The sequence below is a fragment of the Pelmatolapia mariae genome, linkage group LG23 (assembly GCF_036321145.2).
Source record: "Pelmatolapia mariae isolate MD_Pm_ZW linkage group LG23, Pm_UMD_F_2, whole genome shotgun sequence".
NCBI lineage: Eukaryota > Metazoa > Chordata > Actinopteri > Cichliformes > Cichlidae > Pelmatolapia > Pelmatolapia mariae.
This window is the reverse complement of record NC_086246.1, coordinates 46120941-46257500: the sequence shown is the minus strand read 5'-3', so window position 1 is coordinate 46257500 and position 136560 is coordinate 46120941. Positions and strand designations below refer to the sequence as shown.

The window sequence follows — 136560 nt, the reverse complement described above, 5'->3', positions numbered from 1 at the left end:
TAAAAGGCAGGACTTAAGGTTTCTCAGCAGATTATTGCATTGTAATAAGATAATCAATGCTATTCACCTCACCCATTAATGATTTTAACGTTGTAGTTGTTGGTCAATGTTAATCAGTGTTGGAGATGTTGGAGATATGAAATATCGGCCTATTATGTTATTTAAGTACATGTTGAAATCTCTCCCAAAAGCTTTATAAAGATTATAAACTGCTAACTAAGCCGTAGTAAGGAATATTACACATTATAGTTTAGCTATTTTTTTTTATATAATATATAAATGCTTTTGTAAGACTATTTCAGGTGCTGTAGGGACTTATCAGTTTTCCAAACAAACAAACACTGGCATGAAGGGTGATATTATTTTGTCCGACTGCATCTAAACATTCATTTCCACATTGTCATTTTCCAACTTCCAAGCCCGTGTCTGCGAGCTATCCCTTTAAAGACTCTTGACTGCACAAGAGCTGATGCTCATGCTGGCAGCAGTTACCATGGCAACAAATGACTGAAGTGTATCTATTGCTGCTCTTATGCTGAGAGCTGTCAGAAACAGATAAATAAAATGAAACAGAGGAGGGAAGATTTTGATTCTTACTTTCAGAACTGAGAGCCATGTGACAGCTCGGAAACTTTGATTCACTGCATTCAGTCTGAACATGAATAAGTCACGAAAACAAACACATCCGTTAGTCAAGTATGTGTACAATGATATTACCAGTGGTTACCGTCACTGCCAGCATGATTTAATTTTACAGCTCTTGATATTTGCAGCTTGTTTTTGGTTACTGAATAATGTTTGACAAGCTGATCGATGAACTTCCTTTGGCTACTTCTCTGGTCATTAACAACAATGAATTATTCTGGAGAATTAAATCAATTTGTCTGCCATATATGGGAGCTGTTTCTTTGCAGACGTAGGCAGAGCAAGCGACAGTGGACGGGAATAAATTGTAGGTGAAAAAAACCTACTGACTGCTGTATAAATATTTAAACAAGCAAAAGGGCAGATGGGTCTTTAGAATTAATTACCCCATTCAGTGTAAATATGAATGTTAGGGGTGACTTCATCAGTAGAGGCTCCATGCTGGAGTCTATGCAGTATTAATGACTGGCAGCAAAAGCCCTTCACCTCTTAAAGTGGAAAATGTTCGCTGGCTACAGACAGAAGCCTTCAGTGTTACACTGCTATCAGAGGGAATGCCATTTTAATTGGTATTTTCTAGTAAAGGAAGATTCAGCAGGAAATAACAATCCTTCTAATGATCACAACCCATTGTAGAGTCACTTCATGTATAGACAGGGTAACACAAAGCCTCTAAAACTGATAATAGCTTACTGCATGCACTAATGTGTGGGTCATCCACTACATAGCGAGACAGTGCAGTACTGAAACACTGAAGATGTTGTTGCGGTTGCCAAACAGGGATCTCGTAACATATTTTGTTGACCATGGAGGATTGGTATTTTTAGTCATGGTGGAGGTGTGGCTCAAGACAGCAGTGGTTGCTTACAGTCAGTTTGTCCACCATCTATCTCAACAACTTATTAACCAGAAGCTATAAGAAGACTTGCTTTATTTAAAGAATAAAGCAAAAACAATTAAAGAATTGTTTCATTTATTCCCTTTAAATTTCTAGGATAAAAGAGTATGCTTTTTCTAGTGAAAAACATTTTAATTTCTTTAAGACTGAACCCCAAACCACCATATGTCTGTGAAATCGTGGAAGGATTGTGACAAATCAGAGCTTTACCTGGCAAAGCTCTGATTTTGCATGATTTGCTCATCCCCACCCCGAATACTTCCATAGCTGTTGATGACTGTAGCAGTCTTTTTCTTTGTGTGTTTCTTTTCATTGTACAGTATGACTAAATCTTGTTTTCCTCCAAAAAATTGCATCCATGCTTGTGAAAACATAATCTAAAAATAGCGTACTAGGACTCACGTGGCTATTTGAAAGCTCTTAATTGGTGGCATCACAGAATTTAGATCCTGAAATGGACCCGGAAAGGGTGAAAATTTGCCTTTGTCTCTCAAATCCTTTTTTAACGAGAGAGAAAGAGAAAAAAGCCAACTAAACCTTGAAGCGCCAGGTACAGTATGACATAAGCCCAACGATCGTTTTGCTGAAAACATTTTCAATTCATTGTTGAACTTGCTGAAAGTCACACATAATTGCCCCTTTAAATGTTTTTATATAACTGCAGTGGTGGAGGTGGTGGAGTAAGTTGTTTAACTCTGGAAATGGGAGTGGGAAGAAGAGCTCTTAGTCTCAGGAAAAAGGAAGAAAAAGTAATTTCTGGAAATAATAGGTATTGACAATTGAGGGAAGAAATAAAGCGGCGACTCTTAACAAAGCAAGGAGACATGGACTGTATATGTGACAGCAGCACAAAGAAACCAACATTGCTTGGTGTGTACATCACTATCTACATTACATGAAAGCATACACACACTCCTCCCACGCATCAAACACTCTTCACTACACTTACACCTTCCACGCTTTTGCCCACGCATACACACATACTACTTTACACAGTTATAAAAAAGCTCTCTCTCTACACACACACACACACACACACACACACACACACACACACACACACACACACACACACACACACACACACACACGCACACACAGTCACTCACAGCTACCTACCTTATGCCCCTGTGGCTCAGCTGGCATCACTCATGCTCTCTGAGCTGTTACAAAACTAAAGGTCTACATCCCTCCATCGCCAAACATTACTCACTGCTCGCACAGAGAGGATGCTGTGTGTTACATGTTGTAGTCTTCTTTATTCGATATTTCTGGTAAGCGGAAGGACAGGCAGGCCATTTTTTAACTGAATGATACATAAGAGGAGAAAGCCACCTACAGAGCACACGTGTCGTATAGTGACAGCGTATATAACTATTGTGAAACCATCTATCATTCACACTCCCTATTCCTTGCCTTTTTACACTTGAAGGTCCTTCAAAGTTGCATCAATAAAATTGCCTTTATGTAATTTATCATTATGTAGAAGTGATTATGTGCCTTGTTACATGTAACTCAAATTAATGCCACATTTTTACACCATGTAATCATCATCAGCAGAAAACTATTCATAAGCTGTTATGTAGTGTTTCATAATGTAAAGTGTCAACACAAAGTCGTGGTAAGCCGTCTGCTTTTCTTTTATAAAGTGGGGAATCTATTGATACACTTCCAGATGTGTTCTGAATTTCAAATGTATTTTTGATGATCACGAATGACAAAGTTAATATTCATATGAGTGAGGCGGATGAATCTGAATGGGTCCCAATTGTTTCTACCAGCCCCTCATTAAGACCACAGAAGCTTCATTGCTTCATTCATGTCGGTGCGTCGTGAGTGGACAGTCTGAAATGTGTAAAAAAGAGCAAGAGCACACTTCATAATGAGATGACACCAGTCACGACCCTTGTTTGTAAAAAAAAATGTCATTTCTACCTCTCTTTTATTTGTCACTGGGTGACTGCATGACACACACTCGAGCACGTATTTGTCTCTATGGCCTTTATGGATCTGTAAGTTTGACTTTTATCTTCTAACAAGCTGCCAAAGAGTTGATACGCTGTCGGTGCTGCAGATGTGTTGTTTATAAAAAAATTCTGAAAGAAAAGTGAAAATCACAGAGTTCTTAAAACTGAATAAAATATCTATCTGTTCTAAGTCTTTGTTCATACTTTTGATCATTTTGTGGAAGAAAAGAAGCTGTTCTTTGGTGAGAATCTTAAGAAGATAGTTCCACAGTACTGCTGCCACTGTGGCTTATCCCAGCTATCATGGGACAGGTCTAACATGTAGAAATGCTAACATTCACACTCACAGCAAATGGAATTAGAAATAGAAATAGAATTGGAGAATTGCCAGTTAACCTAATATGCATGTCTGTGGATTGGATGGGGTCAAGTCGGACCACCCCGGCTCACAAAGGAAGAGCACGCGCTACTTCCACAAAGAAAGCCCCTATAGGATTCAAATTTAGGACCCTCTTGAGAGGTGGCAGCGCTGAACACTTTTCGAGAGGAACTGTTACATAACTTGTATCTCATAGCTTGTAATCAAAACTGTGCATAATAAGTCTTTATTACTATTATTATTATTCATTATTACTTACACTGATACAAACCACTTCATGTCTAGGCTAGAAGAGTTATAGCTGGTTTTTATTTATGCTATGGAAGAAAATTGCCCCTTTTCCAGCTTTTTGTTTTTCTTTTGCACATTACTTAATTCAAACAGGAAAACCCCAAGAGCTCAAAAATTATTTGAAAGCATTTTTTGAGGAAAATATATGAACTCAACATCAACAGTCACCATTACATAATATGACCTGATTTTTGCAGAGAGCTGTCTAGACCTGCTGTTTGTGCCAGACCTTTTTGCACAGATAAATGCAGCAAATTGAGTCTTGTTCCAAATGTGAGTGTCTCCCCACACGTATTCAGTTGTCTCATTCATCTTTCCCTCAGCTGTCGCACACGCAGCTCCACAGTCCCTTTTCAGTGTTTCCCGACTCCTTGGCTCACTTTTGTTGCTCTGCACTTAAATCCTCTAACCTTTTCTCTGCCATGCTTTCCTAGCTTTTGCAGCTACCTTTTGTTCTCATCACACGAAGGAGCTCTTGTAGGAAAATGGCTCTACCCCCACACCCCCACCGCTTCGTGATGAGACACTTCATCATGAAGGAGATAGGTTCACAGGAGCACGTCTAATGGCAAGTTGGTAATGATTATCTGTTTCAGTGTCTAGAAACAAGAGACATGATGTGTTTGTGTCTGATTACCTGTATGTCTACAGGCTATTCTGGCTTCAAGATCATTTAAAAGAAATGATTAAGGCCTGCAGTTTGATTATTAGCAGTATGCAAATAACTGTCAACCCACAATGGTTAATAATAGCTATACATACTGTTAGGAATGACTTAAATAGGAGTGGATAATTTGAAATAAGGAGCTGCTTGGGCTTGCAGTAAATGAGCTCATGCTGGGACGATTGCAGGAGTTTACCACGTCTAAACAAAAGAGGTGAACACTGTTTACTTACAAAAATCCATCATGTATCGATTAACATTAAGCAGATGTTGTTTATTGTTTTTTCCCTTTAATCATTGAAGTCATTACACTTTTTTTATTCTTGCCTATAGAAAAGAAGTCAGACATTTGCATGCTGCTCAGTTTATGATTGCAGCTATTTTGATTTAACTAATAAGAAGGGAACCAAGTCTTTGCTAAAGTCTTCTCTTTAGGAAACCTACTTGGAAATTAATGAAAAAAATTACAGTAATGAGTAGCATCTTTGATGCATGCACTGGGTTACATTTGAATTATTTTCTAAATGTAGTTGTGTCAGCAGCTATGGCCTGAAGAGACATTTGTAGGCTGACTAACAGAAGGTGCTAGCAGTGCTCAATATGTCATTGTCTCTTGTTTGGCTAATTACAGCATGGTGCCGGTGTCAGCCCTCCAAGCAAGCCAACACGCACTCACAAGCGCACGTTCAAGCATGCATTCACGTGTAGACACACAGCCATCAATCATCTCTGACTGAATACTCAATCAAAAAGCTTCAACACTGTTCTTTATTTGATTTTATGCAAATATGCTTTTTTAGGAGCATTCTGATTCAGTATTCTTATTGCAGTGACTCTTTATTGTTGTGAGTCAAACGTGGTGATGAAGGGCTACATTACAACAGTCTCTTCAGATTCGTTTATAATCAAGCGTCCTCAATCATAGATCAAGGCAGCGTATTCTTGTGGTCGGCAGGCAGAAGTTATAGAGAATAATCCTTTTATTTGCTGTTATTACATGTTTGCCTCACTGCATTACAGTATACAGCTGAAGTTAGACCTGTCTTGAGGGTCACATGGGAAATTATATCTATTTATTTATGATCTTGTCTAGTTTTATTGTGTTAGTTTTTGAATTGGAACATTTATTTTTCCATAGGAGAGCTTAATGAGCTGCCTGGAAATGTGACTGTGTGCACACAGGAACCAATTAAATTAAACATGAGCACCATCATTCTTTTCGCCCCCACCTCCAGAAAGGTAGGACGTGAAGAGGGACATGGTCTGATTCATTTTCTATTGCCAATTAATTGCAGGTTAAGTATGTCAGACTGGAGTCTTGTTTATGTGGTGGTAGGAAATTAGATTACTTCTTCTTCAGTCTGAACTGAGGGCACACATTATTTCAATACAATTTAGGGATTGTACAGAAATGATTTGGGGGGAGGGGTGTGTTGTTAAGGTGGAAGAGTAATCATGGTTTTCTTCTTTTCTGCTGAGGGGAGGGCAGAGGAAGAGAACAAAGAATCTGAGGACAAAAACTGGACTTTGTTTCTGGGACTTGCTTCACGCATCACACTGGAATAAATTCTTTTATTTATTTCTCCATTCAACTTTCTCTGCAACATGAAAACTTCATTGATTATAGCTCAGAAGGTTATATCTTTGAGAAATAAAAGTATCTTTTGAGGCTGCCCATAACCCAGCGTAGTGCTACTGCTGGTCCAAAACCTGGATAAATTGGGGGGGAGGCAGATGATGTGGTGACTCCTAAACAGAGCAGTCGAGAGAAGAAGAAAGTCCTTGCTTCAAGAGGCTGTGCCATATTATAATTTATGTTAAACATTTTGGTATATTTGTGCACCGGTAGCTGTTTAGAAATTGTTTAAATCAGATTCCAACATCTTATTCCTGTTTTGTTGTTAATTGTGTGCTTTATTTTGTGCTTTTATGGTGGGGGGAATGTAAAATATTCATAAAGCCAGTGATGAGCAATTTAAAACATCGTGATATAAGACTGGATTTACATTCCTACCTTTGTCATTTATTATCACTCTGTCAACTGAGCAAGTCTGGTGTCTGAAAGGACAGGAGCACATCCTCCGCTCAGTACTTATTATGTTTAAACATTGTTTTTCTGTATTTACATTCTCTTTAAGTAATACTTTTATGGATATTTATATTTGCTATTTTACTGAGCTAAATTCGTCTGTGCATCACCAGAGGTGACTGAATGTGAATTAGTGGAAGAGCTACAGTGGTTACAAATCACCAGAAAATTCTGGCTGGAAATGAAATCTAAAGGGGTTTTAGTTTTGTGGTGGGAGGCCAGACTTTATCCTACATGACTTTTACTTACCAAGGGCATTCAAGCTTAACACCCACACACAGCAGTCCACTACAGTGGAGGAGAAGGAGCCGCTGGGTTTCATACTGCAGTGCTGAGAGACTCACAGAGAGAGGGAGAGAGAGAGAGGTGCCGGGCATTTTGCCTTTGGTTTTGTTGATATCGCTTGCTTTTTTTTTTTGCAGTAGAGGCTTTATGTCTGCTCCGTGCACCCATGCATTGCCCTTTGCAACCATTTTTCCCTCAGTGATTTCCATAAATGTACATTCCCCCCGCCCCTGTTAGCCGTCCATCCACCAGTTGTTGAAATCGCACATTAGAGGAGAGCGTGTCTTTAGGTTGCCATAGCAACAGGGTGAGTCATTCTGCTGCAGTCAGTTTAGTCACACTCACACCGACTGTATGTTCCTCTGTCTTCTTTTTTTTCCCTCATCCTGCTGTCCCTCTGCCTTCCCGCCATAAACGGACATACACACGTGCACTGAGACACACTTTTCAAGTTCTTCCAACTCTAAAAATTCACCAGATAAGGAAAAAAATGTCTCTTAATTTCTCAGTTATCACCAGTATTCTAATATACTTAAAATTTTGATCTAAAAAGGCCACTGTGTCATTTGAGTTGTGATGTGCATGATTGTGATGTGCATGATTGATAGCGCAGCACAGGCTGATGATGAGGGTGAGCGGAATGTCGCTGCTTACTCTTTGATTATTTATTTATGGATCTGGCTAATCAGTAAACCCACAGCTGAGAAGCACACTGTGAAGGAGGCGGGTGGTGTCAGAAAGAGGAAGGGGGCACCTAACACTCATTTTAGTCCAAGAACACTTGTTATCTCTCATTGAATAAAGATGATTTTTGGAAAGGAGATTTTTATTTTCTTTGTTTGATATCCATTACGGGAAGTTATTTCCTGTTTTCCCATAAAAGGACTTTGCAAGTTTACAGCTGCGTCTCTGAATATTAACACTACACCCCTGCTTTAGAAATTAATCATCAAACGCCTCATTGTCACTTCATTGTCACAGAGCTCGGGTGAAGACATGCTGTTTTGGAAAAGAGCTTTTTATAGTGAGAGCTGAGGTGATTCACAAATGCTGTCTGGTTTCATACTTTGCACCTGGTGTCAGAAAATTACTTTTGGTTTTGGTCCATTCTTTTTAACTTGTTTGGTTACTTTTGTGTGGCAAAAGTGTTTTTAAGGGATTTGCTAATACTACAAATTATAATAGCACAGTTTGTACTCAGGCATAAATCAGCTTCATGTAAATTAGATAGGAGTGTGGTTACCGGCTTATCATTTGCTGGGTTACACTTTTTCCTGTTTGAAGCAGAACACTGTTAGCATTTTTATTGCTATCTAAGTGACCTCCTGACCCAGTATGAACCTTCCAGATCCCTCAGGTCATCTGGATCCGGTTTTTTATCAGTTCCCAGAGTCAGAACCAGACACGGAGAAGCTGCATTCAGCTTTTATGCTCCATATATCTGGAACAAACTCCCAGAAAGCCTCAGATCAGCTGAAACACTCAGTTTATTTAAATCCAGGTTGAAGACTCACCTATTCTCAGCTGCTTTTGAATAAAGCACCAAATCCACACTTTTAAGCTTAAATTTCAAAACTTACATTTTAACTACTGACTTTATCTACTGTTCTGATTTTATCTACTGTTCTGATTTTATCTACTGTTTTGATTTTTGATTTTAAATACTGTTTTGTTTGTTTGTTTGTTTGTTTGTTTGTTTGTTTGTTTGTTTGTTTGTTTGCTTGTCTTAATCAATTTTAAATCATGCTTTTTATTTGTTTTTGCTTTTAATGTCTCTGTAAAGCACTTTGAATCACCTTGTTGTTGAATTGTGCTATATAAATAAACTTGCCTTGCCTTGCCTTGCCTTAAGAGCAATAACAGGTGTCCTTCCATTCATTTTTCCAACCACTTATCCAGCTGAAGCCTGTTCCAGCCTGAGCATGGCACCTGCCAATTACAGGTCTAACACCAAATGACATCAGTGCTTGGTGCTTCAAATATAACAGAAAATCTAGTTGTGGCCTGTCATTAATGATGTCAATTCCTTTTTCTTTTCACCTTGTGTGTAAAAGACCAGTGGTGAGTCTCATTTACTTCATTAGGTTTCCTTGGATTGCACTTTGCTGTAGATGAATTCTAACATTTTCAAGCCATCTAATGAATGTCCACAGCAACCTTATTTGAACTGGAAACTCTAAACTCTAGAGTTTGCTCTGCATGTGAGACTCACACCTGCACATTCATGGAATAAACTGGGTAGCAGCTCACACTGGGTACCGAGCGAACCTTCATCAGATTAGTTTGTAAAGTTATACTCATCATCATGTTAAATATCTTTACACTGCCAAAATGTAAAAACATTAATAATACCATATGTATGCTTGTCTGTTTGAGGGCAGTGAAAAATGAATTTCTTATTGGCAGGTTTCTTATCACACTTGGTGCCTTGGGGCTTGTGTGATAGGTTAAATAAATAACACTGATTGTGCTATTACAATGTAGTTTTCTCATGGGACATCTTTTGGTCCTGGCATTCATATTGTGGGTGTTACTTTTACATATATAACCCACCTAAATACTATGCTAAAAATAGGGAACATAACAAAGCCCAGCCCCCAAACTCCCCACATCCCAGTGGGGTCTCACTCTGCAACCCAGAGAATTTGTTTCCAACAGCCTGTGCCCGACACCCTGAGATACCCTTCATTCATGCCCCAACAAGTGACAAGTGAGAGCTGTTTTGGAAGCACCAGTCGTGTAGACAAAGGTAGCAAAGACAGCATACAAGCAGTGATATTTAAATAGTGAGGATTACTCAGAAGTCTACAGGCTGATATACCGAGCCCAAACTCATAATCATGAGAGAAAAACAGCTCAATCCGCATAATTCAGATGCAGATTCAAGGTCAGTATAAAAAAGAGTTTGCATCGTCACATGAAGAGGACAGATGATGAGACCCTCTCATTCAGACTATTTAATGAAAATGTCAGCATTGTAAAAAAATGTTTTCAGCCGCCCTCCAGGAATAAATTGGATTTTACACAAAGATAAAAAAAAAAATGCATCCAAATGCTCGAGTGGGATCTTTCACCAAGCATCGAAACGCATTACTACTGTTAAGTTAAAGGGATTTTACATGCTGGTTGATAAATAAATGCCTCTCCAGTGTGTGCAATAATGTCTGCATGTGTGTGGGTGTGTTTTTGTCTTTCAACCCATCATGAAGCATAGCGGCTGTAACAAAAAGCCCAAACGCTTCAGCCAGCATGTAATAACAAAGCTAAGCTGTGGAGAGTTCTGCTCCGTCCCCAGAGAGGTAGGAGGAGGGTGGGGGTGTGCACACAATGAAGAGCTGGATGACGCAGCTGAGAAAGGAAAGGGAGGGATGCATGGAGCAGAATCCTGAACAAGGAGAGGAGGAAGAGGAGGAGGTGGAGAGAGGGAGCGTAGGCAGAATGCGTGGGACGGAGATGGTGCATAATAAGCTTTCTAGGGTTTTCTCCTGCTCTCCTCTTTACTTTCTTCACTTTTTTTGGTTTGACCGACTTATTCGTTCCTATCATCCTTCTCCCTGTCTGCCTGGCTCTCTTGCTCTTATTGGTTTCTGGTTTTCTTTTATCTTTTTTTAAAAATTATTTTTGCTCAAATGTCTCATTTAGTTGCACAAGTGTATGTGCTTATTCTTAAGCTTCAGTTTTTCATTCAATTTGAAACGCCTTTTTCTTGTATAATTGCAAGAAAAAGGAAATCATTACAATAAAACTGATAATGTCACTGTTCCTTTTTTTGTTTTGTTTTTTCACTGGGTAATTCACAAAACAACACTGTAGTAGTGAAACCTGTTTTTTCAGCTTCATGGCTGTCTAACACACCGCCAGGGTCTGCTCAGGCAATATTATTTCACACTTATCAGCTTTTGGCATCACATTTGTTTAGCCACATATAATAAGTGAGAAGGAGAAGACTCGTCTAATCGTGAGCAAAGTGTAACCCGATGAGTCATCGGCATCTCTCGCACATTCGAATGATGCCTGGAGCCGCTCTGTTAAAAGGCAATCTGGTGAGAGGGAGAAAGGCGGGGTGAACGCGTGGGTGGAGGGGGAACAGAGGAGCAGGTGATGGTGGCGGTGGTGATGAAGGGGAGCGATGAGGTAGGAGGAAGGGAGGGAGAGACGGGGTTTTCCTCTTAGCACCATCCCTGAATACTGAGCATCTCCCTGACAGGCTTCTTATGTTGGAGAGAGAGCAGGCAGGGAGGTTGAGGGAATTGTGGTGGCAAATATGTGTTCATTCATGTGTGTAAGGTAGACTCTAATTGTGCAGCGAGTGGGTGGATGTGTGAAGCAAGGGCACAAAATAAGGAACGCTATTGCTGTCACTATTTGTGGTTCTAGATGGTACGGTTGTGTTTAGTTGTGAAAGGAGCAGTCTAAATAAGTTTGTGTTTGTGGACGAAAAGTTACTGCACCAGTTTGAAACAAACTGTGACAGCTGAAACATCTCATAGCATCTTTTTTCACATGTTGTAGTCTGTCAGTCTGCTAGACACCCCAGTGACAAAGAATCAACAGGTTTCCATGATAATATCAAACCCAGCTTCGTGTTTACACAGCAAGAATGAAAAATAAGTCACAGAAGCAAGAGGCACAGTCCTCTGCACACAAGGTCACAAGTTGTATCCCCTGCGTCTATCTGAAGGTATTTAAGTTCAGTGTACACCCACTGGCCATTTTATTAGTTACACCCTGCAGGTACCGGACTGGCTGCCTTAATTCTTGGTCGCACAGATTCAAGAAAGTGCTGGAAAGATTTCTCAGAGATTTTGGTCCATGTTGACATGATAGTATCACACAGTTGCTGCAGATTTGTTGGCAGCACATGATGCAAATTTCCTGTTCCATCACATCCCAGTGGTGCTCTACTGGATTGAGATCTGGTGATATGTGAAGACTATTTGAGTACCGTGAACTCACTGTTGTGTTCAGGAAACCAGTTTGGTATGATTATAGGTTTCTGATGTGTCATGCTGCTGGTAGCATACATCACGCGATGAGCCCACTGTGGTCATAAAAGGACACAGTCAACTCAGGTATGCTGTGGTGTTTAAACAACACTCAGTTGGTACTAAGGGGCCCAGGTAATGTTTTTCCAATCTCCTATTGTCCAACTTTGATGAGGTCACGCAAATTGTAGTCTCAGTTTCCTATATGTAGTGGCACCCAGTATGTTCTTCTTCTGCTTTAGCCCATCTGCTTCAAGGTTCAGTGTGCTGGTCTTTCAGAGATGCTCTTTTGCAAACCTTGGTTGTAATGAGTGGTTTGAAGCAGTCTGTCCATTCTTTTCTGATCACAAGGCTTTTTCTCCCAGAGAACTGACGATCACTTCTTTTCACCATTCTGCTTGGTTTGAGCTTCAGGAGGTCGTCTTGACCATGTCTACATGCCTAAATGCACTGAGTTGCTACTATGTGATTGGCACAGTAAAAAGTAGAGTGTAGAGTAAATGACATAGTAGTGCATTTCAAAGTCAAAGAGCTAACACTGAACTTCTCGATTAGTTTTTAGACTGCTTTGGATGAACTGTCCCACTTTGCCTAGCTGGTTATAAATTTTGTTCATTCTGCAAAATGTGAAACAATCATTTAGTATGTGAAGACACTACAAATGCATAATTGTTTGGTTTTTTCCCTTGGTGGCTGGTGACTTGGCATAAATTTGGAGATGGATACTCCATTTGAACAACCTCAAAGGATGTTTCATTGGATTAGCCACACTGCATCGAAGATGAAGTGTCTACACCTACGGAAGGAAACCCCGAGATGTCTGGCTCAGTGAATGGCTCGAATATAAGGGGGACCGTGGTGGTAAGCTTTAGGATGATGCAAAAGAGTGAAAAAAGCACAGAGGAGTGGCAGTCAGAGACCAAAGCTGTCTCCCTCTTTCAGAGCAGATTAATGTCAGACTCCCCAAAGCTTCACATTCACCTCCCACTTTTTACTGAATGAATGTCACTTTTTATAGTCTGTGCTTTTCTCCCTGCTGTCTGTCACTATAAAGCACAAAGTGATGTATATTAAATCAATACACTGACAGTTACTTGACTAAGGACAGTACATTATGAAAATTGTATTTTTCCACGAGGACAAATGACATGAAACAATCTTGCTTAAGGGAGGAAAACACAGACTACAGTCACACTAGTTCTCAGTTTATTATTGCTTTGACTGGTTATTTTCTTCTGTGTTTATTTAAAGTGATAGCATTATATCTACTACAGTACTTGTAGAACATTTTAATCATGAGAATATGACTGTCTGCACTCATATAGCCCCTGACTTGTTATTTCTTCATGCCTCTTAAAATGCATGCCTACTGAAGCAAGGAACTGGGAGCCTGTTTGCTCTTCTCCCTGCAGTTTCCTCCACCTCAGCCAGCAACACTCTGCAGTTTGCTTTACTTTGACTGTGATACATGGTTTGATTGGTAGGTTGGCGGAATCCCAAGCTTTGACAAGATAATTTGTGACTTTTGCTCTGACCAGTTTGTACAGGATGAGACAGACTTTGCATTAATCTGGATCGCTCTTTTTTCATCACTTCCCAGTCTTATAAGTTCACTGGAGGTTTCCTTAAAGTTAACCCCAACCTCAAACATTTATACAGAGCCATGCTTTTCCTCCAGCAGTACTTGCAATGGTTAGTTGTCATGTGTTTTTGATTAAGATTGCAACAGAAAAAAAACAACAACTATAATATTAAAATATTATGGCACTATTTTGTTTTTGCGGCTTCGGTCCATGAAAGGTCATCTGGTGAGCATGACTGAAACATCTCAACAGTTATTAGATTATTTTTTGAGAATTCTTTTACTGTGCTGTTGTGGATGAATCACAGATGCACTTCTGGCCTGAACTTAATTAATACAGCAGCACTTGTAAACACAAAGGTGTAATTTAGAAGCATTGGACACGAAATGGCCTTTAACCTGCCAGTTTCCTGGTCCATAACCTAACTAATGTCCGATCAGGCCAGTGTGAGAATATTGCAGTTAGTAGCCCCTTTGTTTTTCATCTGTCCTGCTTCCGACATGGTCTGCACAGAATGTTTCCACCGGTGATCATGCATATCAGTGAAACTACCTCTTGACAATATTCAGAAGTGATCCTCTCCACTGTCTGGAAATCATGTGTGGAAGCAGCTCTACTCTGCTGATTCATTTTGTTGCACCACGAGGTAGACATTTAGGGTTTTGAATGGACATCAGTAACAGATCAACTTTTGCGATCCCTCAACTTTTTTATTCTGTACCGTCAGTATGTTCCTAACATGCTTAAATGGGTGTGGGCTATGTGTTGAGCTGTGATCAACTTTTGTGTCTTCCACTCAACCACCAAGCAGTGGGATAGATTTTTTTTGTATTTTACTGATCCTTTTCCAGTCTGCGTTGTATACCAGAAGGACAGATTATAAGGTGTGAAGAGGAAGGCAGCCATTTGAAAAGTTCCCTTTGTAGATCACAGAGAGGATTTGGCTTTTCTCTCCCAATTATTTGGAGGAGGTGATAAGAAGAGGCAAGAAATCAATATGAGCCTAAGCAACAGGGAAAAAAACATGAAATGAGATTCATGAGAGGGAACCTTATCTGCAATCCTTTCCCACGCCTTGATTAACAACCATTCCCTAGAAATAAGGCACGCTATAACCAATTTTGCTTCATTCATTTATTCACAGATTGGAAAACAAGCCTAAAATAACACTTTTTTAAAATTATTTGGTCCCTCAAGGCTCAATAGATTCGGATCAACAAAAGCAAAGTTGTTAAGAAAATGTATCTTTTCTTTTTTCCTTTGAGAAAATAAGCAGTTTACTAACAAGCAAGGAATACAGAAATACTTCTACTTTCAAAGAGATAAATCCCACAAAATCTCATTGTTTACAGCATCCTAGAATGACTCTTAAATCCCATAAAATACAAAATCTCTAGTCTTACCAGTGTTTTGACTTCTGCATTAAACAACTGAGCATTAAATATGGACTGGATCGGTACCATCAGTCTGAGAAAACATGAAGATTTGCACTAAAATTTGAACTCATGCAGACCAACACATTGCTATGCATCAACGCATTTGTCAGGCTACTGGTTAGTATACAAACACCATTTACCACAGTGTCCTCAGTTACATAATATCTGCCTAAACCTAATAAAGGATATTGATACAGTCTAGATATTGTGATATTGTGCTTGTATACACAGCAAACTGTAATATTTGTACAGATGCACTGATTTGGGTTCAATCCTTATGGCCGTTTTCTTTTGTGGCTGCTGTTGTCTCAGACTGACTCACGTTTGAGACATTTTGGCTTTTTGGGGGGCGTTTTGTGGAAAACGTAGCTGTTTTCCTCTTTAAGATGAACTGTCAGGATGGGATGAATAATTATCAGCATAGAGGTGTCATTTCCATCCTAACTGAAAGGGGGCTTTGTTGATATTTTCTTCCCTTCCTGCTAACTAGCACCAACATAGGAAGAACAATAATTGATGGCACAAAATTGCTCCAGGGGATTGTGATTTTTAATTGTGACATAATTGTTCAGTGTGTGTGTGTGTGTGTGTCTGTGTGTGTAGGGTGGGTGGTTGGGTGGGGGATAAGACAAGAGCAATTAAAAAAACACTAGGCTACCTATTCTTTATTTGAGTTCATCTCCTTTATTCTCAGTCACTGTTCTTGTAATAGGAAACTCAGCCTCTGCCTCAGAGTCCACTTAGGAGACTCCTGTCACACAGAGGAGAAAGATCTAATTTGGGCAGACTGTAAAGGAGCATCATCATCATCATCCACCCAAACAAACAGAGGAGGATAATGTTGTCTGCTCGGATATTTCACTTCAGTCCTTTCAACTGCCTGCATGGCACCAACCTCAAAGAAGGGAATAAAGGGAGACAGGGGATGCAAGGAGGACTCCCCATTTCCTTGTACGATTAATATTCAACACCATCATCTACAGTGTTCCCTTCTATGCATATTCTGCATTGAATTCTCTGCCTAAAAAACCTAATCTGATGATGTTTTTTTTGTTTAGTTTAGTCACAGCTCCAGCTTGTTTTTTATTGCAAAAAAAAGCAAAATAAGAGAGAGAAAAAGTCGACTTAAACACAGACGTGGCCTTTGTTCTGATAGTTTTATAACCTTTCAGGAAGCCATAAAGCCCCTGAGGGAGGAATCTGCTGCACTGTCAACTTTCTCAAGAGAATTAGAGGAGGGGGGGAAATTAGAATGTCATATGTTGACAAATAAAGCTTGTTTTGTAAGCATGAGAGAACATGCCTGCCTGATTAATTTAGTTGTAGCTTCATATCTAATAGGTTTTATGTAATTTCTCTTATCACGGCTTTAAACACAACTCTGGCTCTGTTCTCATTCTTAGTGCAGTGATGCCCAAAGTAATAAAAGTCATAGCTTACAGAGTTGTACATTACTGATGGATCTTTGACTGATGAAGAATCACTGCACCAGAGTGCTGGAACTTGTCTAGTCTGATAGTTCTGCCTGTTGGCAGACAGGACGTCTCATTTTTAAACCTGCCGCACTGTCAGTTTTCGCTGTCATCTAAGCAAGCCAGACATACAAAAATATATTACTGCTCATTAAACAAAAAGTTACAAGTAAACAAGAAATGTGTCACAAAGCTGAGAAGCATTTTCAATCACACAGTTGGTGATAGAGGATGTCCTCAATTTGACCTTTTCTGTCATCCGGTCAACCAACAGGCTGGACACCACTGATCTAAACAACCACTCTGAACAACTCCATGTAGCGTAGCGTCTTCCTTATTTGGGTCAATCTTTCAAAGGAACTAAGCCTACTAAACTAATTTAACTTTTTTAAAGGGTCTGTGTTGCCCTGCAATAGGCCACATCAAGATAATTTATGATTCATATAGTTTTATTATGATGTTCTATGCAATCTTTGAATTCACAACTATGTTTTTACTACAGTATTTACTCTCACAGCACTGGTAGGTAACTGTTTTGTCCACTTCACAAGCCTTCTACTTGTCTAATAGCACCTGGTTTCACAGTGGATCAAGGAGTACAGAGGCCATAGCAGCTCTCAGCTTGATTTACTTTTACTGGAGAGCAGAGACAGAAAGACAGCAAAAGAGGCATAAAGAGAATACACACACAAAGAAACACTTAATGAGGAAGCAGTTATTTCTAAAATTGTATGATTTTTGATATGTTGATGTTAGTGAGCTGTAAAATGGGAACACTCAACAGCTTTGTAATGCTGACACTTGCAGGGAGAGAGTGGATACATTTCTGGTGGATCAGCTGTATCTACGGTTATCTGGGAATTGGTGTTTAATTCAAACTGAAGCAAGACAAACCAAACAGAAAGAAATGAGTGTATTAGCAGACAGGAGGTTGATGAGGAGGACGATTGGAGCCCTGCTACACTGGGCTGTGGTCCGGAGAAGCGTGTGTGGCTGTCACGGTCACACACTCTGTAGCCGTGTCCTTGGTCCTGCGAAGGCCCGTGTACAACCTCTCATCCAGGTTAGCACTCAGTTTGTCTGTTAGCTCTGCTGTGATGGTTTGTGGACCGTATCCCGACGAGTCGAGCAGCTGACGTGAACGCTCATCTGGGGGTTCAGAGGGGTGGCTAGACTGTCTGCTGTCATCCTGAGGGTCAGGCAGCTCAGTCAGTCCTCCATCTTTCTCTGAAATGGAGGGATGAAAAGGCGAAGGGGAAGAGGTTGTGTGGTCCTCAGTGTCTCTGACAGGGGCGCCCTGCACCTTTTCTCCATCCTCAGATGTTGTGAGCTCTACCTTTGGAGTTTCAGGTGTGCTGCTGGTCCCATCGCTCGTCTCCTCGTCAGGAGCACTGACGATGCGGGGCAGCGTACTATGGTAGCTTGTGTCCAGGGGATAGTTTACACTATCACCCCTCCTTAGAGGCGTCCGCTGTCTCTCAAAGGAGGACTGGAAGTGTCTGACACCAGGATCGCTCCACTGCTTGTGGCGCTGCCACTGCTTGCGTAGGTGGATTCGGGACCGGTGCTTTCGTAGTGGGGACTCCTGCTGATCAAACTGAGGGTCATGGCGGAGAAACTCATGGAAGAGCGCATCTGTCTTCTCATCTATGCTGTAGTCTCGGCGGTGCAGGGTTAAATGCTGAGGTGGAAGCTGTGCAGCTTCTCGAGGAGAGAGCACATGACCATATGGAAACCACCTCAGTGAACCAGCACCTGTTTCGGTGGAAACTCCTCCACTGGCACCCAACAACAACTCATCTTCAGGCTCCTCCTCGAAGAGATGAGATTCAAAACTCTCACCTATCGTGCCAGTTCGCCCTGCATTGGTGAAATGATGCCTTTTCTCATGGGCTGTTCTGTCTTTGGGGCTGCTGGTGATGCTGCTGCTCCCAAACAGTCGAAGATCTTCCGGACCTCGAGACGGAGCCTCTATCGACGCGTAGCCGCTGTCCATCTGCAGTAATTTACGAGTCCCCGTTTCTCCATCATTGCTCCCTCGCTCTGAGTCTGTGCTTTTCTGTGTCTTCTTTTTTGACTCCTTCACCTCCATCTTCTCATCCATATAGACAAAGAAGTCCTTGTCATCCTCTCCACCCTCTCCCTCATCCCCTAAATCCTGGGATGGATAGCTGGGGAGACCTCTTTCTGTGTCTCTTCGTCCACCAAGTGAACACACACTGTCAGCATCACTGCAGACTGAGTTCCTGTCATTGTTGCTGCTCTGGTCAGAGGCTGCGTACTGTTCGAGAGTTGCACGTAATGTCCAGATGTCTCTGTAAAGTGACTGGGAATCCTGGGGATCAAGGGGGTCGGATTGGTTTGCATTTTCCCTTCTAGCCAAGGACAGCGCTTCCTCTTGGGGATCAGGGGACAGGCCAATCACCCCTGGTCCTCCATGGCTGCAGCTGGGCTCCACCATCACCTCTACCTCTACCCTGCAGTATCCACACAGGGATGGAGAGATGAGATAAAATGAAAAGAAATAAAGAGACGAGGAAGAAGAGAAACAAAGAGACATGCAACACAAGTGTCAGTGAGCATTTACCTAAATAGGATGTTAACCTGAGACATGGTTGTGTTCACAGAGCACAGAATGATTATCATGACTTGTAATGGTTGCAGCTGCATGTCTCTAAAGTGATCTTAGTTGAACAGCTGAAACTGCGTAAACTCTGGAAAGGTGCTTTCATCTTAGGGCAGGGAATTTTAATAAACGTAATGCACTGAGCATAACATGACCTGAGGAAATGAGCATAAGAATCATTGCATTTCTTTGTTGACAGAAATGGATTTTATTTTCAGCAATAAAACAAATGTACACCAAAAACATTGATTTGTTTCATATTCAGTGTAAGAAAATAAATAGTTATGTAAGAAAATATGTATGAGCATTAGCAGTTTTTGTTGTGTAACATAAAACCCTAAAAAAACCTGCACTGCTATAATTGCAAACTTATATTATAATCGTACTTTTGAAGACATCATTACATTATCAAGTCGGCAATGAAATGGTTTCGTGTGCCTGTTATAAACCCCACGTCCCAATTCTCCACAAGGAATCCTCTCCATGTGGCTCAAACTGATGGCATTGCTTTGAGAAGACAGATCAGACTTTGGTTACAGAGTATTTACATTTAACTCTGCATTGTTTGATATCATCTAATTAAGGATCATAGAAAAACAATTAGTCTAAAAAAAAGACAAGATGATAAGTTACAGTTTTATTTAGTTTAGGATCTTTTGTGTTAACGCACTGTGGTGGAGAATTAGGACTTTGAGTTGTAAATTACTACAAGTAGTTAGCACAGGTTTTCTAGCTGAAATAAAGAAATGAGTGCAAGGCAGCAAAGCAGTGGACGGGATGAATGGCAAGGGAATTAAAGATACCTGCCGAGGGAGGGGGGTGGTGTCGAAGGAGGCGAGAGGAGGCGTGTGGTGGGCTGGCTAGGGCGATAGGTGACGTCATGGGTGCGGGCAATGTATTGGATGAGGTCTATATGATGTGCATCGTTGTCATCCTGGTCCATGCTCTCACTGGCGGCCCGCTGGCGCTGGAACTGTCTCCTCTTTGGAGAGCCTGGCTCGCATCACACATGAAGAAAGAGCTGTGAGTTATAGGTGTATGACAGCAGGAGTGAAGTAACATTTAATTCAGCAGAAAGCTTCTATTAACTGCGGAGGAGATTTTGTGGTGTTTTTTTGGGTTTTTTTTAGGTCCCTTGGTATGACAGAAGAGGCGAGCACAGAGAGTGTGTATATAGAATAAAGAGGATCGGTGTGGAGGATTTACTCAGGGGCTCAAATTGATTTGGAACGACCAATCTTTGCGTCACTGAGCCATCTGTCTATTATGCTTGTGTGTACATCTCCACCTCAGTCAAAAGGCAGCTCACAGTTGGTTGCTAAAGCCTGCTGCTTAACCATTGTATGTTTACCAAGAGAGAAAGCCAGCACAAATACTTCACACACAAATAAACCAAAAAAATAAAAGTCTAATAGTATAGTTTTATAAACAGAGAACCAGGAAGACCTATTTGTACTTCCTTGCTGCACTGGTGCTGATTTTTCTAAAAAAAGAATATCACAGAGATACCATCCATTACCTCTGGTGTCCAGACTCGATGCTCTCTGGCTGCTGTCCAGCTTCCATTTCTTGATCTTGAAGTAGGGACTGGCCCCCTCTAGACTAGCATGGCGCCGCAGTTTAGTAAGGAACTGCAGCACGGGCCTCTGGCCTGCACCGCCACCAGCAGGAGAGGCCCCGCTCCCCAGCACTGCTGATTCTCCCACACTGACACTGCTGCCTCTGCCCCGAGGCCCCACTCCCATCATTTCAATCTGAGCAGAGAAAAACATAGTCAAAAAGAAAACCTGCCAAGAGTAGTAGTCTGTGTAAAATCCTATCTGACAGTGATGTTCCTTGTTTACCCATCAGCCATCATTTTTGCTGGTCCTCCCTCAGGCTACGTGACCCTCTAATGTCTGTGTGGATGACTCACTTGTTGACTGGCTTGTGGGTGTAAAGACTGACTGACTTAAGAAAATGCATCACTCTACAAATGACTAAATATTCATTCCACAAACTCCATGTTGACCTAGATTCTAAACTAATGCCTTGTTTACTTTTTTTCATGGCACGACCTCTTACAAATCATTTATATGCATGCTCAGCATCTAGAAGGCCTTTGGATTCATGTACCTTTAATGTGAGGCTCCTCAGCAATAAAAATGTTGTGTGACACCAGCCTTTGCACAAAAAAATATATTAACAAGGTGATGTAAAATAATATATATTCATATATTCTACTCACAGAAGTGGAGCTTGGCTCTTTGGTGCTGTCCACCACAGAGTTGAGAGCATCTCCAGGGAGGGCACAGCTTGGACTGACACTCAGGCTGGTCAACGCTGTTTGTGGCAAGGGACACAGCATTGGCTGCAGGAAAGCACAAATAAAACTAGACTTTGTTATCTTATGCATAACTGCTGTGCATTTACATTCTTTTAGAAAAGTTTATTTTTTGTGTTAAAGTAACAAATATCAATTAATTTCAAGGACAGATTTCCTTCCAGGCTGTCATCCCAGCTTTACCTAAATGGAAAATTAATGCTGGGTCTGTTGAAATGATCCCTGAACCCTATGTTTGGACTCATTAGGTTGCCGCATTTTCTTGACATGACCCAAATAAAAGATGTTTTAATTGGCCCTGGTGAATACTAATGACTATTGTTACATCAGTACGAATGGCAGGTCAAGGCTGTCACCTGGAAGATGGAAAGGGCTGACTTAGCAACAGGGCGCGTTGTCATCGTGATGGTGTTCTCCGCAGAGTCGCACTCGTGGATGGTGACTATCTTGAGGGCCGGAGGAGGTATGTGGAGGTTTGTGAGCCGGGCATTCTTCAGATGATGAAAGTCACCCTCCGTCAGAGTGTACCTGAGGTGGAGAACGCTGAGTTACTAAAAAACTATAAATTGCTGCAAGATGAGACATGAGTTGCATGAATTCTTCATGAGTGTTAAATCATGAAGCTTATCTTTGTATAAGAGGGAAACAACCAAGGGGAGATATTTGACTTCAAACCCATTAGAACTACCATGATTTCTAGATTTAGGCTTAAAGAAAAATTAGTATTTTAGAGTCGGAGCTTTAAGGGAAAAGTAGGGCAGTGAAGTAATAACAAAGGGTGAGAGCTTTTTGTGTCCGAAGCATACATAATGCAGACTGATTTATTCTGAACTCTAAAGTAACAAAAGCATGTGGGACACAGTAAAAGGTTTAGATGCTTTGAGCTCACAAAGAATTAAGCACTGGCGTGAACCTACATCAGTGAGAGGTGAATGCCGATTCAACAACACAGAGATTTGCAAATGTGGGCTTCTTTGTTTATGTTGGCTTTCTAACCTGCGGCCTTTCTCCTGGGCTTTCTTGCCGTGGTCGAAGAGCGCAGCCTCATTGAAGGAGACGCGACGGCCTGTGGGGCCTGTGGAGAGGAAACGCTCTGTTTCTTGGTCATGAGAACTGGCCATGGACAGGCAGTCTGACTCATCCACCCTGATGGTGATTTCTGCCCAGAATGAAGGAAGAGGAGAATGATAATTACATAAATAGCAAGAGCACAAGGACAGAACAATAGAAGAATAGAAGTGTGTGAGTTCAGCTGTAATGCTGGTCTGTCAGTCAGTGAATAAACTGCACTAGTACAAAGTGAAATATGGAAATACGATTTATGAATCCCACTGACTTTGGTGTGTTTTACTCCAATCTGACTAACAGGATACAGCTTTAATTCATTCACTGAAAATTGCTCTCTACCTAAGATGGGCCGATGCCAAACTTTGTAAGAATCATGCTCCCCAGAGGAAGTTCCCACTTTCATCTCCTGCTTTTTAGACCTCTGTGAAATGTGTCAGTGTGGTTTTGTGTCTCAGCAGTTATTTTAATGGATTGCCTTCAAATTTTGCAAAAGCATTCATGTCCTCCCTGGGATGAATTACATAGACTCGTGTGCTGAGTTCATGTAACGAGTGGTGTTTAATATTACATTAGGATGAACACACAGCATATTACAGCACTGAAGAAAACGTGTCTGATTCAAGTCCCCATGGGTACCTCTCTTCCTACTCGTTTCCTCTATTGCACTGTGTAATAAAACTATACTGGCTGTAATGACGAGGTTAAGCATCTTTTTTTTCTGACAACTCTGTGAGGATCACTATGATAATATTGCAAACTGCTGACTGGAAAACTAAATGCACTGCAAAGGTAGTGTGGTACAAAACACATGCTGCCTCTAATATATCTTGTTCACTTGACACAGATAGCATTCACTGGTAACACAATGTCAAAATGTGTTCCTGGAATTGCACAGCTATTTCAGCTAATTGGGATGAGATCACAATATTTTAATGGAATAGACATTACACATTTGTGCTGATGTGATAAAAATATCCATGCCATCATCCCATCTCTCCAGTTCACAGCTTCCCCATCTCCATTACTTCTCCCTCACTCACTTACTCGCCTCTTTCTCTCCTGTCTCCTTCTCGAGCCCTCCCTCACATTTCTCCTTCCCTTTTTTTAGTCCTTTTTTCTCTTACCATGGGTGGGCTGAGACTCCTCCAAGTAGGTGTTGTTGGTTTTCTCAGGGTCATTGCTGGCCCTGGGGCACACAAAAACATTCAGATCAATGCAGTGACATGATTACCCCTGAAGTCTGTCTTTCATCTGATGGACCCCGCTGATGCAGGCAGGCACTCTGGACACCACAGAACAAGGCCTTATGATCAGTGTTACTATCTGACCTTCAGCTTAGTCAAAATAATGCACCTGGGGCCACATGCGTGGCAGTCTGTGGTGATACACTTAAAACTGTGTCTTTGCACGAAAGCAGAAATGTTGCATTTTTTTTGTCAGACTTATGAAACTGCACTTATGCGTGGCCTTCCTTTATACAACTCCATCACCATAAATGGTCACGTGTGCACAAGCCTCGTTCCGTCCTTATCCATGGAAGGTTGTGAACACTCATGATGTAAAAGCACTGTTTCCACTGCAGATTATTAGACGAAGGCTAATAAGACAACTGCAAAGAAGAAGAACATTTTCACCAAATGTAAAATTCAGAGAAAAGTCCCTGTGTTATATTTGGTGGTCCCAGTTCTGCTATCACAAATAGAACATAATTCTGAAAGGAGAAAAGTAATGCAAGTTGTCAACTCAGTAAGTTAAAAAAAAAAAAGGAAAAAAAAGAATTTTTCTGAGACTACAGAGATCCTTCAGTATTGTCAAAGCAATCATCCTTATGCTCAACAATTTCCGACAGAAGCAGCTATTTAAAATATGCACAGTTTATCCCTCCAATAAATAAATAAACAAGAACCTCGCAGAATTTATTACATACTGCATTCTTCACATTAACATTTATTAATGGTACATTTTAATTATTGAAATAGAGGTATGTGTCTGAACAGGTGTAAATTAAAAATGCATGCTCTGTGTATGTTAAATGTAACATATTATGGCTTACCTCATTTTGTCACAATTATGCTGTTACAATGGCTGCTCATATTAAAGAATAAGCATCTGTTCATGTGCAAGTAAACCCTGTGCACTAAAGTCTCAGGTTGCTCCATCCCCTCTGTTTCTGACAGTTTTCTCTTTCTTGGCTCTGTGTGATGTTGGTCAGAGTAGATATACTTAATATGGTCAACCAAAGCACATAGCTCTGGCTGTGACTACAGAAGTGAAACACTCTGTTTGTAAGGGTCATCCAATCAGAAACAAGGCAGCTCAAAGGGATGAGGAAGCTAAAACAGCTAATTTCAGACAGATGATCAAGTGAGAAGCTGCTCCAAGACACATTATAAGAAAAATAAGGATTATTAAGAACTACTCTAGGAGAGTCCAAGAATTTAAATGTTGAGTGGGAATTTAGCATAATAGGTTTTTTCTGCTTCCCTTACATTACACATTTCCATGAAAGGATTGATACTGTTTCAAAAACATACATATGCACTTCTAACAGTGCTTGAGTGGGAAAATGTGTATGCATGGTTTTGTGTGGAGGACAGAAAAACTGCAATTCCAGTCAAATCTGACGCAAGCTGCTTAAAATGGTAGTGTTTTTTGGTCCCAAAATAAGTTTTTTAACAATGTTTTTCTCCTTGGAAGTTATACTCCATCATCATTGCTGTTGCAAAATTCTTTCAGTGTCACGCCTCTCTCTTGAGTCACTGTTACATTTATACATTGAGTTCTTGTGCTTTATTAATACACTTGCATGTGAACAGCTTACAAATTCAGCGATCAAACAACTATCAGAATAAGGTATTAGGACTGAAAGTTCACTGTGCTTTTTATATAAATGGCCTGCTTGGGTGTGTAATCAATGTAGGCCTAAATCATTGCCAGTAACTTGATAACCTTCAGGGCCAGGGGACTTCTTGAACTGATAAAGCATGATGCCTTATTGGATTGTACACTTACACTCATCTTTAAGGACACAGAGGAGATGCACAATAAAGGTCATTTTGTTTAGCAGACAGAGTGTCTATTACTCTATAAGCATATCTTTATGCAGCCCTTTTTGCTTTAACATCTTTAGTAGCTTATAATCCTCCACAGTGCTGCTTAAATCCCATACACAGGGTCTAGTTGATGAGGCAGAAAAAAGAAACTGAAAGCTGTTCCAAAGTTGTGCAGAGATACAAGTTGTATGTGTGCGTGTGTGTGTGTATGTTGGTGGGTGTATGTTGGTGTGCATTGTGTGGGTGTGAAGTGACTTAAGGGAATTTTCTTTCCACTCAGATCTGTGCTTCTCCTTGTCTTTCATTTCCTCTGTGGCTCCTCCTTTCCCGTTCAGGGTATGCCCGTGAGTTTGTGTGTACATATTCTCAGCGGTGTACACACAGCACTCGTTTGAAACGCAAGATTAATCACTGCCGATGGCGGCTATGAAATCTTATTACACTCATCATTTGTACTGGTCTGTCCGATTCTCCTTTTGCTCTCTCCCTGGCTTTTTACGCCTCAGCCTCTGAGCTCTTTGTTTATCTGCATCTAGGTGCTGTGCACTCATGTATTCAAGTATACATGATAATGTGTGCTGCTGTAGAGATGGACAAAGAGTCTCGAGGGTCAGCCATCTTGCTGTACAATAAACACGCATGAATCGCAAATAAATAAGCATGAATATTGAATGTCTTTCCACTAAGGTGTTCTCATAGCAGCCTCATGGGAGTCTCAACACTCAAATGGAAGACATGTATAATGAGTTGTTCTGCTTTAACATGCTGAGATGTCACAGTAGGGCAACATTTATTTTCTTACCACCTACTGCAATATAGCTTTTTTGTGTTACAAAGATGCTTTCATTTGTTTGATAGCTTACTTTTTGCCTGTTAATAACGTCACAGTGAAGAACTGGATAATATTACAGGATGCTGTTAGCATCATTTGCAATAAGCTTTATCTATTATGCATGTATACAGATTTGATATAAGAACTGGTTTGTCTCGAAATAGCAGTTGCATGAAAGCATGAGAGCAGTCTCTGTGAACAAAATACTTTTATGCTGCTCGGTAAAACAACACCTGTGCACCTGAATCTTTTTTCCTTTTTTTTTTTAAATTGTGGATTTCAAGGGCTGTTGATTTCAAGTTTTTGGAAATTTTCAAGGATGTAGAGTTTGGTATTATTGCTTGGTGCTAACAGTGACAACAGCAACAGCTTCAGTTCTTATATATTTAGATTTTTTTTTTTTTATTATTTTACGAGAAAAGAAATACATAATTTTTGTGTCCCACCTGGCACAGCATTTCCCTCCACGGCGGCAAGCGAAGAGGAAGACAGAGATGAATATCAGTGTTCCTACCAAGAAGATGGAGAGGATCACCAGGAGGAGCACATAACCATCCTGCTGCTCCTCAACCTCAAGTGGGATCTCCTGAGTCTAAAAAGAGGGAGCAACGTGTTGCAAATTAGAGAAGTGAAGTTTCCTGTGTTGCCAAAGTAGGCACTGAAACACTCACTGATGATTAATGCTGTGTCTTTCTGGGCTGATAGACAGAGGTACAAAGGAAAAACAAATCACACCTCCACTCTTCTCGCTATGATTTTTCGCCTGTTACTTTTACTCTTGCTAAAATAAAGTCATACATATCATGCCTGATGGCAGAAATTGCACCAAATATGCAACGCCATGCAGAAGTGTGCACCGTGCAGGTTTACTTTGAATGATTTACAGTCTTTTGGTTTGAAACATCGAAACATGAAAAGCCTGACACCTCAGTAGTAGACTAGATTTGCAGGCGTTTTACGTTCACAGTCGCACCGTGGAGTTCACAGGATTGATTTAGTCCTGCTGCTTGGTTGGTCTGCATAAAGTAAATCTATAAATACGACAGTGCAATGAATCAATACATGCCAGGGCTATTAACCTGTCTACAGTGTACCTTTAGCTATGGGAGAGCTCTCACAGCGAGGACTGCAGCTGAGTGAATTAAGCGTACATTAGGAGACAGGTCACTGAAGTTAAATTTTGCTTTTATTCCTCTGTTCGAAAAGCAAAAATGTGTTCCTGTCGTAAGTTTGATTTGGCTCATGTCAGCTACATAACAGTACTTTAAAGTATTTTAATGAAGTGATAGATGACAAAATGATACAAGGATAATAGACTCGATTTCAGAAACACGATGAATAGGTGGAGTATTGTTCTGAGCTCTGCGATGGAGAACACTCTGCAAGTGTTAATGAGCATTAGACTCTGACGTCACACTGTAATTTCTCTGCAAGGGGAAATCAAAGCTGAGATTAGATCAGAGATTTAATTATTTCAGGTCCAGGTCAGGATGTTCTCCATTAGCCAGTCATCCAGCCAGAAGAGAATATGGGGGGAAAATATGGTTCTGGTGCTGAGCGTCTCACACACACACACACACACACATGCAGGACATACAGGAAGTTTGAGAATAAGCCATTGGTGAAAGGCAGACTTACTGTGGAGTTTTCTGGTAGGCTGTTCCAGACGGTAGACTCATTGCTCATGGTCCAGGCCAACTAGAGAGTCCCCCTGAGAGACAACACATGCACAAACACACACAAATACACAAAGGAAATGACTGTAACTGGAGATGTGCATCAAATCAGAAAGTCAGCCTCCAAATGTGCTGCATTCTATCTGTGTCAATAAATCCAGAAATACTGAGCATATAAGCCTAAAACAGCCATGCAGGCTGATGTGTAATAACATGGAAATTATTGTAATGTCTAATTCGTGTGACAGCCAGTGACAGCAAATAACAATCTTTTCAAAACAGTCATGAAAGACTGGAAGAAGAGGAAGAAACCAAATGGGTATGTTGTGCTTGTACGCATGCGTCGAGTCCGACCGAACATGTAAGCTTCAGCATCTTGGCTGTTAATCATCACCCATAATTCCATATCAGTCCAAAGACTCTATCTACCTCCCCCACACACAGACACACACGCACACAGAGAGAACAGAGAGAAACAGCAACTCTTACTAAATACTGGCTCCAGCAGCTGAGTTCCACTACCGCTGCTGGCTCTTGCTCTTACAGATCACAGCCATTAATTCTGCTACTGCTGCACCAGACGCCCACGCATACGCACACACACTAACCCTGGATGGATCTACTCACCCAGCAAGGGAGAAGCAACATGCCAGCAGCAATCAGCACGCCTTGCTCGCCTGCCAGTCACTGCGGTGCTCAACTTCAGCACCACAACCTGTAAGCTATAGCCGAGCTCTTTTCTGCCAGCCCATCTAAAGCCCTGCGTCCACCGTCCAAGCATGAATAGTTTTACAGAAAGCACATCAGTCTGTGGTCAGAATGCTTTCCTTTGCAGTACTGTACCACAACCTGCTTCCTATCAGACAGTAATCTTACCCTGGTGGAGGGCAGTACGCAGCAGCAGCAGTAGCAGCTCTGAATGTGTGTGCCAGGCTGTAGCTCAGGAGTCTTCTCCTCAGCTCCCTTGCTGCATCCTCAGCCACCTCAGCGCACCCAGCCAACTGAGCCTGAGCAGCGGTGTTCCCCCTCAGGGCCGGCCCACTGGCCTCAGAGCAACAGGACGGTAGTGCTGCATGGCTAATAACAAACACACAGAATGATGCACATTGTTCAAGCTGCAAATAGTAGGGATTTCGTATTAATGTAACATCTTCTTGGGATGTTCCTAAAACATTAAGCATCATCAAAAATTACTTACAATTTAAAATAAATGCAATGAAAACCTCTCCCAGCACGTCTTTGGTAACAGGAAGTACACAACAGATATACTACTTTTATTGACCTGCACTCAAAAATGAAGAAATCCATGAAGGTAAGCTTTGAAAATGAGTGCATCCTCACACTTTACTGAGGACTGCTTACTTTTGCGTTGTTGCAAATCCCAATGATAGCAGTATTCCCACAGCAGATGGCAAGACACAGGTGTCCCAGCAATACCAGTCAGTATCCAGTCATGCTTAACAAAATTCAAGCATTACCAAGTGCAATACTGCTATCATACAGTGCATCGTTTTCACTTTAATATTTCGTATCTTTAAAAAATATTATCTCGTTTCCGTCCTCCATAGAACAAAGCATGGATATCTTTTTATTTAAATCATGTAATAAGTAGTTTATTAAAATAGATTGCTGCAGTAGAGAAAGCATAAAGAATCCTGTCTCTTGTAGCTACAAAGGGCAATGTTTTTCCCTGGAACAAATTAATGGGGATTTTCTCTGGCAGATGTTTTCTACTGAAGGTTTAAGCCGATAACAATCTCGCTCTCTTTTTTTCTCTAAGTGTAATCACATTATCGAAGGAAATGAAGCCCACCCTTAAAAACTGGTTAGAAAACAACAAAGCCGTTTACATAGATCTTGGTGTATGATTTGCATCAGTCTTGTCGGTGGCACCGACAGAGAGGAGAAAGGCAGCTCACGATTTTGAATTGGGTGCACGAGCACACACAAAAGTAGGCACGCGGCGACGGTAAGCACTCACCTACCCAACTATCCTGGTCCATGCGGGAGTGGAGGGGCGAAGTCAATAACGCGGAACTCTTCCGTGATCACTTTAATGTGGACTTTAAGGCTAAAAGTATTTATGAATGAAACCCCACCGCTTAACACACGCCCACCACCCAGTCAGAGGCGCATCACGTGACTAAAGGAGTGAGGTAAAGCCCAAGTGACGGATGTCAGAAATATCCTGAAGCGCAGTTTAGTCTCCACAGCTGCGTTAGAGGAGTCAGGGAAGCCTGAGTGTCTCTGCTCTGTGTTAATATAAACCATGTCACACAGTCAAGGAAACGTGTCTCTTATGCTTACTTCTTCTTCTTTTTTTTTTTTTTTGGCAAATGCACTCACTGAACCTCTAGAGTGAGAAAAAATATTGAAGCATAAGTAGACTCATATGATCTCATTTACTCGCGCGCGCGTGTGTGTGCGTGTGTGTGTGTGCTTGCGTTTGTGAAACCCTGCGAGTGGGATACTACAACTAAACTTTATCCCTCGGCCAAGCTACCGGTGGGTTTCAGTAAATTCCAGTATTTGCCAAATAATGGCTGCTGGAATATGAACATGACTCGTTGGCCTTTAATCGTTGAACATATGGCTGAGATAGCCATATCTTTCATTTTGAGTCAGTAAGAACTGTCCCGTCACAAGGCAGAAGTTGCAATCAATTTATGGCAAAGAGACTTTCATATATCCAGATAAAAGTCTCACTGACATTGAAAATGTGTTTTTTCTAGAACTATTTGGTCAAGAGGGCAGCACAAATGGCAAAAAATATAACATAACAGTTCTATAAAGATATCTGAAGCGGCCAAAAAGGACTGGATGGATTATAATCAAAGACACAGAGGTAAACTAATGCAGGATCGTTAAGATACTTACAAAACGACCAATTTTTTATTTAATTTTATGTATAACCCTTCATAAATGATACTGACTACATTCTATATATCAATATATGTAAATATGTTAAAACACACAGAGACACTGGCAGGCGTTTACTGGCGACACACTGGTTTGCAGGCTTTACAGGTGTTTGGCGCCATCTCTTGACGCCATGGGGATTACATTTATTTGTCAATAAATACTGATAAATACATATATTTAACAATATTTAACGATAAATACATTTATTAATGAGTAAATACGGAAAACACAATTTTTGCTCACATTAACCACTTTCCCCCAATCAATCTCGAAATGTTTCCCCGTGTAACTCCAGCAAGAATACCAGCTGAAAGCTGAAATACACATTTAGCACATTTAAAACAACCTCACTTTATCCCAGTTCTATACATGCTATGCGAAATATACACCATACTGACTGTGCTAAATCAACAGTAAATAAATATACTACAAACAAATTATCAAATAAAACAAACTGAATAAATCTGTGTTACTGTGTGTTACTGCATAGTAAAAGATAGGGTACGCTACCTAACTAGAACTGAAAGCATACGAGATTAAGGAGGTGATTCAAAGTATTTTTAAACGATGGATAAACTGGGAGACCTTTAACTGCTAGCGCAATTGCTCCTTTGTTTTTTGGTTTTTTCACGACTACATTACCCTGCATCCTCTACGTCGCTGCAAAGCCTGACGGGTAGCCTCCCGACGTCCTTGTCCTACCAAGCGCACACTGACTGCCTTCACGCAAGGGCTTGGGGATCCCTGTCATTCACTCGAGCTTCACAAAAATAACATTTTCAAGGATGATGGCAGCAAGATTTCTCCGCCGTGCTCTGCCTGTGCTGAGGCAGACTCGCTGCTACGCCGAGGCCGCCTCCGGTGCCCCGCAGATGTCCTTCACGTTCGCCTCCCCGACACAGGTACTAGGCTAACGTTAACGGTAACGGCTAGGCTTCTCAGGCCCAGCTAGCTTAGTCGGCTAACCGAATGAAATTTAAAGAAAAGAAATGGCACCTTTGGACCCGTGTAATAGATTGGTACCGGTCCTTGGCCTCGCTGTGTGCCCGAGCAGTACATGCACGGTTGCATTTAAATTAGCGCTAGCGTTTGTCTTTGGAGGTTAAGCCGGTGCACCCTAGCCTAGCCGTCATTCACCGTATTTGACAAGCAGTGTGTGGTCCTTCAGAAAGCATTGCTCACTTCACGGTTACTTAAGACTCCGGATCCATTTTTTAAAACACATTTACATTTTTTTTGAAGTGCAATACGTTTCAGTGACGCTATTAAGGAGCTCTTGTGTTTTAAATATTAAACTGTAACCTTGAAGTACATGTCGGTGGGACGAGCTTGTCAGTGCAGTTCACTTCACATTCTGAATGTGAATAAACAATGTTTTTGACCGCACGGGTAAAGTCAAGCGCAAAGACAAATTTGTTATATCGTGGATGCGTTAAAAAAAAGACTGGTGGTTATTGGTGATGCTCTGTTCGTTTCTAAAGTCTGGTTCTTAGTTTTGCATCTGGATATTTACTTAATTGTTGTCAGTTAATGTGGGTTGAAGCTCTCTGTTAAAGTGATGGTGTAATGTTTTATTTTATTTTTTTAATTTAAAAGTGTTATTGTGTGTTTTTGTTTTTTACCATCCCAGGTTTATTTCAGAGAGGCCAGTGTAAAACAGGTGGATGTCCCCACGCTTACCGGTGCATTCGGTATCCTTCCTGCCCACGTACCCACCCTGCAGGTGCTCCGGCCTGGTGTTGTCACAGTCTTCAATGAGGATGGCTCTTCTGCCAAATACTTCGGTAAGATTTTCCTTTGGAAAAATGAGAGAATGACTGCAGACAGGCCCACCAAGAAGAATCAAGATCCTACTTATCCAATCAAAGAGAGAGAGATTATAGTCATAGTTATAAATTTATTTTGGTTTTAGTCTCATTTTTTGAAACAGAAAAAAAATTGGTGGTCTGTTCATCGCAAAAGTACAAAATTAAGAGAATTAACAGATGCCCAGATATAATGACCATTGTTTAATCTTTAGTGGTTTTAAATTAACCATTGCGGCATTAATACAGTTTAAGCTCCATTATTGCACCCAGTAACACCGAATCTCTCAGTGGAAGAACTACCATCTTATTGAATTAATATGACGTTATTAATGGACTGCTACAGTGAAGGCTTACACTTTATTGTGATTACCCACTGGTCACAGATCACTTGTTTTGTACAGTGTGAGCATTTAACAAAACACTGTCAGGCTGTCTACTATGAAGCGGTTTGTAGCCTGCGTCCAGCATAAAGGGAAAGTAACTTGTGCTGCACTACAGTCAACCATGTTCACTTTCTTTTTTCTTTTCTTTTTGTAAAGATCTGCTTTCCTTTTTTCCTTTTCGGCTGTTGTTGATGCCAAAAACAACAACAAAGTGTTTTTATCACATCTAAACAAAATACTATTAATGTGGGAGTGCACTTGGCTGACATTACACCTGAGGAGAACGTTACAACTATAGATAAACCAGCTAATTGTATGATGGGATTAAAATATTTGAGAATCTGGTCAGGTGATTAAAAATAGTCGAGAGAAAATTGTAGGAATAAGGGATGCTGTGGAGTATAATGGTACATATGTAGTTGAGGTGACTACAAATTCCATGTGGATACTTACACTGTGTGTGTGTGCGTGTATATATTCACAGTAAGCAGTGGGTCCGTAACGGTCAATGCTGATTCTTCTGTGCAACTGCTTGCTGAGGAAGCTTTTCCCCTCGACCAGCTGGACATTGCAGTAAGTATAATGTGAACTTTGAAATTAATGTGTGTGGAGCTGCTACACTGACCCCTCATTATTATCAAATGAGAGAAAACAGGAGGAGATTTCTGAGTGGTGGTTTGAATTTGAGCATAATAGTCATTAGTCTCATCTCCTTCAATTTTCCCCCTCTGGGATAATTCTTTTGTGTGTCGGGAGGGGACGATGCAGAGTGAAGAGGTGCAGGTAAGATGATTTTTATACATGGAAAAGAACTGGATGATGTAGAACTACAGGTCTAAGGTGAAAAAACGGCAAAGAACCAGCAAATGTTAAGATGTGATACTGTTGTAGCTGCTCAGCTTAAATAGTATTAAGTCCATGTATGTTAGCTGTTTACTGTAATACTAAATCATTCATCACTCTATGTAAACATGTTCTATATGTATGTGTGTTTGTGCCACATGTGCATTATGGGTACGTTAACCTCCTCTGGCACCCTGGGTGATACAGAGACAATTGGAACATGGATCAGATGGCCAAACGCTACTATGAACTGTCACTTTCGGGGGTTTTCACATATCTTTTATGAGGTTTAAGTATGAGCTTTGGTTGGGCTTCTCAGTCACTTGTCCTAAATCCACTCTTCTCTCAACTTTTTTGAGTAATTTGCATCCTGATAGGTGAACCAGTTTCTGTTAGCTTTCTGTAAGGGCCTCTCTATATTTGACTACTTTAATATCGATCTGACTTGGTCTCACTTAGTGTTAGATTTTTTATGTTGGACTAAAGCTGTTACGTACACGCATGTTAGTACAACCAACAGAAGGCGCTTCCTGATTTTTTTAATTTTTTAATTTTTTTTAATTATGTATAAATTTGAAAGGAGAAAAAAACAACAATATTTTGGTATTCTACATTACTGAGTGCAGATTAATGAAGCCAGATTAAATTCTGCTTATATACAATATGCTATAATGCACTAAAGTTTTCCAAAACTGAAGAGGTCTGAATACCGTTACCATTTTTATCCCCATCTCTCAAGCTCTACCTGCACATCAATGAATGACTGTTTAAGCACACAGTGTACACAAATGTACCCAAGAGAAATTACACTTTACTTAAGTAAGAATGCGTATGATAGAAAGTGTCATGTTAAATGTGACCTTCACTGTGATATTTCATTGACAGTGCAAAGAAAAAAGCCTTGAAGGGTATAGTTTGTGCTATTCCATTGAGCTGAGTATCTGCCCTCCATTACTCTGTTTCAGCAGAGTGTTGTGGGAGTTTCCTGCTGTAGCACTGTAAGGTCTTCACTATGTAAAGTGCCTCGAGGTGACTCGCATTGTGATTTGGTACTTGAAGAAGATAATGCTACAATAATTGACTTGAAATTCGATTGGGAAGCTGAGTGAGGATACTTCTGTGTGCACCAAGAAGTCTGCAGAATGAAACAGATAATGCGTTGTATCACGTAGGTGGTCTTTATAATGGGAAAACGTCAGTCAGTGGCTTAATGGGTAAATGTTGTACTTTGAAATAATAAATGCCACAAAAGCAAGGGTCATTATGAAACTGTCACCACTGCAAACCGATGTAAATTCTGCTAACACGGTTCCAACTCATATTGAACTTCACGAGTTTTCCCAAAGGTCAGTATTTAAAGAAGCTTCATTGATTGATTGTGTGACATTGCACAGGTGATCCTATAATTGCATTCCGCAGCTCTGTATTTACTTTAATGACCAATTATCTAATAGGTGCATTGCTCCCCTCATATTTCAGACTTTTAACAAATAAAATGAAATGATCAATGTTTGTGGCATGTAATGAGTATAAAGTCAGCCTTTGTGTATAAGGACTGAGATTCAGTCCAACACAAATAATTGGTATTCATTAAATTCCCTTCCCATTAAGCTTTTTTACAATATAAAAAAACCCCACGTTTGAACTGTATGATCACTCTGTGCTCTGGTGTTAATTCACTCAGTATTTTAATTTAATTTCAGTATTGAAATTGGTTTCATTGAAGACAAATATGTGTGCCTGCTCTAACAGTTTATTTAGATTTTAGAACTTAAATAAGTTGTTTAAATGAACAGGTTGCTGTTTTTGCTATTTCTTTACACTCTGAATTGCTTTTGCACTCTTGAGTTTTGCTTCTGATTTTGTGCAGCAGCTATCTTTGTACCTGAATTGTCTTTGAGCATTGTAATCCTCACCAGCTCTTTTCTGTTTGACTTTGGATTTTTACTTTTTTTTTTATGGAACTAGATAAATAAAAGATTGTTTTCTTTTTCTTCTCCTTTTGTGTATGAATAAAGTTTGCAGCTGCAAGTCAGGAGGCCAGGTGTTGCACTGAGCTCAAATGGTGGGAGCCAGTCGTTTGTTCTTAAAACACTGTCAAAGCTGTACAAGTGAGAAAGCTTTGAAAGCCTTGTTTTAAAATAGGCTTTCCTGTTCTTTTCGCACTCTTTACTCTTTAACAGTGTCACCAGTATTGACACAGTGGTATTCATAAGTGGGTTGTCAATTCTTTATGTCTCTTTTATGCTTTAATGAGGTTTGTGTGATGGGTATCTATATATTCAATTTGTTCAGGCTTGTATAATTCCTAATTATCCACCCAGATCGTGTTCTTTGACAGCAGAGACCATCCTTTGATCCCACGCTGCATTATTTTCTTCTGATTTGATCTGCTGGGTCATTCGGTACCTCCCAGCTGATGATTATCCATCAGATCGGCGTTTCAGTCAGACGTCAGTGTTGAGTCCTCTTTTAAATGTCAGTCTTGTTAATGCTAGGCTGCGTTATCATGCACTCGCCTCGAAGGTGTCGCGTCTTTGACCTTGGGCAGTGCCAGAGTCACTGTCAAGTTGACTTCATAGCAGTAAATGAGTTAATTTTTCCTCATCGCCTTCCACTTTGGAGTAACAATGCACATGGGTCCAGTCTGTTAATAAGGAGGGAAAGGTCAGTCACTGTTGAGTTAAAGCAGATGTGTCAAATCCCTGCTGGGAGACCTTTAACTTCCAGCTATGTTTGGCATTTCTCGTTTCTAATCGCGACTGTGACAAATGGAGCTTTCAGAGCAAAGAGGCAGTGGGGATTTTCCCTGCTCGTCTTTCTCCTCACTTACGACTCGCTCTTTTTTCCATCTGAATATCCTGACTTCTACATCCTAGTCATCCTCAAAGGGGTTTGTTGGATGATTTAGAGTTTTGCATACTCTATTTATTATGGTTTTTTGGAGGGTGATGACCTGTCTTGAAATGTTTTCATAGTCACAGATGATGAGGGTGTATTTGATATTGCACACTACTGTAATAATGTGGCATAAGAGGGAAAAATAAATAATCTATTAGTGTTTCTAAAAATATGCAGCTGGACTTTTGGGTGTTATCTTATAGTGTTGCTTTTTTTTTTTTTTTTTAAATAGTCACACATTCTGTTTTTCTATTTTCAGGCAGCCAGAGCCAACCTAGAGAAGGCCCAGGCTGATTTGTCTGGAACAACTGACGAGGCAGCGAGGGCAGAAGTTCAGATCAGCATAGAGGCCAATGAAGCCATTGTCAAGGCTCTGGAGTAGACTTGTGGTACGACCTCTCAACTCCTCTAACATGAGCTGTTTATTGTCCTGGAATTTGTTTGGTTTAACAGGATAATTAAGCAGGACTGCATACAATTAATAATATCAAAAGTGGAAATGTTAACAGGAAATTACTGACCACTTACAGCATTAGGTTTTGTTTTCATCAAGCTCTTGTTTATTTTCCCTCCTAGGTAATCTTTTCTGTTGTTTGGATGGAAATCGACAGCCCATCTGTGTTTCCAGCTCAGTCACGTCAGCGTCCAGAAGATTCCATGCTTACTTTGTACAGTGGATGAAATTAAAAATAAATTTATTTGGAATTACTTGCTGGAGGAGTTTGTGGTGGTTTCTCATGCTGCAAAAATGCACGTGTAGTATTTTTGGTGCACAAAGACAAAGTTAGCAGTGTGTTGCAATTACATGCTATTATTAAATAGTTGTCATGTGTTGTGGAAAGTGCTTCACAAAAGAAGTAGTGTGGGGGTTTTCGAATTCATTTTTTACAGTGACTGATGACTGTAATGAATGTATTCTACCACTTGAGGGCAGCACACATATGTAGTTCACACAGTGTTTTTGATAATCAAATTTTTCCTCTACTTCCCAGCAAACCACAGTTTCAGGGAAGGAACTGTCATATTTTTCATATAAGGCTAGAGGAAATTGTTTACCGTAAAGCCTCAAAAGAAGGGTCTCTTGAAATATTTGTGGTAGCTCCTGGATTTGAAAGCGTAGTCATTTTACTGTTGCATTGCCCATGTGTGGGTTTGAGTTATTTGGAATCTTCTGTCGCTTCATTGAAATGTGTTGGCAGGGCTTTTTTGTTGTGAGTGATGACTTCAGGCTTACATGACTAAGCCAGGAAAAGTCTGGTTTTTTTGCTGTCCCTTCTTTGGAAAACTGGGCCTTTCTCTTGTTTCATAACCAGACTCACTCCAGGAGGCGCTGACCTCACTCACGTGCCCACTTAAGGCTTTCAGAGCATAAACCACAACCGGTTTATTTTGAATGTCAAAACTCTTGCAAGCTCTCAAGAAGTGTGAGTATGGTGCAAGTAAAAGTATTTACGCAGAAATGTTCTAATGATTACTAATGTGCATGGTGAAACTGCTGCGTAAGGTTCAAAAACAGAAACAGGAAGTTTTATAAATCATTTCCAGTACAGAATAAAAATGAGGAAAGACAAATTACACAATTTTATTTCAAAACTGTCATATTTTTGTTTTTAGTAGAGTTGACATAGGCTGTGAAGACTTTATATTTTTTTAGAAAAGAAACAGTCAACAAAACCTCACACATCCTGCTCTTTGTTCTCCTTTCTAATCTGCTGTTTTCATCAAAACCTTCTCATCCCAGCTGCGCACACACACACACACATACACACACACTCGTGAACAATATACAAACTCATCAGTTAGCCTCAGGGCTTGGAGACATCTGAGTAACACTTCAGACAAACAAGATGAATTGGTTATGTCAAAACCACCACTTCTTTAATCCAGATTTATAATAGAGGATGTTGAAACCAAGAGCTGCACCATCGTGCATCGTGTCTGTGTTCTGAGATTTTAACGCTGCTCGTGCTGAAAAGTGAAGCCGTAAAAGACGGTGTGCTTTCCAAGCGAACTCGTTTCTCTTGACGTGTGCTGTCGTGCAGCTAAAACAGCTGGATGTTCCGTCGTGTCTGGAAAGCTGTGCCCTATAAATGAGGAACCAGTTCTTTTGGTTCATAGTGCTTCCAGTTTTAGTTTTGCTTCAAACTTCTACTGTATGAGTTTGTAGTGAAATATTTTGAGTTTCACAACATTCGCCTCTTCCTCAGCTACACACACTACTGAAGTATCTCACAAATGAACTGCCTGACCCAAGTGTTTAAGTGCTGCTCGGTGGTATAGAAACAGTGAAGTGCAGCGCACTGATAAAGGACGACGAGTATCCAGCGAGAGCCCTTACTCGAGCCATTTGGTGGTGTTTCAAAGCAGATCAGGTTTGTGATAGTAAGTCGGTGTATATCTCCCATGGATCGCCACGTACTGTAATTAAAAGATTGCACTGTCTGCACCCAGGAGCGAATAACATGATACACACTATGACAGTCCACGGTGTCATGTTTGAGTGGTACTGTTAACACAAAGCAGCTGGAAGCTTTGGGAGAGCTCACTGGGCTGCGTTTACTGAGTCAACCACAATGGCAATAAAAGGGACCAGCCCATGTGAATCATTGTGTTTAGCAATGATGTAATTTCTAAAGAGCTTGCTCCAGTGCAGTGGTGTTGTTTGGAAATACGGCATTGTCAGCTTGATTCATAAAGAATTACTGTGTAACAATCTGTTTAAATAATCAAGACCATTTATCAGGAAAGAATGGCTGCTGATCTTCATGTGGCTTTTGAATGGAATTACTTCACTTTTGGTTGTTCAAAAAACTTGCATTGCAACTAACTATTGCCGGTAGGAAAATGTAATACCTACAAACCAAATGCAATTCCCATCACCATCATCCGGTAGCTCTGTTTACTTTCAATTTGCAAACGTTAGCAGGCTATCGTGCAATCTGGTTAGTTGAAGAACATTGTAAACTTTACCTGGAGCATGTTAGCTGAGCAAAGCGCTCTCAGCAGTTAATGATACATGCAGCTCTGTAGAGCTGCTAACATGCTGTAGCTGCGAGTGATCTGGTGTCACACTTTGTCAGACTGCACAGCATTTTTATCTCTTGCCCTCCTCTAATGAAGTGAGTGTCCCAGTTTTTTTTTTTTTTGGCTCAGGTTCACAAAAGTAAACATGTCTCACAAAGAATGTGTCGATGTAGCCCATGGATGCATCCCTACTGAAATCCAAAGATCAGCTGAAGTAGCAGTTTTATGAATTAAAGTCATACTCTCAGTATTAGTAACTTGTCCTTCATTGCCTGCTATTTATCCAGGATCTGGTTACCATACTCTCTTAGGTGGTGTCCACAAGTCACTATCTTTGTTGAACTGAGTTATGGACTAATTTCAGTATCAGGATGTTGCTTTGGACCTTTGGCTGTTTGATCACATGGATACTACAATTAAAAGAGCAGCTTTAAAGAAGCACAGAACAAATATAAGATTGAATAACAATGAAATAACATAATTACTTTTGAATGTGCGACCCCATAAAACAAGCAGGGAATACTTAGGCTTGTGTCCAAGCATGTGTCATTGTAGTAATGTGGCCAATAGGGTGAATCACAAAGCAAATGGAAAGAGTCGAAGCGCAAGATTTTCTTTATGTACTGGCACGGGCTCCAGCATGACACACACTGGCTGTAACACGGTGTGATATTTTCCTTCATGACTTCTTGCAGGCTTAGTTACCGGCTTTGTGGATTGGGACATGAGTGACTTTAACCTCATCAGACTTGAAACGGAGTTGAGAGACTCTCAAACCTAAACCCTCTTCATCTCTCTTTATATCGGTGCTCTTATTAGCCTCATGAAATCACGGGACACACTTCACATGCGCCACCATTGACATTTCACTCATCATGTTAATGATAATTCATGCAGCTGACAGCGCTGAGAGAAATGTTCATTTATCAGGCTCGATAATGAAAAAAATGAAAAAATAAAACAATGTATCAGGTGAATAATAAGGGAGTTATGTGCATAAGAGGGGGAGTGACAACTGAGACACTATGATCAAGTCCCACAAATGTTGCATTTAAACAAGAGGTATCACATCACAGCTTGAATTATTCATTTACACGAAGTCATCTTCAGCAGAAAAACTGCAACAGGCTATTTATAAGTTGTTTTCATGTTGCCTGTGCTGTATAGTTACCAGAAGTCTTATATTAATTAGTACTTAAATTGCAATTTTGATAACTTGGAAAGTAGATCCTTCCCAGCAGCAGGTAGCAGAATACAGGATATTAAGAGCGCCTGATGTGTGGAGGCAAATGAGACCTGTGAAGGAACTGAGAGGAAATTAAAGGTCTGGAAAATTTAAACGCTTTGAGCAATGAGCCAGCTACGAGGATGTCAATTTTCTACACACCAAAGTGCACTAAAATTACACATATCATCTAGTGTGCATAATCATCGGCCCTGGAGCTAGCTTTAATATACAGTAGCTGTTAAATGGTACAGATACATAAACACATTCTGGGGTGGCTTTCTTGTAAGCGAAACCTGAAAATTTCCACCTGTGAGATATGGTCAAGCATGGCTAAGTGTGTATCAAGGGGGCAGATTGAGGCTTCGCAGCAGTAAGAGAGAAAGAGAAGCATCCAGAGAGTGGAGCTGATTGAAGTGCTGACCTTTTGGTGGGTCTGTGTAAAGAGGGGGCCTGCAGACTCTCAGTCAGCTGTCAGATACTGCATCCAGCCTGGTAGTGGGAGTAGGGCCCTGACACCAGCCTCCCACCACTTTGCCCTGTTTGTGTCATCCATTCCTCCATTCTTACAGCCTTCCATTCCACATAAACACCCACCCACCCACAAAACACACAACACACACGCAGGCAAGCGCTGCCGCAAACACTCACCCAGACGCAAACATCCACACAAACACAAATATATTTCTGCCTGTGCCAGCTAGGTAACATTTCTACAAATAGAAGTGTGGGCATTTGGGAGAAAAATCGCAAAGCTGCAAACACAGCCTGCTGTAGAGGTGAGATAATCAGCTTTGTGGTAACAGCAAATGGCCCCCTGAGTGGCAAGGCAGGTAATCATTGCACTGAGTATTTCTGTGGGAGAGGGGAAAAGTGCTTTTCTGTTCTCATGCATGTGTCTATGCATATTCACACAGAAATGAGCAGCCAACTCAAAGACACGCAGGTATAAAAGTATCACATACACGCACCTAGAAGATTAATTAGTGCGTATACAAAAGGACGATATGGTCGCTGATCTGCCACTTATGGTTTCTTTTTTTTTTCTTTTTAAAGAATTCAAAAAATAACTCAAAACAAGGATGTATTTGCGGAGCCGTGAAACATCCTGGGCCATACCAATGCAACAAGACACAAAAAAGTCTGTTGTGCTCAGAACTGCACTCACTTACTAAAAGCAGACCAGGTGGGGCACATTTACATGAGAGGCAAAAACATGCTGTAGATTTGCTTAAATTGAGCTTGGAGTTCTTCCATATCCCCAGTCTGTTTCGAGTTTAGCAGCGCTTTGATGATCTTCACTGAATTACTCATTACCGAAAAGAGACATTTACTCTTTCCTTTTTGTCAATTCAAGGCTCTAATTAGCAGATTTGAGTGGTTTCACGCACATTTTACAGCAGTATGCATGAATAAAAACTAAAAGATGCAATAGCTGTCAACAAAAGGCAATGCAAATTTAATCTTCCCTTGAAGAATAAAGAAAAAAGTGAAGGCGGCACATCTGTGCGTGTCTGTACGAGAAAATGTGAAGCCCACTTTCGCTGGGAAAGATGTGTAAAATATCTGCCTTCCTGCTGACAGTGAGGACTGTGGCTGTTTGGCATTCCAACTCGAGGTGTCACATGCTACAAGGGAGTGCATCAGCTGGGTGGGACCCATCTTGTGTGTACAGTATATACAAACAGTACAGTCTGAACGTGTATACCTGTGCAGATGAAAACGAAAGATTTCAGAATCTCATAGTGAACGGTTGGACCAGGTTAAACCACACACGCACAGGCATATATATATTGTTTCTATGATGCCAGTAGTCTGGCCTTTTGTGCCTCTGCTGAAAACAGACAAATCTCAGCGGTTAGTCATGGGGCAAAAAAAAAGAGCTCCATTTTAGGTCCAGTCTGGCTTTACATTTCTCGTGACTCAATCTAAATCACCAACAAAACACAGACGTACACATGATGCATGTCTGACTGCTGTTTGAGGAAGTTTGTGGAAGAACCCCAGTAAGTGTACATATATAAGTCACCAAAATTGAAACAAAATTATTAACTGATATGCTTTTCTAGTCAAGCTGTCTCCTTCTCTTTCTGATTTTATGTATGACAAATGGACTCGTGAACGCTGAGTTTATGAGCTGCCAAACCAAAAACTTGAGCCTTTCATGAGGAAACAAATGGTTAGAGGTATCAGCAAGAAGGATGGAAATATTGCAAGGCCAGTGACTGAGCCAAGGAGTGGCCATGGACAGCACTAATGTGTGCCCACCATCTGACCACCCCACACAAATAACGTTGTTACAAAGTTAAAGAGAGTAATTCCTACTTCTTTTGGCTTTATTGTAATTTCTTTAAGACTGCTGTATCCACATGAACACCTCTCAATAGCAAGCCTTCTATTTAAAATTGATTAAACATAATCCTTTTTTTTTTAAATGTAGGACTGCATGAAAAGCTTACTGTTGTATACTCCATGGTGTACATGTCTGTCATACCTGAATAAAAGATGAAAGTAGAAAAGAGTAAGTTTAAAAAAAAATGACTACTTGGTCAATCAAAGAGACATCAGTTTCTCTGCCACACCAATATAAATTATATTCTCAGCCTGCTAACCACATCAAAATTGTCTGGTTTTATCACTGATACTGAGACTTTAGCCGTTGGGCCACTGTATCATTTATTAAGCTAAAGCTTTTTGTCAGTACATAACTTGTATTAGTCTATAGAGCTCTGAGTTATGGTATGCCTTAACTCATATATCTAATATTAGCATTCATCTAGCTAAACATTATCACTATTATAATTATTGCAAAGATTACCACATTACTACGACAAGAATTGTTGGATAATATTACTTTACATGTTCTGGAAACCTAGTTAATGCACAGTAATTGCCATAGCAGACACACTGATCACCTTTACATTTCATGTAAGAGTAATGATACACCCTAAAGCCCCCACAGGGCAGGAGTAGCTGTGAACAAGCTAGAAGTACTACCAGTTACATGCCGCAATCCTAGCCTAGACACTCGGTTCTTCCCAAACATGGGATCAAATACTGATCCCTGAGTGCAAATATTATCAGATCGCTCCACTGTCCTTTTCCATGGTTGGTCACTTCTTTGGTGACTGCAATTTTCCTTTTACAGAGAATCACACACACTTTCCCTTCTCTTCTTAAGATCACTTACTCCCATGTGGTGCGCCAGGCCCTGGGTGTGTTTTTGTGCCTCCTGGGGATTTTTCAAGCACATTTTCCTGCAGACTCTCCTCAGCTGGTTTAAACTGCTCTGTTGCCTTTTTCCAAAACATCTAGTGGATGTGCCTGGGCACGTGAGGATGCATTCACACACTGGTGCACATGAGCACACACACACTCATCGTGAAAGTGCAGCTAGTTATTTGTTGTCCTTTCAACTGCACAGTTATACTCTTGCGCATTATGTGTGTGTGTGCGTGCGCGCATGTGTGTGCGTGCGAGGCTGCACAACATGCCAAAAGAGGAAATGAGGCAAAGTGTAAATAACACCAGAGGAGCACCTCCGGGTTGCCTTTCCTTCCTCTTGGGCTGTGTTGAAACCTTCATGTCATTGTATCTGCTCTGCCACCTGTGCTGTTGTGAAACTTTGTAACTAACACTGTATTTCTTTAAATTACACTCGTGATGTGACATTTCCTATATGCAGATTTAATGAAAAAAGCTGTGTCAAGTGGTAACTTGCACTGGCTGAAGGAAGCTAGCATGTGCCATGTACATGTAAAGAAGGCTAATCCATTGAGTCACATGCAAGTTAGGCTGAAAAGGAAAAACAAACTTTATTTTTTTTTAAAGTTTAGCTAGTTTGTCTACATGCCCTGTGGTCTGATGCCACACAGTGAGGATAGTCAAATGTATTTGGAGTTAAATTCCCCACCATTTTTTTCCTACAGAATGAACACTTCAGATATGGTGCTCTCTTATTACTTTGGAATGATAACATACTACTTTCCAATCTGTGTTGTCTTCATACATCATACATGTACTATTTTTACCTATCTGGATAAATCACAAGCTTCAGGTCCTTGTAAGCTTTGCACAACAAAAGCAGGAATGCAACTGATAGAAATTCGATAACATCTCAAATGCTTTTTTAGATGACACGATGAGTGCGTCTTCCTCGAACCTGGACCAGATCAGCTAATCCATCAGTGCCGGTTGACACTCGCTTCTGTACCCAATGTGACGGACGAATTATGGTGACGTCATGGTCACAAGCATGTACACTGAGTCACTGTAGGAAAATATGCCAGCAAGCTAGTTTCCACCTTGAACAACCAAAGAAGCTAGAAATAATCCCCTAACATGCACAGACCAACTTTGGCCCTCAGCAGGACCTGTGAGGTGAATGCAACTATAAAACCTGTTATGGTCAGTGAGTAATGACACTACAGACTACAAACAATGTATCTGAGATAGTACAACAGTGTCATGATTATAAAGTACAGTGCTTAAACAACAGTTTATATTTGAACAGTTTTTGCACAAGACATGTGTGTCATTTTTGACATATGACCCAACATATATTATACTGTTACTGTTACAAATCGAATGACGTCCATGTAAATTCCCTGTGACCCTCTGCTACTGTCCTCTTTCTGCTTTACCTTCCTGTACCCTTTCCCCACTTTAACTCTAGTATCGTTCCTTCTAAGTTTGCTTTTCCAGAGGCACAGCACAGCACAACAATGACTAAGAATGTAGACTGCAGAAATCCAAAAACATAACATCCTCTTTTCTAAATGTCACCAAAAACCAATTTATTGTAATCCTGCTTTTGATTTCTGTGTTGTAACTTGCAGCCTATGTAACTCTTACTGCATGAGCATGTTCCACAGGCGTTCATCCCAGGTCAGGCATGCTCTCAATGTAGCTAGTGACTGATTCCACACATGGAGGCTTGGGAGGTGTGGTTTTCCATGACTCCAAATAGGCAAAGTGCTTTTTGAATCACTATGGAAAGGTCAGATGGTTTCCAGTGCAGAAGCACATACCACGTTTGATGAAAAAGCCTTGAATGATTTAACAAAACATCCCCTAATATTTGTCTGATGAAAAGAGAGAGATTTTTACCCTGATATCACATATTTACCAGTATGTTAAATGAATAGCTGGACATTTGATAAAATACACTAATCCCTTTTTACACTGAAAGTTGTATGATGAGATTGATACCAGTCTTAGACCATAGGTAGCAACTGGTTAGCTTAGAGTGGGAACAGCTTCTCTGGTTTGGTGCGTGTATTGGTTCATTCATTGCTCATTTACAAACATGTCATATTTAATTTCTTTAATTTTGCAAAAACAGAAGACATAAAAATGTGAATCTGATGTGTAAACTCCACATTTTTCTACTTCTTTTCTGTTAATTCCAGTTTTTTGTCTAAGCTAAGCTAATTATCATCTGGTGATACCTATTGGCAGTAATAAAAATGCTGGCTGTTTTTTTTTTTGTTTGTTTTTACCACTCCCTTTGGCAAAGTTGGCAGAGTTCATTTGAACTGGTTGGTTTCCTGGTATGGCGCTGGCTTTTATGCATAGTCCACAAATTTTCAATACAGTTAAGAGGTATGTTTGGAAAATTAAAGGTGAGGTTTTCAAACCTTACAACACTATACCAAGTGTTAAGCATGGTGGTGGTAGCATCATCCCCTGGGGTTGTTTTGCTGCTAGTGGTACTGGTACACTGCACAAAGTGCCAGGAAGCTAATTATTCTAATATCTGCCAAGCAGAGTGCTCAAATATCCCACTAAAATGATCCCAGAAGCTTACTGATGGCTACCAAAAGCATCTGGCTGAGGTTCAATTTGCTAACCAAATAATATTGGGTGTGTATGTATACTCTGGATCTTGTGTGGATTAGAGAAAATCCAAAATAAATGTAAACTTGTCCAGCCAACGCTTTTTAAAGTCATTAAAGATGTGTGGTGTACAATCATTCCACCTAGGAAAAACAACAGCTCAAGTCATTAAAGTTATTAAAAGCCCAAAATTACTACAACATTTATGCCCATCATAAGCAGATGTAAACTTTTGGTTACAGCCGCATGTAGTTACTTGAAATATTTAAGCACTATAAATCTTTCATCAACCTCTAGTTTACTGTTCATTCTGACATCTATGTTTAAATGGAACACTAGCTTGTTAGTTGTGAACACATACACCACTAAAATAAATTATTTTTTATTTTAACATCATATTAAAATATACACTTTACAACAGATTAAAAACAAACTAGCATTCATTAGAAACTATGAGATAAGCTTATTTACAACAGACTTACAACACACTTATTTACTGTGCCTTACTGGAGACCTTTAGTCTTCAATATAACCTGAATTCTTTTAGGCGAGCTTTCTTGTAATTTGTTTAGCAGTCTTCAGGAATAGTTCTTCTGGTTTCTTGAAGAGCATTCCAAAGCTTGTCTTTGGATACTGACTGCCTTTTGTTCCACATTACTTCTTGACAGCCACCCTTTCACTTTCAGACTTCAGTACATAGTAGATGGATCAACTGAAGGTCCAGGTACATCTCTCGGGTCCTGTGTCAGTTGTTTGCTGCATTTTTTTCCTATTTCTTAAACACACGATCTTCATTATCATCACTTGAGTTATTCTTGAATGATTCATAGTTCATTGTTAAGTGGCTTGAGAAACAACAAAAAACTAACAATAAAACCCCCAAAACTCTGACTGGAAGAAAAATGTCTAAAAAAGAAAAACATTGAAAGACCTTCTAAATACATACATTACACAAGACAGTCTGGCTATTATTAATAATATATTATAAAGAAATGAGGGATGTGGCAAGACTGTGCGGTAAAATGTTCAATATGGTCAATGATTATGATATGCTTATAATTCAAGGATCAAAATCACTAATAATGTTAGAGTCAGGAAGCTGGAGCAAAGGAAGTTACTAAATGTGTTGTTGCTCTGTCAGTGACAGAGGCTAAACATTTATGAATAGTCATTAAGGTTATTTTCAAAGGGCTACTAATGATACTGATTATCTTTGTCACATCTAGATTTAGTCAGTTTCCACTTATTTCTTTCTTTAAATAGCACACAGAGTAACTTGAGTGGAAACAGCTTACAATTTTGTACATACTTCTTGACAGATATTTCACAACCAACAGAACATTCAGCGGCTTGAACTAACTTGCTATCCTGATTATATTAAAAAAAAAGAAGAAAAAAAATCTTTATAGGTACTATGTACTATGTACCAGTCAAGTCCTGCCTCCACCCCCATTTGTAGTCTGAAATTGCCCTTTAAATTGCCACTGAACTTGGCATATCACAGCCAACCCACTATGAAATGTGTCTGATTATATAATTTTTTCACAAACGCTCGTGGAAGCTCAATAAACACATCTTTAACAAGCAGTAGTCAACACTAGACACGTCAGCTGGTATAGTATAAATAGATACAACTGACTAATTAACTGTGAACTCATATTTGGCTGACTGGCTGTATCAAGTAGCATCAAAGAGAAAGAATAGACATGACTAAACATAGACAAGGCCGAGGCCTTGTGGAGCGAGTGAGGTGAGGCTAGTTGTCATTAGGTTTATCAGATATGCTGATGAAATAAGTTCAGGACTGGTGAGAGACAAGACTGCAATAGCAAACAGCGGGGCTCGTATATGACCTAATGAATTCTGTCTGCTCTGCTTATTCCTAGTCCTAAATGGCTATTTCTGACTGCTGCTGGTTGCTGTCATGGAACCAGCAGCAGTCAGTTAGTGCAATGGGCTGGACTAATGCTACTGCCAAGCATTGTCTAGCTGTGTCTTGACAGTGATATATGCTCCCTTGTTTTAGGCAACCAACAAGCTGTGGCTACTGAGCAGCAAATGTAAGAACATGTTCCACTCTTAAAACTCCCACAAACCCAATATAACAGCATTGCTGATGCATGTGATTTAAAATGACATCAGACTGAGGCAGATAGATTGGTTAATAGTGATCGCTTTGGGAAAATCGCATCTCCTCCCCTGTCAGAGTGAAGTGGAAATCGGTTAGTGTGGGAGCAATGTTCAAGTGAAGCTGGAAACTTTTTGTAAGTAGTCAAGAGTTCAATCTGATATCAGTAATGTGGTACTGTGCAAAATCTTGATTCACTCTTTAAAGATCTGCAAATAGAAATATAAATACAGTATATGAGGTGAAAGGATGGCTTTTAAAGTCTAACAAGCTTGAAAGTATGATCTTCTTTATTGTTCAGTAGAGCCTGAACTCTCTTAGGCAGCTTTCTTATAATTTATTTAAGTAGTCTTCATGAATAGTTCTCCAGGCTTGTTGAAGGACATTCAAAGCTATTCTTTGGATGTTGGCTGCCTTTTGTACTCTTCTCATTCGTACCCTGTCAAGATGATTCCACACTGTTTCAGCAATGTTGAGGTCTGGGCTCTGGGGAACCTGATTCATGACTGTTTTTCTATCCAGGTATGCTTTTACTGCATTGGCAAGTGTGTTTGGAATCATTGTTATGCAGAAAAATGAAGTACTTGCCAATCAGACTGTTTTGCAATAAGGTATCAAAATCTGATGGTACTTTTCTGGGTACATAATTCCAATCTATCTATCTATCTATCTATCTATCTATCTATCTATCTATCTATCTATCTATCTATCTATCTATCTATCTATCTGTCTGTCGAATGACTGTTGAATAGAACTGCAGTTTTCACCTGCCTTTCAATTTCCTCTTCCTGTTATTGTACCTTGGATTGAAACTGTCAGTGGCCACAGACTGTCAAAGTTTGAGGAAAAAGAACCTTCCTGGTTCTGTAAATTCAGGATACACTGTATATGATAATGACAGTCTCAGGATAGCCAGTGCGTGGGTTGTGGAGCTGTCATGCCTGAACAAATGCTGCCACGGTCCTGTATAGGGTTAAACTGAAACCTCGCCTTTGATCATTAGTTATATACTGTGGATACAAAGGGTCAGAGCAACCTTCCCTGTGTGACTCATTTCAGCTTCCAGCTTTCCACCCATACACAGTAAATATTTAACTACACGTCATTGGTGGCATTCTGCAGTCAGTGTCCAAATGCACCTCTTCTCCGAAATGATGCTGGCATTTCATTGATTTCAACAACATATGCTTGAATTTTTTCTGGTGGGAAAGTGGGAGGTCATGGTAGCGTCTATTTGCATGTTCATTTTATGATTTTTCAGAAGAAAGTCTGGATGGAGGTTCCCCTCATTTAGATTGTTTGGAACCTGTTTTAAAATTCTAGCCTTAAGTTTACAGAGACCAATCGGGACAAAGTACAATGACCTTACTTTTATGGAATTAGTGCTGTTATCGTGAAATACAAAGAGAAAGAGAGCAAGAGAGAGAGAGCAAGACGGCCAAGAGGAGGAAGAAAATGGGGCAAGGTGGGGGGTGGCAAAGCCTGGAAAACTGGGGCGTACTTGTGGAAAAAAAGGGGGCGGGGGGAGGATAAAATTGCAGAAAGGGATGAGAGGGAAGGGGGCGGTAGAGCCAGAGGGAGACGGGAATACATGACGTTGTCAGTGGGGTTGGAGGGCTATTTTGAGAATGTAATAGGGAGAAAGCTGCTGCGCACGTCTCTGGGCTGACGTCACAGATGAGATCAACTCTCTGTGCAGCCTGCCAGCCCAATCATGTGGCCCTTAATGACCTTCGCTATCAGTGCTTAAATTACTGCGTATCAACTGCAAAGCAAAACCAGCTTCAGGGGGCACTGTAGCTGCTGCGTAGAAAACAACAGGAGAAAGTAAAGAAAACTAAAGTAGAAAGAAGAAAAGACAAGAAAGAAGACAAAAGTCCTTTTTATGATAAAACAAGTCGGGTTGGGGGGCGTGGGGGGTAAAAGCAGAAGAAGAGAGAGAAAAACTAATTAGCAAGAGTGTGAGTGGAAGGACCAAGGGTGGAGAACAGAAAGACAACGGGAGAGATATAAAACAATGCAGCGCCAGCCAAGATTGAATTAGCCTGCAGCTTTGGCTACCCCTAAGTCTAGGATGGAGGAGGATTAGTGGGCTGGGATTCTAGAGAGTGTGTGGGAGTGTGTGGAAGTTTTCAACCACGTGGGAGGAGAGCAGGGCGATTTGGCAAGTTCGGAACTTGCTTGCACCAACAAAGGAAATGCCTGCATCTGGTATTCATCACCAGTGTGTACTGTACACACACGCGCACACACACACACACACACACACACACACACACACACACACACACAGCTATTATCTCCTATCTGTTTTTTTTTCTGTGTAAAAGTGCTAGGAGTAGTAGTGCACATCATAACAGGTTGCTCTTAAACTGATTTTGTGTCCCCTCTACACACGCTGACCTCAAAGGGTGAAATTTTTACAACTGATACTACTCAGTGAATGGATAGAGCTCTTGCAAAAGTCATATCTTTGTTTTACCAGAAGTAATACGCAAGAAGTCCATTCTGCATTGCCAAAACCACCTACCCAACCACCCACAATCCCTGCCCCGAGTCTCTCTCTCCTACACTCACTCTCACTCTTGTTTTTTTCCAGTCGCTCTCCCTCCTTTGTTCTGCTCTGTTCTATTTTCTGCACTCCACGCTAACACATAACCTTTGTCGGACCACCAGTCCCTCTAGCGCTACGCCATAGGCTGTCAAACAGACAAATAAACAAACAGATACAACTAACACCCTCCCAGCCTGGCCGAGTTTCACAACTATAAAGGTTCTTATCGTGCCCGGCTTGTGTCCTGTGGGTGGATTTCATTAGCTTATTTAGCACATTCAGCCCAGTTCCAGCCTGTCCTATTGTGGGCCTTTTTAGTGTGAGCAGACCAGCTCTGTAAAAAGCAGCAATTATCAAGTCTACTTTGCGGGGGTGTTGAAGTTACACCATTTGGATGAGGTTGTGCAGTAAGTGGTTGACAGGCCCAGATCTGGGCTTCGGAAGTACAGTACAGCACCACTAGTGTCCTGTGAGTCGTGCAGCATCTCGACACAGGACAGCCTGTGAACAAGACTAATGTTTCACTGCACACAGACAGAATATGGAACGCGGTGTGAAGTGTCCTGTTACAAACTTGATAGGCTAAGCCATAACAGTACATCGTATTCTCTCACAGGATCCATGTGGAGGCTCAGATCGCAGCGATGTATGATTCACAATACTATGCTACTACAAGGCAATGGTTTGAATTGTTGCATATTGCGTTAGGTAATAATTGCAGATACAGAACACAGACAGTGCTCCCATATGAGTATTACCTCCTCCTGTTGAGATTTTTTAACTTTGAGGTTAAAAATAATTTTATTTTTGAACCAAAGCCACTGAATTAACCGTACAACCAGACTGCACAGGACAGAGGAAGACAATTACACTTAACTATCACTTGTTTATAACATGAAATAGTGTGCCAAATCATGCTGATCAACCCACCGTAGTATCAAAGTGTCCCCGTGACAAGATTTAAGGAAGAGTATTCTGGTTACATTACTTTCTACACAAAATATGCCTCATCCGTTTTATGTTTCACTTGGGAATGCACTGACTCGGTATGGGGTGACCAATGTGCTCTTAATGATATACAGAAGCTAAGCACAAAGAGTTCAGAATGTTACTCATCACATATACATGCACTCCATCCTCTCTGTGATTAATGTGCTGTCTTTAGAGAATGAATACAGTGAGTTTGATTGGGAAATGTTTGGATTTTATCCAGTCAGTCTGCCTCTGGGCACTGTTCACTACAGATGCTACAGATGTTGCATTTAGTTGTTACTCACTTTCTCACTTACTCACTCACTCAGCAGTACTATATATTTGATAGTACACACCCAAGTTGATATTGTGGTTCTTTTAATCTGATTTTTTTTTCAATCTGACTAAGTAGTTAGCTGATAGTTTTTGACTCTGCAAGTCAAACTATCAGCTTCCTGAAAAGTTTCAACAAAAAGTTTTTTGGACAAAAGTCGGGAATGTGTGACTCTGGAAACGGATGTCTGGTTGTTTTGTCCTTGGCCTGGCTGTTCAGAAGTTACTGTAAGCTGTGACTAAATCTGTCTGAAGTGACACTTTCTTTTCTTGTCCCTTGTCATTGCATGTTTTGCACAATTCTTTCTCTCTCTCTCGCTCTCATTTTTTTCTCCTAACACTCTCTCTGGCATGTTGTCTGCTTATGTGTGGAAAGCAGCAGAGCTCAAGATGTGTCATCAATCATCTGTGCTGTGAGCCGCGAGGGTGAGCGAGCAACACTTCAAACAGGGCTTCTTCTGCAGGTGTGGGATCAGAGACCCCGTCCACACCAAAACCCATCCCACTCAACTTCTAACCCCTCTGTTTTTTTTTATCCCCACACTATATCTGAAGTACTTGTGTAACAAGAATCTCAATGCATTTAACCACTACTTTGAGTGATCTAGCTATTTTTGTAGCGTAATCCCAGAGGTACTAAAAAGTATCTGTAGCAAAGTCCAACTAGAAATGTGTATTTCAGTGTGTTTTCTGCAGATAAACTATCATTTTAATTACTGCAAAAAATTCCACCCCACAAATGTATCTTGACCTGAATCCATTTTTTTTTCAATATAATGCATTTAGTTAAAAATAATACTGAAACTTGTGAACCCTAACATGTTATAAATGACCTCTCATATCAAAGGACTTGTTTTTTGTTTTTTTAATAGGTCTAACACGTCTTTTGACCCACAAAGGTCGTTATTTGTGCGTGCAATGCACTCACTGGGCCAGTGACAGAAACTGCTCAGACTTCTGACCTATGGTTACTAAGGTTACTAAGTTCCTATTGTGGCCCAGAGTATACAAGTATTGTATTGATTGTAATTTCCAGTTAAAAGGAAACAATGAAGTGATATTACACTTCACGGCTTTCATGTGGATAAGTACAGACTAACTTCCAGACTTCCAGATGACGTGCAGCTGTGTTCTTGCCAATTCCCTCTTTGAGTCGAATACCGTCAACTAGAAGATCTCAAAAATGCTTGTAAGTGATTATAAGCAGCTATTAAAAACAAATCCAGTTCTTACAATTTTCTCCCACAAGAAGTCGTGTACATTTACATCCTTGTACAGTAAAAGAAAATCACTTTAAGAAAGGAAAGGAAATATTAGACGTTGCACCCCCTACAAGTCCAGGGTCAGACTTATCCAGTCCAGAGTGAATGCATGAACGGTTTGTATTCGTTTGTACTATAAAACCTTGGTCAGATTCAAATGTTCACTTCTGACTGCACTGCACTGTAAAGAACAACTGCAGCCTACAAGTGAAAGGATTAAAGAAAAAAGGAAAACACATTTTCTCATCTTTACTTTCTACATCACTTCAGTAAGTGACAAACATTTGTGCTTATGCAAATTTTGCTCACTTCTATTTGACAAATGATGCACCTTATCAAGAATAACATGTAAATACTTTAATTTTAATTTTTTTTCCCCTGATCATATGTAATATTTGTGGCACCGGGGATCAAATAATTTGTACTAATCTGTTTTGTAATTTTTGTACTTCCGAGCGGATGAGTTAGGCATACATTTTTAAGCCATAAGTCATAGACACTCCTTATTGGTAACATTCTTCCCAGCACTATTTGAATCAGCACGTTTACATGCATCCTCGCTGAATGTGTCAGCTTCCGGTGCCACTGTTGTGAATGTAGCATGGCGGTGGGTGGCGGGGTGTGTCTTTCTAACTCACAGCCACTTAGGGTGAATCAGGAGGAAATGGTGGCAGGAGGAGAAGAGCAGCAGCAGGTCGAGTCCGTTGGGCATGGTTCATTTTTCTCCTGAGGCAGAGGGCGTCCCACTGGTGACTTTGATGGATAGGAATGCTGCTCACCCACACACACAGACACACACACGCCCACACATGTCCCACACGCTGAGTCTCTCACACAACAACTTGCGCGTTTTGGCTTGCACATGACCCACACAGACTCATTGACTTCTACACATACAATCGCACACAGTCTGCTCTGTCCCACTAGATCTGATATTGGATGTGAAATGTTTACGACCCACCCACACAGCCTTCCACCCTTGTCAATAAACTCTTCCCAGAAGTACGTGTGATGCATTATCACGGAGACGACCACATGTGGGGGTTGCTCCTGTCTCCTTCATCATTGGCTTGTCCATGTGCATCGTAATGCAACATGCGGCATATAGTGTAACAGATTTGGCTTTTAGGCTGCACAATGATAAATTCGTGCATTAATGCATTTTTTTTCACTTAATCACATTGTGATTTGTCACATTAGCAAAGATAGAATGAGGGAAGATACTACACCAGTTGATGCAGATCAAAATAAATGACATACTCAAAGAATGAGCTGCCCTAGATACTAAAGAAAAACAAAACATGGCCTTTAATTTTTTTAAGAAAAAAAAAAAAACCACCTCCCATTTTATAAGACAATGCCAAGATCCGGATTAGAGAGAGAGCTGCACCTTTGTCACCAAACATGTCAGATTGTGAGCTCAACTGCCAGGGCTAATTTGGGCAAAGAGGTCAGAGTGTTCTGCATCACCTGAGCTGTGTTAACAGCCAGACCTGCTGACGAGCACAGCCGAGCCATCTCATGCCTGAAAGAAGAACTTAAACTCCCAAGCGGCTACAGTGACAAACATCAGCGTACATTAGCTCCTTCTCGCCAAAAGTCATGTACACACAGATCCATTAATGTGCAGCTGCCATCAAGTCCAGCGTCAAAACAAGCTGAAAACTGAAGCGTTTGACCCAAACAAAGGGTTGTGTTTCAAGTTAGTGAGGGAGTTTAACCAACTCCTTTCACTTTGCTCCACTGAGTCAGCATCTTCCAAAGAGAAAGAACAAGATGGAGACAGATAAGGAAGAAGAGGGAGCTGTTGGGGCCAAGCAAAGACAGGCCCCTTTGTCTGCTCATGTAGCCTCTCGGAGATAATGCCAGTGTTTCTTTTGAACACAACAGCCTTTTCTATCTCTATCACACACACACACACACGTGATGATGATTCAGGTCTCAGACGGTGTGATAGTATGCTGGTGGGGCGCAGCCTCCCCTGCACAGTGGGAGTGTGTCTCTGTAATCAGACAGACAATCTGTGCTGGTCCTGAAGCAGAAAAGAAGGACAGTTCTAGATTGGTGCATTTAAGTATTTCCTGATGGCAGAGTCAGGCTTTTTCTTTTCGTTTCTTTTCTTTTTTTCGTGTCAGTGAAACATTGCAAAACATGTCTTGTCCTTGAGGTGGACCACATTATGATCATTATCACAGTTCTGACCATAGGGACGTAATCACTGCGCAGACATATTAAAGCAGACTGTCCTAATCTACCAATATCAACATCCGCTAGTGGAAAGTAAATTTACACACGTACTTTAAAACAAATTAGACTACTTCCTTCTTTTTCACTTCAGAGAGACTTCAATTCCTATATCTTAAAAGCCATAGCCAACCTAGACTTTAAATATGTTTTTTAAGCTAACTATGTAAAATTATATCAAAAGATTTAGAGTTACATCCAATAATTACAAAGCAACAATAACCTATAAAACCTAATAAAATATCATTATGAAAGAGGCAGTTATGATTAATGAGTTTTAATAGTTGTTAAAAAGCAACTAGATAATAAGATAGTTACCAATTTGGATACACTTAGTTTATTATTACACTTTAGCCGATTTTACGTCTTAGTATCTCTGCTCCAAAGAGCAGCAGCCCGTAGAACAAACTGCCTACATTCTTGTATAAAACAGTCATTTTGTACATTGTGCGCTTCAAGAATCCGCATTAGGTTATCAGCAGGGCATTAATTCCTCAAACAGGACCAGTGGTGTTTGTTTATCGGCGTACGTGTGTCGTATCCAGGGAGCGTGTTTACCTGTTGCCCGGTGACATTTTTCTCTATGTCGTCAAAGGTTGGCAACACCTCCAATATCGCCAAAGATTTAATTTCATTCTCTTTTTTTTAAGGTGGTAGGTCAGTGGCTGTCCGGGTTTCATGTCTCTGTGGGTGTATGCTACCTTTAAAAGTCGTTCCTGCTGCTGGGAGCCGCTGTGCTTGACACAGTTGGATAGCTTTATCGGTTAAGGATTGCGTTATAGGCGCATTCTTTCCCACAGACGACAGCAAGTTGGACTTGGTGGCAGCAGGGAAACGAGGCCACCTTAAATGACATGCTGACATAAGAAGAACATTACTCTCCACCCATATCCGAGAAGCGTCAGTTAAGAGGAGTCTCACCTTTCCGACTACGCTCTTATCACCAAGTAAGACACCGGTGACCTGACTATACACGAAAGCATCTCGGGACCTGACTGTTCCTATTACTGGCCAGGACTGACGCCCCCGAGCCCGGGTCTGCAGCGTAACGACGCGCACGGGGCCACCAGAGAATTTACTGAGACGTTATTGTGGATAATCAAGTGTTTGGATTTATCTCAGAGTTTTGTCGCTGTGTGGGTTTACTTTACATGCCAAAGCTGGGGCAAGAGACGGGAACACAGCCGACTTTTCCGCGAAGCTTTACAGTTTTCGCCACAGTAATTGGTGAGTTCACTTTATTTTTATTTTTATTACGGCTGAGCTGTATGTTACGTTACGGGTGATGTGTTAGTAAAGTTTGACACGCGCTTTATGTGTTGGCGAGAAATTGATTAGAGACGAGTCAATTGCGGATCGATGGAAGCGTGTCAGCTGCTTGTATGAGACAATTGGGCGTAAATTCTGAGGGACAGCCTAATGTCGTGTTTATTGACGATAGCAGAATGTCATTGTTCCTGTAAATTCTAATTAGTAGAAGACAGCAAGTCGTTGGTAATTATCTCAGATTAGAAGGAGAATGACAAATCTTATCAAACGTTGCTTTATGGTGACTGTCGTACTCAATACGAATAAAAGCTGCCATACTTTAATGCATAAGGTTTTAAAAACTGCATGTTCCAAAGTCAACCTATTTATACATATATTTATATATATATATATATGCCAGGGGTAAACTATGAATCGCTTGCATGCTTTCATTGTGAAAACTGATTGCGTTGCCACTGGGTGGCGACCGAGTATTTTTAATGTTTTTTTTATGGTAAAGTGCCTTCTTAGGTTTGAAGAAACTGCAGAGGTAAGCTCGCTGTGTAGGCTTTAGGTGGCTCTGGGCTGTATGGTAATTTAAATATTCTTAGTCAGTCTCTCTTTCTGAGTTGCTCTGGTTACTTCTCTCAGGGATATTGCTCGCGGAGCTTATTGGTCACCTCAGACTTGAGAACTCGTGCAGCAGCAGTCCGAAGTCTGTGTTACATGCATATACTGCAGCTTACCTGACGAGAATAACCTACTCTTGTCCAGCGTGGATTTGCGTAGGATTCGCGATCACTTGAAGGGTTCCTGCTTGCTTCTGAGGTGAAGGTGGGAAGAGGGTGGCGTCAGCACTATTAATGTCGTTACAGTACATCTGATAACTTGGAGCAGAGGGATCTGGTCTTTATTCCAAGGGTTTAAAAATAGCCACGTCCACGCTGGTGTTGTTGGTTAAGTAGCCCGCTGTTATAAGGGGAATAAAGCGAGTCCTGATCAAAAATCTACTCTAACGGTGTCGAAAGTTGATGATGAGCTACATATGCTTAAATTAAGCAATCACTTGTATATTCGCACTAGGTGCTGCTGTCAAACATCTCTTCAAAATAGGCGTTTTTGGGATTAATGATGATCGCTATTTTCAGCCTGTTGCACGGTTCCCACACGGGGAGACCCTTTAAACAGGCGGTACTTCTAGAGATGTGACCTGGCATTCATCATATTTGTCTCTAAAGATTATCTATAATTTGGGTATCTCGTGAAACGAGAATTCAGGAATGATTCAGCCGTGATTAACGTTAAAAAAAAACTAGTCATTTTTACGGGGACTGTCTTTAAAGCTTCCAGTAAGCTGTAGGGGCACACGGCCCTTGGTGTAGCCCTTTATTTGAGTATACCGTGATACTGGTGCATATTTTGCACTGTGCTGTAATTTATTATGAATGGCCTAAACTCGCTTGGCCTCCACGTGGGTGTCGAGCTCATCTTCCTATTGGCTGAGGTCATCGGCGTCCTGAAGGAGCTCTCCTGTGATTGGTCGGACGGCCTCGGGGGCTGTGGGCGTACTTTATCGATGGTGGAAGTGGGATACTTTGTGACAATGTTCATTGTCGATATTTCAGTGGGGCTGCCGTGGGTATGAGTGCGCAGCGGAGAGCCTTTTACTACAGCCGCAAGAGGCTTTGCAGCTCCGGATCGCGTGTCCCATCATCCAAAGCCCGAAAAAGCTCATAAAACATCCGAGAGGAATTTGTTGTTATACATTTTTTTTCTTTCTCAGATCTTTTTTGTTTGTTTGTTTGTTTGTTTGTTTTTTAAAGGTAACTGCCTGCGTAAATGAGCGTCCGTGCCATTTTTTTGCTGACAACATACTTGCGTTTCTGTGTGGCATTTGCCCGTCTATGTAGCATTTCGAAAGACTTGCTTGCACGCTGGAAAACGCAACAAAGACAAAGATCACACAAAGGGAAACGCGACGCTTGTGTAGTTAAATTTCCTCGGGGGATATTCTCATGATATTGACCGGAGAGACGACGGACTGGGTTTTATTCTGACTCTCGGAGAGCGAGAGAAAAAAAAAGGGGGCACCAAGAGGAAGAAAAAAAAGAGAGAGAGAGAGCTCTGAATGCTGCCTTTGATTTGCAAGGAGATCAAGGGACGGTAGTGGAAGCGACGGATCTGCTTCACTATCCTTCTCACCCTTTTCACTCCCCGGCTCTGCTCGTCTTGTCTCCCCCCTTCTCTGAGCACAGGTTATCGGATGGACCAGCATCCCAGCGCCCGAAGCTGCACCAGTCGCGGGGCTTCGTCCTGCGAGGCCGTCCCGACTGAACCCTCCATGAATCTGTACATCCACTCCACCACCGGCACACGCTTCGAGCTCTCCTTGCCACTGGAGGAGACCGTGGAGGGACTGAAGAGGAGACTGTCGCAAAGACTCAAAGTCCCAAAAGAGAGACTCGCTCTGCTACACAAAGAAACGTGAGTAAACACGAAAGAAATGCATTGCAGTTGAACGTGTTTAGTAAACGTGGTGTTTTCAGATAGGGAAAATAATTACGCATACTTATTTCTTAAAGCGCCAACCGGTACTTGAGACTCTCTGTACTATACGCTGACATCATAAGCCGTAATGTCTAGGATAGTCCGCAGTTCAAAGTGTGCACAAACCGACTTTAGGTGCGCCCATCCTCCGGGGTTGAGGTAATATTTTCCAAACTACACTTTAACTGGTTAAGCTCTCGGGAGGCAAAGGTATGCCCGCTTTGGTGATCAATACGTTCAAGGAAACTATTGACCATGGGGGTGGACAATATTGGAATTATGGGCTGGGACTCACCGGTCACTGGAACAGTATTGACGAGGCAATCTGCAGACTTGCATTGATTCGTCCCCCCTTCTTATAAAAATTGAAGCATGACTGAATTGCTAATGCTGCGTGAATCAAGCATGTTACACATTAATGAATAAAGTCACACAGAAGTGCTAACCTTGACTGTATTTATACTGCTACTGCACAGGTGTACGTTGTTCATGCGTGACTTGGTACTGCACCGAAGGTGGATATGTCTTGTGGTTGGATGTGAATGTGAGTGTGCAGTTGCATGACAATAGCCAGCAGCTTCAGGAGAATAACAGCAGTTTGTGTTTGTGTGAGGTATCAGACGGCCAGTTTCGCGAGGGTTTGAAAAAGGCTGCTGTTTAAGCAGAGCTGCATGGGTGAGAGAATAGATAAACTCTTTATTATTCAAAGCGAACCAGAACCTGAAGCATTATAAAGCTATGAAATGAATCAGGCACAGGTTAAATGAGCTCACAATAGTGCAGGTGGTGCTATGCAAAAAAGAAAGGGGGGGCTTTAGTACATGCAAACAGTCAGCATTGTTTTCAGCCCCCATCCCCTCCCACCCGTTGTAATCACCCAATAAATCACATCATCCTTTAAAACCATCCTTTTAAACCGCCTTTTTAATCCCCTCCTGCGCCTTAAACTGTAGACCTACAGCAAGTCGGGGCTGACGGCCTTTGTTCAGCTGCGTGGCATAAGATTTGGGTCATGCCTATAGACCAGACTGCCCTAAACATCCTTCACTAACATAAAGCAGGCAAACGGCCAGAAATGGGTGTGAATGTTTTATTGTGCATCATTTGGCTCTGAGATGCAAGCATTCCTCTTCTGTACCAGACATCAAGCAGTAAATCCCTGGAAATGTGATGTGTTCTGTATCACATGATTTAACTTTCATAATCACTGACAGAGCCGTAACAGTTTGGCTAAGAACGGTGTCCATGCAATTCTAGTACTTGCCATTCTTTTCATTTATAAGTTTAATATGTTGCGGTTTTGGTTTCAGCATGAAGTTTTTCTTCCTTATTTGTGCAACTGATATTATCAAGAAAAAAAAAACAAAACAAAAATTCTTACCTCCACTTAGGCAAGTGCCAGTGGTGCCAAATATCCACTGCAAGCACTTGTCAAGCTCCACTATACTCGAAATTGAAATATGACAGTGCAATCAATACTTCTCTTTCGTGGAGCTTTACACCCACAGCTCTTTTCCAAAATAGTTTTGAAGTCCGTCTGCACCCCCTGGCTGAAGGGTGTTTGTATGTCTGAAGAGAGAATGTATTGTCAGCACAGTCTAATTATCTTGTTCTCCCCAACCCCTGCAGGCGACTAAGTTCAGGCAAACTCCAGGATCTAGGCATCTCGGATGGGAGCAAGTTAACACTTGTGCCAACAGTTGAAGCAGGATTAATGGTATGGATTCAGCTTGCTGTGAATTTATTTTAGTTTGGAGTCCAAATCTAAAGAATGAACTTAAAACATTACACATATTAAACTTTGTATTTTATTTCTGTCATGCAGTCTCAAGCATCAAGACCAGAACAGTCAGTAATGCAAGCTTTGGAGAGCCTAACAGAAACTCAGGTAAGGATTTATATGTGAGCGTGTGTGTCTGTTGAGCCTAAATCAAGGCTGATAAAGCAAAGTTGGAATCCTGTAACTTAAACTGAGCTCCAATTTTTTTTGTGTGAATATTTGCATTACGGCTAAAGAAGGTGGAAGCTTCAGTTAAGCACAGAGCAACACCCAGATATGGCAGAGAGGGACATGAGATGAGCCGGCTGCGCAAGCCTCTTTGCTTGTCTAATCTCAGCCTCTTAAACAAGCCAAGCCAAGCTAGACAACCAGTGTGAGCTGTTAGAACATAATAAGCAACAACACCCTCCTGTATCCTAGTAACATCTGTGATACTGTGTGTGTGTGCAAGCATGCACAGCCCTGTAGGAAGCTAACGTGAACACCACACAAGAAGGACTTATGTGCTGTTGAGAGGGCCAGCACTTACTTCCATCTTTCTGTTTACGCCTTTATCTATAATCTCTCTCCGCTCCTTCTGTATTTCACGGTCTTGACTGACAGGCACATATACACGAGCACGCACACGCACAGGCGAGTTTCCAGGAAGTGTGCTGTGGCTGCATGGAGACTGATTGTATTCTCACTCACTCATAAACAGAGTGCTGGATCATCAGATGACAGTCTTCTCACTCAGTATTAGCACAGGGTTCCTGGAAGCCTAGTGTGCATGCACAGGCCAAGTGAGGCCTACACCCTGTGCTTGCAGTGAAACAGTTCTGTAGGCCTGCTTAAGTACAGTATATATTTGAGTCAGAGTGGCGTGACTCACCAAAATGATCAATAGTGAGTGTGAAGTTAAAAAAAAGACTCCGTGCTGGCCACAGAGAGAAACCGAGCGAGAAGAGAGGCGATAAGGCTGAACGCTCGCAGACAACAGTGTGACGTATGACACACTTTGCAGCTGACTGACTGACTCAGATCCACTTCCTTTTGTACAGTTGGGCAACACTGAGATGTACGTAAGTGTATCACCAATGCACTACTGTCTGATGTCAGAACGGTACAAGACTGTGAAACAAAAACACTGATGTAAGGAGTTAACTGAACTCTTAACAGCGGTTACATTCTGAAGAATTTGCCCGACGCTGTTTAGTGGAATAATTATCAGATGATGTGGGCTGCTCAGTGATAGCAGAGTGTGGTTCAGTATGGCTTCTTGCCCTGCTGATAATTTTATGGTGGAAATCCTAGCCTTGGTGTGTGTGTGTGTGTGTGTGTGTGACAGAGAGAACTCAGCATGCATCTCGTAGCACTGACAGCAGATGACTGCATGTGTGTAGGTGTGTGTAAGTGGATGTGTGCGTGTCTGTTACTGGATGTGTGTGTGTATATGTCACACTGTAAGTGGGCTGGAAGCAAGCCTTGCCCATCATGTGGTACGCCTTTGCTGGGTAGCCAAGAGTGACTGTCATTTTCACTAGAGGCAGATGATAATTCAACCGCCGACCCAGAGGAACCGATCTCTCACTCTGCCTGTCTTCCTGTGTATCTCCCTGTCCACGTAACCTTATTATACTTAGATTCGTTATGAGTGAAGTGCTTGCGTTTTTCTCACGAAATGCTTACCACACGTTACCACATACACCACTTTTGCATACATATTTATTTCACTGTAAATGGTAATCTGACGCCGGGGTACGGAATGAATAATGGGTAACGGGAGATTGATGTCACAGTAAAACACAAAAAAGGCGTAAAGCTGCTTTAGTGTGTTTATATCCACAGAAATTGATTCTTCTTTATAATTCATGAAACGAAATGGAATGATATAGATTGCGGAGAGATTACAGATCTGTGTAAGATTAGAAAAATAGGAACACAAAAGCTTTCCCTCATTTCCTATCTCCTCTCTAACTCTGGGGCTATCAAAAATCAATCAATGCACTTAGCCCTTAAAAGTGTCTGACATGATAACTGATATGCCCATGCAACCAAAAATAGCCTGAGGGAGGTATGGGTTAGTTCTTAGAAAAAGGCATACAAGAGTTGGGTGTAAACCCCTGGACCCCTAATAAGCCATCACCCCTTCAAATATTTTTGGTCATGCAAGGTCTTATTTCCAGATTGGATTCCGAGCTGCACTGAGCAGATCACCGTATGTCTTCTCCTTTATCGGGATTATGAAGAAGTCTTCAGCTACCAGGTTGTTAGCCAACAAATCATGCATCGCATGACAGCTTCCAAGGGCTGTTTCAGTCTCTTGTGGCATGAGTTTGGGGTGGGGGGCATTTAATGGAAGTTCTTACCCAGCAATGATTAAAATGCTATTTTTTTTTTCACTCTCCTATGTTTTACCTCCCTCTCTTGTTTCTGCTTAGGAGCTCTCCTAGGGCACTATAATTTAAATGTGCTGTGGTTTGCAAGTCCGGCGAGCTGCCTCACTTTGACCGTGATGGCTGACTTCTTTAGCAAGGACAATCATGGCTGCCTTAATTCCTCCTCTGGCATCCTCCTAGACTTTTTTTTTTGCATGACATCTAAGCTGATTTAAGCCACTGCCTCCTGACAGCCCATCAAAATACAGTTGCCTGCACTACTCACTACTCTTTTCTCATTCTGTCTGCTAAATAGCGGCTGTGTGTACAGCTTATATTTGCAGTCATACATGGGAACACACACACACACACACACACACACCAAATTGAAAGGATATATTTAAGAGGATTTATGGTCATGATGAGAAAATGTCTGAGCCCAGTTGTAAAATAAATGTATACTTCTATGACAAGTAGTGAAAGCAATATTTACCATTTCTAGTCACATTTAGGCAGTAACATCAGCTCTTGATCTATTTTGGAATTTGATTATGTGGCCATTTAACACACAGGGACTATTTACTCATTGATGCACATTGACGGTAGAATAAAAGCCAACCAGACGTCATCCTTACCATCCCTACCCCCACCCCCATTGCCCTTCCCCCCTATGCAGCCACCTCTTTGTTCCCATTCTAAAGCATGAACACCACACCGGCTCAGCTGACAAACATAAGACAATGATTAGTCACCTTTTCACTTCAAAAAGTCAGGGTAGGCACAAGGTAGGACAATCGTTTACCCAAACCTTCTCCCTAATCAGTCCTTCCAGTGCCGTCTGGGCTCCATCAGACTCTTGGAAGTGACATAATAATTTTGTGTAAGCTTCGAAGATTATGTCAATTCTGAGTGTTCCAAAACAATATAAGTTATGTAACTATGGATCGGTGACAACAAAACGGTGACCTCATTGGAGCAAGCCAAGGTAGTTGTTGCTGTTTGTTCTGTAGGGTGAATTTTTAGATTGCTGACGGTGATGTTTGAGAGAGCAGCTTGTAATTGGCTTGTTTCTGAATTTAGCCAAGTTTGCATTAAGCTCAGAAAATTTTCAGGACTGTGCCCACCAACTTTTCAACCCCTCTCAAAAATTGAAAGTTCTAAAGGAGCAGTTCCTGTGGGACAGACACATCCTAGGATGACTAGTTCCTTTGGTGGTAGTACTGAGGTGGGGGGTGGGGGCAAAGAAGGGCCTAATAGGCTTCAAACTCCAAAATCCTGTTGAGTGCAGCTACAGTGGTGCATACTGGTTTCAAAATCGATGTGCAACCCAGCTGGAGCGAGGCTCAGCAGGCTGCAGATTGACAAATTTTTGCCTTGAACACTAACACAGACTGCTTCAGGAGGAGGCTGTGTGTTGCCATTCCACGTGTCCCAGGGGAATACGCTGTTACATATCTGCTCTACTTTTCTCGCTCCCAGCGACAAGCACCTCCTGTCCTCATGCACCCCCCCCCCCCCCCCCCCCTCACTTATTCCTCCCTTATTCCTCCTCTTCCTCTGGCCGGGATACGGCACGGTTTTGTCTTTGTGTCTACAAGCAGACAGACGCAAACTTAACAGGCTCTAACAATCTGTGGGGAGTCACCTCGAGGTCACCCTTTCCTCATTTCCTCTGCTATCCCTCCCTCAGGGGTTGCCACAGTGGGCCTGACAGGTGGAGGAGAAAATAAAGGGAGAGCTTTGCACAAGTCAGTCAGTAATGTGTATTTGTGTTTGTGTAGTTAAGTGCTATTGGTTAGGGACAGTGGGCAGGAAGGCTACACATGGATGAGAGATTACAGGGAAGATAAGATAAGATGAAGGAAGAAAAATGGAGATAAGAGGAGAGGTGCTACTAGGAAGAAGAGGATTTAAAAAGTATTTTTTAAGACAAATGAACTTTGGACCTGTGCATGTCTGTGTCTATGTACACAATTGTGTAAAACAGCTCAATGCAAATGGTCAATATGTTTCTCTTTGCAGTCCTGCACCCTGTACATCACCTTATCTTGATGTCAGTTAATCAGTAGGATTGATAATACTGGAAATCATTGGAGAGTAATTGTATTGAGGATTTGGGAGTGCAAGGAATTGAAGAATGACCAAGTCTGCCTGTTGGTCAATATGAAGGGTTTCCTCCCCTTTCACATCCCCCAGCTTCCTCTGTCCTTCTCACTGCTATTGAAATTAAGGCTTTTTATATGCATGCAGCTTAAGAGACAATCTTTGCTCTTTAGAATGGAAATTTCCTTTATTGTAACCTAAAGTGAAAGCTACAGAAATTAATTTTGTTGCTGAATGTGTAAATCAAATCGTGTATGGAATAAAAAAACAATGCTGATCTAAAGGCCTTTTCAGTCCCTGCTCGTGTAAATCCTGGCCTTGAAAATTGCATTAATAGGCTGATCATGCAGTATTTTTGCACCTGTGTAATCCCCTTTGTGATGCTTAAAATGCATAGTGGGAGGGGAAGTGCTGCGATGGGTGGAGGGAATCAAGGTGTGTTGTGGGGCAGTCAAAAGGGAGCTGGATTTGCAGGGAATTTCATTGTCCTATTATGTATATTCATCTCGCTGCATGTGTTTCTGTGGGTGTGCGCATGTGCCAACATCCATTTTTAATGTTTCTCTTTGTATGTTTCCTCACTGAGCGACCAGGGGAGACTTACTTCTCCATTTTTGAGTCGTGACCGTCATTGTTTTCCATTCCCCGGTGATACAGTGCTTTTGTGATTCAAGTAGCAGGCATCGTGACTAGTGGGGCTACTGTGTGGGAGGATGGAGGCCAGGAATATCACATTCGATAGCCACCACCAAGACTAATGAAGCCAGTGCTACTAGGGATATGGTGCTGTTGGCAGAGGTGCAGGGTTCAAAAGAGCCAGGTCATTTCAGTCTTTCCTACAAAAACATAATGAGAAAATTAGAAACCTCTTTAAAAAAAAAAAAAAGCAGCATTTTTGCACGATCACCGCTGCAATTACTTACCGTCTTTCCGTTAACGTTCCTCCATCTGTCACAGAATTTCTATATCTACCTCTCCATTTCCCCACACCCACTTCATTTATCTCAGAAAGATGTGATGCTGTTTCTTCTTTCATTTGCCGCTGCTTCGTATGATGTTGTTTTTCCCAACTATCCACAAATTTGTCTCACCGGGTACAGAAAATGCTGTGAAGTCATTCTCTGCCAGAACAGGATCCTGATTAAATTGTATTAATCAGCTGGTGTAAATGGCTTTCGAGGGAGTGAGAGGAAAGTGAACAGCGGGGAAACGAGTAAGTGAAGATTTCTTTGGTGTTGCTTGCCTGATTTTAACCGGATCTTGATAGCTGGAGACTAAGAGGTGAATATGCTCAGTTTTTCTGGTCAGTTATAAGGAGTGGCTTTTGCAGGAACCCGATCGTCTTGAACTTTGCCATTCTGATCTCTCCTTTCACGGAGCCGATCATTTCTATGATGGCCAGCTGTTCCTTTTTTACTCCACTCACCCCCCTCTGTTTCTTATCAGGTACTGTTACAGATGCCTATCTTTCTAATGGTGCCTTTGAAGATTCAACCCCCTCTGCCTTTAGGATTTGGGGATGATGCAAGTCATTGATTTTTTTTTTCTTTTTTCTCCTTCTCTCTTTTGAGAGCCTTTTATTGCATCTTTAGCTGATGCGATCAAAACATTTAGGTCGATTGGTGGGTTAATAAGCAGTTTTTGAACCATACCTTTCCACCTCGCTGTCCCGCAGGTGAGCAGCTGCACTGGAACCAGAATATGGCTGGAGGAGACGACTTCCTCCTCTCGCAGCTTCTCCTTCTCCTCCCCCGCCCGTCCCGCCTTCCAATCCTCTATCCTCTTTTCCCCAGCACAAAGCTGCTCAGTTGTTCATGAATGTCAGCTCAGTGCTGGCAGCACGCTCTATCTTTCCCTCCCTCTCCCTCTTCACCCGTCCTTAGACTCTCAGCCTCTCTCTTCCTCCCTCACTCCTTATCTCCCTTCCTTAGTTCGCTTAGTGTGCAAAGGAAGAACGACTGCAAATGAGTTCCTTGAACCACAGGGACCCCAATAAATAAAACTGTCAGCCAGAGATGTCGAAAGGAGGGGAGGGAAAAAAAAAAAAAGGGAAGGGAAGGAGCCAGAGGCGCACTCTCACTGAATATTTCATCACCCACCACCACCACCACCACCACTACTCTGACACCTTACCCTCATTGCCAGCATCCCCATCCCCCCTTACCATCCTTGTTCCCTCCTTTTTTCATGCCATCCCCCCTTCTCCTTCTCCTCCATCTTGTCTCCACCCCTCCTCGCCCAGCTGCCCCTTATCATATTCTCTCCCATTACTGCATAGCAACCAAAGTATCATACAAACCCCACCTCCTGGACACCCAACAACTAAAACAAAATGGCTGAGAGCACTGTTTCTGGGGTCACTTGTTAGAGAGGTGGGTCTGATGGCTACTAGATGGAAGAGCCATTTTTCAGTACCTGTATATTGCTAAATAAGCTTATCCGTGCAGTTTTTGGTGAGTATAATCAGCTATGTTTGCGGTCAGGAAATGCACGCCTTTATTTGTTAGGCATGAACTCCTCATACTGCTGCTTCATTATAAGGAGAACACTGGAGTGCTGGTTTCTTTTCGTCTGCCTTGACAAAACCTGGGGTCTCCATTCTCCTTGTCCTATGACTCTCCTTTATAAGTTGCTTTCATAAAGGACTGGAATTTATACAGCGTCCTTCAAAGACCAAGGTGGAAATAGAATTGGAGGTCTGTTGCAGACTTAAAGACAAGCTATGAAGCGCTTTTTTGTTTGCCTGTGATGTTCCACAAAGCGCTATCTGGTGTTTGTCCTGACGTCAATGGTAGCCAGCCACGTTGGCTGTCTTGACTGTGCTCCTGAGAGCAGACAGGCATGTTTGGACTGGAGCTGAGCTTCTAGCCGAGACCTCTGGGATTCATTCGCTAGCCAGCTTTCTAGCAAGACAGTGCCCCTTTTCCTCTCCCCCCCGTCACACACACACATATATATATATATGCACTCTCTAACGCTCTCCCCTCCCCTTGTTTCTCTCATAGTCTCTGTCCGTCTGGAAAAAGCTTGTTGTTACACGATCACTCTCGCCAATCTAGCCTCTGGCAGGCAGGGCGCACTGTATCATCCTCCGCCTCCTCCCTTCCCTTAGGAAACGGGCCCTATTTCAGGTGTTCCACTCCACAGCTCCCGGCTCCCAGCTACACAAGCTGTTCGCCCTCCTTTTCTGGAATTGTCAGGGAGACGGCGTGTCAGATGAAAGTGATGTAGCTGTTTGGTTTGGACGAGTGGAATTCCACACCTGAACGTTTAATTTGGGTCTTTCTGATAATGTTCTGGAGGAAATCAAAGCCAACCACAAATATATGAGAGTGTCCGATGGAATTATAGTAGTTGAGATGTCCCCTGTCATTTTCCCTGCAAATGAGATGTCTGTGTTTGTGTGGGTTTGTGGCCTTTTAATTTCTTGCCTAAAAGAAGAGGTTCTGGTGGGTGGTGTATGTATGGAGACCCCATATGAGTCACATGGTTCACACACATTTTTAGCTCTCATATACATGTGAAGGTTTGTGTGAGCAACTTCTAAATTGACTTTATGAGTCAACGACTGAGACTCTGAGACCTGGAGTGACAAAAATCAACTGGAGGCGGGAAAGAAGGAAAAAAGGTGTGAGGAAGCGAGCTTGCTTCTTTCGCAGGCTAATTTGAAACCTGCTATGTGGTGTTGGGAAGTAGGAGTACATGAATTCTGTCTTGTGGTTTTGAATAATCCACCCCAGTCATTATAAAGGTAATCAAGCCTCCTCTCTGTTTGTCTTGCTGTCATCACAGTTGGTCTTTTTCTCTCACTTTTGCTTGCATGTGCTTGTATACAAAGAAAAACAGAGTGATAAAGCAAAGATCCTGTTCATACTTGGCTCTTGGCATCTTGGATGTTCCTTTCTTGGAAAGAAATATAAGTACAGCTTTGCAGTCTCCTTTGGTTTCATGCAAATTTTGACCCTATGACATTCACTCTGACCAGCTGTGGAGGTACCCAGAAGTCATGGTGGTCGTTCCCTCCCCCTCCATGTCACAGCGTAAATTTGAGCAACATGTATCCGTTTAGCAGCAGTTGCATTTTCTCTGCAGATAAAATCAGATCCGTACAGGGAGGTAAAACCTGATCTCACATGGTTTCTGGAAACAGGATTCTGATGCGAAGTGTGAAATGTAACCTGTTTGAACTGGACGTCGACTCAGCCCGAATATATTTGGATCTAGGATCAGAGGTCTATAACGGATACCCACAGGGGTGTCCCCCCCTCCCCACCTTCTAAACATTGGGTTGACGATCTCCCTTGGGGCTTTCGATTTGTATGCATGCCGGTCTATGTGTTGTGGGTTGACAAACTGTCGACACTTACTCTTGACAGCTGTCAGTCACAGACACAGTCATTGTCTCCTCCCCCTCCTCTGGTCTTTTCTTCATCTCTGTCTCTCCCCCCACCCACCTTTTGGAGCAGGCCTCCCCATTAGGTCTCAAACACATGCACACCTCTTCTCCTGACCTTTTATGTATGGAGTTTCCTAGCGATGTCACATGTAGCCCCCTGCGCTGTTCTCCTCCTCACTTCACACCCCACCTCGCGCCTGCTGAGCGTATCGCCTCACCACGATGGGGTAATCGTGGTGAGTGTAGATTGTCAATAAATCATTAGTGGCTGACTTTACATTCTGAGAAGTTTGAGTTTCCCTTTATCCAGCAGCGTATTTTATTCTGATTTTTGCTGCCCTACCAATTGATTATTTCCAATTTCAGCTCTAGCCATCAGATCATCCCAACCCCTTAGTCCTTTCACCTGCCCCTCCTCTCCCTTCATCCTCTTTTTCCACATCATGTCAATACCAATGTCCAAAGGTCACCCTGGCAACAGAGAGGCAGCGGTCGATAGAGAAATAAATAAGCAGAAGAAAAGAGAGAGATGTGATGGAGGGCAGAGCCTGGAGATTCAGAGGGTTAACTACAGGCGAGCATCTTACAAGGACACTCCAAATATAAGGCCTTTGCTCAGATTTTTATTTTTTTTGTCTTTTTATATATTATTTTCTGTGCTTTGTTATTTATATATATCTATCCCTGTGCTCTGTTCCGCTTTTCTGTCCTCCCTCTCTCTCTGGGGACTAAAATCACACATGCAGTAGTGATTGTTGAAACCTTTTTGGACAGGAGCGCCACTTTGTATTTGCTAGTGCTGGCCATTTCTGCTTGTTTTCATTTAGGGAGAACCTGAGTCATTATTGCTGAGTCTTCAAGACCCACTGAAGCTTTGTGACTCCTGAATCACACTCACTTGGGGGGAAAAAAAGTAAATAAATACATGTCAGACTCTCGTTGCTTGGACTTCAGCAGCAAGTCACAATACACAGCATGAGAGCCACAGGCATACAGGAGGACGACAAGAGAGGTTTTGTTATTTAGCACGAATATTCCAGCCGAGTCGTGACAACTCTGTACTTGTGTGTGTGTGTGTGTGTGTGTGTGTGTGTGTGTCTCCATCCAGGCCTTGGGTGGGTCACTGAAGGCCCCCCACACTTGGCTCCAGTTAGCTGTTGCCAATGCTCCAAACATGGGCATCCCTTCCTGATCTGCTGCAGATTCACAGACAATTGACTATTCTGTGTTTGAGATGCAGGCGGGGTGGATTTCCTAAACGTGGGACTGATTTTTCAGGCCATGGGCCAAACAGAAGGGTGGCCTTTGTCTTTGAGCTGAATAACCCTGCTGACTAAGAACGGACTGAGTGGCAATGGGAAGCAAGGAATAGTGGGTTCTATTTGTGTGTATGTGTGCGTTTTCCAGTAGGCCTCCCTATCCATTCCCCGCCAACAGAAGTAAATAGATGACTATTACAGACTAGTGTTTGACTGCACGATGAGCTTATGTGGTGTGTCTGTGTCTCTGTGAGAGGGGTAGCTCAAAGAGCTGTTGTGTGCACTGTAACTGGCATCCATGGCCCAGATTGTTCATTTACTAAGAAGGAAGTCTGTATGCATGGGGAGCCTTTCTAGTTCCATAGTTTTTTACAGTGAACAGTTGTAAATGCCAGAGTGGCATTAAATCTGGATATAGAGCATCATATATTAAGTTAGACTTTGTCATCTGGCTAAGCTGTGTTGATAACTTGCATAAAAGCAAAGACATTGAATCACTTAACCCTTTTCCCCCTTTCTTTATCAATAGGTCAGTGACTTCCTGTCTGGTCGCTCTCCCCTCACCTTGGCGCTGCGTGTAGGTGATCACATGATGTTTGTCCAGCTCCAGCTGGCAGCGCAGCAGTCTGGTGGTCCCCAACTCCAGCACAGGCACCTCATCACCCGGGGAAATTCGGAGGGACAGCCCCGGGTTCCCCACACTCACCCGCACTCTCATCAACATCCCCACCATCCACATAATCACCCCAGCCCCCACTTGTCCCATCCTCACCCTATCCCCTCCTCCCCTTCTTCCCCAGGATCCCCTTCTTTTCCCCTGCCCTCCACACACCTCCAGTCCCTTCCTCCCATGTACCACCAGTCGCCCTCCTCTGCTCACTGTAGCCCACCTACTCCTCCACCACACTCCCCTCGCCCATCCCATGTCCCTGGGGGTCTTTTCCGCTCGCCCGCTCATCATCATCACCACCATCACCACCACTACCACCAGCCTTCCTCAGGCCAACCCAGCCACGAGATCGGCCAGGTCAGCCCTGTAGCCCCAGTCCTCTGCCCTGAGGTAAGCCTCAAGAAAATATTCTTATAATTCTTCCTAAGTAGTGGTTTTTTTTTTTTCTTTAATAATAGCCAATCACAGCATAGGACTGGTAAGATATTGTCTTGTTATTTTCTCAAATAAAAGTGTTCAGTGGTAAAAGTAGGTACATCTTTACAATACATAAGAAAGGCACAGGCACTTGGGCTGCCATGAGAACGATAGAGTGGATGGGTTATGACCATTTGACCCAAGTGCCATCCTCACAACTAAATCATTCTCCATTAAATCAATTAGATTAATGGGACATCCTTGTAGCACGAGGGTGAACCCATGGTTTAGTCAGCTCTGGAGAAGCGTTACACGTGATTTTGCGTGTGTGTGTGTGTCCAAACCACAGTACATTTGTTCATCACTGGAGTACACTGTGCTCCCCAAATGCATGCAAACAAGCCAGCACATGCGTACACCATGAGAACACAGCATTCATATGACCTCAGTCTTCCCAGGGTAAAGAGCAGTGGGCTAAAATTATAGGAGCAAAAGTGTTCTGGTGTTGTCATTTAACTTTCAGCGTTATGCTCATTTGTTTACCTTAGGATAACTTCATGAACAGCTGCACACACACAGAAACACAATTACTTCTGTTCTTCAACCCAATGTGCTGTTTATATTTTCTGTACCTCCTTGAATAGTGAATGGTAACCAAATATCAGCGAACTGTGTGGGAGAGATGGTTCACTACAGGAAAAACAAGGAGACAGGCCAGTTTAGTAGTGAGAAAACGGATATGGCTATTCCTCATCAGGCTTTCACATGCATGACAAAAAGACACATGCATACGCACACAAAGCGTTTTCTTGGGGTTTCAGTTTCGCTTTCAGATGTCAGTTGAGCAATCCATGTTAAGCCAAAGTGAAGTTATGAGGTGACCATCTTTAGTTTGATCAAAGTAACCAAATACCTTAAGTCTTAAGCTATATGGCATGGCAGCAAGCTTAAATTTCCTGTTGTCTGAGGTTTCTTATAACCATCAGCCTTAACTGCAGAGGTTAATTACACTGTGCAAATGGTAGTTACACCCAGAGGTAAAGGGTAAAGGTCACTGAGGGAGCTCCTGAAACAGTGATTTTGAGTTTTCACAGCTTTTACTGTAATAGATCATATGCCCTTGTATCCTCAAACATGTTTTGGTTTTGTTTGTTTTTTTGGTCTCACTTTATGCTCTTTTAATAACACTTTTCTTTTCCCCCCTTCAGGCTAACTGCAGTACCAACAGCTCCAACAGTGGCACCAGTTCCTCGCCACGCTCCCGTAAACCCGGCGCCATCATTGAAAGCTTTGTCAACCATGCTCCCGGAGTCTTCTCAGGGACTTTTTCAGGTGAGAAAGCAGAGCTGCTATTACTGACTTATGACTTATTGCTACTTTAAGCATAAACTGTGCACATAGTGAGATCCAGTTCTAAAATGCCTCTTAGTAGAACTTCACAAAAATTTAACATTTTCTTCTCTGTTGGGCCTTTGTTTTAGACTTGTACGCATGCCAGTTTTAAATGTTTTAATTTTTTTTTAAAAAAATCAAATGATATACAAACAAATATAACACACAAACATTATAATACTATTTTGGTCTGTTTTGCTTCCTCTCACAGGCACTTTGCACCCAAACTGCCAGGACAGCAATGGGCGTCCCAGACGGGATATTGGGACCATCTTGCAAATCCTCAATGACCTCCTGAGCGCCACACGCCACTACCAGGGCATGCCCCCCTCCCTCACCCAGCTCCGCTACCAGACGCAGTGTGGTTCGCCCACTTCCCCATCCCCCTCGCCGCCTCCCTCCCCTCCAGTTGCTGGCATGACGGGCCTCTCTGCCAAAGCTACCTCTGTGCCCGCCGGCAGCCCAAGCAGCCCTCCTCCAGCTCTGCATCCACTTGTGCAGTGCGAGAGCCAGATTCGCATGTGCAAACCCCCTGGTGAGTGACTCCACTCCACTCCCCTTCTGCACATACAAACATGTCATGAGCACAAACAAAAACACCCCCTCACACATTAAGTCATTGTGCATCCCTTGAAGCCCTTATGAAGCAGATGTTCCTGCAGTTGCCACAGCTTTGGAGGAATGTGTGTGTGCATATGTGTGTAAAATTGCATGCAATTTAGAACCCCGTCAGTGAGTTCTGCATTTGCCTTGCAACCTACTGAAGAGTTCATTGTTATCTTTGTCTCTGTTTCTGTTCTCATATCACATCATGTTTAGCTCAGTTCTGTTGGGATGCTTTTACATCATTGTTTTCAAGTGCTTATTTTCATCTCTAAAATACTGACAAAGCGAGAACAGAAAAGTCAGATTAAAGAACAAAAACAGTCATGCATATGTGTCTCTGGAGGTTTTGAAGCAGATGAGAGAAGAGGAAGAGAGCGGAGGGGGAGGGGGGTCTTCTTAGTAATGCAATACTAGCTTCTCCAGACCTGTTCAGTCAGGCTTCACTTGTCAGGCAATGGAGTTGCCTTTTGTCTTTGTGAGCTGAGGAGATAGGTTTTACCCCTTCAAGCCTGGGCTGGGCTGTGTTTATATTAGAAGAGGTTTGGGGTGATGTAGCCTACCTCCTAAATACGGGCTGCAGCTTGGGCATGTACAGACCTCAACATACCCATGAGAGTTTGGTCGAGGCAGGTGTAGAGTTCAGATGATGCCATTTAAGGACTGGGCTGGGATGTTTTAAAACCTCCTTTCCTTACAGCGACACAGGATGTTGTGTGTCAAACAGATGTCCAGCGCTGATAACATCCAGTCAGCATTGTAAGCTTGGCGTGAGTGCACTGAGGAAAACATCATTGTCCTCTGCCTCCTTATCTCAAGCTAGTCTTCAATGAGCTGCTAAATTTGCACAAAATTTACCAGCGTAAGTAGAATTGTCTCGTGGGAAGGATTGTAGAAATTATTAATTAATGTTTAATGTTTTCTTCTGTTTGGAAAAAGCAAGAGCATACATACCTATTGTTGTAGGCTGGCTTTGTTCCTTGTTTTCTGACTTTTAGTTGTGAGCAGAATGAAGTATTTCAGTTGTCTCTTCTAAACACTGACTCGCTGGGAATGTCCAGTATTTCACTGCATCACCCTTAGTGCATTTACAAGTGTTCAGTGAACAGTTGGAATAACACAGGCTTATTTTCCTAACTCAGGAAAGACCATTCCTTTACTGCCCCCACCTATTGACTCACCCCCACCCTTCCCCTCTTCTCCCAGTCTTGTCATTTCTCGTCATCTCCACTCAGCCCAATGCCACTGCCCCCACCCCGATTTGCTATCCAAAAACAGTCTGTAAAATCCATCTCTCTGTCTTCCTCCTAATCACCCCCTTCTTTTTCCATGTCTGTGTTGTGCATCAATACATTGTCTGTGTTCATTTGGCCTTTAAATAGATTTATTCCAAAATGCAGCTCTGAAAAGAATTTGCTTTGTGAACTTGAGGCCAGAGAGAGGAGGAGGAGGACAACGCGGAAGATGGGGGTTGTTAAAACCACAACACTAAGCCTCCATTCATTCATTCATCATATGGGTGTTTATATCCTGTCCGTCAGTCCACCAACTGTCCACTCATTAACCAAAGGCAAAGAGTGAAAGAATAGCCTATCTACTGCCATTTTCCAATTTAACTGGCCTGAACCAACTTCCTGCTCACAATATGCGCTTCCAGAAAGCCTTGAATGGTAACCTGTCCAACTAAGCCTGGTTAAGCACAGTAAGACAATGATTGTCCTGGTGTGTTGTGTGAACAGGGGCTATGTGCCTGTTTGTATCCTGCTCTAGTTGGTGTTCTAAGTATGCCGATGACTAAGCGGTCTCAGTCGGTCTTATCAGCCGACACCTGATGGAAGACTTACTGGACTTAACACCGCAGCTTAACTCTGCTTCACAGAAACCTGCCTTCATTCAGCTACAGGAAAAAAGCCTGCGCTTCCCAGCTGCCTGAATATGTGTGCGCAATCAAACTTGGGTTGAGAGAGCCTCTTGAAAATGTCACATAGCTTTTCTGTCTCCTGAGAGGCTTTACCTTTTGGTGAAGAAGAGGAACGTAAATAAAATAAAAAAATGCACACACACTCCATCACAAATTTCCTGGTTAAAGGCTGTGGCGACTAGCTTGGTTTCATGGTTTTGCTATATAGTATTGCTGAGTTCTGGGGCTTTTTTTAGACCAGGACTTGTGTTGAATTTGAACAGGAGGGTTTTAGAATGGCCTGACAGGTTGATTGTTAGCTAAATTCCTTTGCTGAGTAGGCTGGACTTCCCCAGCATCCCCCCTACATCCCACTAGCCCCCTGCCCAGTCTAACCCTTTGTGTGGGGGCCAGGGACAGGGGCAGTATAGAGGGCACCAGCCTGAACCATTGTGGGACAAAAGAGGGGAGGGCTATGGGATTATAGGGCTGCCTTTTAGTCTCACTCCCACTGCAGCTGGCTTAGCTCAGGCACACAGAGAGGGGCAAAGCGGGGGCAAAGTTGGCTCTGGAAGCTTCTCCGAACCCCCTTCCTCTCTTGTGTTTCTTCCACATCCCTTCACCACCTCCTAACCCCTTTCGATTTGACATGTCAGGTCATGTTAGCTTTGTGCAGGCTGGGACTGCGCAAGCCAAAGGAAGAGGGAGGGTGGCAGAGAATGAGGGACACGCATAGGAGTCTTTGCCCTTAACCCCACTGCGTCCTGTATTTAAACCCTGACCTGCTTAGCCGAGGCATGGCGCATTATCCACTGGCAGGCTTTAGCTCCTCTCGTCACACACAGACATTTGCCGGGACACACGTGCACCAGTAACGCAACAAATGCCCCAGCGATGCAGCACAGCACAGAGATACCTAGCAAAGCCAGCCAAGCACATCAGGTGCCCTTTCATTGTCGACAAGGAGAGCAAGAGGGAGAGAGAGAGAATGCAAATGAAGTCTAAAAGTCATTGAAGAGCTTGTGTCCCTGCAGGGCTGTCAGTGCCCTTTCAGCAGCTGTCAAAGTGCTCATATTAGCTCCACTTTGATTGGTTGCTTAAGAATATGTCCGATTTGTTTAATTTTTGCTTTCTAGTAAGTAGAGCTGGGTGGGTTATTTCCAGATGGGTTGGTTTTACGGCTGAACTTTGCTCTGCAGACTTTGAGCTACTGCTTGACTTTGTTAGGTCAGGGAGATGCGGCGCATTTAATCTGAATACACATGTTAGAAGCACTAATTTATACCTTCTCCAGGTAAAAGAGGAAGAAAAAGTGCAACATTAGTGATGTTCAATAGTGGCAGAGTGGCACTATTCAATAGAATAGAATTCAACCTTCCAGTTGAATTCTATTCTATTCTAGTTTATTAACATATTATTTCCACACAATAAAAGGGTTAAAGCAAATTTACTTTCTGATTCAGGATCGTTACAGTATTTTTGCATGTTAAATGTGCCACTATTATTCCCACTTGTAATGAAAACTGGCTTCAAACAAGCACAGAGAGATGCTAAAAGAAACCAAGAGTGATTTTGCTGCAATGTGATTTTCTTTCTCTTTGTCTCCCTCCTCTTTCTTTCTGTGTCCGTCCACCCCTCCTTCTCTACCCTGGTTCCCTGGATGCTGAGCAAACACAATGTTCTCTCTGCAAGATCACAAGACTTATCAAGACAAACAAACAAACAACAGCAATACGACAACTGCAAATGAAGGCCAATCTTTATACAATCAATAAAAGGAGAAGCTCCTTTAATCTCCCTCTCCGTCCTGCACACTGCAGCCCCTCCTCTCTTTTTCTCTTCCTCCATCCTCTGCCTCTCCTCCTCCACCCACCTACTCCTCCCACCCTCCCTCCTGTTTGCTCCCTATCTCAGTCCTTGCTGTGTTGCTGGGCTGGGCTCAAAGGCAAGGAAAACTGACGCATCGATTATTCATAGATCACCCCTTTTTTCTCTATCTCTCTGTCTTTTTTCTGCCTTTCTCTGCAGTGCCCACTGTATTTACTACAAGGCTTGTGTCAAAGTCTTTGGAGATGAGTTTGGGGAGGGAGAAATGTGCTGCTTCAGGTTGAGTTTTAGTGTGAAAGGCAGGCAGGGGAGTGGTTAAAAACAGAGAGGAGGAAAAAAAAAAGAGCCTGGTGTTTCCTTCCTCTGGGTGCCCTTGACCCATCTTCTGTTTGAAATCTTCCACTGTGTCTAAGAAAAGATCCGTAGTTGCTTCCTCATCCGTCTTTTCTGTGCCACGGTGGGTTGTGTACGAGTGTGGATTCTCTCTCTTGCTCTACAATTCATTCCCTATGTCTTTTAGTCACCTCTTTGGGTTCTCCAAGGTTATTGTGCTCACGTCAAGCTCTAGTCTTTGCAGTGAGGCTCCAGGCCAGCCTTTGTGTATGTGTGTGTATAGTCTGTCCTTCTTAGCCAGCCCTAATAATAGCCCTAGTGTCATAAACATAGTCTGGAGATCCCTGCGGCCAGCTGTGTCCGGCCTAGCCGCCCAGGGCTCCGGTAGTGACGCTGATGAATGGCTACACACACACACACACACACACACACACACACACACACACACACACACACACTTAGTGTAGCTCCAAGCACATTCCCAGAGCTCTTGCCAAGCCAAAGGCCAAGACCTCCTGCCTCACCACCAAACTGCCCTTTACTCTCTGTGTGTGTGTGTGTGTGTGCGCGCGTGCGCACGCATGTGTTTGTTTGTTTTTTTCCTTTCATATTGTTGAGCCGTTTTGGTAAATTACCCCTTTTTAGAAAAAACAAAATCATGACTGAGGAACTACCTTAGTGAAATACAGGCAGGATTTAAACAGAGACACTCCAGACAAACAGATTTTCTATGTGGGCATGTGTTGGCTTTCTGCCATTTCATTGTTTATGGCCATATTTTGACAAAGCTGAAGGGCGGTTTCACTTTTGACTAGTCAGAGCAGGGGAAGAAGGTGTAGAAGGGGGACCAGAGAGGTAACAAAGCCTTGTGGCAGAATATATGGATGTCACATGGAGCTGAGGCAGCAGAACAATGGCTTTAATGTAGAAGACCACCCCCCATATCCCCCACCCACCCTGTGGTGTACCCCCCCGTTCTCTGCTGATGACACATTGCCCTCACGCACAGCGTACAGAGCATCTGGATGCACGCATACATTTATATCAGGACAGAACATATTGACAGGAAGTGGAAAAACCAAGTCTGCCTGTGTGGCTGTGTGAAGACGTACATGTTTCTGTTAACTCTGAGCCGCTATTCACATCCTTTGTTTTCAAAAAGCACCACTGAGGCTGCTTAGTGGCAGTTTACTTTAGTATGCACTGGTAGACAGTGGTGAATATTTATTGCTGGAGAAAAGGCTCTGGGCTGCTCGATCCGATAAGCAAATGAGGGAAAGAGGTAAATTAAGCCCACACAGAGTCCGGAATTCATTCCGATGAAGGGGGTGGGGGGGAAGCAGAGGAGGGCACAATCGATTTGGAAAACTGACACCTACGGCTGATCCTTTACCCTCCACCCTCTTCCTCTGTCCTTTTCTCTATCCCCCTTGCCCCTGGGGTAGGAATTCCTTAACCCACACCACCAACCCCCACCTCCACCGCCAGTCCCCTGCCTGTCCCCTCCTCCTTTTTCTTCTTCACACTGCCCCACCTAGCTGTCTCTAGGGAGATATGGGGCAAGAACTGGAAGAGGGAGGGGTAGAAAAGGGGCTTTCTGTGTGTAAAGGGTGAAGGGGTAGAATAGATGGAGTGGGGGGGGTAAGGTCAATGAGTGGAGAGTAGGAAGCTAAAGCCATAATAAAGAAAAAATGGAAGCGGGGGGGAAAAAAAAAAAACAATCTTTGCTTTCCTCTCGTCTCTCTCCCTCTCTCCCTGCTTACAATTTCCATTCGCTTGCATTTTCTATTGAAAGCCAATAGCGTTGTCCTGGACCCGAGATGGATGGCTGCACTAGAGCTAAGGTTTAATCAATAGGTCTTTTTAATTTGCCATCGATCCACGTTAAAAGCTACTGCGGCTGTTGGGGTGTGTGTGTGTGTGTGTGTGTGTGTCTGTCTGTGCACCTGTGACTGTGTGCAGCTGTGTGTAGTTCAGTGCACGGGTGTGCACATTGTGTATGTATTTTTGTGTGAATACATGATGTACCCAAATACGGATGTGAACGTGTGTGTGTGTGTGTGTGTGTGTGTGTTGCGGTGCATGCAGCAGGCGCAGGGATGGCCACTGTGCTTCGGTTTATTGACATTCTAGCCCATTATTTAATTATTTAATTCCCAGACAGATACTAATGGAGCTAGCTAATAGATTGCGGTTGCTTTCCCCTCCATCTGAGGCCCTGAATATACGTATAAATGGAATTAGGCTCGACTTGGCCGGTGTAGGAAAGCATTCACGGTGCAATGCAAGGCCGCTCCCTTGAGACTAGACTCTCCTATAGGCACATCAACAGCTAGAAATGCACTTAGGAGCAAATCCAGTCACTGAAGCATGCCATGGGTAATTACGTTTGTAAATCTCATAGGCAGCTATCAGAAAGTATCATGTCTGTCAGGGGTTTGCATCTTTTTGACCCTAGTAGGTATTTAAGCCTTGAGAAGGTCTCCCCCATTCACTGATAAGGGGATGAAATAGCACTGTGGAGGCTAATTATACTCTGTGGGGGAGGTTAACCACCAGATTCCAATGTTACATTGTGTGAATGGTGGATGTGTGTTTGTGTGCATTTGTGAGCCAAGGTTAAGAGCCTAGCATGTTTTAGCATTATCATCAGCTACACAGGCACACATATTAACCCCCCCCTCCATTCCTCCAGAGCTGTTAAGAGAAAAGACAATTTAAAAAAACCAAAAAAAACCCCATTTGCTATGTAAAGAAAAATACCTGACTGTCTTTCTACTCTTCTCTCCTGTGTCCAGGTGATCGTATACGTCAGACAGAGAACCGTGCAACCAGGTGTAAGGTGGAACGTCTGCAGCTCTTGATGCAGCAGAAGCGTCTGCGCAGGAAGGCCAGGCGGGACCAACGGGCTCCTTATCAGTGGCTGCCCAACCGCAAGGCCGGACGCAGCAATAGCAACAGCAGCATGTCCAGCGAGGGCTCCCTGGACCTGGACTTTGACGATTCCGTGTGGAAGCCCGATGTAAAGGCTGACTTGAAGTCCGAGTTCGTCATGGCCTGAACCATCTGCTCCCACATACGCATTCAAAGATGTGCAAAGCATTGCTTGGGATTTCCTTAGAGATAATTTTGAGGGAGCGGATTTGCAGGAGGTGACATGTAACTTCAGAGAGGAAATCAAAGTTGTCCTTGCGACAGTCATCTGTCACATGAAAACAGGCTCCCTGCAGACTCTAATCTCATTCTGCCCTTCGTGGGTGACCTTGTGAAAAAATAAAAATAAAACAGCAACATTAGCATAAGAACTTTCTTGTGATGCTTGGATTTGGACAGGCAACTACTGGACTTAACAGTGTGCAAGACCTTTTTTTGGGGTATGATTACAGAGACCATACCTGTACTTGAGTATAGCAGAATTCAGTGGGTGGTGGTGGTGGTATTTTCAGAATTTTTGTTTTTGTTTTTTTTCTTTTTAAATGCACTCTGGGGAGAAATGAAGAGATCCACACTGGACATAACAGGACAGGAGCACCAGAGGCTTCAGTGTTTCCTAATCAGAAGAAGGGCAGAACTGCCGGACTATGGATTATTTCAGTGGGCATTCTAATTGATCTCAAAACTCATCAACAAGAGTCCAGTTTTTACCTGTTACGGGGTGGTTAAACCTTTTCTTTTTCCACTTTTAAGCATATTATTATATTTTATAAACAAAAAAATATGTAGCATTGTTCACAAAGCATTCAGGTTTTCATATAACAGTTCAAAGTAGTTTGCACATATTCTTGATTTATAACAGCTGGTCAAAATGTGCAAGGAGGAGGTGGGGCCTGAAATAGAATAAATAATAAATATGGAAGTATTGATATCAACCTCAGTGACATAGGGTATTGATAGGAATGATTAATTAATACACAAAATAAATGAATATTAACAGAAAGTGCTTTAGAGGATTTTAAAATCTTTAAAATGTATATGAAAAAAAATCTATTTTTATTTCTCTTCCTATCTGCTGTTTTCAAAAAACAGCAGCCCTTTGTGGCTTTAGTCAAATCGCTGACTACCAACAAATATGTGCATCCATTCAATCATTCATTAGCTCATTCATGACTTTTTTTTCTTTTTTCTTTTTTTTGTCTAGCCACAACAAAAGTTACAGAAAGATCATTTTTCATGCAGCCAACCTCATGTGTTACAAACCTGAAGAGACTGAGGGATTTCGAGTTTGTGTACATAAATGTGACAATTGGCAAATGCTTGTTAGGGCGTGTGTGTGTAAGTTTGTTGTAAATTGATTTTTAGAATATCCTATGTTTTTGTCCAGTTGTCTTCTCTCAAACGACCCCATACATTCTCAAATTTGTGAAGTTCAGCTGCCGTGAGCACATGGCCCACTACTTTGCAACATGACTGTATGAAAAAGCAAATTGGCTCCCAGTTTGATGCCCAATTGATGTGTACCTGTTATCACAAGTTCTCATAATGATGCCTCTAATTTTTTTTTTTTTTTTTTTTTTACTGGCCAAGAGGGAGACGAAATGGGGTCTTTATCCGGCATCATTATCTAGTGCCTCCACCAGTACATACATTGACATATCAGGTTAGGCCTTTCACAGTTTTGCTGCTACACATGGGGACTTAAAATGTGGGGAAAAAAAAAAAAAACACGGGAGGGAAAAGTGACTTTCCTTTGCATGCAGAAGTGTGTAATTATGCTGATTTTTTTTTTTTTTTCTATTGATGGAAAAAAAAAAGGAAACTGGTGCTGTGGAAATGAAGGTTAACAACATGCATGAATTTGTGAAGAAAATAAACAATGCTGCTTTTGTTGGCTAGGTTCTTTTGTAAGGTTTAATTTTTTTCAATGTTAGAACAACCGTGTCCTGCTAAAGTATTACGACGCAAAACCAAAACGGATGAAGTTAAGTGTGGGCTAAGCTTTGTTGCTCGGCACTGAATATTTCTGTTGCGCGCAGTGAAGATGATGATGTGATGATGAGCAAAGAGCAACTGACTCTCTCTCTCTCTCAACTCCTTAAAAGCTGGTTCTTATCCCCCATGACTTTCAAGGACCCAAACAGCCTGCAAACTGTTAAACCGCCTCCCCTCCTCCCAGCCTGAATGCCAACAGAGGCTCACGTGGATGCATTCTCACAGGGAACCAACAGACCTGAGGATTTACAGTACTGTCTATCAAATCTACTCAAGAGAAGCGTCTGGTCTGTCTGTCTGATTGACCACCCAACCACGATTGCACTCCCAGAGATTGCAGTGAGAGATTACCTTTTTGGTGAACCTCATCTTTTTTTTTTTAAGTGGCCTTACCTTTCACTAAAAAAATGAGACACTTGGGGACAAATGGGGGTGGGAATGTTTCCTGTTTGTTTTTTAAACTTTCTGTGCATATCGATGTTGGACACCGTTTTTGTCACCGAGGACACTGGGCATCTGTCGTTTAGTGCTTTTAGCTGGTGGAGTCTCTATTATGTCAAGGCTTCTGTGCCTTAAAATGTTGCCCTTGCAGTGTCAGTGTCAGATTTGAGCTTGTTATTCATTTTTTTCCCCCACTTTGTTGGTTGATACACATGACTGTAGTATTTTGCAGCAATGAGAGTCGTAGATTTTTGGGTTAAAGCTTGTTTGAGTGAATCAAATACTTTTCAAAAGTAGGTTTTGTTCCTCAGATATGGTCTTTGTCCCATTTCATTGTGTTGCCATGCTTGTTGGTCTCTGTTATTCAAACCACACGTCCCTCTTAACCCAGTCCCCAGCTGCCAACAAGCTGCAAAAAAGCTATAAATCTGTGTAACTTTTATCTGAGGAAGTTTACAGCACAGAACGTAGATGACAAGAGACAGCCCAGATTCAAAATAAAAGGTCCTATAAGGACTTCCAAGACTACATGCACTTCCTGTTTCCTTGGATCCATCATTTTTAAAGGACAATTAAACCCCTGCCCCTCCCAAATGTTCATTTTGGGTTTTTTTTTTTTGTATATGTATGAACTATACTCTGTGTGTGCCTCACTTCTGTGTAAAACTCAAAGATGAAACAAAACAAAAAAGATGACAAAAGCATTACAGAGAGGATTAAAAACAGTATGTTGGTGGAATTCTGATCACGTCATTTAAGTTGCCTGTTCTTTCTTGTAGCCAACTATTGAAAATAACAGGATTCAAGAATACAATTTACAATGTTCTAGCTCTAGACCGGTGTAGCACATGTGTGACTGTATTAATTTATAAAACCAAAATGGTAACTGTGAATTATGTATTTCTTTGTGCATTTTTAAAAAAAACAAACAAACAAAAAAAAAAAACGACAAAAAAAAAAAAATCAGTGGAAAAGGTTGTTGGGACATGGAAGCAGCTGACGTTCATGTCCGAGAAAGGGAAACTTTTTTTTTCTGGTGGAATATAATGGAAACAGAATGTGTTTCTGAAAAAGAAAAAAAATGGAAAAAGCGAAAAAAATATATGAATATATTTTTTTTCTTAAGCAATACATTTCAGTGTGACTTGTGATAGAACATTTTCTTTTTTTAGGTAATAAATAAATAACAAAATGAGTACATCACATTGTCTCCATGAGTATTCATTACTTACTTCTTCAATATGACTCAGTGATTTTCATCTGAGATCTGTTTCATGAGGTATTTTGATAATAATAACAATAATAATAATACTTTCAAAACACTCAAGGACACTGTACACAGTAGAATAATAAAAGCAACATTAAAGCAAGCAGTTTACACAATCATAAAAGCATAAGACATAAAACAAATTTAAAATAGCAGAGTGGAGAGGTTATGTGGGATAAGCTATTTTGAACGAGTGAGTTTTGAGTTGGGACTTAAAGAGAGAGAAGGAAGTGATATTTCTTAAATCAGGAGGGTGGGAATTCCAGAGTCGAGGAGCAGAGCAGCTGAATGCCCTGCTCCCCATGGTGGCGAGAGGGGAGAGAGAAAGAGAAGAAGAAGATCTGAGACACCGAGATGGGATGGTGATCTGAACCCGATCAGAGAGATATGGAGGGGAGAGATGATGAATAGCCTTAAATGTATACAAGAGTATTTTGATGTGAGTGAAATATGAAAAACCTGAAATTTCATTGGTAAAATATTGCTACCGGTGTATCCAAATGCATTTCTATGTGTTTATCTGAGTTTTTAGCGGGTGAATTCCCCTCATAGTCTTAAACCACCTTGAGTGTGTAAGTAAAAGTAGAAAACCCCTATATAAATACTAGTCTATTTATTGTATTGTATACATAACGTGCAAAAATAGGGAAGTCTACATGCAGTGTTCAGGTAGCAACAGCATTTTTGGTAACTGGTTGACCTGAAGACCCATATATCATATGTGTTGTTGCCCATTTTAAAGAGCCAGAAGGATGATTCTAGAGTTTGTTGGGACCCTGGGCAAAAATTCAAAGAGGAGACCGACCAACCAGGATTCATCACCACTGTGTTATAAAAAGTATGACGCTACTAGCAACAACAACGCTGCTATAAAACAACAGTTACTCTCCAAATGGCAAAGTGTTCATTTTGATACCAAAGACCAAGCTGACTGGCTATGAAGTGGTAATACTGGAACTACTAGCTTCTATGTTCTAGGCTGCAATGCTTAATGCTATCGTCAAAGTAAACAAAAGAAATCATGTGATGCTAGTGGAAGTTGTGTTATTCAAGCATCTCTTCCCCTTACAGCTCGAATAGATTTAGATATTTATATTTGATTTTTATTACCTGCTTCAATCGTCACGACCTTACTTTTTCCTCCTCTTTCTCTTGTTTCTTAGTTCTTTGTTAACTCCCAGAAGCAAGTTAACTTTCCATAGCAAGTTCAGCTCTCTATTGCTACCTATACTACAAACTTTGCACACTGCCACTGCTGTAGTATAAAGCTTGTCAGTCCTCAGGGGCTCCCCACTGACCTGAGAGCTGACCATATGTAGATGAGAAATTGGAGCGCAACTAGTGCTATCTAGCAAGCTTGTTTAACTACATTAATGGACATTACGGGGGAATCACACATCCTAAATAAGTGCTGCTGAAATTGGAACACTGACTTTTTAAACTTGCTGTTTAACCACAGAGGAAGCCATATTATTTATCAGGTAAATATATGCTCCAGAACCAACATGACAAACACCTCGAGAGGCCCCGTTCAGTGTCTCAAATAAGCAAAGGTGAAGTCGAGCTGACCAGTCACAGGTATACACAATTGGCTTGCCATCCATCAAAGCAATAACATTATTTAAAAACAACTAACATTAAGTGTTTATTATGTGTAAATAAAAAAAATGAACTCCTGTAGTTGCTATGCTTATCTATAGAGACCAAAACTCCTTTACATTTCAGGGTGTAGGTATGTTCATTTCTACTATAAGGCTATGCAAACTAACACGAGACTTGGTTTTGAAGCCAGTCTCAAGTAGCCAGTTGAGACACTATAGGTTTCTGGGCTTTGCATTGGCTTCATTTTTTCACTGTTCACTGTTGAAGGCAGTGGAACCAAGGGTCTGAATTTGTGGCTGGAAGGCAGCTGAAGTGGTGAGGAGGTTCAGTAAGGGAGCCTACAGAAATGTTCCCCACATCTGTGAGTAACGCCCAGCTCAAGATGAGACAGAATATGGAAGTGCAGTGACAGACTGGAGAAGGAGACTTGCCTCGTGTGAAGCCTTCTTCTTGACACATGTACTAACAACAAAAGGTGTTCTGAAGCAGCTTCCTGCTTATGTAAACAGTGAGGCTGAGAACTGAGCTTGACTTGGAGCATTAAGAAAAAGCTGAAAGAGGAAAGGAAGATGAAAGAACAAACCTATTGTCAGTCAAAGCCCCAATAACACAGCATACTGCTGTGAAATGTTGCAACATAGCATGGTGGCAGCTTCTGTTGTTTCTTTTCAGATGCTATAACGAACTTAATGAGTCAAAATGACTGAAATGAAATTGGGGTAACTCATATTTGTACATTTATGCTTGCTGAGGCAAAATGGATCTTTGTGCGAAAGACTGATGCTTATCTCTGATTTCTAACACACAAAACCAGTAATTCCAATTTTTTTTTCCAGTCAGAGAGATGATGCTTTGTGTTGTTGTCACCTTCATTCTAAAAGTGATAAGGACTAAAAATCTGTCCCTTGACCTTTTCTAATTCTCTGCCTCCCTTCCTCTTTCTGCAGATATGTTTCTCGTAAAAAAAAACAAACAAAAAAAACCCCTCCTACTTAGTGTCCTTCCGAGTAAAAGCAAACACCTCCGTCTATGGCTTGGGGTGAAATGCAGGGACAGCATAGTTTGATAAAATAAGACTTTTAAAAGTCGATCCAAGCATTGTCTTGAATCCACAAGGCTATTATGAAGCAAACTATTTTCTGAGCGTCACAGCTTTTTAACTTCAAAGTGACAAACCCAAACTCTCTCACTCAACCTGTTTTGGGAAACAGAAACCACAATTATCTTTAAGCAGTGAATGCTTTTTCAGCACTGAGTCGACACAGTTAACACGGATCTGTCTGTAATTCTTAAGAAATATGTAACCAGCAATGACACTGTAAGCTTTATTACAAACCTTTGTACAACAGTGTATTCATGCAATCAACCAGTCATGCTGCAGCAGTGCAGTACATAAGCTGGTTTCATACATGCATCCTGAACTCTTCTAGGACTCACCCAACAGAGTAGCATGTGAGAATGCAAATATCTGAGTCAGCCTGGTCAGATAAAAGCCAGTCTTAAACCTGCCAGCTTCCTAGTACAAAGTCCATGTGAGGCTAGATTGCTGTCACATGGTGGGAACAGACCACGTAATAGTCTGGTACACTTTTCACGAGTAAATGCATGCTACGTTTTGCTTCCTGCATATTATAATCAGGAAGCTCCCTTTCCTAAACTATAGAGAGCATTTTCAGAAGCATGAATACTTCTTAACCTGAGAACCCCAATTCTCCCAGTATTGGGGTTCACAGGGGAAACATCTGCTTTCACCGGCTATGCCCCCAGGTTTGCTATTTGAAAATAGACATCCATGGTATATCACAGAAACATCGGAATCTTAGCCAAAAGCCCACAAGACATTTCCATGACCACCAAACACAGCTAAAACAACAAACAATTAAAGAGCAGGTAAACAGATTAAGCGAAAAGTTGTGAACACAAAGTACAGATTCCCCTGTTCACTTAATGGCACATGGCAAAATATTGTTTCTGCTGAAAGCACAGATCTCACAGATTCTCAAACTGCAAGTTTCATCACAAAACAACCAGCTCCCCTTCCTAGAGGTTTAAAACAAAAATGTTACTTAACGTTTTATAGGGGTAATTTCCACCAGAAGGAAATGTGGACAGAGTATGTAGATCCCATTTGTAAATCTGTGACTTTTTAGCAGTAGCTCCACCCACTTGACATCAGGGGTTCCAACTTTGGGGTGAGCAATTTGTGGCTACAAAACTTGAAGAAATTACTGATGCAGTCATGTTGCCATGGAGCTGAATGTCAAGGACTGTTTCACTGTGTGGAATCCACAAAACAAAGGCATCCAAGAAATGAAGCTGTTTGAGACCAAAGGGAGGCCCTAACCATTGTTACTGCATGCTGAGGTGTGGGTAGGTTCACAAATATTCAGGGGTCAGTCATTTTTTTCAAAAGAAACGGACAGGTTTATGTAAGTGTTACTTCACATATGAATAAGTGACCCATTCGCTGGTTACCATCTCCAGCACTGTGTTAATATATTTTCTGCCCTGCCTGGATTAGATCGCAGAGAGACAGCGCGGTGGTACACTATATGTGGCTTTGACTCATTTATGACGACACTGTAACCAGATGCTTTCGATAAAGGTGTTAGTTTCAAGTTTTAGTTTAATGATTGACAAATAATCTATGAGTCAGGGCTATTTGTGTAACAAAAGTATACAAAAATAGCATTTAAAAAGTTCTATGAACTTCTTAACCCATGTGCTACAATAAGCAAAAATAAAGCTTCTGGGGTATTATTAAAGACAGCAACAGTTTTCATATTCATGGTAAAAGTAAGGAACAACAGTACAACAGTCAGTGTGGCTTATCTCAGATTTGATGCTTTTATTGGGTTCTGGCATTGGGTTTGAGCTTTGCATAAAAGGGTCGATGTGTTATTTCCTCATAGCTGCTAAAAATAAAGCAAGATAGAAAGAACCAAACTTTATAATTGCCGAGTGCAACTTTGACGCGAAGGTTATCCCGCCATCTGTCAGTTAGGTGAGACAAACAAAACAAACCGCAAGTGAGAATGTTGACACAAATTTACAGAGAATATTGCAGGTGTAGCTAACAGACTTTTCATACTGATTCTGCTCTTTCTGACTGTTTACTGATTTACATCTTACTGGATATAACATGAGCAAGACGTGTGGCAGCGCGCTGATAAATTCTCATGGCTTCCAGTCATACTGCAACTATCAAGAGCCTCTTCTGAGAAGTCACTGCCTATTTCTGACTGCATCTGACTGTCAGCCTCCACACCTTTCTGCTGCTATGTGCAAGTTTGCTGTCTGTGGATGTCACTCTTTTTCGAGATAGAAAAGAACAGAGAGAGAGAGAGAGAGGCAGAGGCAGACAGAAAGAGGAGAGACAGGGCCTCAGCTGCCACCGCAAACTGAAACCTTGTGGCTCTGGGATTGAGAGGAGTTCCGCAGAGTTGGGGTTTCACACGTTTTTCTGTGATCTAAGATAAGACATGCTCAGCTGTATCCTCCCTTCACTTAAAAAAAGACATACACACTCACACATATGGACATAAAAAGAAACGTACACACACACGAAAACACACACACTCACACACACACACACACACACACACACATAACGGAAAATATTCCAGGATGTCATGCTGTAAGAAAGCAAGTATCATATAGCCTGCAGTCATAATGAAAGTTCATACTATATATGTGTTCTTATCTCCGCAAGTGTTGCATGCATACACTTCCATATGCTCAGAATGTACTTAATGACTACTTTTCACATAAACTCAAGAACTGTTTCATGTGGCTTTAGTATGTGCCAATTTGTGTACGACTTTAAGATCTTGTAGACATTTTGAATTTTGTGCTTAGAGCTTGATGAAGAGATTGTGAATTGGAAACGGGTGTAAATATCTAGCCTGTTCTGACATTGACTCAATCCACCGACCTGTAGCCCTAAACCTAACCTATGCCACATACATGCCACATCTAGTTTGAGTTATCCAGAAAGTGAAATGTAAAAACTCAGTTTTCCTTATTTTTTCTCCGTGCAATTAGTGTAAATCATATTAAGATGCCTGGACAAAACAACAGGATGAAAGCTGAACTGGAATAAATTTCAGAGCTAATTGTTCCTCCAATCTTCTCTTTCTACTCTCTCAGTTTAGTTTTCATGCATTTTGCTGTCTCGTTTAAGTGCATGCTTTTATCATTTCTACATAAGGAAAACAAACAACCTCTTTGCTCTGCTGAAAGCACCATCTGCACACGAGAGTAATGGAGCAAACACACTGAAGATGCATTTTTCGTCAGGTCAGGGCACAAACATCAGTGATCGTCACTATGTCTCCTCCGCAGTAAGACCCAGAACTGTTCACATGGTCAGCAGGGACCTTGTTGTCTTTTGTCTATTTCTGTTTGTTCCCTGCACAGTTGAAAGAGAAGAATGGCTTTCTGTTTGGAACATTACCTGATGGATATTTATGCAGCTGTGAGGCTGTGAAGAGGACCTTTGATATCTTGTTCAGCATTTGCGCGTGCACACACACACACACACACACACACACACACACACACACACACACACACACACACACACACACACACACACACACACACACACACACACACACAATGGATTCATCTGCATAGCAAACCATACTGACATATGTACATTTTAATGTCAGGACAACTTCAAAAATGTAATAATTTACATGGAGACTTGTGCTATTTCCCGTAAGTTACATCCCACAGTGCTACTGTGTAAACAAATTTAGGTCCCCACAATATGAGTAATATCCACCCACACACACACACATACATGCACAATGATTACTCTGTGAAACTCCGAAGAAGCCGTAACTGCCTTGCACATGCAGACTTTACACTAAAAAGCATTCAGCTGTTTTTCCTCATCGCTGTGGAGTCAACCTAAGAGTTAGACCTCGTGACCCTGGGGGACTCCTGGCACAGAGGTCATGGTTGAAACAAACCCTGGAAACTGTGTAAACAGGATGTGTACACCCAGCCAGGCATATGGTACAACTTGTGCTCAATCCTACGGGAACAGTCTAAGACCCCCCAGCATGGGACTGGCACTTGTTTGATTGGAACTGGGACCTTTGTTGCCACCAAAATATGTCTTGAGAAAATGTCATTTTGTTTATTTTTTGTGCACAAGTCTTCTTCTCCAAAAATTTCAAATTTCCCAAATGTTTCCTCAATGTTCTTAAAACTGTTTTCAATAGCTATACATAACATTAGCCACTAGACACACTGCAGTAAAACTTACACATAAATGTGAAATTATTAATATGTTAAAATATCAAATGTTTTTCATAATAATGCATGATTTTTAAAATTTATCCAAAAATATGCAAACAACGGATTTACCAGAACTTCAATAGAAAAAAAATAAACTGCTGCAAATTGTTGATCTATCTATTGTGGATCGAGCTGCTTAACTACAAAACCAGCTCCCTTAGCTCAGAGAGGACACTCTCTTATCAAATTTCTATGCAATTTATTCAAAGACTATGAGAGGACTTAGTGTAAGTGAGTGAATTAGGTATTAAATGCAGAGTGGAGTTCCTGTCACCAGCCACAGACAGCTAAGATTTACCGATAATGAGACGGAAGAAATAGATCTGTTGATCACTTATCAGTGATATGCCTTGCATTTTTTTTTTCATTCTCAATCCTGTTAAATTGTTTCTCTGCGAAGGGAAAACTCAAATCAAGCACTAAATATATTTAAATCAAAGCTCAAGACCAAGCAGAAGACATCTGCATTGGTCTGTAATTATTTAAATTGAGCACATTTTCTTTTCTTTCCCAGAGTTGAGCTGGGCAATCCTTGAAGCTCTCTTCACCTTGGACATTGCTATTACTCACAGATTTAGCACTTGGTAGGGGGGGGGTTCTGGCAGGTGTCATATGTCAAATGCTCCTTTTTGTTGGTGTCCTCCACCTCTCTTTCTTCTAAGAGGAAGATCACATACATTTCAGCAGTTGCTCTAGTGACCTTTAGCAGCTGTGGGGGTGAAATTGGCTCAACTTCTAGTTTTTTCTAGTTCTGCTTCTAGTTCTCATGTGTGTCTGCATTGCAAATGACTGTAGCCTATATAGTAAAATACAACATATGTACCATAAGACATGCACATGTTCCTTCCTTAGCAAGTCTGTTCATGTGATGGTAAAAAAAAACCATTGCACAGCATATCCTAAAACATCCTAACAGGTATGACAGTGGCTGTGTAATTGGCATGCACAGCATTAATATGTACAAACTAGGTCTACTCTGTGGCTCAGCATGCTTCTCCAGACCCTCACATGTTGTAGATGCCCGGGCTAGCTGCCTAATTAGACCTGTGTCTGAGTTGATTGTAAAAGGTATACTGTTGTTGCTCTGTGGCCATGCTTCCTGTACAAACAAAGTGATTTCTCATGCTAAGCACTCAATGAAAAAGGGCAGGTCAGTAGTTTGGATGCCCTCCAACAGGTATTCACTGCAGCCAGAGCAGGCAGGGCATTTTTGCATCTTCCTCTTTGCAATGCACCCTCGATTCCTCTCGCCCCATTTATTGAACCACCATCCCATCCATCCACCCTTGGACCCCATTAGTGAATGTGGCCCTATGAGTTATGGGATGGCTTTACAGTGCGCTGAAACAGCTGAGGTCATGGATACAGCCAGAGTGCGTGCAGCCTCGTGCGTTGAATGTAAATGAGTTGGCCTTTCTCCAGCCAGAAGCTAAGCAGATCTTGTCTACCTTTTCCTTTGAGACAACAGCCAAGGCAGAGATCCTGCTAATCACTCTAAAGTTTATGGGACAGCAGTTAACATGTAGAAAAGGACTCTTCCGAGGGATTCAAGCTTCTTCTTAAACCCAAATACTTTTTGACAGCCATCTCTCTCACCCCAATCGTGTTTTGATACCTTGCAGAGCATGTAGTGAGGAAACACCGGTTGTATGCGTGGGTTCAAGACAGTTTCCACTGAGAAAAGGTGAACTGCAAACCTCCCCCAAAGAGCAACAAACTCAACTGCAGGAGCGACAATGAAACAATGGAGGAGAAAAGCTGACATTATGGTTGTTTATTGGGTGCTAGTGGCAGAAAAATAGATTGCCCTGATGCAGTGTAGTGCTGGTTACAAAAACCTCTGGATAATTAACATTAAGATCAAATAACAGACTCTAACCCAACCTAAACTGCTTTATGCTTTAGTTTTAGTTTCACAGTCCCTTGAAATACCATGTCAAGTAGGATACACATTTACATTCCATTTAGCTCTAAGTGGAGATAATTGTGCACAAATGGGTGCAGTTTTGAATGCCTGATAAGGAGCATGCAAAAGGCTATTGGTGTGTGTATGTGTGTGCACACCATTGAGCATGCATATGTGTTCTGACGGTGTATTTGTGTGGATGCAGTTAATGGTGTTTATTTAGCTTTGGGGGAAGCCCTGTGCCCATTGTTCATAAAACCCCATATATGGTAATGTAAACACTGTGCTTCGTAACGCCTCTGGAGCATACACACAAAAATGAATGAACACAGGAAGACTCACTCTGGCAGGAAGTGGCAGCTGCTGCCATGGTAACAAACTGAAACCCGAATCAGAGAGGGAGATTCGCCTCTTTCACTGTCTTGACGTCATTTCTAGTACACTACGACTATAACGCTGCAGCTGCAAAGCAGACACAGTGCAAAAGAAAAATACAGAGAACTTTCGAATGCTCACAGAAAAAAAGAACACAAGCACCCCCACCCCCACCCCCCTCAAAAAGGCAAAAAAAACCAACCCAAAAACGTTTGGCCTATGCCCTTTTAAGAAAGTCATTGCACTGGAAAATCCCCATATGTTCACCACTATCAAGGACAATGATTATAAAGCAGCACTGACATCACTGGCTGTAACAATGGCACATTATCAAAAGTGCGACCATATGGTTCACGTGCAAGTGGCAAATTTATAGTTACAACTCCTTTGTAAACTCCAGCATCTCTCCCTTTTACAGATTAGTGGTGTGTGAAGCAAACTGATTCTTTTTTCTTATTGTTTACAAAAGTAGTAGCTCAGTAAGCATTTGCTTCTCAGTTCATGCTGATGATGCCAGCATGTCTTTATCACAATGATAAGAGAGACTGTGAAAACAGTCAGATAAATATAAAAATAAAGAGAATAAAAACTAACAAGGAAAAAAGCAGTTTAACGATGATGCAAAGTAGGAAATTGTGGGTGTGCATGTACACTTTATGGACAAAGTTAAAAAAAAATGTCAGAAGCACACATGCTGTCAGTTTTCAGGTCATGACACAAATGCAGTATGTCATAGTCCTCAATGCCCTCCAGGCTTAAACATTTATCCTGTTTTTTCAACCATCTCTGCTGGTGAGCAATTTTTAAATTATTTATAGCAGTAACTATCTTGTTACTCACTCTGCTGACCCATTTGTCTTCAGCAGTCATTGTTGTTCCTAAAATGAATCTCAGAAATAAAAACACTATAAAACCGGGAAAACTTCAAGGCAACAACAAAGGCCACCCACTGTCAAAGCAGGTGATTTGTTGCCAATCAAAGAATCCCAAGCCCTCATGGCCTCGTTCTTCTTCCTCTCTTTGTCCCCCTCGCCACCTAATTAAAGACTCTGCATCCATACAGATTTCTAGAGCTCCATTCGTCTGTACAACTGAGTTGTGACCTTATCCTTTGTAATTAGCTGTTGCTTTTTAATGCTGCTGGCGTTTATTAGGCTGGAGGTTTAAAGAAAAGGTGGGGGTCTGATTTCACTTGGCCCTCAATGCTAAATCCACAGATGACTTTTAAGAAGGAAAAGGGGAGGGGACACAAGTGTGTGTCGGTGGGGGTGTTTATAGAAAATAAAGAGGCTTGAGAGAAGATATGTGTGAGTGCAAATACGGGTGGCTTGTATAATGGGAGGCTGAGCTCCGGTTACACACGCATTCACTCCTCCTGACAAACATCTGCCTTTCTCGGACCTACAATCATCCAAACCCTTCACCCTCCTTCCTAGTTCTCCAAAAGGTGACAGACAGGTGTTGGAGCCTTGTGGTTTATCCCACAAACACATAGGTACATATGTGTGCACACAAGGATGGATATGCAATATTATTATTCCATGTTTGCCATCATAAAGGTTATGATTTATGAATGTAAATCTCTGAAAAGAGCCATACGTTGAAACATCTGTCTCTGTGGCAGTGTGTATAGGATCCAGGGGGTTCAGTACTTGAGCTGCCAAATTGTGGTTTTGTTTGACTGGTTTTACACAATCTGTCAGGTCAGCATTAGTCAAAAGATACTTTTGGTTGAAACCTATTTTCAAATGTTAGGGTCATTAAAAAAAAAAAAGGAAAGTCAAATTTAGAGTGCACAGGCCTGATAAGAAGATTGATAAAAAGGAGATTGTCATGGATGGCTGGGCAATTTTTAATCTTTTAATATCATAAATGCAAATATTGCAAATAGAAATGCACAACTTTTTTCTTTATTTGATTATTCTTGCAGATTAAACCCAGCTGGTTTGAGGATTTAGAAAGGTATGAACATTAAATGTGATGAAATTTTGTATTTCTTGTGTGAACATTTCACAGATTCTCTCTTTGGTTTGCTTTTTAATCTTATTTATACTTACCACTAAACAGATCCTATGCTTTATTTTGCGTTTATATTTTTGACTGTCAGATTTATACATTCGTGTAAAATAGAGACATTCTTATTTCTCTATGAGTGACACATCAGCAGCCTTCCAGTAGATACCACTGAGTGTGATCCAATTGTCCATGGTGGGATCAGTGGATCATCCGGGACCCTCCTGCTATGCTGCCCGCCCTCCCCCGCCTCCAGAACAGTGTGGGGCCTCGGGTACAACAGGGGGGCCATGATCAATAGGGATTTTGTGTGTTTGATTGTCTGTGTGCGTATGTGTGTCTGGTTCGGTTTCTGTTTCCCAGTATGTGTGTACCTGTTTCCATCTGTGTGTTAAGTGATGCAGGGAGGGGGTGAGGGTGTCTTTTAGTTCAGTGCTGTGGTTGTGACTGATAGGGTGGCGGGCCCCAGCATGTGGAGGCCCAGGGGACCGGCTCTGTATTGGCAGACTCTGTAGAGAGGCTTTCTGTTCCCCCATCGATCCCAACATGTCAATTAGACAGACTCAAATAAATGTGCCCTCAACCTTAGCAAGCCTGCCGTATGCAGAGCCTCCCATGTAAACGACACTCACACATCAACCCTCGTGTCACCAGAGCTGGGGCAATACCAAAAAGGCTTTCTGGGTTAAAACTGAACTCGAGCTTTTCCGCTGCACAGATTGTTTTTCACTTTGACCCCAGCCTTTGCTAACGAGCAGTCAGACAGTGTTTGATGCTGTGCAGGTAAATTACCTTTTATGGTTCTCACTTCCCCATTGGTTTCTGTGAAAAACAAGTGACATTTACAAAACTGAAAGCAGACTAGGTTGTTTTTGTTTTTAGAATTTAAAAAAGGTAATTTGTAGAATAACACAGTGAAACTGAAGTTGTTTGCTCCAGTGAGAATAACTTTTGTTTCAGAAAAAGTTGTTTTTACTGAAAATTCTCAGAGGTAAATTTAACCATTAAAATTCCAAATATTGAAATTGAGAAAAGCCTGTTTTTATAACAGTTTTTCATACTTCATCGTGGGACGTTGTACTTGGCACATGTTGACTAAACATATAGAGACAGTTCAGACTGATTCAAATAATTTTCACGTCACCATTAACTTACCATGATGCAACCAAACTATGGTTGAAGGCTGATGACTCTTATCACATCATAATGTTGCCCAGCAACCACCTAAAATGAGCATTTTTGCTCAAATTGAGCTATAACACCTCAAAAAGCCATTTTATTTTCAATTTTTCAACAACAACATCTAATTTACGCACCCAAAAGTTAAATTATGGTTGAATTAGCCATGATATATCATGATGCCATTATGTTGTCTGGCACATCACCATTACGTTGCCTGGTAACCATCTAGCAATTGGATAAAATTTATTATTTTTAGCCTTTGAAAGCATAAGCAACACCTTATGAAAGCATCCTATTTTTTGACATCTCATTTGTACCCACAAAAGTTAAATTATGCATACCTAGCAACCACTTGTCAATATACTAAAAACACTATTTTTTTTAGCATTTAATCTTTTTTTTTTTTTTTTTTTTTAAATTTTTCACAACATAATTAAGTATAGGTTTCCGAATAGGCTGTTTAGCTTAAGTTAAACTAAACGGCAGCTGACTGTAGCCTTCTATTTAATGGACAGACATAAGTGTGGTATCAGGGTATTTATCTAACACTTTTACCCAAACCCTAACTGACTATTTGAAATACAAGATTAATGCCTATTTCTAACTAAGCACACATGAAAAGACTCAACGCAACACACAGACACAAACAGACGTTTGAATAGCCGGATAAGACTATAAAACTCCAAACAAGCCCACCATTATAGAGACAGATTGAGGTTGGAGCCTCTTGGAGATAATGACAGGGAGAAGTGAGTGACCCCCATGACTGGAGGTGATAAACCGATCCTACCTCTGTCTCTGCCCCCCACTACATCACCCTTCGTGCCCCATATTCGCTGCTCTCTATCACCCCTCTAAACCCAACTCTTCATGCCTCCTTCCCTTGAGCAGACACCCCTGTGAGCTGTTGCCCCACCCTTATTCCACCCCCTCCTCTCCACCTCTCTGCACTGATCAGTAGGATTTACTGTGCACTCGTCCACAGTTCTCAGCCGGTCACACACGCCCTCTGGGTCGATCTCGGTCGAATTCAATTTGTAAGATATTATGTATTGATCCCTGTGCTCTGTCCTGTCCCCCTTCCAACGCTCTGTGAAACCCTGGCAGGCGCTCATTGACCCACATGCATGATTCCTTAGATCATCATCATGTAAGCACGGCAATCTGAGCCAGTACTACTATATGTTTGGAGTATGTTTAGAGGCGATTAATAATGCTGATTATTTTTTTAACATCTGCTGCCCAAGATGTACTTGATAACACAAAAGAGTGTAAGAAACTTGACATGAAAGACATATTCCCTAAAAATCTTTTGTGACAGGTTTGTCAGTGCTTAAGTGATCTTATTTCTTTAGTAAATTAGTACAGAGTGTTTGGCCTTTGGTAACAGTACATTTTGAGAAACGACTTAAATGGAAAAACAGATGTGTTTTCCTCTATCCTGCAGATTTATTCAGCACATTCTTTATTGAGAATGGATAACAGACCTCCTTCTACTAACCATCTTGTGCTTCCATTTAGCTTAGCCAAGAGGCTTTAAATCTTTGAGATCAATAATTGCTCCCCTGTTTCTCTATAAAACCCACAGGTAAATAATTCAGATGAGATTGTGAAATCCTTTACAATATAAATTCTACGGGGAAAAAAAATATTTTAATTTCGATGTGTGATTTACGGGTATATATATTCACTATCACGGGCTCATCTACAAATTTGCAGGTTAAATCAATGACTATTTTGACTGGATACATTGAGATATGTAAAACATTTATAACTAACCTCTTACATCATTATCAAATATGAGGGAGGCTCTGTATCACCTCCCTGCAAATTGCAGTGTTACAATGTTGTTAAAATAAAAAGCCAATTATGTATTCAACCCAGAAAAAACCTTAGCCCCAGACTCTACCTAACACATTATGGTGCACCATGAGCAACTGACACATAAACAGATGAGCAGAGGGCTTGCATGGCTGCGACAGATAAGAGAAATAAGGTCACATGCTAACAGGGGAGAGAAAGCGCTCCACGAAGGTGGACAATGGCTATGACATTTCACAAACCTGGCTAATTCCCTGGAAAATTTGCAGAAAGGGCATGTTGCGTATAATTGCATCATGAGGTGATCATGTTCAAAGCATATCGCTGTAGCTCTCCTTTTTTTCCTTGTGCCCACTAATGGTCACAACAAACTCTTATTCAAATTACCACGCTTTATGATGTGCATTTCAAAATAAATCTCAAGCAAATACACTGAAGTAACATAGTGGAACAAAGCAAAAAATCTTTAAAGAACAAACGAGATTTAAATTCTTATCTCTGACAGTGTACAACAATCCTTCGTCTCAAACTGAGGGTATGAGGGACGGTGCATGCACATGTGTACTTAAGATGTTAGTGATGCATCCATGCGCAAGTGTGTAAATGTGTGTGTGTGTGTGTGTTTAGGGGAGAAACTGAGAAAAAAAAAGAAAAACAGGAGGTAGACACAAGAGTCCCTGTGAGGTGAGTAAAGGACGGCACTGTGGAGTTTCCTCGTCAGTGTTTGGGATTCCCTCTGTTTACCCCTCAACTTCCTGTCCCAGTAAGGAAGCATGAAACACTCTCTGACTCCCCTGGCAGGAAACATGAGCCTGCTCTGCTTTGTGACTCACCCTGACCTCCAGCCAAACTTTCATCACATGACAGTTTTAGCTGTACCGTGGGGAAAATTTTAATGAGCCGAGAATACAAATGTTCAAGTTGACAGTATACTTATATCTCTCTTACTGTGTACAACATATATTTTTTTTGCCAAGGCCTTTAACAATATCAACACCTAAAAGAGTAAATGTACAATACTGTGCAAAAGTCTTGAGCCATACCTTAGTTCTACATATTTTGTTTTGAAGGAGTTTTCAGGCTTTTCAAACTTTTCAGAGGATTTTTTGTTTGTTTGTTAAGCCAGTTAACACTGACCTATGAATCAATCAATCAAGCATAAAAAAGGTATCTAAATTGAGAAATGAATTATTACTGTGACTACACAAAACAGACAACTTAGCAAAGAACCAATTTTAAATGGTGTCTTCCACAAAATGCAAGTCTATGAAAAACACCAACAATAACAGTTTGACAAGCATAAAATTATATTTTTGCACCAAAAAGGTGATTTCCATAAAGGTGCATTATTATTGGTGAAAAACCTTTCAGACATTGAATGCATTAAGCCCTTAAAAAACTGGGGAAACTGGACAAGTGGCGGACAAAAAAAGAAGAAGTGGCAGACGTAAAAATAAATCTACAGCACATGAACAGTATCTGAAAGATATGTCCTTAAGAAACAGGGGAAAAACATGCAGCAAAAACCTGACACAGTACACTGTGGAGTCAGTTACATAATGATGAATCCAAATTTAACATTCTTGGTTCAAATTATTTTGCAATGTGTACAGAGGTAGTCAGGAAAGAAGTAACACACAGCAGAGGTTCTGTTATGGTGGTGGTGTTGGAGATCAAGGCTTTTGGACAGTACCATAGCTACTGCAAAAACAGACAACCGGATTTCTTCATACATCTACTTTAACTTTGCCAGCATTTAATTAAAAATGAAAATTAAAAACTGAGCTTGTGACACTTTTGTAAAGCTTTTGCTCAATACAATATGTGTTGTTAACCTCGATGACACCATGCAGCTGCAACTTTTCTTTTATGCCATTAGTTTTGTGCCCTCTGTTCTACAGAGATAATTTAAAAGTTTGTCCTGAAGTGTTTGCCCTCACCTCTGAGCTTATTAGCATGGAGAAATATTTTGTTCCAGCTGTAAGGATATTGACAAATTTCAACTTTACAATTAAAACTCATGAACTATTTTTTTGGCATCACTCTGAGACAGGATGTTTCTAATTTTAGGGATGTTGCGCAAATGCAAGAAAGCAGCTCTACATATTTGTTTAATATGCACATTGAAGGACATATCCTGGTTCTATCCATAGCCAACTGGGAAAATATAGCTAGAACCTGTGTATTTTAAATATCTCCAGCGCACTAAAATAAACATATTTTATTATTTGTCTAAACCTATCTTGAGTGCCTGGACGTGGACTTCTTATTTTAGCAATAATCTTTTCAGTTTGTTTATTTTACCATTATTAATTTCCACTGGTGTTTAAGGAACAAGCAATCCTTCTCTTATTTTATTTTTTTCTCCAAGTACATGTGCCTTTTTTAAAACTATTTTTAGGAAAATACTTTTTCTTTCATTTTTTTACATCACTGTCATAGCTGTAGGTTAAATATGGAGCTACAGCCAGCAGCTGGTTAGGTTAGTGTTACAAAAAGCCCAAAGGACAAACAAACAAGTCCATATGTCTATCAGCATCTCTAAAGCTCACCAAGTAATGCTGTAGACATTAACTGTTTCTTACACACAAAGATTTTAAGATTTATAATGCATCTTAATATTGCTTTCTATGTACTTTTGGAGATGTGTTATCTGGTTCTTCTATTTCTAGTCTCAGTGAAGACTATTTACCAAAGAATCAATCTGGTGTCCATCTTTTCACTAAGCTAGCTAATTTTCTGAAATTACAAGTAATATGTGTTCTCATTACTGCTTCAGCTAAAGTCCTTTTTATGTACCCAGTTTTATTATTTTTTTAAGTAAACAAACAAACAAAAAAACAAACACAAGAGACATTGTGTGAGGAATGAGCTGTCATGGCTCTAACATTTGGATACAACTGGAAATTTTTTTTTTTTTAAATATCAGTAAACCTGGAAGCCTGACATTAATCTTCTTTTAGCAAGTAAAACATTTCCACAAACACTAAATTTCAGAAAATTGTGGGGAAAGTTCACTGGAGCCACAATGAATAAAATACACAGAGCAAGAACAGTTACTTACTTCTAAAGGTTAGTGCTACAGGCAACTCAGACGTATGCGGCTCATTAAGGACCTAATGAAAAACTTGGTCTCCGTCCAATAACAGCATATGTAGATTCTCAAGCCGCTGGCAAACATTGAAACATAATTTCTTACTAATTTCTTATTTGCTTAAAAAATACATTATTAGTCCTAGGGAGGAGCAATTTCTTAAGCTTCCCGTAATGATGCTTTTCTTTAAATTTAGTCCAAATTGTGCAAATTTAAAGCTGATTTACCCATCTTTTGAAAAGAATTAAATTCAGGTAAATTTATACAATATAACACTCATGTCAAGGTGCTTAATACTGTAAGATAAAAACCTTACAGTATTAAGGAGATAACGCTAACGATCAAACAACCTGCTACAAGTAAGCACTGGTAGGGTCACTTAATCCATCCCTAACTATAAGCTTTATAGTAAAAGGAAAGCTTTGAGTCTAATCTTAAAAGAGTGCATCTGTGTCTGTCTTCCGAATCCAAACTGGAAGCTGGTTCCAGAAAGAGTGACCTAGAAGCTGAAGTCTCTACCGCCGATTCTACTTTTAGAAAAATTAATTTTTAAAATTTTATTTTAATTGCTGTGCAATTCAAGCACAGAGATGACCCGACTTTCAGGGGCCATAAGATCACTTGTAATTTTCACTAGTCCTGTCTTTGTAATATGAATTCTGAAACCTGATTGAAGCTCATCAAATAAACTATTTCTATACAGATGATCAGTTAGCTGTTTTACAACTGCTCTTTCAAGATTTTTTTTATATAACAGGAAGGCTGAAAAATGGGCTATACTCAGCTTAGACATCTGGGTCAAGTGATGGCCTTTAAAGTATAATTGTTTAATTTCTGCCACCTTAAAGGCCTGTGGTATGTATCAATTTAATAGAGACAAATTACTAGTATTTAAAATTGTAGTATTTATTAATGGTAACGTTTTTTGAACAGTCTTGTGGGAACGGGCTCTAATAGACACGGTGATAATTTAGAGGAAGAAATTATTCAAGTTTGAAATTAGAAAAACTGATATTTATTTAAGAGTCTTAATAAATATCAGCAGTTATTAAAATTGTACTTAATGTCTGTGGGATGACTGAATATTTTTTCCCCAAAGGTTAAAATTTTATTTGTGAATAAGTCATAACATCGCTATTAGTTAAAGTTGCAGTAATACTTGGCTCAACAGAAATGACTCTTTGTCAACTTGGTTACAGTGCTGAAAAGAAACCTTGTTCCTGTTTTCCTCTATCACTGATGAATTTTATGGGGGGCATTTTATAAACTAATTTCCCAGGCCAAACAAAGATCTTTTAAATGAGTGCAATGTCATTTTCTCTTCATAATAATCTGCTTTAAGGTGCATATTTGTGAGTTAGATCAGGGAGTCAAAACAGTGTGATTTGATTTCTTTTACAGAGGTGCCACAGCATCCATAGTCGTACAGAGTGAGAATGTCATACTATTAACAAGATAGTCTTTGGGAGTAAATTTTATTTAGTTGCTCTGCATTGTGTTTGTGCATGACATTGAAGATGAATGTTAAAAATCACACACAGTAATGATATAATCTGAACTGAGCACTAAATCACATTACAGGTCTAAGAAATCAGATAGGAACTTTTAGTAAGGGCTGGCCTACTTTTACTTGTACTAAATAACAAATAAACCTGTTTTTTGTGTTTTCTAATTGGGGTGTGCAATACTAAGAGTTAGTTTTAGTTTTAATTCATATGAAAGCCTATATCTTGGTTTTTGGTTGATTGATTAGTCAGAGTGAAAGATTGCAGCCATTCCTCCTCCTCGGCCTGTGCTTCAGTATGATTCACGGGTGTTTATTAATGTAAAAGTATATATCCTTTGGAAACCAGGTTTCTCTAAGGTATTATAAAAAATATTAAGCTCAATTATTACATTTTATACTAGCAAGGAATCAGATGAGAGCAATCTAATGCTTAACAGTCCACATTTAAATGTTTTGCTCTTTGGTGCAGTTATATTTGCCATCCTTTGACTTTTTTTTTTTATAATTAAAACATTTTAATTGTATTTTCTTTGTATTTGCACTTTGGTCATTATTAAGTAGTCTGGGCGCAGAGGAAGTCTCTAGGGTTTTTAGGGTTATGGTGGTCATTCTGTTGGAATAAATAAAGTCTCTAGTAAACTTAGTTGCTGAATTTGTGGCTCCATGTATTTTGTAAGCAGCAATTAGACTGGAAGAGCCAACCCGAGTAGAGCTCAGTCAGCAGTAATCGTGGTCATTGGGTGGTACACGTGAGCAGCCAGAGAAAGGTGAAACCTGCAAATGGTGTAAGCAAAAATATGTATTTGCCAACAACGTGCAAGAACCACTTCAGTCTAGTGTCTACTTGTGCATACCTCAACCTTTTCTCCCTGTTCCCCTTCCTTAATAATGGTCAGCATTCCACTGATACCATTTCTGATGACACTTCAGCAAACAATGCATGGATCAATTGAGGATGGACCATATTCATCTCTCAGACCTTGTGTCAAGTCTTTGCTGGAGCTTTTCCTGTTCTTCTCAGTTACTGGTTTTTTTTTATAGTAGATTTTTTTAGGCCTTTCACTTCTTTTGTCCTTCACATGTCTGCTTTCAAGAGTAACATGTCCTTAAAATTCTCAAAATCTAAGGACACACTGCACACCATGCAGAAAGATGACAGGTTTTTGGATAATGGGTCTTTGGGAATCGCCTTGTTGTTACAAAAATACAACTTTATGTCTCTCAAACTGTTATCTTTGGGATTTCTGGAGACTAAATAAAAAATTATTCACTAAGTAAATTTAAATAACTAAATAAAATCAAACAAATTGTCTGTTTGTGCAACAGGCTGCGAGTAACAAAGATAAAAAAAAAAAATTATATTGATTGCTAAGTTGCCTGTAATGTGCAGATACAAATTAGATGTCTTTTTATGCTTCAATGATTCATAGGTCAGTGTTGAGTTGCTTAATAAAACAAAAAAGTTCCTCTGAAAATCATCAGGTAGAAAGAATGAATGAAAAATGAGTAAAAAAGCAGCAATGTCCAAAGAAGAACTATGAAAGACCTCCAGAAAACCTGGAGAACTATTGCTCTAAACTGCTTTTAGAAAGTCTGTCTTCTTGGTAGCAAAACATAAATAAAATAGGGGTGGCTTAAGACTTTTGACGTGTACTGTAAGTCAATAAGAATATTCATCTGCAGCACATGGGTTTACCAAATTAAATGGTAATCCATCAGAAAGCTCCACACTTGAACAAACTATTAGACTGACATTGATGTCATCCCTACTGCTAGTGTGGCTAAAAAGGAAGATTTATCATGTTAATTCTTCTTTTCTTTTTTTGGAATCCATTGAAAACAAAACAGCGAAAACCTTGGACTATGCCACAATGTATAAGCACTGACTGAGTGATGACTGGCTGTTGTTTTTCTAACTGTGTTTACTGTCTTGGAAGTGTGCTTCCTTCCTTCCTCCCCTCCAGATTTCAACTCTGTCTGAGTTTGGTGTAGTAGGCCAATAGTCAGAGACGAGTCCTGCAGTGAGCCTGGACTACATCAAACGTGCACCAGACACTGCAGCCGGAAGACAGGCAGGAACCTTGAAGCTCTACTCAACTCTGTCACTGTCTATCATCAAAAAACTGACCTAGAACAAGCAGTGCTGCAGAAATAGGGGTGTCCGGCAGGTGAGAAAGGATGTAATCCAACATACAGACTGTTTTTTTGTCAGCATTTTCTTTTGTTGAGCATTGTCTGAGGAGAGATGAAAATGGAGAGAAATGAGAATATCAGAGTTCATGATAAGTGGCAAAGGTATCCTCATTTATCTGCAGTATTTTCTCTTTGTACAAAGCAATCGCAAACTCCAGTACATGCCAATTTTCTGAAGGAAAAGGTTATTTTCAGAGGATGAAGATAGACTTTCCACTTGACCTGTGTATAATCAAAGAGCATAACAATGAAACCAGGTTCTGTCTGCGGTTCCCCCCTGCAGCTTTTTGACATATAGCAGAGCTGTCTTTTGACTTAATGACTTGTGAATGAAGAGAGAGACAAGGTAGTGTTGTGTGATTATTGTTGCATTCATTCAATTCGTACAGCTATCTGTCATTTTGTAGTTGATTTCTATGTTTACAACAACCTGTAGAACCAATTAAAAAGGTTTGTCCAAAAACAAGACATGAATTTGAAAAAAGGAAGAAAAGCACATCAAAGGTGTACGTAAATTAGAATACCTTCTTTCAAATTGGCAGCTCTTTCTGAAATATTGATTAATGACTTGGCACTTGTTCAGCAACAACAATGTGTCAGACGTGAACGAGACCAGGCAGGACTTAAACCAAACCAAGATAAACAAAGTCGATACACAACAAGAGAAAACTAGCACAGACTGGACCGGATCAGACCTGTCAGATGTCTGTCAGTCTGCACAGATCTTCTCAGTCAGTCTGGGAGGAATTGATCTCTCGGATTGATCTACGGCTCAGTCCATCTGCCTGATCCAGACCTTAATGCCATAGAGCACACAAGAGGAAGAGATGGGGAGGGTGGAAAAGCATAGCAAAGCAGAGATAAACAGATATCAGTGCAGATAGGTTGGTACATCAGGAACTGTAGGAGGGGACGGAGTCTAGTCAGTCTAGTCTGGACAGCTGGTGTTGATAGCCAATCTGCCCAATCCTGGCGCATTTTGTAAAACATGAAACCCAGCAACCTGATAGCATGAATTAATAAATGAACAATTTCTCTTACAACAGGGCCCCCTGCTCCATCTGGGTTTTCTTTACACAGACACAATAGACACTTTAGAGGGGCCCAAAGGGGTGTTCATTCCCTCAAGTACTAACTACACAGACCACTGGATGACTGAGAACCACTTGATCGCATAATGACACGAAGAGTTGATATCGCCGCTCATGCAGCCATCAGAGTTATACATAGTGTGGAGTCTGTGAATAGCTGCTGCTTCTCTGTTTCTTTTTTGGTTATTTAGAGCGGGCCTAATAAGCAGTGTGGGTGGTGAATGAGGAACCATTAGCTCAATAGCTGAATGAAACCAGTACAGCCTCCTCTTACTTCTTTGCTTTTCACCCGCAGCAATAGGAACACCTGCACCGAGAGACAGGCAGGAGGAGCACAGGGACAGCGGGTAAAGAGTGCCAGGGTTAAGAGGTGGAAATGGATAACAGGATGAGGCAAAGAAAAGAAAGAAAGACATTCTTGCCAAGAGAGAGATGGGAAGATCAATATCACTCTTATGTTTGTCCTTTAAATATAAGGCCAAGGCAGCTGGTTAGCTTACCTTAGCATAGAAAATGTAAATGGAGGATTGCTGGCCCGATACTGGTTACCTGGCAGCAATAACTATTAGTCTAACATGTAAGGTCTTCAAACGGTTTCAGTAAACAACATATAGCAACCTAGGTGGAAACAGCAACCTGTAGGTGCTAATAATATTTTTTGCAGGGAAAGCAGCTTCCCCGTATTTCCTCCTTTGTTCGGTGAAGCTCAGCTGACAGCTACTGAACTCAGTTAGATGTATAAAAAAATAGCTGCAATAGTCTTTTATCTAACTATTTGCACACAAAAAACAAGTGTAATTCAAAATGTTGAACTATTTGTTTAAATTCTTATCATTTGTTTGTTTCCACTTCCTAGAAACAGAGATTATCCTACATGTCTGTTTTGCAATTGACAGCTGCAATTGATGAAACTGGTGACGAAAGGTGAAAAGAATGAAACCAAAGCATTGTGGGTGTTGAGTGAGCCTGTCAGGCTACTGATGTATGGCAGGGCAGATGTAGCGAGGGGGAGCTGGAGGGCAGAGGGTGGGGGTAGTTATGGGATTGGTTGAGGTAAGCTGGCAGAATAGAAGAGAAAGAACAGCGAGAGACCGAAGAGGAGCAGGCATGCAAGCTATGTGATGACTATCAGAAAAACACAGGGGCTGTCTGTTCTTTTAGCCTGCCTCGGCTGGGAGGCACAGGGCTGGGTCCCTAAGCAGGTGTGCGGGGTGGGGAAACACAGGAGGAGGGGGGCAGAAAGACAAGCAAGGGAAATGGAAAGTCAAGTGGGAACAGAAAAGAGGAGAAAAGTACAAACGGTGGTGAGTATTGATAAAAAGGCTGAAAGACAGACCAACGCCACTGAGATGAAAAAAGAGGTCAAAGCAGGTGGAGGAGAACGGCACGCAAGGCTTGCTGGAAGCTATCCTGGTCATTAGTATCTCTCGAATGGCTCAATAAAATGCTCAGACACTGGAAGACAGTATGCCTTCCAGCATTTGTCTGTATGTTTAGATGTCAATATAGTAAAAGTAATGTATCAGAGGAATCAGATGGATCAATACAGAGGAGAGGTGAGTATAACTGAACCACCGTGACCCTTAGCTGACCTTTCATCATCAAGACACAAGTCTATCTCACCTGTCCCACAGATGTACACATGCACGCACACAGACAACTGAATTCTCACCTTATTAGTTTATTACTTCACCGATTCCAAATAGCTTTTTCTTTCTTTTGTCTTTCTTTCAAAATTGATGCATTGCAAATATGTGTAGAAGGAGAAAATGCATGCTCTTACACACAACTGTAATTGATGTGCTACTTTTTCTGGTTTCCTAAACCCAAACAGTAGTGTAAGGCCAGATTCATCCATCTCAGACTGTACGATATCCAATGTTTAGTTCAATATTAAATTTCCTTAGTTCAGTAGCTCATGAGAACTATGCAATTAGTGTCAAAAATGTCCACAGAGTTTATTCCCATAATGAAAAATTCTAGAAAGGAAGGTTCACTTATAACAACTATGGACTAGCTGTTGTCATAGGATGCTAACAGGATTTACCTGAGCAGACACTGTGCCAGTTTTACTAACTGGATAGCCTACATGTGTTAATTCAAATGATGCTGAGTCTGAGTCTGTGCAACCTGTATCTACAATTTATCTACCATGTGAATCCCACTGAGCACAAATATCCGTGCCCAGTCACGTTTGTCCAGTAAAACGTTTTATTTATGTATTTTTTTCAGACAGGATGGTTATTTCCTTAGTGCTGACACAGAGAAATGCTGTTTCTCAAACTTCCTACTTACACAGTTGCACTTGCTATTTTGAGCCCATAAACGACTTCATTCGGCCAATTAAAACAACATTTAATATATTATATATATCGGATATAGAGGTAAAAAAAACTGAGTGTGGATTGCTCTACACTTGTCACTCATTAAGGACACACTCTTGGCTAAAAAGCAGAGCAACTGCTTCTCTTTACATTTGCTTTGCATTGCAACATTACCAACTAGTTTCACTGTAACACCATTTCTTTATATGGTCATCAAATACGTATAAAGATTATTATTATCAGTGCAACATTTCAGAATGTAAGGTACTTTGAAAGTTGTTTTAAAATGTTGTTACTGCAGGTCCCAGTCTTGCATTTTTATAAATTAGTAAATGTTAAGCAGACAGAAAAGAGCAATACGGGAATTTACTACTGCCCTGAACAAACCAACCAATTGTTAGCCAGTAGCAGGAGATAACTTCACAAGCACTGATGTGTATGTAGATACTAGGAATATTTTTTCATATTTTAGATTCTTTATTTGGGTATCATATTTGCCAAAACAGTTTATTTATTTGGCTAATGTAACTCACCTTTTTGTGTTTCCCCTTAGGGCCAAGTAGGTCAATGTACAAGAAACAGGAAATGGAAGAATCCAACAGTGATGTGTTAGGAGGGGGACATGGCATGAAGCTTCAAAGCTTCAAAGCTTTTTGTTTGTTCTTGAAAATATGATAGAAACCATCTTTGCTTGTACTTATATTGTTTGTTATTTAGCTTTTTAACGTGTTAATCCCACATAAAGATTCATGTAAGGTAGTAATTTTACATGTTCATGTGTGGCAAATTATCCTCTTTGTTGTAGAAGAATTAATATTATATGTGCAGAAGGCATCAGCAGACAGTCACAGTCAAATGTTTGACTCAAGAGAGCACTTAGCTGGAAAAATGCATACATAAATAAATAGCTTATCCATTATACTACATGAAGATGTAGTAGCAAAATAAGACACACTGAAAGGCAGTTACTTTATGCATTTTCAAAAGCCTAAAAAACTCTGTTAGCTTTAATAGTTAACATATCCTGAATATTTTGCACTTGAATAGAAGTTTTATTTATTTCATTCTTAAAAGTTAAGAGCTTAGCGTGTTTACTTTTTGAAAGTTAGCAGAACTCACATTGCCTATCCTTTTTTAAAAATCTGTTTCAAGTACAGACAGTATTTCTTTTTAGTCTTAAACAGTCAATAATCCCCATTAGGGAGGTGAAGGACGTTAGCATGAACCAGTCATGTATGGTTTGTTCTTTAGGGTCCCTGCTGTTCTAGCATTAGTGGCAAACATAATATTTTGGTTAGGCTAGCATAATATCTTATGACATTATTCTATTCTATTCGATAATCCACATTTAACAAAGTGGGTTCCTGTGAAGCAGGAAGGGCATGTGTGACGTCTGCTACACCTGTCTCATACAGGCTGAAGAAATATATTTGTACAAATTGCTATGGTTCACATAGCAACTTTTTAGGTCAGTAGTACCACTGATAAAATGGCTACCCAGCATTTGTCTAAACAAAGCTGATAAATATAACTGGCAGCAGGAAGCCTTGTTTTTCCTCTTAAGCATGTTTTCCCATAATAATCTGATGTCATACCCGGCTATCTACTTTTAGTATATTTAGTCACATTTTTGGCTTTATGTTTTGTGGTTGTAATGAAAACATACTAAACCTTATATTCATACTGAACCTTGAATTTTGTGCGCCATTTCACATCTTCCAAAAATATAACTCTTTTCTATTTCTGAGTGTGCTCTAAAGCTTTGAAAGGGCAAATAATTGGCTTGTGACTCCTCACTGCAACATAATTAAGCGCAGATAAATCTGCAGAGACCAGCGTAGGCCCTGTTTGTGAATACACACACAGACACAACACACACACACACACACACACACACACACACACACACACACACACACACACACACACACACACACACACACACAGTCACAGCCACTGTTGCTTTGTCAGCTGCTGCTGTTTCTGGTAAAGAGCGCAGGCTGTGGGAGTGCAGGGACATTTCTCGCTAAGGGAAGTGGTGGGGTTTTGCGGTCTTGTTTTAGCCCTTCTTGTTGAGAAATGGCCAAATGCTGCTTTCATTTTGAGCCGAGAGGCTAGCAATTACACTCTTCTGGTCACATGACCGAGATGCATGGCTTTTTACTGCACCACTGAGACCCTCCAAGGCTGATATGCCAAGAATGAAAAATAAAGAGATGACCCCTCCCCCATCACCTCCTCCACCACCACGACTCTTTCCTTGCACGCACACAAATAAACAGGCACACACAAATTCATACAGTCTGTCTCTTGCCCTCTGAATAGCATCCAGCCAAATGTGTGCATGCAGCTCATCTTTGCATTAATCCATCTCATAGTATAAAGAATACCTTGCTCTAAAATGAATGAATTTGCCAATAATGTTCCAAATGTTCTGGGGCTAACATGGCTCTAGCCCGTAATGCTCTTATAGTTCTCTGCTGTATTTGCTTCATTGAAATATAATCAATATCCAGAGACAATAGATGACCAAGAGCATCAGATGAAAAAAAGCACTCATTTAATTGCTGGAGAATCATCATTAATCTACTCCAGTGTGTGAGTTTCTTTAGGATTGAGTGTGCTTCCTATTGTTTGTACGTTCACTTACTTTGTTTCAAAGTGGATTTTTTTTCTTCCCCTCCCAACAACAAGGCAGCGCATCTTTTTCTGCTTGAGGAGGACGTTGATGAATTACTAAGAGGCCAGCCGGAGAGGCACAATTAAGATTCCATCAGGATAACAGAAAAGGTAAATTATTTACATTAACAAGAAGGCTCAGATCACCCAAACATTCCACTACAAATGGACAAAAAAATGCCCTCTCCTCTGGAAACTGGTGGAACTGGCTTCCTTAAATTGTTTGTGCTGATAATTAATGAGCCAAGCAAATGTTTGCATGTGTGTCTGTGTGATAGGTACGTTAAAGTGGGGTGGAGAGAACATAGGGGAGGTAAAGAGGAGTGATGTGGTGGGTGGTAGAGGAATGGGTTTGCTCATTAAAATGGCCAATGAGGCACACAATATCTTGTCTTTTTGATTTTTTGACTTGTACGTGAGCTTGTACTCTTTAGCGTATGAAGATTTGTCTTTGGATCCAAAGCTAATTATACTGTATGTACACTTGCTGAAACAAAAGACTCAGCTGCTACTTTTGTAACCAAGAAACAGATTTTCATGTTAATAAAAGTTTAATTATTTTAAGAAGGATTTGATGTGTAATTGAATTGTGTAGGCTCTGTTTATATATGACTATTTGATCACTACAAATTAATTGACATTTTTTTAAAACATACATGAACCTAAACAGAGGTGTGCATATGTAAATTACGGATTCTGGTATCCAAAGCTTTCAGTTTAGGGATTTCCAGTGGTGAGGGCGTGAGTGTTCAAGTAATCCTAGAAGCTATGCTATCAGTGACAATTTGACCATTGGAGGGCCTTTAACACAAATTGCTGCTGGATGAAGAACCACACTATAAAAAGAATTTCAAGAAAACATGTTAATTTGCCTGGGATAGAGATACCAGAGCCCAACCCTGGAGCTAGGCTTGGGGGAGGGTCTCATCTGCAAATCCTTGGTGGTTGGGACTTTATCCACAGGATGACAGGATTTTGGCGTGTTACTGATCAGGCAGCAGTTGATGGTGGGGACCTTGGCTCCCCAAGCACCAGCTGCTGAAACTGGCTTTGAGGACATGGAATTGGAGTAGTTCAAATGCCTCAGTGTCTTGTTTAAAAGTGGTTTAAAAATGGAGCAGAAGAATGGCAGGTGGAACAGTAAAGCATCTGGAGTGATCCCCAATGGTGAGAAATTAGCTTTTTCTAAAGAGTTCCTGGACTGGACACTGTAGGGAGTAACCAGAATTCCTCTTGGATGTGTCCCAGGTAAAAGCATGTCCAACCAGAAATGGATTATAGGAAGATGTAGGACATGCAGGAAATATTATATTCTCAGAAAAAAATAAAATAAAATAAATAAATAAATAAATATACACATATATATATATAAAAAAAACACCCATCTCGCCCCTGCGGGCGGTCTATCCTTCAAGCTCGGGTCCTCTACCAGAGGCCTGGGAGCTTGAGGGTCCTGCGCAGTATCTTAGCTGTTCCCAGGACTGCGCTCTTCTGGACAGAGATCTCCGATGTTGTTCCCGGGATCTGCTGGAGCCACTCGCCTAGCTTGGGAGTCACCGCACCTAGTGCTCCGATTACCACGGGGACCACCGTTACCTTCACCCTCCACATCCTCTCGAGCTCTTCTCTGAGCCCTTGGTATTTCTCCAGCTTCTCGTGTTCCTTCTTCCTGATATTGCTGTCATTCGGAACCGCTACATCGATCACTACAGCCGTCTTCTTCTGTTTGTCTACCACCACTATGTCCGGTTGGTTAGCCACCACCATTTTGTCCGTCTGTATCTGGAAGTCCCACAGGATCTTAGCTCGGTCATTCTCCATCACCCTTGGGGGCATCTCCCATTTTGACCTCGGGACTTCCAGGTTATACTCGGCACAGATGTTCCTGTACACTATGCCGGCCACTTGGTTATGGCGTTCCATACATACATACATACATATATATATATATATATATATATATATATATATATATATATATATATATATATATATATATATATATATATATATATATATATATATACGTATATATATATATATTTCCAGTGGTAGGGAAAAGAGAAGGTTCACACAAGTTCTTCACAACTAAGTAGGGTCCACTTTTCATCAGACTTTGAGTTCAAGGATCTGCATGCCTGCCAATATTTTGTGACCATAAAACCCTCTCTGCAGAAAATGCAATCCAACTATACCTGCACCCTTAGGGAGACTTCAAGCAGACTTGAAAAATGTATAATGGAAATATATGCAGCCAAGTGTAATCCTACTCCCAAAGTGCAGATGAGCAGGACAAAATAGATGGATGGTAAACATGTTACTGGTGTTGGCCACTTAGAGGATCAATAAACACTGACGTCAACACTGACAGTTGCATTTAGCAGGTAAAGAACAACATTAGCATTCATTTGGAGAAATTTACAATATGTGTTGTGTGTTAAAGTCAAACATTCACTCCATTAAGGAAATATGTAGACCAAGATGTGCCATTAGATTCAATAGTTGGTTGTTATACCATTTGCTGGTAGGCAAATTTTAAAACTTTAAAAAGACTAAAGAGCACAAAAAACAAAACAAAACACATTAAACTATCAGCAAGCAGTTTCACATACTATAAAATAGAAAACGAAGAATACTGGTTTGTAGTGAGTTTTACTGGCACCAAGATTCTTGAGAATGTGTAGCCACAAAATAATAAAAATATCTACACTTAAGATAAATAGAGACACGAGAGAGAAACTAATATGGAAGGAATCAGAAACATAAACACATCTGCGTAAGAAAAAGTCAAAGTGGAAAGCTATCAGATTTTTAAAGATGAATTTGGGACTGGCTTCTTTTGACAAATTCCAAAACAAACCTTTCCCTTGTGTGACATTTAGGTAACAATTTTAAACTGACAACCCCATGTCACCATTACATTTATTTGGAATGTATACATGCAAATATTTATGCACTTTCTCAGATTTCTAGTGCTGGGCTGTCTACTTTTGTTTGCATTAGTGAACACTTGAGTGTTTTTTGGCAGTATTCAGGCTCCTGCTCCTCTTTCTTGAAGCTTACAGAAACCAAGCGAAGTGCATGCATCAAGAAATCCTGACTGATAGCGTGCGACAGCTCAGTCATTTCAGAAAATGTGTATAGCTACTCTCCCACTGCATAGTCTTTGCCTAGTTTTGTTGAAAAAAATCAAGTGAATGTTTGACCAAATTTCAAAGATGACTGCATGCGCTGCATATTGTAACACAGTAAAAGAAATACCTTTAGTCAGATTTACATGGGTCATGTTTATTCTCTTAAGGTTCTTTTAAAAGATAACTTTTAAGTATATTTTAGTTGTAATATAGTAATGTTACATAAAGCAAATGTAAAAACAGTATATCCTATAATAAATAATAACTATGAACATTTCATCCAACATTGCTGCACAGTCTTCTGTAGCAGGTGCAGTGTGAGCATTGTATAATTCAGAATTTCTTCTATTTAGACTTAATATAATTCATTTAATTAAAGTTTATTTATACAAGGACACCTCAAATTAGTAAGGAAGCACCAATCATAAGAGAACCTCCTATGAACAAGCAGTTGGTGACAGTGGGAAGGAAAAACTCCCTTTTAAAAGGAAAAGAGCTCAGGCAGAACCAGAACCATTTCAGGGAGCTTTTAGGACAACATGATAATAATGATTCACAATAGTCCAACCTATAAGTAACAACAACGTTTAAACACAGAGCCTACCAGAGTTTTGTTGCTGACCATATCTTTTGGATGTTTAGCCATCTTTTGACGTTAATGTGGCATATCACAAACAAAACCACACACTGTACTCAAATGGCCTTCACAGTCAGCGAATCTTAATCCAATAGAGCACTTTTTGGATTTGGTGGAACGGGAGACTCACATCATGCATGTACAGCTGACAAATTTGCAGCAACTATGTGATGCTGTCATGCTAATATGGATCCAAATCTCTGAGGAATGTTTCATTCACTTTGTGCTGCTTGCTACAAGGAAGTAAAGTAATTCTGAAGACAAAAGGGGGTCCAACCCAGTACTAGCCAGGTGTACTTAATAAAGTGGCCAGTGTATTTGTGTGTATGTGTGCGCGAAAGTGTGTGTTTGCATATTTGCACAGCTATGTGTGTTTATACCCACCAATGCATGTATGTGCCTACGCATGCTCAACATGAAAGTTTGTGCTCGTGTGTGAGAGAGAGCCAGAAAGAGAGAGTGTGGGTGGGATACGTTTTGACAAAGTTCCCCATTTTTCAGAAATAATCACTTGTTCCCGTTACAGCGACAGAGTCGTATCACTCCGGGCTGCTGAGAAAGCAAAGCCAGAAAAAAACTGCTTCTCTCTTTCTTTCTGCCTGTCTCTCTCTGTCTCTTTCTCCCGGTGCATCCGACCCTTGTCCTTGTGGCTGCTAACGAGGGGGTGTGGTTGTCACTGGAGGCGTTGAGGCTAAATTACCATATTAATTAGCTCATCTTTTGACCGACAAACACAGAACTGAAATGTCACCACACTCATAGGGGCCATAGGAAACACAATTAGGGAAGTCATTATTGTTTTAGTAATACCCCTGTTTCTCAGTTCATTTCCTACATTCTTTATTCCTCCAACTCTTCATTTCCTGGTCATATTCTCCCACTCCTATCTTTGTAGTTTGGCCCTTACAGCCCTTTCTACTTCTATGAATTGCAAAGCTCATATAGGAAGCATGTAGGATGGAGTTAGTCATCAAGTGTTTATGTCTGTTGCGAACCTGCTACTCGGGCCATCACACCGAGCTAACAAGGCTCAGGAACAGCAGCAAGGTTTCACTTCTGCAAATTAATGACAACAGCTACACATGCACGCATATAGTGATTTCACTTCTGACAAGCACAGTGTGTTGCCACTAAACCATGACCTATTTTTGACCATCCTTGCATCTAGGCAACATTATTCTGCAGGTATGCACACACAGCCCATAACGCTTTTGACCATAGCACTAATTACACTTTAATATAATTCCCATTTCACTGTATTTCATTTTAGGCCAGCAAGATAATAATTATATACAATTTCCTGTCTTTACATTTGAAAAAAAAAAGTAATATTGTGGACAGCCTTTGATAGTTAATCATAAAACCAGTTAATCATAAACCTTGCTTGATTTGTGGCAACTACCAGTTTGTCCTTAAACTGTGTCATATATACTGTAAATTCAAACATTTTGACATGAACCAACATGAATTTTCACCTCTTGTCAGTTGTGCACTGTGTGACTGCTTGTCTTTATTTAACTTAAACAACCATAATATGTAATAGTGCATGCATACGTGGAAGACATGTAACATCGCACACTGTAAAATATCTTGTAGAAAAAATCAAACAAAATCAAAAACAAACAAAAAGAAAACAGTTTTAGGGAGCCCAGCTTCCAGTCTTTTAGCAAATACAAATATTGTCTCTTCGATATATGCAAGTATTTAGAAATGCTCTTTTCTACCTCTGAGCTGTGTGGCTGCTACTTTTACTTGTGACTCTGGCATGCATGCTGAAATACCACTGATCCTTCACCTTGATATTCATATTTGGATAAAGTCACAGGAAGTGAAATCTGGAGAATGGGGTACATGGTGAACCAAGATTGCATTAGTATGCCCAAAAATCTCCTTGTGTTTTCAATGCACTGTGTGCTGGCACATGACGGCATTCTGGCACACAACGTTAGTTCAGACTGTTTCTGCTGAATAATCTCCCTCCGATACCTCAGGATGTTAGAGAAGACATAGCCTACAGCCTTATCATGCACAGCCCATGAATGCAGCCCATGAATGCTGTAACAAAAAAATCACACATAGTTCCAGCTCCCATCTCCATCAATGGTTCTTCATATTAAATTCAGGTCAGTGGATGTTTGCTCTCTTCACAGGCTTGAGGACCCTGGTGACATATAAGACACAGAGTGTAAGTGGTCAGAGCATAGCAATCAAAAAATAGCAGCCACACTGCAGTTCATTTGGACATGCTAGAAAGGATGATCTTGGTTTATATGCTTTATTGAATCCATATTGATAGCTTTTGGGTTTTCCCATTGAAACCATCTGACGAGTCAGTTAAACCTGCCTGTTAGGCCCGGAGATCTTCCTGTGTAGATCTGACCCTGGCCCACTGCCTTTCCATTCTTCTGTGCTATCACAACACACTCATCATGTTGAGACTCAATGTGTTATCCAGATATCAGCATCCTCACATGTTTTGAAGTTAAAGCTAACCTTGGTGCTTCCTATGCATGCCTCTACAATCTTGTGTGCATGCATGTATGACGGCACCTTTTTGGTATTTGTATAGGAGAAGGAGATCTAGTAGATGTCGGACAGGAAATAGTTTGTCTCCTGCTCTAATCTTACGCAGCCAGACCTCTGAGTCATTAAGCTAATGGAGTAATTTAGACACAGAGGTTGGTTTGTAAAAGGGTGGAGGCACAATCAAACTATACAACAGAGAGTTTGCTCAACAAGAGGATGTTTTTCTGCTAGCAAGCTAAGCAATCAGATTTGATCGTTCTGATTTCTACTTATTAGTTAGATTAAATGAGCTCTTTTAATTTAGCTCTTTTTTTAAATTATTATTATTTTTTTTAGCTTTTTTTGGCTAACATGCTGGGAAGTAAACTATTAAAACTACAGTTCAAATGTAAAAATAACCAACATTTAGCTAGGATCATAAAACCAGTGTTTGGGTTTTTTTCTTTAATCAGAATAGTGGCTTTCTTACGGTTGAAATGTGTGAGCTTGTATGCTTATAGGACTATGTATATCAAACCTGTAAGGTACAGCTTTTTTCAGCCTTTGTGATGTGGGTCACTTTAAATGTCACACTTCAGCTATAAAATTATTAGGCATTCAACACTTTGTATGATCCTGTATATCCACTCATGTATAATGTCATCTGTTTATGGCAGAGTGTGCTCTGGTTCTCCTTGGGGGGCCTTCACTTAAGCTCACCACAAGAAGAAGTGGGTCAGTCCCTCTGTGGTGAGGCGTAAGAGTCAAGCGGTTACAGGTCTATGCAAAACAGGGACCGGGAGGAGCAGAAGCCTCAGTAAATCAAAGGCAGTACGGCATGTAACATTTAAGGCATCCGTTAGAAACATACAGCGTGTGTGCAGCATATATGCTGTGTGGTGTCTATGTGGGTGGATTGAGCAGCGAGCTAATCAGATGTGTTATGTGTATCGGGTGAAAGCGTGGATGCTCACGGAATATGTGAGAAATCTGTCTTTGACCTCGAGTCACACTTTCATACTGCAGCATTTGATGACTTATCACGTGGCTCGCTTTAGACATGTTGTGAAGGACAAGCCAAGGGGCTGGGAGAGAATGAATCTTTTAGAGGATCGAACCGTGATGTGTCAAACTGAGAAAATGTGCATGAAGCAATACAAGATCATTGCTGCTGCTTTGTTAATTTATAATGGATTATTTATATTTCTAAATACACCCACACTTAAAGGCGCTCAACAGAACTTCCGGAAAACCAGTAATATTAATGAGACATGTAGCTGTTGAGTTAACTACAGTCAGCTTTCGTTTGCTTGCATTTGCGTGTAGCACGGTGATGCAGATGCTATAGTAATGCACTGTTATGTATGTCATGTATTTTGCTCATTCCCCGACATATGATGACAAAGTTGACTTAGATGTGGCAAAGCTACTAATGTTGGCTGCAAGAAAAAGTGTTCATTCTGCAACCAGTTGGGGACTTGCTGGAGATTATCTAGACCTTTAGCTGCAATGTGCATGCTTTGCCTTTTGAAATATGTTGGTTACAGTGGCATGGTACAGGTTTTACTTTAAAGGTGAATGCTCTCCATTTCCATTTGTAATTGCACTTTTTCAGGTTTCACTACAGCTCAGAGAGTAAAATGGCGGGTGTTTGCAAACAAGTGAGGATCTTTCATGCAAACTATGGGTGACTGAGACAATCCGACCAAAGCAATCACAAGGAGGTTTTAGAGTTCAGGGGTCGCTTAGTTGGCTAATCCCTAACCTTGCTATTGTTATTAATTAATTAGCTCTTAAAATAATTTTACAAAATAGCCAACTAGCACTTCTACTTGGCAAGGATTTTGCGAATTATAATATTAGCATGACAGACAGCTTAGCTAAACTGCATGAATCTAATGATAATTCCCATTAAGTTATGGACCAGATCAACCTAAAGATTTGGGATTAGTCTACTAATTGCTACATAAGATTGCTTGCAAATTGTTTTGTTAGTTGACAACCTAGTATTAGCTAATGGTGGTCAGGAGAAAGGCAGCTCAGGGTCAGTTTTGATTCCCAACAGCAAACAAAGAATCAAATGCTCTGCTGAGATTCTTCAACAACCTTAGCAAACACTATTCTGTTGAGTTTGCAGTCTCACATGCAAGTTTGAAATCTAATTAAATACAACATGATGTTAATTTTGTAAATTATGGCGTCCGAACGGGGCTACGCTGGTCACTTGCTATGTCACTCTGTTTCCTAGTCAGATCAATGTCAGGTTTTAGATGGTTCAGTCAGGCACTCAGTTTTGCAGTGTACATCATCCATCTTTGACATACAGTCTATTGTTACAAAAATTTCACACAATGGTAATAAAAAGGTGCTTAATATCTGATGAATCATGCAATAAGAATTTTGAAATATAGAATAGCATAATACTCAATATACTGCCTTTGCTTATTGTCTACGTGCATACTTTTTCTTCCAGTTTTTTTATGGTTACTGGATTGAGAATGAGTTTCACATGCACTAAATACTAAGCAAATCTGATACCCCAGTTCTGTTAAGTTCTGAGTTATGGCTCTCACTTTGATTTTGTTTGTATAGAGGGGGTGTTCCTCTTTTCTTTTCTTCTTTCCTCTCCAAACCTAATAGAAGATGCTGTTAGAAGTCCTCTCCCATGGGAAGAATGCGACAGATCCCACATTGTTCATTGTTGTTTGCCTCTTTTTTGAAAGAAATGCAGAAAAAAACTTCACAATGGTGTGGGCAGGGATGGGGAAAAATGGAATTACAAAGATCACATTTTCATCTTCTTTGATCTTGTGTGTTAAGAGAAGGTTTTGGTGAGTTGGTGTGTGCATGTGAGGGGGGGGTGACAATGTTTGTATGAGTGTGTCATGACAGAGAGTGGGGGGGTGGAGGAGAGGGGATAAAAGCAAAGTATAAGAGAGAAAGGGACAGTGAAAGGAAGAAATGTATGGAGGAGGGGGTATAGGGATGTGTAGGCCTAGCTGTCCTTGAGGGTTTGAAATGCATGAAGGGAGGAGTTGCTCCATGCAGCGAGAGTGGGCTGTTTATTTACTGCAAAGAAGCTGTCTCCCTCCAGGGCTTTCCAGAGGAGCATGTCCCCATCACTACCTCAGCTCAGCTCCTGTACCTACCCTCCAGCTAAACATCCCAGTTAAGCTCCACCTAGCCAAAAAAAGACAGCATAAAGAGAAGAAGAGAGAAAAACAGAGAGTCACTCTCCTCCCATAGCCCTTGGCCGTGTTCTTTTCTACCCCCGTCTGGAGCTGAAAATGGGGGAAACCACGCAGCGCCTCTGCCTCGGCACCGAGGAAAACAAGCAGACTCCTAATGCCAAAGAAGTGCTTATTAAATCCCAGGCAGCCTTGCAATTGTGCTGTGCAGCCAGTCAAAATAAGAAATTGTTTGTTGTTGGTTTATTCACCCTGCCTCCCTCTTATTCCACATGCTTTCTTAACCTCCTCCGAATAAGCCCGGACTTTCTGTTTTCTCTATTTCGTTCTCCCCCTCCCTACTTTCATCTTTCTGTTTGTGAGAAATGATGTGTGGCTGAGGCAAAAACATGGGACATGACAGCCAAGCAGCGAAAACATGCAGATGTGACAGTATGAGAGGGCCACTGGAGGGCAGAAAGAAGGAGAGAGTATTAGGGAGAGAAAATGACAAGCACAAACATAAAATCAGATAGAACTGAGATGAGACATTGCAAACAAAAAATTGCATTGTGCAGGAGGGAAAGGGAGAGAGTCAGAGGGATGAAATATTTGAACTAGTGAAGGAGATTGTTAGTGTGGAGAGAAGGAAAGGGAAAGGGTTGGGGTACACTGTGAACAGCAGATTGTGGGGGCGCATGTTGTCGAGGTGGCCCAGGTCCCTGGTGCCCTCCTGTTTCATGGCTCTCACAGGCTGTCAGTGAAAACAGCCCAGCCATGTAGACAGCTGTGCTCAGGAGGCTGCGGGGGCGAGAGGAGAGGACCTTTGTTTTCCATTTCGCTCCTCATCTCCATCAGTGTCCTCATTTCTCTCCCGGCTCGCTGTATATCCATTCCATCCAAATTTCTGAGCTCTCCCATGTTTGTTCTCTTCATCTACAAAAGTACCACAAAGGAAACAAAAGCCTTGGTTTTGCATTCAACAGCCTTGACAATATTTACATGTCTGTTTGCTCAAGTGTGTGTTGTTTTTTTTTTTTACTGTTGTGACTCAAGTCAAACAGTGTAGACTGAAATGCCCCCTTTTTTGGTTTGGGACACATATTAACCCATTTCCTTGAGGCTCTATTATGTGTGTGTGTGTGTGTGTGTGTGTGTGTGTGTGTGTGTGTGTGTGTGTCTGTTGGCATATTAGCACAGGAGACATCTGAATTGGAACCATCCCGCTAAGCAATAGATGTGCAGAACTATGAGGCTGTCATTTCCAGTTGCTTGAAATCAATCACGGGTTTGTTTGAGCGATTTGTATTGGCCCTAAAAAGTCCTAGCCACAGGCTAGGGGATAGATTCATCTTCACTCCGCAAAACAATTCATCTCCCAGCGTAGAAACTTAAAAGAGTATGACAGCTTGTCGTCCAGAGTGTCTCTGTGCGTTAGTACCTTTTTGTGTTCATGTCTTCAACATCAGAGGGATCATAGAGATCAATGCTCTCTCCTGTTTCCTTTGAAGGGACAAATGCTGTCCCTGTGGTGGCCCCCCTCCTCCATATACCGACCTCTCTGTGCCTCATGAAGGCCTTCGCTTTACCTCCTCATCTCCCTCCACCTCCGCCCCTGTTCCCCCCGCATTTCCTGCCATCTCGGCTTTGTTTACGAGCCTCTCCCCTGGAAGGACAGGTTAATAGAAGACCTGGCTCAGCTCAGGTCCGCCTGGTTCCCATTCCCTCCTAATAAGATGTTTCATCTAGTGCCTTACTGCCTGCATGCCGGTGGCAAAGTTTTCCCCATAAGTACTGAGTCCAATATGCTTGTGTATGTGTCCTTCCTTGCTATTGTGGCCTTGAAGTACAAAAAACAACCAAATGGAGTAAACTGTACAAAACTGAAGAAACAGCTCCATTTCAGATAACCAAAGACCTTTGAATTGCACAGGTTTTTACAGGTTTTTAATAAAAAAAATACCTGTTGTGTGTAACGATTTTATTGGAGAAATGGCCCCACTTCCCTACAAGGATCACTTGGGTTTTTCCCACAATATTCTCTTAGTTTTAACTGTAAATGTAAAAAATAATAATAAAGTGCAGGTTTGTGTTTTCTTCTGAATACTCCATGATGTGATTTAAAGAACTTTTAGCTACACCTTCACAAGCTGGTTTAGCAGGAAAAAATTATTACCCAGTTAGGGAATGGGATCACAATTTCAGATCACAAGAGTCAAACAGGATATCTGATACTTTGAGTTTGTATGTGTGAACAGGGGTTTACAGTACCTTGTACTGGGTATATTACACAGCTGCCGGAGAATGTTACAATGCCACAAAAGAACATTTGCCTCATTTGTTTGAATGCTATACATGAATTTGCAATATGCTATAATAAATTTAATCGCCCTAGGCTCCAATTAGACTTGAACACATTACTCAGTAAATAAATGAATATCTGGGGGAAGTATCTGGAACAAATAATTTATTGTGATTGTCTGTTAGGGGCATAGACAAAACAAAAACTGGTCTCGGCCAAATAAGAATATCAATATCAATTCTGCAAGCTGAGATGTTGTCGTACATTGCCCTCTACAATATCTGGCAAATAAGTTAAGAGGAAAAAAACAAGTAATAAATACTTGCTGCAAGTAGGGTTAGTTGACACAGTAGGATTTGTTTTTGGATCGACTTTTAGTTGACCATGTTTAATTGTTAGTGCTTTGACTAGATGACAACAGGGATGGACTGGCCACACTGGGATAATTTTTGGCTTGTGATAAACATTCAGTTTGATCAGCAAACAGTTTACAGACCTCACAGAATCCACGCATCAGGCATGACCCTCTCCACCACAGACTGCTCGCTCTCTCTGTAGTCTCCACAGCGCAGGTGCGAACACCAAAAATGCATATAATAGCATCTGTGTAGCCTCTTTCTTTCTCTCTTTCTCATTCTTGCTCTCTCTGTCTCTTTCTGAACCTGGCAGATAATGTGAACCAGGTAATGTTAGACACACTGATCAGATACAAAGAAAAGAAAGAGGTGAGAGGGAGAAAATGAAAAGTGATGCAGTTAAATGATGAAAAGTATGCAAGAATCAGGGAGCAGGTCAGTTTAAATCACTAATAAAAACAGTTAGAATCTATTTTAAACTATTGTACCTCGTGACCAGTTTCAGTGAGTTTATATGTGAAGTTTTTTATGCTGTTCCATGATGTTTTAATATAAAACACTGGGAAATTTGATCTGACTGTATCTCACTCTTTGTTTAAACCATTTAGGCTAATTATTTTGCATGGCTTTGTACATTTGTATGTGTGGTTATTGATGTAGTCCTAGGGAATTTTCACTGCAGTGGGTGATCTCCGAAAGCACAGTGCTCTTTCTGTATAGCTTTATATAGTTATGATTACAGATGGTCTTTTTACGCTTATAGTTTCAGTGTAATTAATTTGCCAATTTAATAAAAATGACTATTTTTTAAAAATCTGTATAAATATCATAATAATAAAATTAAATTACATTTTTTAGGTGAGGATAACTTGTTCATGCATAATGAAATCAGATATTATCATAAGCCTAAACAGCATGTAAGTTTAGCTGCAAAAATAGCAGTCTGGTAGTTCACATGAATACAACTACTTCATTCTCCATTAAAAGGAGTTTTCACAAATGCTCTGCACACCTGATTTTTTTCTTTAGAAATCATAAGCTAAATCATAAGCTAGAAATGGATATGAGAAGCTCAACTAATAGTCAGGTCATTGAACTGTTTTAGTGTTTTGCCATCACGTGTGCTGCCTCCTGCACAAATGCATATGCATACCTAATCTCCAGAATTTACCCACAGTTCTTGTGTGAAAATGGATAAAGTCAGAGCTCTGTATCCATATTCACTACTCTGCCCCATAAATATATATGGTTTTGGCATCTCAGGACCACCGTACTGCAGCCCACAATTAAAGACAGAAGAACAAACCACTGAAGGTCCCTCTCTCTAGCACAGTTACCCTGTAAATGAGCTCCCAAGGACACAGTAACAGCTTTCTGAAAACACAGAAACACAAGAACTGTGATCTTTTTACAGGAGAACAAATGAAAGACAGGAACTGGAGGAATGGGGAGTCAGGCCTTGTCCATAGTGTCTGGACTTTAGGTGGTTTAAATCAACTTTACTAGCTGTGCTCTAAAAGTGAACCAATTCCCTCTGGTCCAGAGGGAGACAAAAACGCCCTGGCGCCTAGTAAGCAATGTCCGCCTCACCCTCTGAAACCCAGGGAGGAAAAGGAAATGGCATGTCCTTCAGGCTTCAACTTTGACCCCCCTCTCTGATGAAATATGGGGCCTGCCCCGTGGTGCAGACTTGTTTGAACTTGAGTCTCTGCTGGGCAAGGGTGTGCATATGTTTTTTATTTTGTGTTTGTGTGTTTTTGCGCATTACATAGTACAGTTATGTGATTAATGGTTAATAACTTGGAACTGTGACTTTGTGACGTATTAGCAATCACGTAACACGACGGATGAGAAAAAGGCACGACTTTATTTGCATGTGTGTGTGTTTATTGCAGTTGTGTATCTTTGATAAATAATGACTTTCTAAGTCATTTTGTGAATGGAAATAAATTGTTAACATCCGATTATACTGATATAATAGATATAACAGGACAAAAGAAATATAATTACATTTAATAGATTTTCTGTTACTTTTGTTCTGCGGTGTGTTAATTATGAATCTATGCAATTATGAGTCTACGAGAAGAGTATTATTGTTTTTTTATTAGAATGAATGACTCGTGGTTGAGAGGTGTTATGAGAATGTTTGCACAGGACTCTCTGGCGCTTTGATAAATGTACTCGGAAATGACCTGTGTGTAAAACCAGTTACACTGTTCATTCATATTCGATATTACACTTGGCACATGATCCATGAGCAAAGCACAATGACCTTTACCGTACCGATGAGCAGTTTTTCACTCCATGTTTCAGATAAGGCAGAATGTATGCCTGCTGAAGCAGTTGCGTATGGACTTGAACTGTGACATTTTGTAAGAATTCACTCGGCTCTTTTCCTCACAAAAGCCACATGTGCAAATAAGTCCTCATATCACCTCATTTAATCTATTTCTGTGAGTACATTCCCTGAGGTAAACTGCAAACTAGTTTGGCAGTTTCTGGCAATATGATGACATGGCAGAAGATGGATATATTGCTTTCATGTATTTGCTTCAGGAAAAAATGAAAACGCTTTTGCAAATATACAACGGTAATAAGGTATTCTAAATTGTATTCATATGATATATTTGATGCTGGCTCAGTGATGGATAGCATTTCAAAATAGACATTGATATTTGCTTTTTAAACATACACGGGAACACAGAAGTGAGATTTGAAATGTTCCACTTCCCTTCAAATCCTCCTGCTGTGGCTGTTAGTTGAGGTAATTAAGAGTTGTCTCTGTTTCCATGGCACATCAGAACTACAAGCCGGCTTTGTACAAACTGATCTGACGGATGTCCCTCGTACTGTGCCTGGTGTTCCCCTAATTGGCAATGCGCACGTTTCCATCTCTGCTCTTTTAAATTTCAAATTATGGATGAAAACGAAGGCTGCCTGTAGCCGATGAGAAAAGCACCCTCAGACTATGGATGGTGGCTGCAAGTGTCGTAACCTAGCAACCAGAAAGTCGCTGTGTGAGTGTGCACCGAGGGAGCGAGAGAGAGAGAATAGGAGAGAGCGAGAGAGAGGGGCTTCCTCTTGAAAAAAATAAAAAAAATAAATAAAGCCCCTTACGCTCATTCCACTTTATTCATGCCTTTGTTTGACCAGCTATTTTAGGACCTTTCTCTCTCGCCCAAAGATTCATTTATTTTTAGCGTCATCTCATGCTTCCTGTCTCTTTCTTCCTGGGTGAACACTGCTTAACCCTTTTCTATTTTTGCTGTGCCGCCTGCATCTGTTCCACAGAACCGCATGGGAGAACCAAAAAGGGAGGATGGTGGAAATGTGTGCGTGTTTGTGTGAGAGGGCTTAGAGGAGGGGAGGAGAGACAGGAGGGAAGAGAATGAGGGAGGAGAAGAGACAGAGGGAGTGCTTTCCATCTGTTTTTTGGCTGAATGTAGTCTTTTTGTTTGAGGCCATCATGCCGGGCAACATGTTCTGTTTTTGAATATGGTTGTTTCACCATCTGGGCTTTCACCTATTACAGAACATTGTTTTTGTCTTTGTTTATAGTACATTTGTGTTAGCCGTGTGCAAACACTCATGTTAGACTTAACGGCACTCTTATATGTGTAGTCTTCTGTTGTTTATGCAGAAACACAGACTGGTCTTCCTGCAGCCATTTTGATGACAATTAAAATGTCACTTTTACAGTTTTAAAGGGTGCGAATGCAGATAATCCAGTTTTGTTGGTGTAAACCCGTTAAACCAGCAAATCCTCCAGTATGATGGTCAGTCTGCAAGACTGAAATTCTAACTTTAATTATGTGCCACTCTACTTGTGCCATGTCTATGCTTTCCATCATCACAACCCATTTATATCCTCATCTTACTTTAAGTAACGGGTCATTTCATTGTGAGTCTGGGTGTAGAAATATCAGGTCTTGCATTCTGCCATTGCCTTCTTCCTCTGAAATTTGTTCTACAAAAAACCAACCCTCTGCCTACTGTTTATACCAGCACTCATGACTGGTGATATCATATGCAGACATATTACAGACAAGTCACGAGTAGCTATATAATTACGTTTAAAAAAATGCTAATTCAGCCTATCAATAGTACAGTTTATGCGGGACTGATGTAAACTAAACTACAGGGTTCATGTTACATGGTAGACACATTCATCCAGTGCAGCAATGTGAATTTTTGATTTTCTTGGCTTTTTTGTTCACTTGTTAATGCAATCTGTATTGAGACTTTTAGTCTTTGAGTGTTATTTACTGATAATATGAACTATACAAATCATCAAAATTATCTTTTAAACATTTTCCGTGTATCCTCATTCAACAATTAGGAAGACTACATTAACCTTGTGAGGAAAACGTGATCCTTCCATTACAAGAAGTTCCAATTACCACTCAGATTTTTGTCTAATGCAATTTATACATTTACTTGTGTTTATATTGCCAACTTTCATGGGTCTCTTTGGTGTATACACAAACAGAAGACATCTTCTCTTAATCTCTCCCATATTGCAACTGCTTCTTATTCTTTCTACCGCTGAATTTGCATTGTCAAAGCAGGGATCATTTACATGAAGGAACTGGTACAATTCATTTTAGTCTGAAACCACTCCCTCCCCTGAATAAAGCACTGCAGTCCCAGTCTGCGTGTCTGTGGGGAATGACTTGGAAAAATAAATGAGTGAATCATATAGGGGTGCTAAGAAGCTGATGTGTAGCTCTCCAGTGGCAATGTGATTTTACTGTCATTGGCTGGAGAAAGGTCAAAACTAAGGCACATTGAAATGGGGAATAAATAGGCAAGCATGCTGCAGTGCATGGGGAGAATGGGCCTGCCAATGAAGTCCCAATCTATTCCCCTCACGCTCCCTGTTCACTCCCATTACAGACCTCATCAGCATCAAATCCCCACTAGCAGCAGCAGCAGCAGCAGCACCCTCCCCCCACATACAGTATGCTCCCTCTTCCTCATAGATGCAAACGCACACATGTTTGCCGGCCTTCAGAAAGGACAGCCATTTGTTTAAATCTTCTGCATGCTGTATGTTTGTGTTTATGTGAAGTTATAACCTTTTAATGCATTTCTTTGGGCATTCATGGGGTCACCAGCTATAATCTCATACCAAAATTCTGAATAAGAGACTGCTTTCTGAAATTTTTTGGACTTTATGTGTGAGTTTTTTTGTTTTTTTTACATTGATTCCATTTAAATTAATTATTCTTTACTTGCTTTGTGGTAATAACCAGCTGGAGGTCACAACCCTGCACCTCTGTTCTGCTCATCTCCTCTATCCTCCTCCTTCGACACTTCCACGTTCCTCTCCCTGAGACAGTGGACACAGATACCTTTCCTACATCAACACAGGTACACCGCAATCTCCACCTCAACCACCTTGCAGTCTTACACCCCTTAGTGTCCACCTCAGCTCACTTCAGCTCAGCTATCATGACAGGACAGGCAGATGATGATAAATGCAGAGGAGGAAAAGCAATTACTGGATCAGTTAGGTGTAGTAGGGAGCGCTCAGGGCACTCATTACCAACAGACTGTAGAGTTTGGGATGCATACACACACACACACACACACACACACACACACACACACACACACACACACACACACGAATTTAACTAACCAGCAGCAATCCTTACATATGACAAAGTGTTGTTCTGTTTCTTTGTTTAATTCTTTCATTTATTATATCTTAGCTATTATTAATTTGGTCCTGTGCATGCAAACACCTAAAACTGTAATGAGGATAAACAAAAAATAAATAAAAAGATGAGATCAAAAGTGGCAAGCGAATGACAACAACACTGTTACAGATGCAGAACATGAATAGGTTAATAGCAGTGTAGCGGTAATGTGCCATGCATTTGTCATTGTGAGCTATATAGTTGTGTGACGTGCCATCTGCACACCTGTCAAAACTGAGGATGCTGCATGTATAGAATATAAGCCAGTGAGGATAAGGCAGCCTTGGTGATTGACAGTAGCACTGAGGTTGTCATAGGGACAGCTGCAGTCCTCGCTGTCCCCTGAGGAGGATGTAGAAGCACTAATAATAAAGGGAGAGACACATTCACACAGAGGGAAAGAGAGATATTTAAGTGGAAAAAAAGAAAATGATGATTTGTATTTACCCGGAAAATGCACACGCACACACACAGACACGTGAACACACACATCAGCATTCTTTCTTGCAGGCAAAAACAGAGGGAGTTGCCTGAGCTGTGTGTGCATGCGAGTGGTGGGTGGTGAGATCGCAGGTCAGGCCCACGCAGTCCCCATTCAGCTGTACAGTATGCAGCACGCACCGGCAACACCGAGGCCAGAATGGCAGACGGAACAAACAGGAGCTCATGCATGCACACACACTCACAAAAGAAGAAAGTATACACACATATTTAGACATGAAGGCACACACAACAAGCTTTCTGTGTCTGCATCTTCTCTGTGTTGCTGCCCCCTAACTCTATCAGAGACATGATGATTATTGCAACATCAAGAAAGCGTCTACATTAACCCGATTAAAGCTCATAAAAACAGAAAGCATAAGACTGCACATGAAAAAAAGGTTAACAGAAAACATTTACTTTAGTTTTCTCAAATGTTGCCTGAAGATATTATGTTTGCATGAGGATAAGCAAAAAAAATTAAAGGAATAAACAAGAAATAAGGAAAAAAAAAAGTATGTAATAATGTTTTAAGACATGGTCCCTTGTTCCCTTAAAAAACTTTCAGTTTTCTCTCTCTGACCAAATGTCCAGCCACAATTACATAAGAGTCCACAGGTCTTAATTGTGGGTTTCCTTTACCACTACACACAGTAAACATGTGATTACAATAGCAGCTTGATTATGTTGGACATCTAATCACTGGTTGCACTGCGGTTCACCGTGATATCACTTTCCTTAATCTTAACTGTCAGAGGAGGTGTGTGTTTGACTTTGATAATGTGTGTGTTTAGTTATTTATCTTGCATGGGCATTTTGTCACACATCTGACCATATTTAGACTGGACAGGATGTTCTAAACAAGTTCATGCTTGAGCACCGCTGGGAGAGGATGATGTAGTGCCACTGTAGGTGGCAGAGATACACAAAGTCTTAAAGAGTGTTTACGTGCAGTGTGTGTGTGCGTGTGTGTTTGCGTGTGCGTCAGAGCTGGAGTGAATGTTTGTGTATATGGGCGAGTGGGGGTGGCAGGGCTATAATCTGCTCCAAACTGCTTGCGGGCAGAGGCGAGGTGGGCGAGACAGTGATACAGAAAGAGAGCAAGGGAAGGAGAGAGCGAGGAGGGATGGAGAGGAGGGGGGTTGAGGACAAGCAAGGAAGAAATGAGTTGGCAAGAGGGAAGAAATATGGAAAGAAAGGAAAACAAGAGGGGGGAGGGAGATACAGAGGTGAGTTGAGAGCAGACTGAATTCATACAGCTTACTGATGCGCTACAGGTACTGTACTCACTGTCCTCTCTCCTCTCCCACCCATTGTCATGCCGGGCTCCGTGGGCGCCAGCAAGGCAGCTAATTCCTCTGACATTTACGCTGCTTTCTCAGTCCTGGAGTGATGCAAGCCTGGCCGCAGTCTCTGTCAGCACCCACAATGGTCTCAGGTGAACGAGAGGTGGTGAATGGTACACAGCTGACGTTGAACTCCTCAACCCTAGCTAAGGCCTAGCCAGCAAGGAGGCCCTTAAAAAACACTCTCTGAGCCAAGGTCCTGCATATTGTGTGATATTATATGGTATGTCATGAATAAAATAGGATTAGTGTGGGAGTGTGGGTGGAAGAATAAGAGAAGACAACGGTGCAGAGGAGACTGAAAGAAACTGACGGAGAGAAGAGGGACTGAAAGAAATTGGAAATTGATAGTGTGAGGAATTTGCAAAATTTTCACTCTTCCGTGCCAAATAATGCACTTGGGTTTTTATGAATGCACTTAAAACCTAAAAAAAAAGACTTTGGCCCGTACTTCACCACAAATGCGCATCCAGTAATCCCTTGCTACTGTGTAACCTTTACATATCTTGTACATCTTGTACAAGCAACCTTCATTAAAAAAAAGTATTAAAAAGATCTTTGTTTTTTATGCGTGAGTACAAAAAAGTTTTCAAACTTTTCAACTATTCTAACTACTCAGACCATACAAAATCTGAGAAATTTTTAAAATACATACACTCTCTGTGGGATTATTGCCAGATACAGTTAGGTCCATAAATATTTGGACAGAGACAACTTTTTTTTTTTCTAAAATTTGGTTCTGTACATTACCACAATGAATTAAAAATGAGACAACTCAGATGCCTTAATTTCTGGGGCTCAAAAGTAATTGGACAAATTAAATAACTGAAAATAAAATGTTCATTTCTAATACTTGGTTGAAAACCTTTTGCTGGCAATGGCAGCCTGAAGTCTTTCAAGCTGCTCATGCCAGTGTAACAAACACATATAAATGCCCCTTTAGAGCAACAATGGGAACTGTTAATTTAAGCTGCTTCACAAGCAGGGACCACACCTCCATTCTGATGAAACAATGTTTACCGAACGAGAATCTAGGCCTGGAGTTTGGGAGGGCCGCAAGAAGGATCGATGACAGCTCAGGGCCAATCAGATCCCCTGGGCACCGACTAGAGGAGGAAGGGTGGGGCACAGGGACAAGAATAAACCAGCATGTTGGGAAGGAAGGTGTACAACTATAAGGGGAGTGTGTGAAGTGTGGTCCCTCTCATGAAATTCACGCAAACTATCCCAAATAGTTTGTGAGTTTGGTCCTGTATGAAGCTGTAGTTAGAAGAGCTCAGCAAATGACGAACTGCAATGAAGGAGTATAAGCTAAATTGAAGGGAAATATAAAAATATAAAATACCTTTAAATGTACACACATCTATTTTTGTGTATTTTGCTATCATAAAATAACCACCTGAGCAAGCATAGGTCATATATTCAGCAGTAATTTGACTGAAACATCTTTATTTGTTATTGTGCAAAAAGGTTTGCAGGTTTAAAGTTCATCTTCCTCTCAAAGATAGGAGACTTCATATCATATGGCGGATACATGATTTGACTATGTTTCTGTTTGCTCTCTGTACACTCTGTAGAGTGGTGTAACATGCAGATTCCTGTCTGTCTGTAGGGCACTCTATGGGTTCCTATGGTTCACTCTTTCAGCAGTATCTTATCTTCACCTCCATTTGCTTTTCTTCCTCTCTGCTTCTTGTCTGATCTATTTCCCCTCCTTCTACTCTGCAGGCCTCACTGCTAGATATAATTGTCCAGACACTCACAGAGCCTGAGGGAACAAACAAATGCACACAGACATTCACTACTACCTTACATAACCCCCTCTAAAATGGACTTTAAGGTACTAACATCAGAAACATGTGAATCAGCCAGTCCAATGACGAGGCGGCTCTAGACAAACTTTTTTGACAATGAACAGCAGCCATCTTATTAAAGCAAAGTCACTCTTGTCATTCCTGAATTGCCTTTGCAAATGACTGTAAAGAAAATGCAAATCTCTCTTTGTGGGTTTTAACGCTTCAAGCTGAGACATGCAAATGATAGATAGAATCCATTCTCCTGCCGAGTATAGCTTTGTTGACTGTTGTAGTCAGTCTCCACACCGACTCTTCTCTTTCTTTTTCCAGATGTCTCAGAGACCCAGCACCTATGACTTTGCATTTTAAGAGTGAGAGTATGAACTGTTTTCTCCATCTTCTGTTGATGGTTGCTTCACTAAAATCACTTTGCATGGCTTTGAACTTTAAAAACAAGAAAAACAAGCGCTACTTCTGTCCTGGTCATTGACCTCTCTTCTTTTTATTCCTCTCTGATGTCATATCTTTGTTTCTGCAAAGGCGTGGGTTCAAATAGAGTTCACAGTTGGAATGGAAAAGATCTGGAGGGATGTTATCATGGGTGGGATGATAGGAGTGGCACTGACCATGCAGTGATGAAATGGTAAGATGAGGAGTATATGACTGATTTGATTGTTCCTTTGTCATGAGTAAATGATGACAACTGATAAGAAACCATGGATTGATTTACTGTCCAACACTCCTATTAAATTAAAGGCATTTTCTGAGTTTAAGTCTGTCTCCCTGCCCACCCATATATAGACATGTACATAAACACATGCATGCAGATTGGATACAGACATGGCATTGGCATCCGGGGCAAGACAGCATCATTATGACCGAGCTCCTACTGCGACTCCCTCCCCGCAGCCCTCAGTGCTCACCCGGATAGATCTAAATGATATTGACAGTTGAATAAATTTTCTGCATGAAATCATGTCAGCTCTAGCATACCATCTCTCTGCCCCCCTTCCCAACACCTCTAAGACCCACTGAAGTGCTAAATAATTATATTAGTTTCCAGAGGCTAATTTGACTGAGAGTAATAATTCTGGTCCCATTTCACCATAGCTGTTTTCATGCATTTAAAATTGGTATTGGTAAATGAAAATGAACCACAGGGTACCGCAGGGTGATAATCAAGGTTTTGGATTGTGGAGTACCTGCAGGGTTATTGACCCTATGGGCGCTCTCTGACATCATCAGATATTAGGATGGGTGATTATCAAAGTTCCTCGGTATATGAAAGGAAAAACTGTCACAGGAACCATACTGATGAGTACTTTGCAAACCTTTGAAGATACTCCAGTAGCAGTTATAAATGTGAGAAATAAAAAGCGTGCACAGTGCAAGAATTTGATAATAAAGCCTATAAAAAGATTACCTTCTCACGCATGTACACATAGAAAAACTGTTCAAATTTGTAGTTCCATATGCTAAAAAAAATCAACACATTGCACACTTAAGACAAAAACAACATCAATATAAAAGCTATTTTAAAGCCATTAAGGAAGCAGAGGGACGTGTATGGACAGCAAAGGAAGAATTTCATTGCACAGAGAAATGCTGTTTCTACTGTACACATGACAATAAATCTTTGAATCTTGAAATATACCTGCTTTCTGAAATTTTAGACTTTAGACTGTTGCCCAGGTATGTACTATTTGTCACTTCAGCAGACTTCTAACACATTTATTTACCATGATCTTTTTGCAAAACACAGTTACATATGAGACTTGTTTGCCTTTTATATCAATTTAATGACATATATGAGCCTCTAATAGATAATGCTTAGTGCTTAAGACCTGCTACTCAAAC

At 41.0% G+C, this 136560-nt stretch overlaps 3 protein-coding genes across 7 annotated transcripts; 2 read left to right on the top strand and 1 right to left on the bottom strand.

The window, feature by feature from the left end:
* Positions 1-14920: 14920 nt before the first annotated feature.
* Positions 14921-30380, bottom strand: cbarpb (CACN subunit beta associated regulatory protein b). Of its 5 annotated transcripts, none has more exons than XM_063467115.1 (11): positions 30258-30380; positions 29149-29349; positions 28235-28307; positions 27043-27188; positions 23836-23897; positions 22640-22802; positions 22000-22171; positions 21548-21670; positions 20840-21074; positions 20124-20313; positions 14921-19171 (listed from the first exon to the last, which is right to left on the bottom strand). In XM_063467115.1, exons 3-11 carry the CDS (start codon positions 28280-28282, stop codon positions 17653-17655), a joined length of 2658 nt encoding a protein of 885 aa, XP_063323185.1. In that variant the 5' UTR covers positions 28283-28307; positions 29149-29349; positions 30258-30380; the 3' UTR covers positions 14921-17652. The 5 variants fall into 5 exon arrangements, with proteins under 5 accessions (XP_063323185.1, XP_063323186.1, XP_063323189.1 ...); XM_063467116.1 differs by having other exon boundaries at positions 30254-30342; XM_063467119.1 differs by lacking the exon at positions 29149-29349 and having other exon boundaries at positions 30258-30357.
* A 1475-nt stretch (positions 30381-31855) lies between these two features.
* Positions 31856-37837, top strand: atp5f1d (ATP synthase F1 subunit delta). Its single transcript, XM_063466292.1, has 5 exons — positions 31856-32096; positions 32825-32978; positions 33870-33958; positions 37389-37518; positions 37706-37837. Exons 1-4 carry the CDS (start codon positions 31980-31982, stop codon positions 37509-37511), a joined length of 483 nt encoding a protein of 160 aa, XP_063322362.1. The 5' UTR covers positions 31856-31979; the 3' UTR covers positions 37512-37518; positions 37706-37837.
* Positions 37838-57527: 19690 nt separating this feature from the next.
* Positions 57528-86101, top strand: midn (midnolin). Its single transcript, XM_063466235.1, has 8 exons — positions 57528-57936; positions 60213-60441; positions 62134-62221; positions 62330-62392; positions 72929-73459; positions 74695-74818; positions 75090-75413; positions 82340-86101. Exons 1-8 carry the CDS (start codon positions 57861-57863, stop codon positions 82600-82602), a joined length of 1698 nt encoding a protein of 565 aa, XP_063322305.1. The 5' UTR covers positions 57528-57860; the 3' UTR covers positions 82603-86101.
* Positions 86102-136560: the final 50459 nt, after the last annotated feature.

Excerpts from the sequence above, each read along its gene's own strand:
- cbarpb (XM_063467115.1), bottom strand. The coding sequence starts at position 28,282 with ATGAGCAATGAGTCTACCGTCTGGAACAGCCTACCAGAAAACTCCACA. Across the intron at positions 23,898-27,042 it reads GGAGGGAAATGCTGTGCCAG|GGCCAGCAATGACCCTGAGA; the intron begins GTGGGACACAAA and ends TGTGTGCCCCAG. Across the intron at positions 19,172-20,123 it reads CCACCCCCCTCCCTCGGCAG|GGTAGAGGTAGAGGTGATGG; the intron begins GTATCTTTAATT and ends TGGATACTGCAG.
- midn (XM_063466235.1), top strand. The coding sequence starts at position 57,861 with ATGCCAAAGCTGGGGCAAGAGACGGGAACACAGCCGACTTTTCCGCGA. Across the intron at positions 60,442-62,133 it reads GCTCTGCTACACAAAGAAAC|GCGACTAAGTTCAGGCAAAC; the intron begins GTGAGTAAACAC and ends CAACCCCTGCAG. Across the intron at positions 62,393-72,928 it reads AGAGCCTAACAGAAACTCAG|GTCAGTGACTTCCTGTCTGG; the intron begins GTAAGGATTTAT and ends CTTTATCAATAG.
- atp5f1d (XM_063466292.1), top strand. The coding sequence starts at position 31,980 with ATGATGGCAGCAAGATTTCTCCGCCGTGCTCTGCCTGTGCTGAGGCAG. Across the intron at positions 32,097-32,824 it reads CGTTCGCCTCCCCGACACAG|GTTTATTTCAGAGAGGCCAG; the intron begins GTACTAGGCTAA and ends TTACCATCCCAG. Across the intron at positions 33,959-37,388 it reads TCGACCAGCTGGACATTGCA|GCAGCCAGAGCCAACCTAGA; the intron begins GTAAGTATAATG and ends TTCTATTTTCAG.